This window comes from Equus caballus, chromosome 3, assembly GCF_041296265.1.
Source record: "Equus caballus isolate H_3958 breed thoroughbred chromosome 3, TB-T2T, whole genome shotgun sequence".
NCBI lineage: Eukaryota > Metazoa > Chordata > Mammalia > Perissodactyla > Equidae > Equus > Equus caballus.
The window spans coordinates 56,322,894-56,467,072 of NC_091686.1; the positions used below are offsets into that span (position 1 = coordinate 56,322,894).

At 40.0% G+C, this 144,179-nt stretch overlaps 2 protein-coding genes, 2 long non-coding RNA genes and 1 pseudogene across 11 annotated transcripts in view; 1 reads left to right on the top strand and 4 right to left on the bottom strand.

Moving 5' to 3' along the window:
* Positions 1-6,906: 6,906 nt before the first annotated feature.
* LOC138923621 (uncharacterized) lies at positions 6,907-50,562 on the bottom strand. The gene is made up of 3 exons (XR_011437501.1): positions 50,431-50,562; positions 12,873-13,029; positions 6,907-10,673 (listed from the first exon to the last, which is right to left on the bottom strand). It is a non-coding gene; the product is annotated as an uncharacterized lncRNA (long non-coding RNA).
* Positions 33,662-35,576, bottom strand: LOC111772857 (uncharacterized). The gene is made up of 3 exons (XR_011437502.1): positions 35,448-35,576; positions 34,156-34,205; positions 33,662-33,788 (listed from the first exon to the last, which is right to left on the bottom strand). It is a non-coding gene; the product is annotated as an uncharacterized lncRNA (long non-coding RNA).
* KLHL8 (kelch like family member 8) lies at positions 50,268-98,335 on the top strand. Of its 2 annotated transcripts, XM_070263451.1 has the most exons (11): positions 50,268-50,808; positions 67,052-67,410; positions 75,267-75,815; positions 79,012-79,198; positions 83,058-83,201; positions 84,438-84,549; positions 91,552-91,720; positions 91,929-92,088; positions 94,779-94,980; positions 95,217-95,301; positions 95,927-98,335. In XM_070263451.1, exons 2-11 carry the CDS (start codon positions 67,198-67,200, stop codon positions 95,975-95,977), a joined length of 1,872 nt encoding a protein of 623 aa, XP_070119552.1. In that variant the 5' UTR covers positions 50,268-50,808; positions 67,052-67,197; the 3' UTR covers positions 95,978-98,335. The 2 variants fall into 2 exon arrangements, with proteins under 2 accessions (XP_070119552.1, XP_023493528.1); XM_023637760.2 differs by having other exon boundaries at positions 95,217-96,949.
* LOC100052715 (cAMP-regulated phosphoprotein 19 pseudogene) lies at positions 63,554-64,012 on the bottom strand (annotated as a pseudogene).
* A 14,138-nt stretch (positions 98,336-112,473) lies between the features above and the next one.
* Positions 112,474-144,179, bottom strand: part of AFF1 (ALF transcription elongation factor 1) — a 176,584-nt gene continuing 144,878 nt past the window's right edge. For 5 of the 7 annotated variants that reach the window (XM_023637755.2, XM_023637754.2, XM_070263450.1 and 2 more), the window contains 10 exons: positions 137,283-138,242; positions 127,803-127,906; positions 126,544-126,790; positions 125,755-125,846; positions 125,493-125,553; positions 122,278-122,414; positions 121,611-121,682; positions 121,022-121,159; positions 118,895-119,118; positions 112,474-117,879 (listed from right to left, as the gene is read on the bottom strand). In XM_023637755.2, the coding sequence (XP_023493523.1) occupies positions 117,758-117,879; positions 118,895-119,118; positions 121,022-121,159; positions 121,611-121,682; positions 122,278-122,414; positions 125,493-125,553; positions 125,755-125,846; positions 126,544-126,790; positions 127,803-127,906; positions 137,283-138,242 (2,157 nt within the window). In that variant the 3' untranslated portion in view covers positions 112,474-117,757. Of the gene's footprint in view, positions 117,880-118,894; positions 120,137-121,021; positions 121,160-121,610; positions 121,683-122,277; positions 122,415-125,080; positions 125,554-125,754; positions 125,847-126,543; positions 126,791-127,802; positions 127,907-137,282; positions 138,243-144,179 lie in introns of all 7 variants that reach the window. The other 2 variants (XR_011437499.1, XR_011437500.1) reach the window with 2 other exon arrangements.

Consider the following 144,179-nt stretch of genomic DNA (forward strand, 5'->3'; position numbering starts at 1 on the left):
CCTTAGAGATTAATCTAAAGGGGTCTATTCTTCCTCACCAAGTTCATTGAACTCCGCTTCCTAAATCTAAGTCATCTTTGTGTCCAACAACTTAACTCACCCTAAAGGAGGCAGACTTCTGGCTCTGACTGAGTTAGATGAGTTCCACACAACATTCTGGCCTTACACTGGGGGAGCCTCAAGGTCAAGGTAACCTTTGCTGAATGTCAGCAGCGAGGTACATTTTTGACATTCCTCGTGATTTGTAGGGAAGTGCCAAAAGGTAGCTCCCTCCCTGCCCTATCCCGAGCCCTCCACTTAGCACTCCTAAGCCCTGGGAGCTAATTCTCTGGTTCCTTTTCTTCAGGTGCTGGCAGTTGACCTTGAGGGCCATTAAAGCAGTGGATTTCAGAAAAATGGACAGGGTAGTCCATTTGAATTGTTTTGATTTGAGGATCTCTAGATTTTATTAGCTCTGGAAAAGAAGACTTCCCGTGGAGTCTTCACCTGTTGGCATTTCCACATTGGGGTTTGAAGCAAAGCTTTAGCTACTAATAAAAATTTTCCTCACCTGTTTTGCCTTCTTTGATATTGTGAATGATTAAATGATTAAAATAAACAAAATCTGGCATTAGATTTATTCTCTTGGTGAAGATGTCTATTATTCATTTCAAAGTTGAATTACAATTTTTCCTTAATGAAGATAAAAGTAGCTGCAAAGAGTTATTTAAATAGAATATAAAGCAGTGGTTCTCAACCCATTTAAGTCACAGCATCTTTTGAAACCCTGATGAAAGCTTTGGCTTCCCTCCCAAAAAAACCTATATATAAACACATAATTTTGCATATACAATGTGTAACTGCTAACTCATACATCTATTTTGAAAGACTTTCTTGATAAACAAGGAAGGAGTCATTTTCCACATGGTGTAAGTGTAGCTTCTTTTTATCTGACAGTAACAAATTGACATTTAAAAAATATTTTTCAGGGGCCAGTCTGGTGGTGTAGTGGTTGGGTTCAAGTGCTCCACTTCGGCAGCCCAGGCTTCGTGGGTTTGTCTCCTGGGCACAGACCTACATACTGCTCATCAGACCATGCTGTGGTGGCATCCCACATACAAAAATGGAGGAAGACTGGCACAGCTGTTGGCTCAGGGACAATCTTCCTCAGGCAGAGGGAGGAGAATTGGCAGCAAATGTTGGCCAACCTTCCTCACCATATATATATATATATATAAGTTTTTTCATTTAAAAATCCTGGAAGGATATACACCAAAAATTTTTAGTGGGTGGTAGGATTTGAGATAATTTTTAATTTTTTTCTACAGTCATCTTTGATGTCAGGTTTTTCCAGTTTTTTTTTTCTTTTTTAATTTATTTATCTGTTTGGGTTAATTTTTTTGTTTTATTTTGTCAGTTAACATTTAGAATATAAAATTTTCAGAAGAGAAAAGCTATTTTCACTTTGGATAAAGAATGCTGTGTGATTATAAATGATGTGAAGAAAATATTATCCAGGAGTCAGAAGCCTTTATATTTTGGGGGCATTTTATTATATAGATTTATAAAATATTATATATTTTATACGATTATTCTACTTTATACTATTATAAAAATAAAATAATGAATCTCATACCCGTCATGCAGCCACTCCAATTGCCAGCTCTTGGTCAACCGGTTTGATCTATTTCTACCCACTTCCACCTTTTCTATCATTTTTTTAAATTGTGATTTTAAAAAACCACACAACATTCAATTTTCCTTCTTAACCATTTTTAAGTGCACAGTTCAGTAGTGTTAGCATATTCACATTGTTGTGCACCAGGGCTCTAGAACCTTTTATCTTGCAAAACTGAAACTCTATACCCATTACACATGAACTCCCCCTCCTCTTCTGCCCCCCACCCTTGGCCACCACCTTTCTACTTTTTGTTTCTATGATTTTGACTACTTTAATATTTCACATGAATGGAATCACACCGTGTTTGTCCTTTCACAACTGGCTCATTTCACTGAGCATGATGTCCTCAAGGTTCATCTACGTGGTAGCATGTGACAGGATTTCCTTCTTTTTCAACGCCACACAATAATCCATTGTGTGTATATACCACATTTTCTTTATCTAGTCATCTGTCAATGGACATTTGGACTGCTTCCACCTCTTTCTTCCGTTATTTTTAAGCAAATCCTACATATCGTGTTATTGGAAATATTCCTTATTTCATATTAATCCAATCCAAGTTAGGCCACTTCATATTAAGTTAGTGCAGCCCCTAATACAATATTATATGCAGCCGGGTAATCATTATGTTACATGATATATAATGGGGCAGAAGGCATAATCAAAGAGGAGAAAGAGCTCATCAATAGATAAAATGTTCAATTTTTTTTAACCTAGGGATTCGTTATTGAAGCTCACCAATTCATCTTTCCAGGGTTAAGAGGAAAGAAACTCCCCCATTCAAGCACTAACACTGGATAATTTATAGAGATTGCCATAATGTGACAACTTCAGATTTTCACAAGCATCAGTGTTTGCTTGAAGACTACAGACAATTTAGATTGTAAAAATATTTTAGGGGTGCTGGCCTGGTGGTATAGTTCTTAGGTTCACACACTCCACTTTGGCAGCCCGGAGTTCACGGGTTCAGATCCTGGGTGTGGATCTATATGCCACTCATCAAACCATGCTGTGGCAGCATCCCACATACAAAACAAAGGAAGATTGGCACAGATGTTAGCTCAAGGCCAATATTCCTCACCAAAAAAAATATGTATTTCAGGGAAAAATTCTTAAATCAGAAAACTACATGTTATCAGCTACATCTTAGTACAAAATCAGTTCAAACATTTTAAAATCAGTGACATAACTGGCAAAATTTGAATAAGATCTATAGATTATAGAAACATAATAATGTTAATTTCCCAGCTTTAATAATTGTACTATGGTTTATGTAAGATATTGACATTTGGAGAAATAGGTTGAAGGTTATACTTGTACTATTTTTGCCACAGTTATGAAAATCTGAAATTATTTAAAAATGAAAGTTTTTTTTTTAATATTGTCACCTGAGTTAACATCTGTTGCCAATCTTCTTAATTTTTTTTTTCCTTCTTCGTCTTCCCAAAGCCTCCCAGTACATAGTTGTATATTCTAGTGGTAGGTCCTTCTGGCTCTGCTATGTGGGACGCTGCCTCAGCATGGCTTGATGAGTGGTGCCATGTCTGCGCCCAGGATCCAAACTGGTGAAACCCTGGGCCACCGAAGTGGAGCATGCAAACTTAACTATTCAGCCACAGGCTGGCCCCAAAATGAAAAACGTTTTGAGTGCTAGTTTCTATATATAAAATTGGCATCTTCTGAGTCAAACTTAGTTTTGCTTTGCCCTTTTAAAATCCCAAGTTTAATGGGTTAGAGATTGAGAAATGCACATACTGTGGGAAGGTCAAAATGAAAGGGTGATAATGTTGGTCATCCTGCATCTGGGCAAGCACCAGGGCATGCTGGGAGCTTCCTCCCCAGAGACCCAGCTACCTCTCTGATGTGTAAAAGAGGGCCTGGTGCCAACAACTAAGCAGAGATACCCACCAACTTCTTAATCTTTGACTTTTTTCATAAGAACAGAATTTTTATCTGCAAAAAGACAAACTAAATATGAAACTTGGAGCCACGTAAAATACAGGAGAAAGGGAGCTTGGGGGGGGTCACTTTTATTTATTTATTTATAATTATTTATTACTATTAGCATAAAGGAAAACATACAAGTTAAATGAACTAACTTAGCCTTCTAATAATTGGACATAATTCCATTTTCATGAATTTCTTCTCCATGCTTTCTTTCTGTGGCCTGCATGAGTTTATCACAAGCTCTCCCTGTGTTCAATAAATTTGAGCTAACATCTAACCCTTTATTGGGCGATTTATATCATCTTACAGCTTGATCCTGAAAACTCAGTATCTGTTAATTTCATAGTAATTATTATCGAGTAAACAAGCACAAGTTTTATCTTAAAGAAAAGCTCTAGGCAGTAGAACCAGGTATGAAAGAAAACTCCGAACTAAATCGATATAACACAAGGTAAATAGTTGGCCTGAGAAAAATACAAACAACCATTTTACTGAAATGATGCCAAAGATCCAGTTTCAGTAAACCAGATATTTTATATCATATAGACACTACACACAAAAAGTTTATTGTGCACACACCAAAAAATGGTTTGTAAACAGGGAGCACTCAAACCAAAACACGGAATGAGGCTCAGGGGTATATGGTTATAAAGCAGCTTATATAGTGAGAAGGCAGTGACTTTATTCTTCACAGTGATTGGTTATAATATTGCAATTTTCTTAAATGATAGACAGTTGGTCAGTGGTTACCTCATATTAACCTTGGGAAACAGTTCAAGTTTCGCTTATGGTTTTTAGAGGCATAAGCAAGAAATGACTCAGATCAAGTTAGTCTTCAAAATAAGCTAAATTAAGCTTTGCTTGTATGACTAAAGGGGGGGTTTTGTCTGCTCAGGGAATTTTCAAGGCTGGTCTCCATTTGTTTTTGAGTTTAACATCCCTATGCTCTGAAGGACCCCACAATTGGTTTAATGCTCTGCTGTCACCATTTTGAAATTCTTAATAATTTGGGAACAACGAATCCTGCATTTTCATTTTGTGCAGGGCCCTGCAGATCATGGATCTGATCCTGGCTGAAGGCATCCCTAGTACCATCAGCCCTCATCCAGGGTAAGACTTTGTAGACATCACGGCCTTAAGTGTCTAAACCCCAGCCTCAGCCTCTGTTCCCTTAAGCTGGAAGGTAAGACTCCAACCCCAAGGTCATCATTTATCTAAAAGGTACTCAGTGCATGTTAATTTCCATCGCTTTCCCTCTCTCCTCCCCATTTTCCCTTTCCCCTTTCCCTCTTCCTTACTTTATTCTCCTTTTCTCCTTCCACTTCTTTCCCTCCTAATCACCCACCACCTTACCAGTTCCTCCTCCCTCATTCTGCCTCCCCTCTCCCAAATGTTTCAAATTCCCATTCCTCTGCCCCCCTTCCCTTTCTATCCAACCTTCACCCACTCCCATTCCCCATTCAGAGTGAGACCTTTGAGAGCTGGTGCCCCAAGAGCCCGTGTGGCCAGAGACACCCAGGCTTAGTGTTTCAGCTAATGCCAGCTCTGCACTCCGAGTGACCACGCTCTGAGGTCCTTTAGATCCTGCAGAGATGGAGTCAACTACTGTCCTTTGACTTTTCCAAAACACATCCAAATTTTTATTCCCTGCTTTCTGATCATTCCAGATTGAATCCAAGGAAAATCTACCTTTCAATTAAAGGATGTCTTGGAGAGCAACTTCTCTCTTTGAGATGACCCAGAAATAGATCTGAGCGAAAGAAAATAGACCAGAGACCTGCAGGCCCCTGGAATCTTGGAAATCTGGGCAGGCCAGCCTGACTCTGGAGTCATTCTCGGCAGAATGGAGACTGTTAATTTGCTCTATTCACACTTATGTAACTTCGCACCTGATGATGACTGCGCTGTATCAGAGTCTGTATGCTCTTCACAAAGGTGCTGCCCTCTTCGTCAGAATCTTACGAAACAGGAGAAAGGTGAGCATTATAAATCTTGGCTGGCAAAGCTTAAACAAACACGAACAAACGAAATGCATCTGGGGGTGGTGTCAACACAAATGGCAGTAGCTGCTCCTGATTCGTCAGGGCACCTGCCAAGTGGAGGCCTGAGGACTTAGGATGAAGAACTTTGCTCAGTTTCAGTGAAAGAAAATTCACTATTTGAACTGAAACATGACCCGAGTTCACACAGAGAGGTATCTCTTCTTAGCTCAGTCAAGGTGAAAGACGGGCTAATCTAGAGTAGGTTCTGGAAAATAAGTCATAATTCTTACTTTTAATGCGGGGTAGGGAGGGCAAAAAGCCCTTCAATATTGTTTGCTTGCTTGATTTTTAAGGGACTGCGGTTTTCTTCAAGCAGAGAAATCATGGTAGTGGAGAGAAAGAAAAAAATTATTTTCATAAGCCAGTGAGCAAAAAGTATTCTGTCCAGTAAACAAAGGAGTGTGAGTGGCCTGGTAACACTTGTTATGGTAACACAAGATACTGGAGCTAACTAATACAATAGAACTGAGTTTCTTACTCATGTAAAGGACCCAGGCGGTGTGCCTGGTCAGAAGGCAGCTTTTATGGTCATTCCAGGGTGTGAAGTCCTTCCTTCTTGTAGTTCTTCTGTTTTCTAGGATCTCAGAGTTCTCTAAAACAGAGGGTGTAAGAGAGAATGGAAAAGCCTCATCCACTTCTAAAAAACCTGCAGCCCCATCCAAACATCCATCAATGAATGAATGGATAAATAAATGTAGCATATCCATACTGTGGAATATTATTCAGCCTTTAAAAAGGAAGGAAATTCAGGGGGCCGGCCCCATGGCCAAGTGGTTAAAGTTCCACGCACTCTGCTTCAGCAGACCCAATCTGTGTGTTCAGATCCAGGGTGCAGGCCTACTCCACTCATCAGCCATGCTGTGCAGGCATCTCACAAATGTTAGCTCAGGGTTAATCTTCCTCACAAAAGAAAAAAAAGGAAGGAAATTCTAACACATGCTACAACATGGGTGAACTTGGAAGACGTCATGTTAAGTGAAATAAGCCAGACACAAAAGGAGAAGTAATCTTTAATTCCAGTTATCTGAGGTACCTAGAATATTCAAATACATACAGACAGAAAGTAGGACAGTGGTTACCAGGGGCTGAGAGGAGGAGAGAATGGGGAATTATTGTTTACAAAGTAGATAGTTTTAGTCTGGGAAGATGAAGAAGTTCCAGAGATGGATAGTGGTGATGATTGTACAACAATGTGAACGTACAAAACACCACTGAACTGTACACTTAAAAATGGTTAAAATGGAAAATTTTCTGTTACGTATATTTCACCACCATTAAAAAAAAAAAAACAACAACCTAGAACGAGTCAAGAGGGTCTGGGAACAAATAATCTTTGGCTAAGCAGCTGCTTTCCAGAGACCCCTCCACACTGTGAGAGGGAGCACAAAGTTTGGGAGGACATCTAGCCTTTTCTGCCACCCCTGAAAAGGGAGAGGGACAAAGCACTGAAGGATTCTTTTTAAAAATGACCCCTGCCTGATCCTCACTCGCCCCTATTCAAATAAAATGTGTTGTGGGTGATTATTTGCTTTCAGTGTTAATAGTTTATTCTCACCTTTTTGAATGTTATCTATATAGCTAATATGTTTTGAGCACTTACCACACCCCAGCCCATGCTGTAAATGCCCTGCACGTATTATTTAACCATCGTAAAACCTTTGAGGTAGATACTCTTGTTACCCTTATTTTAAGGTAAAGGATGAGATACAGAGAAATTATTTAACTAGGCCAGAACACACAGGTACTGAATGGCATAGCCAGGATTGAACCCATTATCCCACAGAGCCCATGTTCTTAACCACTATACCACACTGCCTTCCAGGAAGCTGTGGTGTATTGTGACTAATTTGTGGTATAGTTGGCTAAGATAGTGGTTCAGCTGCTGTTAATACTAGCTTACACTAAAGAGAAGGTTTATTTCTCTCTCATTTTAAAAATCTAACCTGTTGGGTGGTCCAGAAGGAGAGGCCAACTATGCTCGACAGTATAATTTAGGGACCCAGACTCCTTCTACCTTGTTGCTCCATCTTCTCCTATGTGTCTTCCTTGTACTCCAGCACATCCTCGTGTGAGCCCAAAAGAAACGGGAAAGAGGAAGTGGAGGGGAAGCAGCTTCCTTCTATGTATGTGATCTGGAAGTCACACACACCATTTCCATTCTTGTGGCTCAGCCATAACTTAGTCAGACAGTCACACCCAGCTGTAAGGGGAGCGGAGCATGTAGTGCCCAGCTAGGCAGCCGTGTACGCACTGGAAACTCAGGGAAGACTTGATTATTAGCAATCTCTGCCATGCATGGTCATCACATAAAGGTCACATGATTAATCATCAGACCATACGTATTAACCAGGTACCAGAGATGGAGAGGTATTAAAAAGAATTTGTAGAGAAAGCAACTTGGAGAAATTCTAGGTCATAGAGAATACGGCCACAAATAGCCTGTAGAAATAAGCAAGCACAACTTGCTGGTGGGATGAACCCCGGTTTTGGATTCCAAAAGACTCAGGTTCTAATTTGGCTCTGCTATTTACCAGTATGTGAGTGTGGGCAATTTACTTAACTTCTCTCAACTTTGGTTTCCCCTTCTGTAAAACAAAATTGACAATACCTACCTTCACAATTATTTTGCCAATTAAGAAGAGAATGCACATAATGTGTAAAAAACACGTCAAGTTCAACATTTCCAAAACCAAAGTGTGACTATTCTTTCCCAAACCTGTTCTTCTCGTAGTCTTCCCTATCACAGTAGATAGCAACTCCATCCTTCTGATTCTCAGAATAAAATCCTTGGAATTATCATTGACTGCCATTTTTCGTCTTTATACCTAAACGGTCAGCAAATCCTGTCCACGCTTCACTCAAACCATATCCACAGGTCAACCACCGCCCCAACGTGACCTGCTACCACCACGTCGTCCCCACATCTTCTTGGGCGTCCTGCCGTATTCCCCAGCAGCCAAAGTCGTCTTCCTAAACATAAGACCGATTGTGTTCAGGGCCTTCCTTTGTTGTCTCCTTAGAGTAAAACCCTTCACAATCCAGCTACCTGTTAACCCTCTGACCTCATCTCTTATTACTCTTACCCTTTTTAATTCAAGTGGAACCTGGAGATCACAGGTCTTAGAGGAGCAGCCTGTGAAGTATGGCTGGGCTCCACCTATTAATGCTCTTCCCTAGCCAGTGCAAGACCAAATCCATGCCAGGAAGAGAAGGAAGCAGAAATATGAAGCATTTCACAGTGTTTGGAAGGATTATGTTGAAAGGGCATTAGAGAGATTTTTGTTTTAAAAAATGCTTCTTGTCAAAAGAAGCATTTGGAAAGATAGCTGAGACATCACTCAGGCCTCAGCTCAAATGTCACATCCTCAGGGCCTCCCATGACAACCCCATCTAAATTAGCCTCTTCGTCCTGCCACTCTTCACTCTACTGTATTTCCTTCATAGCACCTCCCACTATCTGATATTTGTTTACTATTTATTGGCTTATGTGTTTTGTGGTTCTCTCCCTTCCAAGAGAACGTAAGCTCCAAGAGAGCAAGCACCTGACTAGTCTTATTTACCACTGTATCCCAATTACTTGATATGGTACCTACTATTTATTAGGTGTTAAATATTTCTTGAATAAATGAATGTGCAAAATAGTTGTGTGAAGAGGTATATTCATTAAGGTAACATTCACCACTGTAACAGATAAATCCCCAAATCGCAGGGGCTAGTAGAATGGAACTTTGTCATGCACATGAAGTCCACTCAGGGTACCAAGCTACTTTCCTGTGGTCTGCTCTCCCAGGGGACTTTGATGTCCTCTGCATTTGGTCAGCAGAAGGCAAAAACAGAATGGAGGTTCATGCGCGTAAGATTTTGTAAGCTAGGCTTACGAGTGACATGTATTACTTCCTCTCACCTTATTTTGGCTCCAACTCAGTCACGTGGCTACTTGCTTTCAAAATTTATTTTGAAACTGTATGTTATTGATTAATGGATGAATCAAGTCAGTCACAGAAGCACTAACATGTCTGCTCTTGTCCCGGTGCTCCCGATGACAGCAAAACGTTCAAAGATGAAAACTTACAGGTAAATTGTTTATGTAAAATACATTCATTTATAACAGAATTATAGTAAATTTAAAGGAAAATAAAATTATAAAATTAATTTTTAACAAATACTTATAGAAAATACAAGGGTTATATTTTATTTCCCATAAACCTGTAGTCAGGATATTCTTCTTGGGTGTCCTTAGTGACGTCATAGTGCCCTCCTCTTCTCCATGACCTTCTTCAGAACCATCTCTCTAAAATCAGTTTCTCTGTTTATTTATAACACACGCCTTCCTCCGCAGGCAAATAATATTATAATTTAACCTTAAATATTGCATATAAAAAGATGATACTCTTTTGAGAGAAACCAAATAATTAATCCCAGAAATTAAGAAAAGGATACCAGGGGCCAGCCCCGTGGCCAAGAGGTTAAGTTCGCGCGCTCTGCTGCAGGCGGCCCAGTGTTTCGTCAGTTCGAATCCTGGGCGCGGACGTGGTACTGCTCATCAAACCACGCTGAGGCGGCATCCCATATGCCACAACTAGAAGGATCCACAACTAAGAATATACAACTATGTACCAGGGGGCTTTGGGGAGAAAAAGGAAAAAATAAAATCTTTAAAAAGAAAAAGAAAAGGATACCAGAAGAAAAGGGATATGAAGCTAATTTGTGGAGAAAAGAGAAAAACAAAACAACAGAACATGACTTTGATCTAGTGAGCAGCACAGGAGATGGGACAGGAGGTGCATGCGTGTGTGGGTTGTGCATACTTGATTTGGAGATCCCACAGTGTGTTTAACCACCTCTTCTGGACAAAGTCACACATCCCCTGCCAAGGCTGCCCGAGCAATCTGTACAGCCTTCTTATAACACTTCTACACCAGATTACAACTGTCTGTTGCTCTCCTGCGTCTCCACTGGATCAAGTTCCTTGAAGGCAGAAACCTTATCCTTCCTTCTTCAGATTCCCGAATCTTCCACAATGCCTGTGGACAGTAAGGCCCCAATTAATGTTTAGATGAAATTTTCTAAGAAGACTGGTGAAAACAATGTAGAGAGAGGAACATTCCCACGCACTCCTCCAAAATGCCAGCAGTCAGACTTATACCCCCCAGGGAAGAGACCGGTAGCTATTTCTCTGAGAAACTGAAGCACTCAAGAGACAAAATCTATAGATTCTGACATTTGGGGGTCCAAAACGGAAAAATTTCAGTGGTCCTCCAAAAAAACTACAGTGAAGCCCATCTGACAACAAGACCTACTCATGCCTTCAGAACTTCCGATCGATTTTTTAGAGTCTGGGCACACAGGATTGTCAGATATTTGAAAAATATGCCTCCCGCACGGCAGATAGAGATCATAAACAATGTTTTTAGGAAAGAACTAAAAAATAAACAATGAAAGGAGGAAAACAAAACTTCAAAGAGACTATAATAGATATCCTCAGAGAGATACTGCATCCACGAAAGAAAAAGGATGCTATTAAGAGGGAACAACAGAGAACAAAATAGAGCTCTTGATAATTACAAATTAGATAGCAGGCATAAAAAATTCTTGAAAACTTTGGCAGTTAAAGTTGAGCAAATAGGGGCTGGCCCCGTGGCCGAGTGGTTAAGTTCGCGCGCTCTGCTGCAGGCGGCCCAGTGTTTCGTCAGTTCGAATCCTGGGCGCGGACATGGCACTGCTCATCAAACCACACTGAGGCAGCATCCCACATGCCACAACTAGAAGGACCCACAATGAAGAACATACAACTATGTACCAGGGGGCTTTGGGAAGAAAAAGGAAAAAATAAAATCTTAAAAAAAAAAATTAAAAAAAAAAAAAGTTGAGCAAATAGCTAGAAAGAGGAACAAAAAGAGAAAAAAATGGAAAGAGAAACTTTTTTTAAAAAATACTGTTGAGGATGACTAACATCTATCTAATAGGAGGGCCAGAAAAATAAATATATAAATAAAAGTTAGAAAGGGAGAAAATAGGAAATAAAACCACAAAAGAAGGATATCTAGAATTGATCAAAATGTTTCCAAATTCAAAGGGCTACTTATATCTATGTATGAGTGTTCAGACTGGAAGATCGCCACTAACAGTAAAGGAGAAAAGATTTATACCAAAGTGCATCATCATGAAATTGAAGAGCACCAGGGACAGAGATGATCTTAAAAGCTTACAGAAAGGAAAAAATGTCACGTTTAAAGTTTCGAGGGTAGAACAGCCTTAAACTTCTCAAGAGCAACTCTGGGAAGCTAAAAAAGACTAGGGAAACAATGCCTACAAAATTTGGGAGAGATATAATTTTAAAACTAGAGTTCTATGTCCAAGAAAATTATCAAAGAATTATAAGGGTAGAAAAAGACAGTTTCAGAGATGCAAGTTTGCCAGTGTCAGTGCAGGCAGAAATGGAAGCTTGCCAACCTTGTATACAGCCTTTCTCAGGAAGTAACCAGGATATCCTTCATCAAAATGAGGGGGTAAACCACGACAATACATGCCACAAGAATTAGAAGAAAAAAGGGAGATACAGGAGAGGTGAAGTTATGGCAGACCTAGAGAATGTCAAGTCCAGACTGGAGCAGGAGGAACAGGGCTCCCCGAGGACTATCTCAGTTGTGTGGCAGAGCCAACAGGACAGGCTCTCAGGGGCTGACTGTGGGCTTCTCTTCCCAGGCCTGCATTCAGTGACATCATGTTGGTAGCTTGAAATATGCCATAGTGGGAGTATTTACACAATGGAGAAGGGAAAATGCCAAAAATCAGAGTTCAGTCCCCTCCCCCAAGAAAGCTGGTTGTTAAACATTTACCAGGTCACCCCCCTGAACTTAGAAGATTTGCTGCTAAGTTTGACGATATGGAAATTTATATTAAGAAGTATCTTACAAAGCTGTTGGGAATTGTGGGAAACGTGAGCCAGAAGTTCAAAGCAAACTAAGCAAGTGGGGAGAAATGAGGCAATTGTTATCTCTAGGAAAAACAAAAAATATGCAATAATATACGATGATTATAATGCATTCTCTGGCTCAGCGATGGGCCAGATATTTTATAGAATCATTTTCACATCATTTTACATTTTACATAATCATTATAATGAAAGCACTGAATATGGATTTGACCAAAACTGGTGTATAATTATATTCGAGAGAAGGAAAAAGAGAAAGAGGTCTGTGTAAAGGAGCTAAAATCTTCACCTGTCACAAGGGAAGCGGCGGCAGCCACGAGAGTGGCCCCTCTCAGATCTCTAGTTGCGGGCAGCGTGTCTGCCCAATGGGCCCAGTTACTGCTCTTGGAAATCCACCACCACCTTCATGCATAGGCTGCACTTCCCATGGCTGTTCCAGGCAATAGCTGAGAGAGAAAAGGATATGAAGGTAAGCTTAGTCCTGGGGGTTAGGGAATTCCTCCAGTGGGTGCCCGTGACTCAAGGACTCTCCAGCGGCCTTGCTGAGCTTTCCTTAGAACTGCTCTGTGGTCCTAAGTGACTCTGCCCAGTCTTCCTCCTTCCCCGGCTCCTTAGTAAGTCCTGCAGGCAGCCTGACAGCATTCCCAGCCTTCCCCCAGGGCCCTCTCCATTTTTTTCTCACAGGCTTTTCCCCTAATAAATTTCTCACTTTGTGTCTGCCTCTTGGAGGATCTGGACTAACCCAGAAGCCAGTTAATAATATCTAAAATTGATGACACCAAAGATGGCTGTATATGCCTTTTTTTCCCTTGAAATACACATGTAAATATCAGAATAGCTCAGAGAAGTAAAAGTGGTGAAGCGGCACACATTTTTAACAGTCTTTCGTTCTACTTCACTTTTAGTATATGTGTATATATTAACTATTTTTAAGGAAATTGTTTAAAAAGTGAAAAACCATTGCCTTAGACATTGGGTGCTTTAGATTATAGAAGAAAACCAAAGTTTTATCTAAACTTTATCACCTGTCCTTCTAGCAATGACTCCTATTTTCTTTCTGGTTATCAGTGGTACCAGGCTGATGCCTTAAACTCTTTGCGGACAGCTCCTCCCAGAGGGAGCAACATGACCTGCCCTCTAAGTGTGCACTCTGGGAGGAAAGTACTATTGACGATGCCCTTGAGTTGTTGTTTCTGCATTTAGTATATATGAAAGAATAATTTTTAGAGGTGATATTTTTTCCCTTCTCTCCTCCCCATTTTAGGTGGACAAGCCCTCAGTGTTACCTCTCCTTGGGGATTTTTGCAAATGCCATCAAAAGTGATATAAATTCTCAAAAAACTCACTAGAACTTTTCAACAAAATCAAGGAGGGCAACTTTTCACACATAAATATTTTATATGCTAGGACAGTTTACTGAAACCTTGTATTTTATTATCTAAAAACAGTAACACCACTATTCACCATCTTCATGATAGTTAAAGAGTATTTTCCCATGCAGTGCTCAAGTCTTTATGAAAAAGCTACCACATCCTATATCCTTTAACTTCTTCACTTAAAATGTAGTGGGAGGGGCCGGCCCTGTGGCCGAGTGGGTAAGTTCACACGCTTCACTTCAGGGCCCAGGGTTCTGCCGGTTTGGATCCTGGGCGCGGACATGGTACCGCTCATCAGGCCACGCTGAGGTGGGGTCCCACATGCCACAACTAGAAGGACCCACAACTAGAATATGCAACTATGTACTGGGGGGCTTTGGGGAGAAGAAGAAAAAGAAAAGATTAGCAACAGATGTTAGCTCAGGGCCAATCTTTAAAAAAGAAAAAAAATGTAGTGGGAAATTCTAGTTAAATTGACAAATTGAAACTTATCACCATTACTTCTCATAACTCCTCCAAAATGGCAATGAAGGGATCTTTAAAAGGTATAAAGTCAGGGTCAACCCAGTGGTGCAGTGGTTAAGTTCACACGTTCCAATACAGCAGCCTGGGGTTCGCTGGTTTGGATCCTGGGTGTGGACTTACACACCACTTATCAAGCCATGCTGTGGCACATATAAAGTAGAGGAAGATGGGCATGCATGTTAGCTCAGGGCCAGTCTTCCTCAGCAAAAAGAGGAGGATTGATGGCAGATGTTAGCTCAGGGCTAATCTTCCTCAAAAAAAAGAAAAAGGTATAAAGTCACAAGATAAGAAAAGAAAAGACTACAACAGAGAAGAGAATACACAAAGCTGATGGATGAGTGGTAAGGAACCTGGAACAGAGGAAGCTGAAACCTACACCTCTATAGGGGTGAACCAAAAGAAGCAAACTGAGGGGCCAGCTGGTGGCCCAGCAGTTAAGTTTGCACATTCCACTTTGGTGGCCCAGGGTTCACCAGGTCAGATCCCGGGTGCAGACCTATGCACTGCTCATCAGGCCATATTGTGGCAGGGTCCCACATAAAATAGAGGCAGATGGGCACGCATGTTAGCTCAGTGCTAGTTTTCCTCAGCAAAAGGAGGAGGACTGGCAGCGGATGTTAGCTCAGGGCTAATCTTCCTCAGGAAAAAAAAAAGGAAACAAACTGACCTTCTTTGCACCTAACTTTTGAGTAAATTAAAGTAACAAAGCAAACAAATAAAATGATATCCACAAAGGTTTAAGATATTGTATAAGATATCCTTAGAACAATAAAAATGTGCTATTTTATAAAAGGAACATTTAGAAAACAAAAGGAAAAATCTTGGAAGTTAAACACAATATCACAGATATTAGAAATGCAGTAAAAGGTTTAGAAGATAAAGCCAAGGAAATTTCACAAAAATTAAAACAAAGAGACAAAGGGATTGAAAAGGAGAGAAAGATTTAAAAAAAAAAAAACAAACCAAGAGAATCAGAAGAGTTCTAGAGCGTAGAAAAAAGAGAGGGAGGAAATTAACAAAGAACTACTACAAAAAAAATACCCCATTCATTTAATCATGAATTCTTTTGTTCACTATTTAGTGAGTACCTACAATGTGCCAGAACCTGTGCTAGGTGATGAGAATTCAGCAGTAAACAGTAAAATTCCTGATCTCATAGAGCTTACTCCAAAACAAAGGTTATAACTTTTCAGAGAGAAAGAGCCCACTGAATATCATGTGCAATAAATGAGAAAGGTTGACAGTAAGGCACATCATCACGAATTTTCAGAACACCAGGGACGATGAAAAGCACCTAAAATCTTCCAGACAGAGAAAACAGTTTACATACAAAAGGTTGTGAATGAAAAAACAGGCTTCTCAACATTCGCACTGAAAGCTAGAAGACAGTGGAAGAACGTCTTCACAGTCCCAGGGGAAATTATTTTCTACCTAGAATTAAATTCTCAGCCAAACTATAAATCAATGCGAGGGTAGAATATAGTCATTTTCAGACATTTCCGGTTTTTAAAAACTTTACCAGGGGCTGGCCTCCTGGCTGAGCGGTTAAGTTCGTGCTCCGCTGCAGGCGGCCCAGTGTTTCGTTGGTTCGAATCCTGGGTGCGGACATGGCACTGCTCATTAAACCACGCTGAGGCAGCGTCCCACATGCCACAAGTAGAAGGACCCACAACGAAGAATATACAACTATGTACCAGGGGGCTTTGGGAAGAAAAAGGACAAAACATTTAAAAAAAAAAAAACTTTACCTATCATACACCTTTTCTTGAGAGGCTACTTGAAGAGGCTCTCCACACAATGGAAAGTAAACTAAAAAAGATGTAGGATCCAGGAAACAGGGAATTCAACACAAGGGAGGCAAAGGAAATTCCAGGAGAGGAGCCGGTATGGCAGACCTAGAGAGCAACCAACCCCAACCGGAACAGACGGTCAGGGAGCTCAGGGGGTGGCTGTGTGCAGAGAGAGCGAGAGCAAGAGAAAGGCGGGCCGGGTGGGGGCAGCAGATAGCTTACCTGAACATACGCATAACCACCGGAGCTTTACAGTGCTAGCAAGAGTTATGAATGAATGGACGAATGGATAAAAAAAGAATAAGCTAAAAACAACAACAAAAAAGGCAATTATTAACTCATGGGGGAAAAGTGTGAAGGAAAGGAAATATAAATCGTTGCAGAATATATGGCTTACTTGTGAATAATGCTTACATAGTCATAATAATATAAACTCTGAATATTTATTTAATTAAAAAGGATCACGGGGTTCCAGTCCAAGATGGTGATACAGGAAGATCTCGAACTCATCTCCTCCCACGACACACAGAATCTACAACTATCTATGGAACAATTTCCTCTAAAAGGGATCATATAACTATATTGGGAGGATGGGGGTAGAAGACTGCACGTATAGAGAGGAGCTGTTAGAAAGTTGTTGTAGAAAGTAATTAGGAATATGTAAAATTGGAGAAAAAATAGTAGTATAAACACGATGTTTAGAAACTTGGAAATAAATTTTTGAAGAGCTAGTTGAAACAAGTAAATGCTTTTTCTGGTGAGAAGAATGATGGTGGGGATGAGCGTGGCAGAGGATGCTGTTTTTCATGACAAGTCTTGTTAAAATCTGAGTACCATACATATTTCTCTGATAAAAAGTTAAATTATAGAAGTCAGATGGTTAAAAATGGATGCTATTTAGAGCAGCTGTCACACAGTATATAATAAAATATAAAAATAATTGTTCAATTAATCTATTTTATTTAACAAACAAAAAAGTGGACTGTTCTGGCTAGTTCAGGCAGTCTCTGAATCTGAAGGAGGAGAAAAGGAATAAGTCATCCATGAAAATAAGTGCTGGTTTACAACCCTGGAACAAAAAGAAATCAGGAAAGACCCAAAGCAATTTAGGCAGGGGGTCTACAGTAAATCATTAAATAAGCATAAGGTTCTGATCTGCCTTCTGTTCACCATTTCTGATCTTCATGGAAGCCGTGTTTGTAAGTGAACTCTGACTCATTTTGCAGCTGGATTTGTACTCATATTCTCCTTCCTTCCTAAAAGATGTGGTAGAAAATTAGCTGCATCAAAAGAAGTGAAAGGAAACAATGTTAAATATTTGTAAAGCATTAAAAACAGAGAATAAAACTGGAAAAAAAAAAACAGAAAGAGAGAAAGAGTAAGTGCATTAAACAGAACTTTATGACTTGGCAATATTTGTTATATTTTAGTATATAAATCTGGGGCAAATGACTCTTTGAAGTCCCATCTGGGATGGATTTAATACCAGACCATAACTGTAAATTCCCGAAGCATTTAAAGTAAAAAAGTATTCTTCAAATTCCTTCATTCAAATTTTGACAAAATAAGTAATACACAGAAATTCTCCAAGAAAGAAAAATAATGGAATAAACAGAAGGACGAAAACTGCTATCCTCCCCTCGATGATTAATGATACAATAAAGATGAAAATTATGCATTTCTTATAATCCATTCTTGGCCATATATCCCATTAATAGTTTGTCTTCCCTTTCACTTACTAAGATCATGCTTAATAATGCGTATCAAATGGAAATTTTCTTTCCGAGGATATGCAGTGTCCTCTCCTGGAACAGGAGGCCTCCAGGGCTGCAGACTGCCTTTGCAGCAGATAAGGGAGACAGCGCCAGCGACTAAGCAGCCCTTCCCCACCTCCTTCCTTTTCTCTTTCCTCCTCTTTTTCTTCTTCCTCCTCCTCCTTCTCCTTTCCTCCTCCTGCTTTGCAAACAATCTGCTCAAATAAGGGATAAGTAGATCATCAGGTATACGGAAAATGGTGAGGGAGGAGGGCAGAGGGTGTCTCAGCTTTGGTTCACACTGAAATAAAGAAAAATCACTTAATTCCATTAGCTGAAATTCTTCATCAAATTAAGAGTCTTAAGGAAAGGAGATGCCAGTAGAAAGCATTACCAGATCAACAATATTTGGGTCAAGGGTGAAGTATTTCTGTGTCTCCGGAGCCCTGTAAAAATTATTCTAGCTCGTGCTTTCGAAGATATTTGGGAAAATCAACTAAAAAGGAAACAGACTACCAAAGTAAAGATGAAATATTACCTCCTCCCAAAATATGGCACTAAATCACTCCTGCCACAGCAGGACCTTTCAAAATCTGTTTTTCTAGTGTAACGAAGTGGAAAAATTGAATTCACCAAAATTCCCTTCAGGGAGAGTGCTGTATTTGTACAGAAGAAATGCCTTGTCAAACCTGTGTCTGTTGGAAGCTAAGAAATTGAGAGGGTCTGAATGTGGGTAGAACGCCAGGTGTAGGACAAGGGGCTGGATTCTATGGCAGTTTCAGAAGAGGAAGAGAGAGAGAAAGGAAGAAAAGAAGGGAGTGGAGTGGTAGAAGGAGGATAACAAAAGCCTACAATTAGTCGTCTATTTGAGACCGTCACCACCATTCTTCATGCAGATCCACAGGGAAAAGTCATGAAAGCCTTAAAGTGAGCAAGTAGAAAATGGTGAACATGCAGATGTCTTCTACAGTATCTCGTGGGGCTAACCAGAGAGTCGGAAGGGAAGGAGAACGGTGACGGGAGAGAGAAGCGTTAGGGACCCCCACAGACCGTGATATTAGGGTTCTGAGCCAAGTTTAGCCAACTTTTTGAGCAACCAGGTACCCAAGTGACACAACAGGGAACAAGTTTTTGTTTCAAGATTTCGTTTTTAAATTTATCCAGGCAGTTTTGAACTGAGCTGGAAAACCCAGTTTGGTCTTAGAAGAAATCATCATTTTAGAACTAGGCACGACCCTCACTGTTACTAACAAACCATTAGACTCCTGGTAAAGGACGGGGAATAGAGTCTAACATGGCATGAGCTGTGTGAGGGCCTGTGGAATTCAACGTCGATGTCACAGGGAAATCGGGGAGACTACTGAGATCGTGATTACAGACTGGGGTGGGAGTGAGGGTTAAGGGAGGTGCAATTTAAGAGAGAATGTTTCAGGCAGAGACCCAGATACACCCAGTGCCATATGAGCTTCCTGGGACACAGAAGTCCAAGAAACTCCTAGTGACCTAGCAGGCTGGACATGGATATTTGCCCCAGCCCCTATCCTACTTTACCTACCTAAAAAGGATTTTCTAAACACTGATTGGCTTCTGTGGGGCTGGCGATCAGGCAGGTATGGGGAGTCCTAGTCTAGGCTACATATCACCAGTAACTAGAGACATTTTGGAAGAGAGTGCGGATGGGAGAAGAGGAATTGCAATTGGAAGTAGAACATACCACTGATGTACAGAAAGGATGGCAATTAATATAAAATGTGCAGGGTCCAGCATTGGAAAATGGCATGGACTCAAAGGCACCAATGCATTTACATTGGTGACAAAATGCTTGCCGGAGTGCAAAAGAAAACTGCTACAACTCATATGCCAATTTTGGGGCTATGCACAAATAGTAATTTGAAAAGACCTCCACATATGTGTAAATATTCAAAGGACTTTTGCCATGAGAGATGCAACAAGATGGTAGGGAACACAAACAGGACCAGTTGGAGGCCATTGCTCTAATAGCAATTTAAGCAAAAATTATTATAAGAAGTCAAGTTCAAGGACCTGCTCCCCTCTCCCCACCCACGGTGACAAGGGCTACTACCTGAGATTTGGAAGCAGATGCAGAGGTAACTCAGTCCCCCTTGTTCACCCTGGGTCCTAATGGCTGAGGACACATCCACGCATTATACCCTCTCTAACCAATAAGTGGTGTTTCGCTATACAAGTCATTTGCCGAAGAAATCCCACTTCTTCCCAAATTTGATTCTTGGCTCTTTTCACATATTCAGCAAATTTTGGTCCCTCCTTCTGGTCTCTACCCTGGCACTCTCCTGGTACCAGGACACTGCTTACTCTGCACAAGTCTCTGGCAGAAGCAGCTCCTATTGTCTTAGGTGAGGATGCCACACCCTTGCTCTGGGACCCAAGATGTAAAGAGAAAGGCATCCGGATGAAAATCAATATTTACGGCTTTAGAGGCCCAAATAGCAACATTAAATAAACGTAAGCAATATGCAAGGTATAAGGAGTCTTTCTCCAAGGTTCCAACATCTGAAAAGATAAAAATCCAAGTAATAAACCTAAAACAAAAACGCTGAATACAAAAGATTCTAGAATAGTCCCAACTTGTGCCTGGCAAGTGTAATTACTTGAATTCTAGCCTCTTCTGATTTTTTTCTGTCCTTGAAATAGTTTCAGGATAATTTCCAAGAAGTCTCTGCCATGGTAGGCCAGATGGAGGGGGGAAAAAAAAGGAAGCTGCCTTCACAATGCAGATTACAAGACTGGTATACTGCAATCAGCTGAAAAGCAGGGATCTGAAAATTTCCTGACTTGCCTGATGGTTTTATCATGTAGAGGAAGGGACTAGGGGAATTTCTTCTCTGGGGCAAACTCAGATCAACGGGGAAGAATTTGCTGGTGAAGTAGAAACAACAAGAATCTTAGGAGAAAGTTCCATCTCAGTTAAAAATGGAAGTATTTAGCATGAAGAAGCAAGGGCTCATGAGGCACTCAATCACCATCTTCCAGTATTTGAAGAGCATCCAAGTGGAAGAGAGATTTAGATTGTTTTATCTATCCCTAAGAAGTAAAACTAGGTCCAACGAATAGAAACTGCAGGGTAAAAGATTTCAGTTATTATAAAAGAAAAAAAAACTTTCAAAACTGCTCAGTGCTGGGCCAGCCCTGTGGCCGAGTGGTTAAGTTCGTGTGCTCCACTTCAGTGGCCCGGGATTCGCAGGTTCGGATCCTGGGCACAGACCTAGCATTGCTCATCAGGCCATGCTGAAGCGGTGTCCCACACAGAAGAACCAGAAGAACCTACAACTAGGATGTACACCTAGGTACTGGGTGGCTTTAGGGAGGAAAAAAAAAAGAAAGAAGAGGAAGATTGGCAACAGATGTTAGCTCAGGGCCAATCTTCCTCACCAAACAGAAGTGATATGATTTAAAAAATAAATACTCACTGCTATTCAAAGATTTGATAACCATAATGATCAGAGCTACCCTTTTTGGGTTTGGTTTTGTTTTGAATCTCACATTACACAAAAGTAGAGAAGGATACTATTAAAGGAGGAAGTTCTCTGTTGCTAGGGCTGTCCATGCCATGGCTGGAAGGCCTCTTGGTCAGAATTGGTCCTACAAGCACTGGGAAGTGTATCAGTTAGCTATTGTTACAAAACAAACCACTCCATAGTTTAATGGCTTAAAACAAAACTATTTACTTAGCTCATGATTCTGCAGAGGCACTTGAATCTCCTGATCTTGGTTGCGTTCATTCATGTGTGTATGGTAAACTGCTGGGCCAGCTGGGAACTGGCCTCTGCTAGGACATTCATCCTGAAGCAGGCTGGCTTCTCACAGCAGAGAGGAGGGTCCCAACAGAGTGAGGGGAAGTGTGCAAAGCACTGGGACACCATCACTGCATCCTATTGGCCAAAGCAAGTCACAAGGCCAACCAGGATTCAAGCATTCGGGAAACAGACTTCAGCTCTTGATGGGAGAAGTTAAAAAGTCACACTGAAAAGGGTCTAGGTACAGGGAGGGGTGAAGGATTGTGGTCATTTTCACAATCTTGTACAGAAAGTCACTCAAGAATCTTTAGCAGAAGAAGGATGCAATCGAATAAGTTTTCTGGAATGATCACCCTGGTACTATGTTGAAAGCCATTGCTTTAACATCCCTCAACTTATACTACAGAAAACACACAAGTTATATACAGTCAGTCTTCACTTCACATGGTTCTGATATGCGCGAAATTCAGTTACCATGGTTTAGTTAAATGGCACCATCCCCCAACAACACAGTTCCAGTCTCTGTTACCGTGGAATAATAACTGAACGATTATGTAAAATGTCAACTTTACTGCTTACTCTCTTAGTCCACAAGTCACTATATAAATAAAAAGTGCACATGATGATCAGTGACCAACCACGTCACTCCTCTCAAAGTCTGTCAGTGGCTTGTCACTGCGCATCTGTAATTCAGTTCACACACAGACAGCAAAGCATGTAGTTGTGGTGCTTTCTTGTCTCCCAGTGACAAACCCATGTGACATTTTACAAAAATGGATCACTGAAAGATGGAATTGGCCAAGAAAGATGAAAGTACAGCAAAGACACAAAAAGTGGTAATGCTAGATGTAAAATTCAAATGGAACATAAATGGCGTTATAAAGAAATAGCTTAGCATGGGACTGTCGAGGTTACAAATGCAGCCAGAGAAAGTTAGTGAGGGCAAATTTATCAACATAAATGAGGAAAGCAGTTGTAACAAGAAAGCATAAAGATGTCCCAGGGGAAATGACAATGGCAAAAAACTTTACGTTAAAGCAACTCAGAGATATTTTACAACATTGAAAGCACAAAGGATAAAATGCTGAAAGCTGACCTCAGCTCAGAAAACAGTATGAGAATTAGCCAGAGCATAGAAAAGATGCTCTCTCCATATCCCAAGCTAGACAATCAGAAGAAGCAAGCACTATTCAAACTACCCATTATAAGGCGTTTACAAATAAACATTTTAATTCTCAATGTGTCTGTTTTAAATTACAGTGTACTAAATAAATATTAGTTTTACTATGTTTTCATTTCCTTATACATTCATAACCAACAGTAAGACAGTTTTTAATGTTGTGACAAAAGGTCACAGCACAACTGTAATTCTTCCCATTGATTATCAAGACTGCGTGGTTTCGGCTGCACGGTCATTTTTATGGTCCCACAGTGCTGTGCAAAGTGAGGACTGTCTGCACAAGAAACTTCCGTCTCAGTCAAGGAGATTGGTTTTCATGGTTACTAGGTTTGGAATTGTTTGGGATGTAGTAACTCTGTAATTAATAAACAAAGAGAAAAACTGGATGCTGGGAAAACAAATTGGGTTTTAATAAGTAAAAGTATTTTTTAATTAGAACTAATCCCATGGTTTTAAAAAAAAAACTAAACTAAACTGCTTTAGGATCTAGTAAACTGCTCCCAGAAGGACAACTGGGGATAGGCTTTTCCCTAAACATGACTTCAGAGCCAATGAGAATGATGCATAATGAACAACAAGCAGATCTTTATCAAGAATAAAAGCTTTCTGCTTCAAAATAAAACTCAGTTACAGCCTCATCTAAAATGAAAAGCTTCCAATTTTAAAAGCATGCCAGTGTTTTTAAGGGTGGGGGCTTACTACCATTCTCAGAACCCGCATACCCTGTTTGTATTGATCCCTCGGGTCATCTGAGCTAGAGGAATAAATAAAAGACCTCAAAGACTAATTCTTCCATAACTTTCCTACGCCCTTATGGTCCAGTCCAAAATTGCTGGTGAAGGCTTTAGGACTGAGAAGTAAATTATGTGTCCAACAGACCAAGTTCACAACCAAAAAAACCTTTAAAAAGATAGATGACTAGGGGCCTGCCTGGTGGCATAGTGGTTAAGTTCACGCACTCTGCTTCAGCAGCCCAGTGTTCACAGGTTCAGATCCCGGACATGGACCTGCACACCACTCATCAAGCCATGCTGTAGCCATGTCCCACATACAAAATAGAGGAGGATTGGCACAGATGTTAGCTCAGGGACAATCTTCCTCAAGCAAAAAGAGAGAGTTCGGCAACAGATAGCAGCTCAGGGCCAATCTTCCTCACAAAAAAATGAAAAACAAAAAAAATAGAAAGATCAGAGCCAGCCCCATGGCCGAGTGGTTAAGTTCATGCACTCTGCTTCAGCGGCCCAGGGTTTCACAGGTTCAAATCCTGGGCACAGACATGGCACTGCTCATCAAGCCATGCTGAGGCAGCGTCCCACATGCCACAACTAGAAGGACCCACAACTAAAATACACAACTATATACCTGGGGGGGCTTTGGGAGAAAAAGGAAAATTAATTAACTAACTAATTAATTAATTAAAATAAAATAAAAAGATTACTAGCGGCTGGCACAGTGGTGTAGTGGTTAAGTTCACGTACTCCACTTCAGGGACCCAGGGTTCATGGGTTCAGATCTCGGGCATCACTCTGCCCTTTGGGCCACGACATGGCTGTGTCCAGCATACAAAATAGAGGAAGATTGACATAGATATTAGCTTGGCAACAATCCTCCTCAAGCAAAAAGAGGAAGCCTGGCAACAGATGTTAGCTCAGGGCCAAACCTCCTCACCAAAAAGTTTTTAAAAAGATACATGACTAAATCATAGCTCTCTTCTCCTGCAATTAAAATGGAGCAAAATAAATATCCCTTTTGAGAAAAAGAGGAGGAAAATAGGAGAAACAGCAACAACTCATAAGTGGGCCTTGTATATGTTACAGGTATTTCTTCTGAGACTCTCTTCATGCTAAGTTACCCTAACAATCTAAATACGGACTTGTTTTAAGATAATAAGAAAACCCTCATGTTTATTTATTGAACAAATATCTACATAGTTTTTACTCTGCAGCGGATACTGTGCTAAGCGCTTTATGACTATTCACTCAGGGAACCATCTCAACAACTCTTTCTGTGTATTTGTATTTACCTCATTTTAGAAGAAACTGAGGCACAGAGGGCTTACGTCACTCGCCCAGTATCACATCACTAGGAAGTGGTACAGCTGGAATTGGAAGAGTGGCGACAGAATCGGTGCTCCTTTTCACTATGCTGTGCCATGCTGTCAATTTTTTCCACCCAGCAGCGTAGTTTGGTGTTTGTTTTTCTTCTCAGATCCCTCCCACTGATCTCTATTTGTTCTGCTGAAACTTGGAAAGCACGATCCTCTTTATAGGAACTTGGATCTGACTCCTCATCCACGATTTTCATTCAGTCGAATGGTCGTGAACGTTCAGTGAGATCACGCTGTACACGGGGCGGAGACGTGTCTTTGTTTCTTGAAGAGACAGAGGCCTGTTTTTATGAAGTGCTGGTCTTTGAAGAAATCATTCGAGTTGCCACTTCTGGTGCTGCTGTGTGTGTGCTGAGCACTTTCCTGCGCAATTCTCCTACGCTCCACACAACAACCCTAAGATGCAAGTACCATTGTAATTCCCATTTTATAGAGTAGAGATCTAAGGTTAAAAGAGGTTAAGTAACTTGTTCAAAGTGGCACAGCCAGTAGGTTTTGGAGCCCGAACTCAAAGCCAAGTTGATGTGGCTCTGAGGATCATTGCTTTGTGCATAATTCTATGCCGTTCTACTTCACTTTCCAAGATGCGTTATTTCCTTACAAGGATATTCAAAGGAAGAGCTTGGGGAACAGCAGGAGCCATGTGCTGCTTTACAGAGAAGATTCTTCTTCTGTAAGAGGATGAGCCACAGGAATACCCAGTGACCAGCCTTTTATAATCAACAAGTCACTGATGAATGTCCAACCAGAATAAATACTACATAGTAAAATTTAAAGGGAAGTTTTAAAATCAAACTATAATATAGCAAACGTCCCTTCTAAGGTATAAATTGTCATTAATATTTCCTACCTACCCCAGACCATGTCTCAGCAAAAACACATTCAGACTTTACAAATGGCTTACACGAGTCTTCCTCAGACCACTCAACACTGCTGGCTTTTCCAGAATAACTGCACTTTGCAGATCCTACACGGCCCTCAAAGTGTTCAACAGTCCCTGTCACAGTTTTCAATACCACACATTTCTCATTATCTGTTTCCCCCTATTTCTCATTATCAGTGAAGGAAGAGAACATTTCAGAAAATATGCCATGTACCCTTTCAAGCGTCATTTCCCTTGAAAAAGAAATAAAAAGAGAAAGCAAAAAGAAACAGGGTATATTAAATTAATTTTAAACACAATGTCTGATGTTTTTTCAAGACCAATTAATTTACAACTTAGGGCCATTCTACATGCTTATTTATAACTTGGCTATTTTACAGTAAGTGATTTAAATAATGACTCTCCATATTCATAGCTTTCTTTTTCTAAAGAATTTTTTTTTTTTTTTTTTTTATCCCAGAGGTTCCCAAGCAACTACCTGGGTCTCATGGTGGGGGGAGGAGGACTGAGTTGCCATTTCATTTTATTCCCTCCTCAGCAGTTACAAATGAATCCAAAACAAAAAAAGAGTAGTAACTTTTCAAAAATAAAAGCTCCATTCATTTTCAAAGAACTTTGTTTGGTTATGACCATTTTACACGAACTTTACCTGTTCCATTGGGACTTTATCAAAATATATTTAAGGAAACATAAAAGAAACCTGTTTTAAAATGGGATGTTTTACCCACTACTGGGTATTTATCCAAAGAGCTTGAAGTCAGCAATCCCAAAAGTCCTATGCACCCCAATGTTCATTGCAGCATTATTTACAATAGCCAAGACATGGAAGCAACCTAATACATCAACAGATGAATGGATAAAGAAGATGTGGTATATATATACAATGGAATATTGTACTCAGCTGTAAAACAGAACAAAATCATTCCATTTGCAATAACATGGATGGACCTTGAGGGAATTATGTTAAGTGAAATAAGCCAGCGAGAGAAGGATAATCTGTGTATGACTCCACTCATATGAGGAATTTAAAATTATGGACTAAGAACAGTTTAGTGGATACCAGGGGAAAGGTGGGGTGGGGGGTGGGCACAAAGGGTGAAGTGGTGCACCTACAACACGACTGACAAACATTAATGTACAACTGAAATTTCACAAGATTGTAACCTATCATTAACTCAATAAAAAAAAATAATATACAGAAAAAAAAAAAAAGACAGACCACACCGGGTGTGGTACCTGGCTGGTGGGAATGCAAAATGGTATACCCAACTTTGGAAAAAAAATTAAATAAATAAATAAAATAAAATGGGATGTTTTATTATGCTGCCAAATTAACCATAAGGCATCTACCCACTAATTCATCACTTCTCAATTCTCAAATTTTCCCTGGCAAGAATTCCTTTGCATTTCCGCCCCACACCAGGGCCCTATTTTCTAAAAATTTTGAATATTCAAGACAAAATATTTTCAGAATAATAAACAATTTCCTCCATTTTATAGGTGCTGGACAGAGGGGTACAAGAGCTGACCATGTAGTTTTCCCCTCAAAGCCACGGGTCAAGCCTGCACTGGGGGTGGAGAAAGAAGTAAGAGTTATACAGAATTTGAGAATGAAGCATTAAACTGGACAGGACTGAGTTTATTCCCTAAAATGGGTATGAGGAGGATTAGATGAGGTAACACAGGGAGGATCTTTGCCCTCAAACAGTGGTGAGAAGAGAAGTAGTTAATTCAAGGGCAACAGAAACCTCGCCCTCAACACTCAGTTACACAAATCCACAAATACAGCCCTTCCTGAGGCATTTCCTCTAGCCTTCTCTTCGTCAGCTCAGGATGTCTAAATCAGGTGGTTTTTACTTGCATAATCTAAAGCTTGAATAAAATGTTGAAGAATTTTTCTACACATCAGGAAAAAGCATGTACAACGTGGCGTGACCTCTCTAGAGCTCTTTCCTACAGTTGAAGGCCTCTGCGCATAAAGAAGGGTAGCTACCCTCTTTCAACCCAGTACCTAAGGGAAAGCGCACCTTACACTCCTCACCACAGCCACCATCGGTCTTCATACATCACTTCCCAGAGCTCTAGCATTACAGGGAGTTACAGCTAATGCTAAATTAAAGTGTTTAATGAGTGGAAGAATTAAACAAAAACAAAAACAAAAGAGCCATCACAAACTGCAAATTAAGGGATCAGCAAAACCCCTGCTGGGTTAAAAATCCCATTCGACCTTGCCAATACACTAATTAATATAATAAAAAACACAAAGATCTCGCTTAAAATTGAGCGAGCGGGCTGCCCACGGCCCGCTGCCCACTCTCAGAGCAAGCATCTGCTCAGAATGGAAGCGATTGTCTCCGTGGGAGGCTGACGGGAGGAGGGAAAGCTGCTTTGGCAGAGAGTCTCCCAGTTAGCTATGCCCCTTTTGAAAGGAGAATTCTCATCCTGTTTTTAATGCCAAGCACATACAACGTCAAGTAAATTGGTCTTAATACAAAACATGACAGAACTGCAGCGAACGGATGAAAGTACTACTATTGACGTTAACAAAAGTAAGAGAAAAATATGGATACAATTAATCTCCTAGTGTTAACCAGCATTCGAAATTTTTCTTCTTTCCAACTTTCTCTCCTATCTTGCCCCTAGAACAGAGCTTGACACGTATTCGACACTCAATAAATATGTGTCTGAGAACTCTAGCTAAAAAAACATATACCTATGGATGTTCAACAGACATTGTTAATGTTAGTGATTCAATATTCTTTTCTTTTATTATTAAAGATTGGCAGCTGAGCTAACAACTGTTGCCAATCTTGGGTTTTTTTTCCTTCTTCTTCTCCCGAAACCCCCCAGCACATAGTTGTATATTTTTAGTTGTAGGTCCTTCTGGTTGTGGTATGTGGGATGCTCCCTCAACATGGCCTGATGAGTGGTGCCATGTCCGCGCCCAGGACCCAAACTGGTGAAACCCTGGGCCACCAAAGCAGAGGGCAAGAACTTAACCACTCAGCCACGGGGCCAACCCCAGTGATTCAATATTCTTGATGCCCAAACTCAGAGGCCAAACATCTTGTTTTGCTTTATTCAATCAACAATCATTTATTATGCCAATCACTGTTCTGGGCACAATAAACCAAAAAAAAATTAAGCTTCCCTGAGCAGCTTATGCCCTGGCCCTCAAGGAAAAAATGCACAGATAGGAAAAGTCAAATAACAACACAGAGAAATAAGAACAGAGTGACTCACGACAGGAGTAAACTGCTGGACTTCTATTACTGTTTCTTGCTATATACTAAAAGCTGCCATTGATTAAGCAGTTTCTGTATGCTAGATACTGAAGTAGGCGGTTTATATACATGATTTCACTTAGTTCGTACAACTTTGCTTCAGTTAGGTTTTACATTCCCTAGGTTTACAGAAGAGAAAACGGCTACTCAGAGAGGTTACTTAAGGTGATGTCATTAGCGAAAGACAGAGTTTAAGATTCCAAATGTCTTACTTCAAAGATCACCCCCTTTCCAAGATGTCATGCTGTCTCCCATTCTTAAAATTTATCAAGTATGTTTCTGCCCCTTCTCAGAGCTTCGGAGCTATTTAGGAGATGTAGCTTACATACTGAAATTCAGGAAGGGCATTTTGAGAATCTTTTGAGAGGAAAAATGGTCCAAGAATTTGAACTCAGGATTATTCAGGAAAATTTGTGCTCTCTGTTCACTGTAGGTGTGTAAAGACTAAAAGATTACTTCAGAACAGGCAGGAAAATTTCATGAAAGGGGTGAGATTTGAGCCATGCCTAGAGGAATCTAAAATTAAGTAAGATTCAATCCTTGCACTCAAGATGCTAGTGGTCAAACAAGGAAGAAAGATGTAAGTCAATGGACCTTCATACAGGATAAAGACATTTAGAATTTAACTAATTTTTCTTTTACACAACTAAAACATGGGTTCTGTAATCGGTCATGTTTGGCCTCAGGCAAGGTTCTTAATGATGCCTGTGACCAGACTGAACACAACCTTCATTTTCCTAGGAAGTGAAAACTAGAGTTCTAATAACTCAAAGGATCAGTGACACTATACTTTCATAAATATCTTTTCAAAACTAAATGCAGAATTTGTAATTCTGCTATATAACATTTTAAGTAACAAAGGTAGAAACATAATTATAAAAAATTCTAGCAATAAAAAATTTATAAAGTAGAAGCCTCCTCCCCTTAATCCTCCTCCCCTGGAATCCTTCCGTTCATTCATTATTCAACAAATATTTACTGAGTGCCTGCTATTTGCCAGGCATATGTGCCAATGCGCCAGTGTCCTATCTAGACTCTTGGACAATTCATGAACAAAGCAGACAAATATCTTGATTCTCAGATTTTACATTCTAGAGGGAGAAAGGCAACAAATAATAAATATTTAAATGTCTGGTATACCAGAAGGTGCTAAGCGCTATGGAAAAAACAAGGAAAGCAGGGCAGAGGGGCTAGGAATGAAAGCTGGGTGGGTGCGGCCTTAAACAGGGAGTCCAGGTACATCTCTCTGAGAAGTGCCACTGTCTATGCACATCCAAATATATACTCATCCATGTTTACAACACACCCAGACACGGCTTTTTTCAGTTCAAAAATAGATTGTGGGCATAATTCCATGTCATTACATATGGATCTGCTTCATTCTTTTTTTTTTAAGTGTGGCATTATTTTTAATATTATTTTAAAAAAAAACCCTCAAAACAACTCAATTGTCCAATCATGAGGTAAAATTTGAGAAAACTTTAATATATCTTTTCAACACAACATTATGCAATCACGTAAATTGACGTCTATGAAAAAATATAATAAATGAAAAATATAAAATTACATCTATAACAAGAATACAACTGTTTCAAAAAACATGATGCATGAGGGGAAAATAGGTGGAGAGGACCGCCAATGATTTTTATTTCTTCTTTCTACTTCTGAATTTTCTAATTTTCTTTAAAAGTCATGCTTTACTTTCAAATATTTTATTTATTTATTTTTTTAAAGATTGGCACCTGAGCTAACAACTTTTGCCAATCTTCTTTTTTTTTTCTGCTTTTTCTTCCCAAATCCCCCCAGTACATAGTTGTATATTTAGTTGCAGGTCCTTCTAGTTGTGGCATGTGCGATGCTGCCTCACCGTGGCCTGATGAGCAGTGCCATGTCCGAGCCCAGGATCCGAACCAACGAAACCCTGGGCTACCGAAGTGGAGCGCACGAACTTAACCACTCAACCATGGGGCTGGCCCCTTAAAATGTTTTCTAATGTATTGTTTTAAGGGGAAGAAATAAATGCAACCCTTTGGGTCATGGCTGTGTGTCCACAAGGAGCTCTTACCAAGAGTAAAATGCCACTGGATCCAGGCTCAGGGGCTCAGAGGTGCCAAAAATAGACCCACGCCTGAGCTGGGCTCCCATCATCCCCCATGATAGACTGGGACTGGCACAGGTATGCTTTGATAAAAGGACAAGAAGAGGACCTTAGGTGACACTTGGAGAGAGCTGAGGGTGGCGAGCCAGAGTGAGGAAGGAGCCCAGTAGAGGTGAGGCAAGCAGGATGGATCAACAAGGGGCTCAGGTCCCAACCTCCTGCTTCCGAGCCCTGTCCTCCCACAGATGAGCCCAGAAAGGGGGGCGAGGCGTATCCTGCATGGAGGAACAAGCTGTATGGCAAGGGGGTCCCTGTCCTCCGAAGAGAGGCGGTAGATCCCCCCCTGCACTAGTCTGAGGGGCATTTTCCTCTACCAGCGTCTGCCAAATCTCAGAGACGCAGATTAACGTAGAATCCAACCTGAAATGCCCCCCATCACATTCGCTAGCAGAGCTATTTTCTTTTTTTCATTTTTTTTGGAGAAAGAGTAGCCCTGAGCTAACATCTGTTGCCAATCCTGCTCTTTTTGCTGAGGAAGGCTGGCCCTGAGCTAACATCTGTGCCCATCTTCCTCTACTTTATACGTGGGACGCCTGCCACAGCACGGCTTGCCAAGCAGTGCCATGTCCGCACCAGGGATCTGAACCGGCGAACCCCGGGCCCAGAAGCAGAATGTGCGAACTTAACCACTGCGCCACCAGGCCAGCCCAATACATTAGTTTTATCACTGTGGTCAGATACAATGACCTATGTGACATGGTTACCGTGTCCAAGTATTTTATTTTGAACTTGTCAAAGATCTTTCAATTTGAGGGGCTAGCTGAGCTGTTGACACAGCAACCGCAAAAACCTCACCTCGAAACACGTCCTTGTGGGAATGGAGGAGCATCAAATAGCTCTTCCTGGGGCAGCCTGTGTCAGAGTGGTTAAGTCCCGTCCAGTCCTATTCCGTAGTGTTCCTGCTTACTAGTCATTTCTTTTCTTTTCTTTTTAAGATTGGCCCTGAGCTAACATCTGTTCCCAATCTTTTCTTTTTCTTCTTCCACTCCCCACAGCCCCCCCAGTACACAGTTGTACACTTTAGTTGTAGGTCCTTCTGGCTCTGCTAAGTGGGACGCTACCTCAGCATGGCCTGATGAGCGGTGCCACGTCCTCACCCAGGATCCGAACTGGCAAAACCCTGGGCCACCAAAGCGGAGCGCGCGAACTTAACCACTCGGGAACCGGGGTGGCCCCAGTATGATTGGTTTTTATACAGAAAGCCTCTTGCAAAAATATTTGCAGTTCTCTGATTATTTTATCATATGTTTATTGTTCATTGATTCATAATTACAAGTATAAGATGCTGTCAAAATATATTTCACTTATAATCTACTTGTATATTTATCAAACATTCATTTGTACAATTTTTTCCTATAGAATGCTCTCAATAGTGATATTAACTGAAATATTATTACTAAATTAAATCCTCAGAGCAGTAGTCCTTAAAACGTTCTGACTTTTCACTACTCCTGGAAGCTTCTTTTTCTCTGGTCCTATAAACTTCAGCACGCTGTCTTAACCTAAGGCTTTCAGTTCCTTCTCAGAGCCCCTGTAACAGTCTATCAAAGACCTTGCTAGCTTTTCAACAAATTGGGAGTATGGCCCAGAAAATAAAACAAATGGAACTTCTTAGAAATACTAGGTACAATCGGGAGCTTGAATCTAACAGTGTAAGGAGTGGAACTTTATCACAACCGCCAACAGGCCAGGGAAATTCTTCAGAATTATAATATTTGGGACTGTTCATAAGATTTAGAGAAGGAAATAATTTGATTCAAATGAGATTCTGCTAACTTAAATACTAATGGGAAGAGATACAATGTTTGCTTTCTATTTTACCTCTTCTTGCCTCTCCTGGGTTTTCTTTCACCCCTGACTTGTGTGTTACATATGGTTAAGCATTCTTTACTCCTCTATGTTATATGACCCAGGTTTATCTTTAGAACTGGAAAATCACCATGTGAAGTCATAACTGAGGGACACAAGATTAAGGGCAGTGCTTAAATACTGGAGGCAGCAAGAACTCAGCCATTCTCACCTCTTGCCCCACTGCAATCCATTATCTACAGGGCACTGAGAATGAGAATGAGGCCAGAAAAAAAAATCAGCTCATAATATCTTGCTTTCCTGCTTTCCATTGTACTTAGAACACAAAGTCCTTACAAAGGCCTATGAAGCCTGACAGGATCTGGCCCCTGGCTATACACCTGACCCCCTCTCCTACTTCTCTCCCACTCCGTCACTACATTCCAGCCAAAATTGCCTTTTTTCTGTTTCTCAACATGCCCAGTTTCTTCACACCGCCAGACCTTGAAATGTGCATGTCCCTCCAGCTCTGACACTTTCCCTGGGTGGTCATGTGATAAGATCTTTCATTTGCACATGGTAGGCTGTTGAAAAATATTTGTTAAATGAATAAAGGAAGAAGGTGGTAAACATTAGAGTTGGTCATATATTAATTAATTCAGCTAATACTTTTTGATCATCTATTATGTGCTGAGCATTGATCACACAAAGATGAACATAAGACAAGTTACAGCCTTAATTTCTTCTCCTTTCAGTACAAAAAGGACTGTTTTAGATGCTTACAGAGATCTTAAAACACCAACTCGAAAATGCCAACTTTGACACAGGATTGCTAAATCGAGAATTAAATCAATAAGGACAGCAATTAACAATAAAGCTTAAATTGAAAGATTCTTTCCCGTTGTGCAAACTGATTTTGTTCTCTCATTGAGTTTTTCCAGATGCAATTACCAAAATGTTTTCCTCTTTCGAGAGAGTCCTGTGACTATCCTCCATGCCTGCTGTAAAAACAGAAGATTTTATGATGTTTGATACATGTTTGCATATATAAGTATATAAAAAGATTTTTTAAATGGTATACACTTCTTTTTCTTGAATTTGGATTTTGATCCTAACTGAATTATTTTTGAAATGGACAAGTAGTACATATAGTAGAAGATCAATAAAATAAAAAAGATCCAAAGTAAAATTTACCCAAGAATTAAACATGGTAAATTTCAAGAGCACATGGTGAAAAAAAGGATTTTAGAAGGCAAAGAGGAAGCAAGAGATTTCATGCTGGATGACTCAAGCCTTCAAAGGTAAAGTAGAAGACCACATCTTCTGCTGGAGTAGGGGAGTCACAGGTCCTGAGGGCCTGAGAATTTGGGTGAGTTTTGGAGAACCACAGTGGAGAATATACGAATAATTTAAGAGGACATGAAAGTGATCAAGTCGAAATTTGCAGTAATCCCAATCAACAGAGTTTTATACCGTTTCAGAATTAATAAAGAGAACAATGATAGTGTCCTGGCTTTGGAGATAACTAATAGAAATGGCACGTGGGCAGAAAAGTCAAGGACCCCCAGAAAGTAGAGAGAAAGTATAATAAACTCCCACATGCTCATCATCCATCTTCAATAACTATCTCCTCATTGTTTTATTTATGCCTCGACACTCTGCCACTATTTATTAGATTATTTTGAAGCAAATCCCAGTTATCATAATATTTCACCTGGATTTTAGTATGTATCTCTGAAGGATAAAGCTTCTTTAAAAAAAAAACATAATCACAATACCATTATTATACCTGAAAAAATTAACAATAATTCTTAACACAAGTATCCAATCCATATTCAAGTTACTCCAATTGTCTCATAATTTTTTTACAGTTGTTTTGTTCAATTCAGAATCCAACCAGAATTCACACATTGCATGTGGTTTATAGGTCTCTTAAATTTCTTCAAAGTCATAGTTCTCCCTCCAACTCTTTTTTTCTTCGCAATTTGTTGAAGAAACTAGAAGTAGGAGACTGGCTCAGATATGGACGCAGGGGCTAGATTTTGTAGGGCTTTATAGATCTTTGTAAGAACTTTGGATTTTAAGTACAATGGAAAGTCATCAGGACCATAAAATATTGTGATCTGAATTTTTTTCTAGCCTCATTCTCATTCTGGCTACTGTGTGGACAGTGGATTATAAGGGGCAAGAGTGGAAACAGGCAGAGTCATTGCCATCCCCAGCACTTAGTCACTGCCCCTCACCTTGTGTCTCAGTTATGAGTCCACATGAAGATGCTCCCGTTTTCAAGATAATCCAAGACTACACTGGAGGTAGACGTTTTCTGCCAAACAGCTCTCTTTGGGACAAGAGACAATCTTCTTTTCAAGATCCTTGATAATGAACACGAATGAATTTACAGCAGATTAATCTCAGCATGTGAGAAAATAAGCCCTCACTTGCCCTGAAGTGCTCTCTTCTGTGCAGGGACAAAGTGGACCTTGGCCAGACTCGCCAGTATGAACTGAATCCCACTGTTAAGAGCAGCTTGCAGCACAAGCCACACTGAATCGGCTTGAGTTGGCAGCAGTAAAAGAAACTTGGCTCTTGTTAACTGTCAGAGCCAAATGCCCCATCCTGTTTTTTCCAGCTTCCACTTCAAAATAAAGTGAATATTTCTAATTCTATTGAGTGCTGCAAATAGAACTCAAAGATTCAATAAAACGCAGTTTTCAAAGAGAATTAATATGGAAGCTTTTGGTTTTGCATGCTGCCAATAACATGTGAAATGTAAGCGCCAGGAAAACGCCTTTCCTAACCCAGGATCATTAATAATAAAATATTGTTTTGTTCTTCTGTTTAAAAAGGTTAAATTTTCCAATATCCTCTAGAAGGCACAATAACTTTTGTCGCTATGAATTATTTTTCACAAAGTTATTCCCTGTTTACCAGTTCCTTTGGAACTTTGTTGCACAGCCACAATGACAAGTCAAATAATGTACTTGAAAGGACTTTCACGTCAGCTCTGTCCCTTTCTTAATTGTGCAATCTTAGGCAAGTTCCTTAACCTCTCTGAGTTCAGGTTTCCTCCTCTGAAAAGCAGAGCTAGTAATCGCAGCATTATTTACAATAGGCAAGACGTGGAAGCAACCTAAGTGCCCATCAACTGATGATTGGATAAAGAAGATATGGTATATATATGTATATACATATATATATACAATGGAATACTACTCAGCCACAAAAAAGGGTAAAATTGTCCCATTCACAACAACACGGATGGACCTTGAGGGTATTATGTTAAGTGAAATAAGCCAGATGGAGAAAGGCAAACTCTATGACTCCACTCACAGGTGCAAGTTAAACATATAGACAAAGAGAACTGACTGGTGGTTACCAGGGGAAAGGGGGTGGGGGTGGGCAGAGGGCACAAAGGGTGAAGTGGTGCACCTACGACATAACTGGCAATAACGTACAACTGAAATTTCACAAGGTTGTAAACTATCATAATCTTAATAAAAAGTTAAAAAAAAGGAAAAGCAGAGCTAGTAATAGGACTATGTCATAGGCCTGTCATGAGGACTAAATGAATTAATATCTATAATGGATTTTGAACACTAACAACAGTTAGTGCTATAAAGTATTAGGTATTATTAGCTACCTCCGTAGTTCTAAAACGTTGCTGAGGCTATGATTCTTTTTTTTCCTTTAGTTTAATTTGTTAAGTGCACAATTCAGTGGTTTTAGTATATTCACAAAGTTGTGCAACCATCACCACTAATTCCAGAGCATTTTCCTCACCTCAAGAAGAAATGCACACATGTTAACAGTCACTCTCCACTCCCTGGCAATCACTAATCTACTTTTGGTCTCTATGGATTTGCCTGTTCTGGACATTGCATATAAATGGAATCATAGAAAATGTAGCCTTCTGCGTCTCACTTCTTTTACTTAGCATAACATTTTCATCTATCTTGTACCCTGTATTGGTACTTCACTTCTTTTCATGCCTGAATACTATTCTTTGTAAGGACATACTACATTTTGTTTATCCATTCATCCGTTGATAGACATTTGGGTTCTTTCCACTTCATGGCTATTACAAATAATGCTGCTATGAATATTCATATACAAGTTTTGTATGGATGTAAGTTTTCCGTTCTCTTGCTTAAATACCTAAGAGTGGAACTGCTGTATCACATGATAACTCTATTTTTAACATTTTGAGGAACTACCAAACTGCACTATTTTCTATTCCCACCAGCAATATATGAGGGTTCCAGTTTCTCCACATTGTCAACACTTGTTACTGTTTGTCTTTTTGATTATAACCATCCTAGTGCACGCAAAGTGGTACTTCATGAGGTTTTGATTTGCAATTTTGCTAATGACTAATGACATTAAGCATCTTTTCACCTGCTTATTGATCACTTGTATACTTTCTTTGGAAAAATGCTTATTCAATTCCTTTGTCCATTTGTCTTGTTATTTTGGGGATGTAAATATTCCTTATACATCTGGATACTAGTCCCTAATCAAATATATGATTTGCAAATATTTTCTCCCATTCTGTGAGTTGTCTTTTCACTTTCTCGATGGTGTTCTTTGAAGCACAAAAGTTTTTATTGTTGAGGAAGCCCGATTTTTTTTTTATTTTGTCTTTTATTACTTGTGCTTTTGGTGTCATATCTAAAAACCACTGTCTAATCCAAAGCCACAAAAAGTTATGCCTAGCTTTTCTTCTAAGAGTTTTATAATTTTAGCTTTTACTCTTAGGTCTTTGATCTGTTTTGAGTTAATTTTCGTATATGGTACGAGATAGGAGTTCACGTTGGAGGTAGAGCACTTCCTCCTCGAGGCTCCTTTACCAATACATCCAGCAGAGGGAGCTCCAGTGTTTAACAACTGTTACTATGGCGCCTTCGCTTCCTCCCACTCCATCTATTTAAAAGACGTAAATTTTGGCCTAATTCTGGTGCCAAGTCATTCAATGGGTCTGGCTTTCCCCTGGGGGTACATTAGGAACTGTAGCATTTGAAAAACCTGAAGAGAGAGACTCTGTCCTTTATCATACATCTCCATATTTAATTAAGAAGGTCATATTTAAATATACAATATAAAGTATACCATATAATTTTTGTTTGATTTGCTATAATTAGATATCATGATAGATGATGATTAAATAATAACCACCACACCTTTTCTCCCCCAAAGATGGTGCTTATCCAATGCATCTCGAAGGATGACACAAGGATATTTTTGTTTTCTTCATTTAGCAGGTCAAATACTTTATATCTCTATCTACAATATGGACCCAGAACTCGTTGCACTCTAAATTTAGTGACCCATCCAAGAATTGAATGCTGATTATGGCAAATTTTTGGCTTGCCTGTGTTTTTGTTAATTTATGCAATGTCTAAACAGTGACAAAATGCATTGTGGAATGTTCCTAAAAGATACATTTAGCTTGAAATAAGCATTTTAAAAAGTATTTATTTAAAATAATAAATCAGGGGCCAGCCCTGTGGCCAAGTGGTTAAGTACGTGCACTCTGCTTTGGCGGCCTGGGGTTTCGCTGGTTCGGATCCTGGATGCAGACATGGCACTGCTCATCAGGCCATGCTGAGGCGGCATCCCACATGGCACGACCAGAGGTGCTCATAACTAGAATATACAAGCATGTACTGGGGGACTTTGGGGAGAAGAAGAAAAAAAAAGATTGGCAAGAGTTGTTAGCTCAGGCGCCAATCTTTAAAAAAAATTAATAAATAAAAGAATAAATCAAAGAATGAAAAAAGAAGTGGAAAAATATTGAGTATCTTCTACAGGCTGGCTATGGTGTAGGCAGAAATGGTAACATGATAAAAATTTCATTTATAGAAATCAGTGTAGGTAGACTAAGGATTTACCTGTAAAATCTAAAACTAAAAAATTTTAGAAGAAAATATCTTTATGTCTCAGGAATAGGAAAGTGTTTGTTAAAGAAGATATAAAAAGTTCAAAGCATTAGGTAAAGATTAACAAATTCTATTACATTCTAATTAAGACCTTCTGATTATTTCAGAGCAGAAATAAATACTATTGAAACGAAAAAGGCAGTAGAAAGGATCAATGAAACAAAGAGCTGGTTTTTTGAGAAGATAAATAAAATTGACAAACCACTAGCCAGACTTACAAAGAAAAAAAGGGAGAAAGCTCAAATAAACAAAATCAGAGATGAAAGAGGAGAAATAACAACAGACTCTGCAGACATACAACGGATTATAAGAGAATACTACAAAAAACTATATGCCAACAGAATGGATAACCTAGAGGAAATGGATAAATTCTTGGACTCCTACAATCTCCCAAAGCTCACTCAAGAAGAGGCACACAATTTGAACAGACCAATCACAAGGAAAGAGATTGAAACAGCGATCAAAAACATCCCAAAGAATAAAACCCCAGGACCAGATGGCTTTCCTGGGGAATTCTACCAAACTTCCAGAGAGGATTTAATACCTATCCTTTTCAAGCTATTCCAAAAAATTAGGGAAGATGGAACACTTCCTAACACATTCTATGAGGCCAACATCACACTGATACCAAAACCTGACAAGGACACCACGAAAAAAGAGAACTACAGGCCAGTATCACTGATGAACATAGATGCAAAAATTCTAAACAAAATTTTGGCAACCAGAATTCAGCAATTCATCAAAAGGATCATACATCATGATCAGGTGGGATTCATACCAGGGACACAGTGATGGTTCAACATTCGCAAATCAATCAACGTGATACACCACATCAACAAACTGAGCAATAAAAACCACATGATCATCTCAATAGATGCAGAGAAGGCATTTGACAAGATCCAACAGCCATTTATGATAAAAACTCTGAACAAAATGGGCAAAGAAGGAAACTACCTCAACATAATAAAAGCCATATATGACAAACCCATAGCCAACATCATATTCAATGGGCAAAAACTGAACGCCATCCCTCTGAAAACAGGAACGAGACAAGGATGCCCTCTATCACCACTCTTGTTTAACATAGTACTGGAGGTCCTGGCCAGAGCAATCAGGCAAGAAAAAGGAATAAAAGGAATCCAAATAGGGAGGGAAGAAGTGAAACTCTCGCTGTTTGCAGACAACATGATCTTATATATAGAAAACCCCAAAGAACCCATTGGAAAACTCTTAGAAGTAATCAGCAACTACAGCAAAGTTGCAGGGTACAAAATCAATTTGCATAAATCAGTAGCATTTCTATACTCCAATAACGAACTAACAGAAAAAGAACTGAAGAACACAATACCATTCACAATCGCAACAAAAAGAATAAAATACCTTGGGGTAAATTTAACTAAGGAAGTGAAGGACCTATATAATGAAAATTACAAGGTCTTTCTGAGAGAATTGGATAATGACATAAGGAGATGGAAAGACATTCCATGTACATGGATTGGAAGAATAAACATAGTTAAAATGTCCGTTCTACCTAAAGCAATCTACAGATTCAACGCCATCCCAATCAGAATCCCAATGACATTCTTTACAGAATTAGAACAAAGAATGCTAAAATTCATATGGGGCAACAAAAGACCCCGAATTTCTAAAGCAATCGTGAGAAAAAAGAACAAAACGGGAGGCATCACAATCCCCGACTTCAAAACATACTACAAAGCTACAGTAATCAAAACAGCATGGTACTGGTACAAAAACAGGTGCACAGATCAATGGAACAGAATTGAAAGCCCAGAAATAAAACCACACATCTATGGACAGCTTATCTTTGACAAAGGAGCTGAGGGCATACAATGGAGAAAAGAAAGTCTTTTCAACAAATGGTGCTGGGAAAACTGGAAAGCCACATGTAAAAGAATGAAAATTGACCATTCTTTTTCACCATTCACCAAAATAAACTCAAAATAGGTCAAAGACCTAAAGGTGAGACCTGAAACCATAAGGCTTCTGGAAGAAAACGTAGGCAGTACACTCTTTGACATCAGTATTAAAAGGATCTTTTCGGACACCATGCCTTCTCAGAAAGAATAAACAAATGGGACTTCATCAGACTAAAGAGCTTCTTCAAGGCAAATGAAAACAGGATTGAAACAAAAAAACAACCCACTAACTGGGAAAAAATATTTGCAAGTCATATATCGGACAAAGGCTTAATATCCATAATATATAAAGAACTCTCACAACTCAACAACAAAACATCAAACAACCCAATCAAAAAATGGGCTGGAGACATGAACAGACATTTCTCCAAAGAAGATATACGGATGGCCAATAGGCACATGAAAAGATGTTCATCATCGCTGATGATCAGGGAAATGCAAATCAAAACTACACTAAGATATCACCTTACACCCATTAGAATGACAAAAATATCTAAAACTAATAGTAACAAATGTTGGAGAGGTTGTGGAGAAAAAGGAACCCTCATACACTGCTGGTGGGAATGCAAACTGGTGCAGCCACTATGGAAAACAGTATGGAGATTCCTCAAAAAATTAAAAATAGAACTACCATACGATCCAGCCATCCCACTACTAGGTATTTATCCAAAGAGCTTGAAGTCAGCAATCCCAAAAGTCCTACGCACCCCAATGTTCATTGCAGCATTATTTACAATAGCCAAGACATGGAAGCAACCTAAGTGCCCATCAACAGACAAATGGATAAAGAAGATGTGGTACATGTCTACAATGGAATACTACTCAGCTGCAAAACAGAACAAAATCATTCCATTTGCAATAACATGGATGGACCTTGAGGGAATTATGTTAAGTGAAATAAGCCAACTAGAGAAGGATAATCTGTGTATGACTCCACTCATATGAGGAATTTAAAAATATGGACTAAGAACAGTTTAGTGGATACCAGGGGAAAGGTGGGGTGCGGGGTGAGCACAAAGGGTGAAGTGGTGCACCTACAACACAAATGACAAACATTAATGTACAACTGTAATTTCACAAGGATGTTAACTTTTATAACCTTAATTAAAAAAGTTAAAAAACAATTAAAAAAGAATATACAGCTATGTACCGGGGGGCTTTGGGGAGAAAAAGGAAAAAAATAAAAATCTTAAAAAAACAAACAAACAAACAAAAAAAAGAAAAATTATAGATAATTGAGAAGGTAATAATGATACCTAAAATAGTATGTATTTGTATGTTCATTACATAAATATACTGTTTGGAATTTTAAAAAAAAGTTCACTCTTATTATTAATCAAATAAAATTAATAATTGGCAAAGACTTCGAAAATAGAGTTGCAGGGCATGCCCAGTGGTGTAGTGGTTAAGTTCACATGGTCTGCTTCAGTGGCCCAGGGTTCACTAGTTCAGATCCTGGGTGGAGACCTACGCACAGTTTGTCAAGCCATGCTGCGGCAGCATCCTACATACAAAACAGAGGAAGATTGGCACAGATGTTAGCTCAGCGACAATCTTTCTCAAGCAAAAAGAGGAAGACTGGCACAGATGTTAGCTCAGGGCCAATCTTCCTCATCAAAAAAAAGAAGAAGAAAATAGAGTTGATAGAATTGTCAGTAAATAAACAATTTCATACATTGCTGGTTAGGAGTATAAACCTTCCAAGGGGCCACTTAAGTAAGATATCAATGCAAGGTATTTTCACATATTGAGGTTCATGGGGTAGCTATTCTGGTTTAAAACTAATTCAGCTTGAACTAAAGAAGCCTGACTTATGGCCTATTAAACATACATTGTACATCTGCTTTAAGCATTAAAGTAAAGAACGCATTAAACATTATCTCAAAGCAGAAGAATGCAGTCTTTGAAGATAAGACGCATACTTCCCTTCCCACAGTGCGGGCATCAGTACTCTGAAGATAAGTTCTCTTTCCCAGGCATCAGGGTCATGTTGACCTGCTCATTTACAACTGGGTAGCTCTTTGAAACTTTGATAAATATCTATCCTGGGTAACTTTAATGTATCTTCTTTGTTCTAAAAAGATATAAAACTGTAGGCAAAACCACGCTTCTCCAGAACGCTTTCTTCCTTTGTGGAACCTGCCTTCCCAGGTTATAATCCTCAGTTTGGCTCAAGTAAAACTCAAATTCTCTCTCCTATATATAAAATGGTTAGTAGTAAATTGCATCGACATCAGACATCTTTTGAATTTATGCGCCTTCTGATGTAGGAGTTCCACTTTTTGGGAAACATCTCAGTGATCTAGCTACAAGTTATACAACCTAGAAATTTTTTTTTGAAACTGAAAAACTCAAAACAACTACAAATTAAAGCTTGATTAAAGGAACAGTAGAAGTAAATCCATACTAGGAAACACTCTGCAGTCATTTTTAAAACTTGTTAAATATAAATATTTTTGACCTGGCCAGTTATTCAGCATGAATTTGTAAGTTGGGGGAGGGGGTAAAGCAATTTTTAAAAAAGCATTAAGTCTGGGGCTGGCCCCGTGGTGTAGCAGTTGGGTTTGGTGCACTCCATTTCAGCAGCCTAGGTTTGTGGGTTCAGATCCCGGGCTTGGACCTGCTCCACTCATCAGCCATGCTGTGGCAGCATCCCACATACACAGTAGAGGAAGACTGGCACAGATGTTAGCTAAGGGCTAATCTTCCTCAGCACAAAAAAACAAAAAAATTAAGTCAGGTAAAGAAACATTCCAGGGGCCGGCCTAGTGGCACAGTAGTTAAGTTTGCATGTTCCGCTTCAGCAGCTCGGGGTTCACTGGTTGGGATCCTGGTTGCCGATGTGGCACCACTTGGTAAGCCATGCTGTGGCAAGCGGCCCACATATAAAGTAGAGGAAGATGGGCAGGGATGTTAGCTCAGGGCCAATCTTCCTCAAAAGAAAAAAATTGTTTTTTAATGTAACAGCAGGCATGCTGAATATCTTCCAGTTGTCAGTCTAGGTCCCTCTTCACCCTTCTCTATCCTGCTTTGTGCCAGAAAAGCTGACCTTTATGGACAAAATTAACAGACTTCCTTGTCCTCTGGCTTCTGGCAGCTGCCCTTGGCAGGGGCTGTCCCTTGAGATCAAAGAGCAGGAGAGGGAGATGAGGGTCTCCCTCTCCCAGCTCCCTGCTTGCAGGGTCACTACACCTTAGCTGCTTTCCTTTCTCAAGGCTGTCCTATAGCCAGCAGCCTCCACTCACAGCCTTCTCTCCTCTCCAGATTCTGGTAACTGCTCTCTTACTAGCTCAGGAGTACTGCACTGTTCCTTGTAGCTTTTCCTAGAACCTAACCACACCTTTATGAAATTCTCCTCAGCTCATTCCTTACATGTACCCTGTTTTCTGCTAGCAGGCTCACTGAGAGGGAGGGAATGGGCTCCATGAGAGAGCAGAAGAGAGAAACACTTGGCAGAGCTTGAGGAAAGAGTTCATGGTCAGAAGTAGAGGCAGATAAGATGGACATTTCTTTTTTAATTTTTTTTCTTTTCTTTTTTGTGGTGAGGAAGATTGGCCCTGAGCTAACTTCTATTGCCAATCTTCCTCTTTTTGCTTGAGACAGATTGTTGGTGAGCTGACATCTATTCCAATCTTCCTCTATTTTGTATATGGGATGCTTCCACAGTGTGGCTTGATGAGCAATGTGCAGATCTGTGCCTGGAATCCGAACCCACGAACCCCAGGCCGCCAAAGCAGAGCACGCAAACTTAGCCACTACACCACTGGGCCAGCCCCTTTAATCTTTTCCTATAAAAAGCCGGTAGTCCAGATTTGAAGACAATATTCTGAGCGAAGCTTAAAAATTCTTGACTGACATGTGAATGGCTGCTGGCCAATGGGCATGCAGCAAAGGTGATCACCTATCTTCTATCCTGAGCCCTCTTGAGCCTCATCTGTTTTCTACTCAATAGTTGTGAGCATAAAGGAAGAGTCTTTTTGTGGTACCTCCACCGGGTGGGCACATATTACCCTCTGGGCTTCTGTGATTCAAATCTCAACTGATGATAAAAGTAGCAACTAAAACCTTCCAAATAGCTAAACAACAGGCCATTCTACACTAATAATCCACTTTTGCCTCTGAGGAACTTGGCTGAAAGTATTTCTTCTGATTCTGCTTCCTTGAAAAAGAAATGCAATTATAACAATTTCTCTTTTTCAATGTTGGCTTATAAACTCCCAAAGAGAATCACTTACAAAGAGGATCTGAAACTTACAAAGAGGATCTGAAAATTCGAGCTTCTTTCTGCACCATCTGTGCAAGGATTAGGGGTGCATGAGTTCTAGGTTGTGGCTACGTAACAGCCAGCAACCATTCCGGGAAAAGACTTACATCATCTGCAAAAAGTTGCAATATGATAATCTCAAAGTGTTGTCTTAAAGTGTCTGTGCATAATGGTCAAGGCCTCGCGAAGTAAATTCACAGACCCTGTCCGATTACTCAACCCTCATTTCTCTCTTTCAATCCGTGGTTTTCATCTGCTGATCTCTTCATGACTCCTGACCATTGGACCTTCTTTGTCCACTGGCCCAGTGGAAGAGCAGTCCTAACTTGCTAATTAATAAGGAAAGAAAGCCTACGAGCCTGGGCAAGCCACTGAGCCAGTTCCAGAATTTGGAAGCAGCCACATTTTGTTTATCAGACACAAATCCTTTTTGCAGCTGGAACTTGCAACTCCTCAAGGCCTGCAGTGAGGCTCTTTTGGTGGCTGAATGGTCATTAGGGCCTCAGGCTCCTTTTCGCATCCTTCCACCATCCTATATGCAACTTCCACCCTCAGATCACCTCATAGTCCAAGATGACTGATCAAACTCAAGCCATGACTTCCAGGAAGAAAGAAGGATAAGGGGCTGGCCCGGCGGCACATTGGTTAAGTGCACACGTTTCACTTCAGCGACCTGGGGTTCACCGGTTTGGATCCCGGGTGCAGACATGGCACTGTTTGGCAAGCCATGCTGTGGTAGGCATCCCACATATAAAGTAGAGGAAGATGGGCATGGATGTTAGCTCAGGGCCAGTCTTCCTCAGCAAAAAGAGGAGCATTGACAGCAGTTAGCTCAGGGTGAATCTTCCTCAAAAAAAAAAAAAAAAGGATAAGAGAGCTACCTCCCAGCTAAATCAATCCCCTTAAGCGGCCATCCCCAACCTCCCATGCAAAACGTGGACAAAGCTCATGGATAGAACGGAGTCTGTCAGGGAGGCTGAAAAAACAGTCTGTTGGCTAGGTACATAATCGTCCCTGCAAAAAAAACTGAGATTCTTACATTAATGAAGAAGGCAAGAAGATTCTGTTTAAGCAGCTGGCAGTATCTGCTGTGCTGCCTTTCTTTTAATTAAAAAAAATAATTCAAAAAATAAGCTTTTGAGAGAGAGATTCCATTATGAGACTGTGAAGGTATCAAAAAGCTGATGTAACATAGATCTATATCTTAATGAAAGAAGTACTTTTCATAGAGAGCGTACCTTTGGAACACATGTTGGAATTGAAACACAACTACATTTGTTTCACTGTGCCAGTTTCTACCATACATATGGATACAATTTTGCTCAGAAGTGTATTGTACATATTTTAAACATAGATATTGGAAAACCAAGTTTTGCTAAATGTGTTTTTCTGATAACTAAAGTCACAACACTTCTGAAGTGTGGTAGGGATGGAGGCAATTTGCTCTCATCCTGTCACTTTGCATTGTGCCCTAGAGAGAACCCACAGCTCCCCACATAGGCAGCCTGGAAGCTCAAGCACGTCCAAGCAGGTTCACGGGAAATGGAAAGTGGACTTGGGCAGGAAGGAATAACAAAAGCGGAATGTTAAAAATGGGGGAAAAAAGGAAAAACCCTGGATTAAATTATACATTTTAAAAGCTCACCAACACAAGTAATTTTCAAAAGAAATAATTTAGTGCATCAACTGAACTAGCAGTGGCCATCCTGAGGACGCCTTCTGTTTTAGCTCCATCCACCAACCTACCCCGAACTACCCCAAATAAATAATCACTCTAAACAGGAATAATGTACCTGCTACGTAAATATATCCTCAAGTAACATCCTTTGGCCCAGAGCTGCACCCCCTACTCCTTCCACTCAAATTCTTAACTCAAATTCTATCTTGTATAGATATTCTGGAGCCACCAGTGAGAACTAGCCATCGTGCTTTAGGAAGCAGAGTTGAATAGTTGCAACAGAGACTTTATGGTCCACAAGCCTTAAATATTTACTATCTGGCCTTTTATGGAAATATTTGCTGAGTCCTTCCTGACTGCACAAACTTGATATGCATTCCTTTATTGCCCCAGTATTTATTAGATAGCTACTATATATCAATTACTGTGCTCCTCCTTTCTACTTAAGAAGCTTTCAGACAAATGAAAGAGGTAGGTAATGAAAATGCCCACTGATAAGGGCTACGTTAGGGACAAAAGCAGGTTGCAACATGAACGTATACGGGAGGCGCTAACCCAGAATAGAGAGGAGGGAGGATTGTAGCCAGGAAAGACTTCCTGACGAAAACAGTATCTAAGTTGATATTGGATGGTAGGTAGGAGTCAGCCAGGCAAAGAGGGAGAAGGCGCAGTAATTACAATGGCCCAGAGAGAAACTAGGGAAATTCAAACATTTCAGAGATGAGAGTGAAAAAAGGGCAGCAAAGGTTTAGAGATACCTATGTCAGATTGACAGCAAGGGTAACGGATGGAAGAAGTGTCATAAACTAAATAGCATAAGATGGGCCACTGAGTCAATACCAGAAAGCACAGCCACCCAGGGTGCCCTGCAGCAGAAGACAGGAAGTGATCCTGTTAGGAGAGGCTGAAGCCCCGCAGCACAGGTTGGTTGTGGAGGAGGCTGATGAGAGAGGAGTCCAGGGCTGGGAAGAAAGGTAACGGTGAGCCAGTGGTTCTGACCTGGACAGGGAGGGGTGGTCTTGCTGGTGGCGCTCAGGCTCCTGAGGAGGAAGTGTTCTTAGACAGGCAGCTCTTCAGGGAACGCCCTCTGGCTGCAAGCTCTGCCTCCATGGCAAAGGAAGATATAATTGTCCTCTCCATTATTTTTCCAAATCCCTCTGCAGGCTGTATCTGAAATTCTTTTGGTGGTTATAAAGCCTTTTATTCTAGGACTAGAGATAAAGACTTAAAATGCAAATGTTGATTGAGGTTAAAACATTGCAATTTATTCGGACCAAAGTATAATCAGAAAATGAGCCAACAGATATCAAATCATTTCCAGTTTTAATTTACGGGACTTTACGGAAGGGAAGGAGTCGCTAACAAAAGATCTTTACTTACAAGGGCCAGTCCTGTTTATTCTCCAAGGGAGCTGGGGAGGAATGAATAAAAGCTAAGATACTCCGTCAGATTTAGGAAACGTGTGTTCTTTTCTTTTAGTTGAGGGTGTAGGGACGGAAAAAGTTCTCCTTGAGCCTCCTAGGGTCTCTGGCTAGGTCTGAAAATTAAACCGACAAAGACAGATTAACAGGATCAAAGCATACAAATTTTATTGGATTTTCCCATGTACGTGAGAGCCTTCCCAAGAGAACGAAGACCCAAAGAAGAAACCAGAGCAGGAAGCTTTTATACCTTTTAGAGGAAGAAACAATAAATTTGTGAAGAATTGACATGACACAGCAGTCTGGGCTAGGGGTAGTAAATGGTGAGGAAACTAGGAAGATAAGGATTAGTTAAAATTTGTTTATATAGACTTCTCAGCCCTAAATTCCATCTCTGGTGATAAGAATGTCTTCTTTTCTCCTGGCATAGACAGGGGACCTGTCACAGCGGAGTTTCATGACGTGTTTCAGAGAAGAAGGGGGGCAGGCAGGAAAAGGTGGGAGGGGTCCGAGTGACCCTCGTGCAGCTGCATTTTCTCGAATTCCTTCAGTTTAAGATATTCAGCATGCCACATGCCACAACTAGAAGGACCCACAACTAAAAATACACAACTATGTACCAGAGGGCTTTGGGAGAAAAAGGAAAAATAAAATCTTTAAAAAAAAAGACATTCAACATGCCAAGGTGCTTATATTTTGGGATAGTGTGCCCTGAACCACATCAAGGTATATCTTGTTTTGTAAGATGTATATTTTTGAAAATAATTATTTGAGAGTATTGTTGTGGATATACCACTTTTTTTAGGGAAGGATTCCCCGCCCCCCCCCCCCCCCCCCCCCCCCCCCCCCGCCTTTGCCATCCTATGCAGACCTTTTCATTCCCATTTTCTGTTTGGTTCCTCTATCTCCTGCATTAGATCTTGTGTCTACAAGTGCAGGGGCTATTTGATTTTGTTCATTGTGTACTTCCCAGTTCCTAGCTCAGAGTCTGGCATACAGTAGGTGCTCAATAAATATTCTCGACTAAATAAATAACAGTATTGAAATGTTGTGTATATTTCTTTGATCCAGTTAGTAACTACAAGTTGCCTACTGTTTTGTACATGTCAATTAGCAGAAAAAAAAGAGTTCTGCTCTATAAGCATGTTTTTTAGGAGCGATCCAATTAAGAAGAAAATTTCAGACTATAAAAAAATTTCTATTAGGACATGGTCTTATTAAATATATATTGCATTACATCATGCTTCCGGACAAACTTTGCAATTTCTTTTTTCTTAATGCACACTTTAAAACTGGTCTGCCTCTATTTCTCCAAGGGCATTTGCATTAAATTGGCAAAATATAATGCTCTGAAAAGAAATATTTTAAAATATTAAAAATTATTTATTTCTATTTCTGCTATGTAAAAAAAGTGATTTTCTAGAAATGAAATAATTCAAATAGGCACTTTGGGGTTTTTACCTAAGATGCTAATTATTTTTTAAAAAGCTCTTTCTGGCAAAATCAATGCAAACCTATGTGTTAATACTCATAAATGTACCTAGGGTTGAATTTATTCTGAAATAGATTCCTCGGTTGTGAAAGCTTGAGATTGCTCTAACAAAAGACACATTTAAGAAAATATCCATTAAAAATTTTTCCTTTGCTCTCTCTTATTCTCCCTCCTCGTACATTCCATCGATTTTATTGAAAAATTGGTTTATTCTAACATCATTTTCTTTGCAATGGTTTTAGCACCAATGCTTAGGTCAATAAACTGCCTCCTTAGGTTTATGGGTATGTATTTATAAATACAAGCTGTTTTGTATATTCTTCATAGAGCATGTAGAGAAAGTAACAAAGGTATAAAAGCAGAAGGCTTTTTTTTTCTTTTAAGACATATAGGCCCCAAGACCACTCACAACGCGCAGGAGGGGGCTTGGATACAAAAGGAAACTAAATTTTGTACCGCCACGAAAGTGAAGAAATGGATAACTTCAGAGGCACTTACGCTGTATTCCACCTAAAAACGTGCTTTGAGGACGTCAGGCAGGAGAACGCTATCCAGCCCCGAGCAGACTCCCGCCGCCCACCAGGGAGCTGCGGAGTGGCGGCGGACACCCGGAGGAGGCGACCAAAAACCACACTTCCCAGAGTGCTGTGCGCAGGCCGGGCGCGCGCTGCTCGCCCAGCGCCCGGAGGCCGTCGCTCCCGGGAGGCCGAGGCGAGACGACGCCGGGGCTCGGCGGGGCCGCGCAGGGGCGCGCGCGTCCGTCGAGTGCTCGCGCGGGCTTGTGCGGCGCCGCTCGGGACTGCGGCCGCGGGGAGCGCGGCTGCAGCCTTCGCGAGTCCGGGAGGCGGCGAGCGGAGGGACGAGGCGAGCATCGAGGTAGCCGGCCGCGCGGCCCCCCATCCCCGCTCCCTTTGTGCGGCGCCTTTGGCTCGCGCCGAGCCCTCCCTCACCCCGGCCCCAAATGGTCCCGCCGCCCCGGCTCGCGGTCTGGCGCGGGGATCCTCCGGCCCGGCGCGCAGTAAGCACAACTCCACAGCTCGGAGGGCTGGGCCCGTCCTCCCGCTGCACGGCTTCTGTCGCCCCCGTCGGCGGGAGGAGGGGTCGTCGGGGCCCGCTCCTCGCCGTCTTTGGCGGCGCGGCCCCGGCAGGTGCTCCGCGGGTCGGGGACTGGGCAGGCGCGGCTGCTGGCGCGGTGCGTGGTCCGGAGGGCGCCCCCGGCCCTGCAGCGCGGGGACCGCGGCCCGCCCGGGGCTCAGGCGCGCGCGGCGCTGCCCGCTCGGGGGCTCGGTGCCTGCTCGGGACCTGCCCGTCGCGGGGGTTACTCGCCCCCGGGACTGGCCCGCCGGCACGAGTCCGTCCGCGGAGCGCGCTGCCCGCGCCAGGCGTACCCTCGGGGCGGGGGAGACGCCCGCCTGCAGCCCCTTCCAGAGCGCGCCGCCGTCGGTGGAGGGGACTGCCTGCCGCAGGTGCCCCTCTTTCCTCCTGCCGCTCAGTCCTGGGCTGAGGTCGCCTGCTGGGGTCTTCAGCGGGGGCCGTTGGTCTACACAGGGGACTTTTTCTAGCTCGTCCTTTACGGGATTTGCACAGTCCTAGCGTTTGCGTTTGAAAAGCTTTTTATGTTTTCCCGCTTGGCATTGTTTAATCAGATGACTTTTCGTGGAAAACTGCACTTTTATTAGTATTCCTTTTACTCTGTTTTCATAGCATAGCTGTGTTGGGCCCTTTGCCCTATGCTAATGTTACCACCTTGCGAGGATTCTTGGGCAAAAGGTTCTCGAAAGAACCTGCGTTGATACAAGTATTTTGTCTGCTGGTTGCACTTTTTCTTCCTTTGCGTTGTTTTTCTCCTGTGTGAGTCGATCGCGGTTCGACTCTGGGTGTTCTTCCCCCTCCCTCTAGGAGGAAACCCGGGCGTCTTGACCCTGCCGGGGGGTAGACTTGGTGAGCAGGGACCTCTGTTTGGCGGAGGCTTTTTTCATTGGCTGCTGCTTTTCCTCCTCCTTCCCACCGGCACCCCCTTTAGTCTGTCAGTCAACCCGTGACCTTCTTCAAACTTTTTAGTCAGTCTCTATCTTGCCTTTAAGATACCAAATAGTGTGAACATGAGTATAAAAGTAAATCGCAGGGTATGGTACTCAACGATTGCATTTAGCTTCATCATGTTAGCATTTAAGGCTGCCAGTTCTTTTTAGCGTTCGATAAGATTACTATTATTGTTTTTAATATAACATATTCTGTAATAATTGTACGTTCTGTATCCTGGCAGGAAATTTAGTTCACAATCAGTGAGGGTAATTTTTTTTTAACTTTTTGTTGAGATTGTGATAGTTTACAACCTTGTGAAATTTCAGTTGTACATTGTTTGTCGGTCGTGTTGTAGGTGGGCCACTTCACCCTTTGTGCCCATCCCCACGCCCCACCCTCCCTTTCCCCTGGTAACCATTGATCTGTTCTCTTTGTCTACCTGTTTAACTTCCACATATGAGTGGAGTCGTACAGAGAGTGTCTTTCTCTATCTGGCTTATTTCACTTAACATAATACTGAGGGTAATTTTTTAAAAACAATGTTTCCTCATTTGTTAGGAAGAAAGTGTGGTAGATAAATTTTGACCCGCCCCCCCATTTTTCAAAATTGAGTTTATATTTAGATCAGTTTTAGGTTCATGGCAATATGGAGTGGAAGGTACAGCGATTTCTCACATACGCTGCTTGCTCTGCCCCGCATGTGCTGTCTCCCGCAGGATCAAAATCCCCACGCAGGAATGGTACATTTGTTACAGTCGACATTGATCCATCCTTGCCACCCACAGTCCAGAGTTTATGGATCACTCTCGGTGTTGTATATTCTATGGGTTTAGACAAATAACCCCTGTTTAAAAAATCAAGAACTTTAAAGAGTTGTAGAGAACTGAAATGGGTATTACCATTTTAAAAAGATTAAAGGGAATATTTTGAACATCCTAAAAGATAATTTTTTCCCCATAGGGCAAGAGTTCTTTATTCACATGAAGAGTATTAATTTTCCATTACCTTCTGTCACAGTCGTCTTCTCAGTAGGGTCTCAGTATTTCTCCTAAAAATTAATTTTAAATAGCTTTTGTGTTTTGAGAAAAATTGGATTTTTAAACTTCGGTTTCTTATATTTGAATATTCCAATAATCATTTGTTTTTTTATGTTAAGAATTAAAGAAGGGCCGGCCTGTGGCCAAGTGGTTAAGATCACGTGCTTGGCTTCCCCAGTCCAGGGTTTGCCGGTTTGGATCCTGAGTGGGGACCTAGCACCGCCCATCAAGCCATGCTATGGCCGCGACCCACATAGAAGAGCTAGAACGACTTACAACCAGGATATACAACTATGCACTGGGGCTTTGGGGAGAAAAGACAAAAAAAAAAGAAAGAGATGAGAGAGAAGAAATGCTTCATAGAATAACAAAACATATTTCTCAGTCCTAAAACTCATTAGCTTGACCATTTCTTCACTTTTCTGAAAAACGTGTTTTATGTTAACCAGTGAAGCAAGAGGAAATCGAGCATTTTTAAATGTCTTAATTTTTCTTTACTGATGTCAAGATGTATCTACAATAAAAGTGACCCATCAGGCTTTTTTTTTTTTTTGTAATCTTTTTTTTCTGTCTGCTGGGCTTTTGTGGAAGCATCAGGATATTATAATTTACTGAGCTCAGCTCCAGAACTAGACAACCCTGGATTAGAATCCCAGCTCTCGACATGTTGGCTCTGTGACAGTGGCAAGTTATTTTCTGAACTCTATTTCCTTAGCTGTAAAAAGAGGATACAAATTTTAATTGTTATAATATATGAAATCGTTTTGTAAACTATAATGCACTATAATATTCATTGATATCACTAGTCACGTGCTGTATTTTAAAATGCTGCCAGTGTAATTTATTTTCTGGTGAATACTGCTTATGTAAATACTATCAATTGCTTGTTTTAAAGAGTTTCCTGTACAAGAGGGTTCATTGTCTGATTATGAATAATTTAGTCGGTTCTTGTGAGTCAGAGGTAAAATTACAGAAGAGGGTCAAAGGGACTTTTGGAAAATTTCTACTTCATCTCCCTGGTTCTTAACTTGGATCTGTGGCGGTGCCCACAAATGGCCTGCCAGGAGTCTGTGAACTCTTGTGTCTATCTGTACTTTTCTGGGGAGAAGACCCACAGCTTTCAACAGATGTTCAAAAGTGGTACATGACCACCTTTCCCCCGAAGGTTCTAAGAACCATTAGCTTCAGTTGTCTAGGCAGGTTTCTTTACTAGATATTTTGCAGATTATTTTTAAAATTAGTTTTTTTTACAAAAGACTGTGAGTACCTGGTTTTCTTTCAGCCAGAACTAGAGGTTGATATTTATGGTATAAAATGTTCATACGAATAACAGTCCTGCTTCTCATATCTGGAGATGACACTGCTGATTGGTCCATTATCCTTAGGCAGATACTGTCCCCCCCCCACCCCCCCCCACCTTGGTGGGCAATAGGATGCATGGCAAAGAATGGCCCCTAATGCAATCCAGCATGCTAGAATATTATTTTGAAATGCTGAAATGTAGTTTGATTTGTTTATTCTAAAATTCGGATGTATTTTTTGTTTTCTCAACAAAACACCAAATGCTAAAGAAAATTAAGTATTTTATCTCCCAAACTAGATGATGATGTTTACATAGTATATTTGTTGTTGTGTAATATTTCTTCTTGTATAGCGCAGAGTGTAAAGTTATGTTAAATCTTAATTGATGATCATTTTGACTTTCAGTGTTGCTGGTTTGGAAGGAACATGGAATTTACAATCAATTTATGTAGATTCGATTATAATTTGTAATTTTAATTTATAACATTGAAAATTAATCTTATTTGCATTTTGGGAATTTCAGGATTAAGTTAGAGTTCTAGGTTTGAGTTCATTCTTGTAACAGAGTTTGGAAGCAAGCTGTATTTTCCTTGTTAGTGCTAGGTTGCTGGGCTATAAGGCTTTACAGTGTGAAGCCAGCTTCTGTTTCTGGGTCAGTTACCAGCAGCAGCCACAAGGTCTGAAAGGTGTGAGGTGGATCAGTGATGCTGTACCACCTTCTGAATGAATCTGTCCAGCAGAGTAATGTCTTTTTGTCTTATTCTTTGAGAATTTTTTTTCTTTTTCCCTTTGATTTTGGTATTTTCGTTTGAAGTCTGAATGCTTTTCAAAGTTCAAGGTTCTAAATCAATACTTGAGGATTTGTGGAATAAAGTAACGGAACTGTGTTTGGCTCCCTAGATTTTCTGTTTATAAAAATAGATTTCAAAGATCAATAAAGATGAATGCCAGCATTTGCATAGTACTTTGCGTGTGAAAGATAAGTCACTGTGCTGCATCTTTAGTTATTTTAATGCAGAGGATTCCTTTTTTAGTTTAATAATGAAAGTTTGAGTTAATTGGATATGGAAAACAGGAATCATTTCAGCAAAAATTTTTCCTGTGGGAACACTATCATTTTAAGAAGATTAGTGATTTAATGTGTATTCTCTTACTCTTGAGCTTTAAAAAAAGTCAAAAACATTTTCTGTATGGGGAGGATATTAATACCCGTATTTTAGTTCTCATAGAGTAATTTATACATACCGTACAAAGATATAGTTACACTCCCATATGAAGATATAGTTAATGCCATCTTTGGCCAAGTGTTAGGAGTTTTGGCTTTGTAGTCAGGCAAGCCTATGTTGGGTCCTGGCTGTTGCCACTTAATAGCGGTGTGACTTTGCTTAGGTTTCTCAACTTCGCTGAGCCTCATTATCCACATCTGTAAATATAAGAATGCTACCTTTTTAGGTTGTCCTGAGGATTTAAATGAATAAATGTGAAGTATCTAACTCAAATAATAATAGCAGTTACTTAACATAGCTTATATGCCAGACAATTTTATTAATTTATTTAATCCTTATAACAATCCTGTGAAGTTGGTACAGTTATTTTCCTCATTTTTACAGATGAAGAAACTGAGGCTAATGAAAGGTTATATAACTTATGCAAGCTCGTACAGCTAATAAGTACATAACACTCGACAAATGCTGACTGTTGTCATAAAAAAAAAAAAAAGGAAGACATAGGGTAATATAGCCAGTCCTCATCTTCTGCTATAGTGAAAAATGCATCCAAATGTGGATCATTATAAAGCATATTTTATTTCTTTACTGGAAAAGCATTGATTGGAAGATTGTGTTCCTGACCAAGGACTCAGGATCACGTAATTTATGAAAGTAGTAATGTCCATTAATTGCGTGCTTGCTGTGTACTAGTTACAGAGCTAAGTAATTTACATATATTACTTCTTTTAACCTCACAACAAGCTTACAGGAAATCTGAGGCTCAGAGTGATTTTAAGTGACTTGCCCAAGGCTACACAGCTAATAGGGAATCCTAAAATTGTCTGGCTCTAAAGTCTGCTGTTAACCACTGGTTTATGTGCCTAGTGTTAGATATGGCTAACAGATTTCTCTAAAAAGCGAGGCAGCAGCTTAAGTAATTTTACGTAGAAAAGTACTTTCCTGGTTTAGAACTAGAAGTACACAAGTGATTACCTGCAACTAGGATCTTGCGTAGGCCAAACTCAGCTTGCTGCCAGCTTTGTGAATAAAGTGTTATTGGAACACAACCACACTCGTTCTTTTATGTATTGTCTTTGGCTGCTTTTGTACTACAGTGGCATGGTTGAGTCGTCGTGACAGTCTGGATGGCCCACAAACATAAACTGTCTGCTCTGTGGCCCTTTACAGAAAAAGATTGCTGACCTCTGACTAGGCCAACCCTTTTATAAATGAAGAAACTGAGACTTGGAGATTTAGGTAGTGTGGGGACCTGGAATTGGCCACCCCAAGATATGTCTCTTTGGCATCAGGATTATTTGAGGCTGATTGCTTTTGATAAACTGGGACAGGGAAGAAGGCTCTGAGGAATGGAATTTGCCCTTCCTTAGGACACATTTACATTTGTAAGATAAATCTCTATCTGTAAAAGGTGCCTCCCTCTCTGTACCAGGAAGAAGAAAGAAGAAGACCTTCTCTCTAGAAACTCTTAATCAATACCAAAGGCAAGGACTTAAAACTGCATTTTATTGTGCTTGTCTGGTAACCTCCTGTAGCTGACTTCCCTCCTCCTCTCAACGTTGGCATTCCTTAAGGATTAAGCATCTTTCCTTAGGCTAGGAACTGATTGCTGCGCTCACCTGTGACCGCCCAGCTCCAGACAATTCACTTGCCTCCTGCTACGCCCACTGAGACAGCAGACCACTACCTGCTGTGTCCATCAAGCACTGTGCCGACAGGGCAATCTTGTGACTATTGTGGGAGGGACATGTCAATCGCATGTGAAACACCCTGTTTGGGGGTATATAACCACTATGTGCACCCCACTTCTTCGGTGCCCTTTCTTCCTTTGGGAAGAAAGGCCCCGGGCCATGGTTCCTCATAAAGCTTTGTTTAATTTTCTCTTGCTATTCTGTCTTATGTGAATTTAATTCGTTCTCCGGCCAGACGAACCCCCATTTGGGGAGAGGAAATGTCCTCCTCCCCTACAGTAACTTTCCAGTAATGCAGTGAGTTAAAATCCGATTTTCTTGATACCAGGCTCACTGTTATTCTGCCTCACCATGCTCTCTATTTTTAAGTCCTGTAAAATCAGTGTGTACCATATAATCATTATATGAGGGACTTTAAAGTATTATAAAATGTTTACAGCATATAAGAATATTTAACCTAGTTAAAACAGCCATGCTAGCTATCATGACAGTAAATGTTTAGTCATTTCTCTTTCCTTCTTAGAATTTGAAGCACTTTGGGAATATGCTTTATATAACCCATGTCTTAAAGTTCTGTGGCCCACTTTCAACTTATGTTTCCTTATTTTCCTCTACAAATTTCTCTGTAATAAATAGAGGCTTTTGGAATCATTTCATTAATTGACTGCAAAACAGCAGTTGCAGTTGGCACCGATCTTGCAGTTGGAAACCTGCCACATGCACCTTTTTACAAAATAGAGACCATACTGTTTGCGTCTGATTTTTTCTACTTACTGGTAGATTATCCATGGAAGTTTTTAAGCATTGAGGTGATAATAATAGCTGTGAGATGATGGGGCCTGTGACTAAAGTGGTGTGTGTGGCAGGAGAAGCAAGGCCAACAGCATGAGAGAAATTTAGGAAGTAACATGTGAAATTTGGTTATAGTTGAATAGAGTGGAACGGGAACTTGGAGTACCTGCGAGCTACCACATTCAGTGGGGAGCCTTCTTGATCCCCCAGGCTAGTTTAGGTTCTCCCGTAATATCTAGCATCTCTCTCCTGTTGCCTTTACCACATTCTTATTATCTGTTTATGTCTCATCTAGATGATTCAGGCTCCTTGATGGTAGGAATTATGTCATGTCTTATTCATCTTTTTGGGGGGACTTATTCTAGATAAGTGGAAAAAATTAGATTACCCTTGTGCACACATTCTTTTTAAAAGGAAAATGCAAGAGAGAGATTGGTTAAGGTGTTCCTAAATTTCTTCACGTTGAGGGTGAAGCAGCTTTTATCTTCGTCATTCGTTTTTCCGTGCAGTGTGATTTCCCGGTTCATCTGTAGGATCGCTGATGCAGCGTTTCTTAAGTGTGCTGTATCATCTTCTGCGGGATTTTTTCTTAAGCCACCAACACCACGTTCAAATATTGATGCAGGTGTTTACTTGCTTGGTGTGTGATACACATTCCTTTTGCTTGTATCTTAGTAGCAAAACATAACATGGCCTCTTCTGTTGTGGATGTCTGCCTTTCTTGAGTCCCCAAGTGGTGCTTCTCAGACTGTCTGTGCTCACAGACTAATCTGTGAACCAGTATTTTCGTAAAAGACAATAAAAATGATTTACTAGGAAAATGAAATGAAAAAAAAGGACACACAAAATACAACCCTCTATTTTTTGTTAGATTCAACAAACATAAAATTACTCTGTCAAATATAACTTTGCTATAAGAGTTTCTAAACACTCCATTTTTGTACTTACCTCATTGCAGAGCTGTGAAAAAATTTTGTGGACCAGACCCAGTTTGAATAGCACTTCTATAAAGCACTTGGTTGTTGCTTTTCATATTTGACTTTCAGTTTCCAGAATCTGCAATATAACATGTGATGACTGACTGACCGGTTGATTAAATTAAGATAAGGCAACTGGTGTTTCACCTTAACACTGATGATATTTCTAATTTTTATTGAAATTTCTTGAAATGTGGTTATAAAACCATATGCTTAGTATATATCCTTAGTATATGCATGAATGTTGGCTTATGTACTTACCTTATAAACATAAAAGGAAGTTCCCAAACTCCTTGAAGACTAATTCTTGTTTAGCCATGGTTCACCAGAACCAGTTTTAAACCTGCTTACTCAATAAATGACAGTTCTTTAGAATTGGTTTTAAGGCATTCTAATTAATCAGCAACTTGCCTTGAATAGGCAATAGGATTTTGCAAGCCCACTAGTCAATGGCAGCCCTTCCACTAACCGTGCTCCCAAGACACTGAAAGTCCACCAAACCTTGAACTCCAGACTTCCTCCCGAATCCGATAAAAGATCAGTGTGCTCTGCTCAGAGGGACTGTGACTGACCCGCTCCCTGAAGTAAGAAAGAATTATTATTCAGTTTTTTGTTTTGTTTCACATATGAAGTAGGAAATATCTCAGTTTTCACACTTGGAAACAAATTACTGGTAAATTTATTTTTTGGTAGGCTTTATATTCAAATAATTATCCTTTGTTATCTTAAGTACAACCCTGTGACTTCTGTGACATTGTCAAATAAACATAATTAGTAACAGAGGCCCCTCCTAAGAGATTTCATGCATATCGTTCACATATGTAGGTGAAATTCAAGTCCTTATTTTTTAATACTTTGTACTAGCCTTTCAGATGATGATGAGCGTAATAGATTAAGTGCTCCGGTTCAGACAAGGAAATGATTATGGTCGTGAAGCGATAAAATGCCTTCTTAATAAAACAGACCCCCAAGTGGACACATCTTAGAGAGTATTCCCCGTGCAGTGAAAATGTTGTTTATAGACCCTGGAAATGACATTAATATTTAACAAGCAGACTTTGTTAACAATTGTATCTAATACTTGCTAATGCTAAGAAAAACCTTTTTGTTTAAGTCACAGTAGTAAATCATTGGAAGTCGTGTGTACCTTGACTGAGTAGGAACTATTGAAGCTGTAATCCAGTTTGTCAAAGCATCAGATTCTTCTTTAACTATTGTCCCAATATATTTTCTTTTGGACTATTTGAAATTTTAAAATTTAAAATCTCTATTATTTGTTTTTGTAAATAATAAGGAAATGATGAGTACAGCTTCATTTTTTTCTGACTTAAAAGTAAAAAAAGAGACTTCAAGAAACATACACCTTTGAAATAAAATTATTCAAAAATTGAAATTATGTTAAAATATTTACATGTGATTGTGATTAAAATAACATATCCAGAATGCAGTGTTATTTTAATTAAAATAATTTAAGTATATGTTGCTTTGTATAATAGTAGAAAAATAATCTCTAGTGTTCATAAAATATCTGTTCATTTGTTCTCAAAACATTTTTAGTTCGTCTATTTACTCTGTGTTGTGCTCAACCTGGGAGTGATAGGAGTGAGGAGCAGGTGCCTAAATATTGGGGGCTTGTGTGGTAAATATGCAGTTATTCCAGGTGTTGTAAATTTGACTAAATTTTAAGTTGAGGATGGTGTAATCCACCTTATGATAAGTGCAGTGGAAAAGATGTGATCAAATTGTATGGAAGCACAGAGGATGTGCACTCAGTCCAGGCTGTGAATAAGGGAGATTTTCAGGGACGACCCTTTGGAGCAAATGAACCTGAGCTGAGTCTTAAAAGATGAGTAAGGGGCTGGCCCCGTGGCCGAGTGGTTATGTTCACGCGCTCCGCTGCAGGCGGCCCAGTGCTTCGTTGGTTCGAATCCTGGGCGCGGACGTGGCGCCGCTCATCAAGCCACGCTGAGGCAGCGTCCCACATGCCACAACTAGAAGGACCCACAACGAAGAATATACAACTATGTACCAGGGGGCTTTGGGGAGAAAAAGGAAAAATAAAATCTTTAAAAAAAAAATGTAGTATTTTGTATCATCGAAAATCTTCATCTAACTAAATCGTAAAGAGTATAAACTAAAGTGATTGTAAAGAAGAATGAGTCTGATAGCACTGTTGCTGCCTGTAGTGGGGACTGCAGCAGTAACTGTAGAGCAGTGGTGTTTTTAGAGGTGCTTTCAGTCACAGTGCCATTGGGAGTTCCTCTCTCGACTTACTACTCTTCTCATTAATCTGTAGCATTAAAGCCACTCTGCTGGCAAAGGCCTTAGTTATGAGAATAATCCAGTATAACATGAGTTCATACAGTATTCTGTATACTAGTATTGCATATTGATAGTGTATGCTGAAATGTGATATAGATTATAAGCACAAAGAAGTTTGAAAAAAGAATAAAGTAAACTGACAACATAGTAGTAAAAGTATATGCTGTTGCTCTAAGTCCTGTTTTCTGTAATTCTTTGTAAGTTGTGTTTACATGTAAAAATACGTTAGTTTTGTTATATCTTCTCTGCCCTGAACCAGAAAAACCTATTTGCTTCTGTGTGATATACTTTTTTCTTCAGAACTTCCCATTTTGTTGATTGACATGATTTTACTGGCTCTTAGAGGAGCAAAAGAATGGTCTCAATTTCCTGTTTGCTTCAGTGTCATAACATACCAGAGTGTGATAGAAACAGACTTCCATAGACCATTTTTCTTTTTTTTTCTAGTGTTTTTAATCTCTTAATATATTTGGGGAAGGAGTATCATATTTTTTTCTCCCTAAGAGTCAGAAGCTTAGATACGTTTTTTAAAAATTCTGGGTTAGAGTTTAGGCTGAGTTATGCTTTCACTTGGTATTAGTATATAGTCTGTATAAGTCCCAAAGGGTGCCAACTTCCTTAGAGTGAAATGTCTTAGGGTAAATATTCTTTTCCTGCTTCTGTTTTCTGTTCTATTATATATAGTAGATTTGGGGTGGCGGGGAGATTAGCCCTGAGCTAACATCAGCTGTCAATCATCCTCTTTTTTTTTTTTTTTTTTTTGCTGAGGAAGACTGGCCCTGAGCAACATCTGTGCCCATCTTCCATATGTGGGATGCCTGCTGCAGCATGGCTTGACAGGTGGTACATAGGTCCATACCCAGGATCTGAACTGGCAAACCCCGGGCCACCAAAGCAGAATGTGTGAACTTAACTGCTGTGTCGCCGGGCCGGCCCCTAGATTTTTTTTAAAAAGTTGAGGACACTGCATTCTTTAAATAGACTGTTTTAAGAGAATTTGGTATAGAAAGTTTTTGAGCTGTTGTGTCTTGCCCAAATCTGGTGACAAGTATAAAAATGAATATTTATTAATATCCTTTTCATAGAGCAATCCTCTGACAAAAGAAATAGTTTGTCACAACAATAATAAATAGTCTTTTACCAGACAGAAGCTAGAGTAGATTGATATAAGGGAAAAAGGTATGTGATAGTTTTTTATTTTATGTATTTAAACCTAGTAAAGTTTAAAAATAAGGTGTTTTAAAACTTATTAAAAGATATTTATTTAAACTTATTTAAAGATATTTAAAAATAAGTTATCACTAGATGCCTGCCGTTATAACCGTTATAATACTCAGCCAGCCCGGTGGCATAGTGGTTAAGTTCGTGCACTCTGCTTTGGCAGCCTGGGGTTCACGGGTTCAGATCCCAGGCATAGACCTACACACCGCTCATCAAACCATGCTGTGGTGGCACACCACATACAAAATAGAGGAAGATTGGCACAAGTGTTAGCTCAGGGCCAATCTTCCTCACAAACAAAAAATATGTGACCTTTCTTCCAACTTGTGGTCTTAAACTTCTGTTTTAGAAAATCCAAAAGTAAAATACAGAAGAAATCAATACAATAGAGGTTATATTAAGAGTAACATACAAAGCTATAATTAAGATGAATTAAAGAGAGCCAAAACATTAAAATTGTAAAACTTGCTTGTTACTTGTTCGAACCAGTCCTACACTAGGAATTAGATAATATATATTTATTATCAAGTAGATTATGTTGCTCTAACATGTTCTTTTCATCGGTGCACTGTTAAACTAATCAAAAATTCTACACATGTATGTTCCCTTACAATAACGGCACACACTACCAGTACCTGCAAAGCTGTCACTCTCAAATGACTTTAGTGAATAAAAGGAAATAAAAAGCAGAGAAGTAACATATTAAGGAGAAATAATGGGAATTAGAAAATTCATGAAGTTCAGATCTTTTTTTTTTTTTTTTGAAAGATTGGCACCTGAGCTAACATCTGTTGCCAATCTGCTTTTGTTTTTTTCTTCTTCTCCGCAGAGCCACCCAGTACATAGTTGTGTATTCTAGGTGTAAGTCCTTCCGGTTATGCTATGTGGGACGCCACCTCAGCACAGCCTGATGAGCAGTACCATGTCTGCCCCAGGATCCGAACTGGTAAAACCCTGGGCTGCCGAAGCGGAGCATGTGAACTCAACCACTCAGCCACGCGGCCGTTCCCGTGGCTCAGTTCTTTTAATCAGCCAGCCAGCTTGCTAGCAACATGGGATGATTTCTGTTGAGGAAGGCCCTGTAGAGTGGGAATGTGGTCACCAGTGACCTCTGTCTTATCCAGGCTGCAGTAGGAACTTGCTTGTTCTTCATTTTTGCTTTAGCCGTGTTGTGATCCCCAGAGTTGAATTATATTTGCCCTTTCTGCAGTCGTTTCCCTAAGAAATCTGAACCTCCAGGCTTTTGTCCCAGATGAGAATACCTTGCTTTTGATTTTGCTTCTTCAGCTTTCTCTGGACTAGTAACTTTATCTTCCATTTCCTTTTGCTCCTCTGCAGAGGCTCCCTGAGGGCCTTCCGTGGACATACTGCTCCTTCTGCAGACGAGCTGCCAGGAAAAGATTTATTGACCTTTTATTAATATATAATATCCTTCTTTGTCTCGTGACATTTTTTAATTTACAGTCTAATTTTGTCAGATATTCATATAGCCATTTCTACTCTCTATTGGTTACTGTTTGCATGCTATATTTTTTTCCATTCTTTCCATTTCAACCTGTTTGTCTTTTGGATCTCAGTTGAGTCTCTTGTAGACAGCATATAGTTGGATCATGTATTTTTATTCATTCTGCCATCTCTCTCTTTTTTTTTTAAGATTTTATTTTTCCTTTTTCTCCCAAAGCCCCCCAGTACATAGTTGTGTATTTTTAGTTGTGGGTCCTTCTAACTGTGGCATGTGGGACGCCACCTCAGCGTGGCTTAATGAGTGGTGCCATGTCCGTGCCCAGGATTCGAACTGGCAAAACCCTGGGCCACCGAAGCAAAGTGCAAACTTAACCACTTGGACACGGGGCCGGCCCCCATCTCTGACTTTTGATTGGAGAGTTTAATCCATTTACATTTAAAGTAATTACTGATAAGGAAGGACTTACTTATGTCATTGTGCTATTTGTTTTCTGTATGCCTTTTAGCTTTATTGACCCTTATTTCCTGCAGTGTTGTCATCTTTTGTGATTAGTTGGTTTTTTTGTAGTGAAATGCTTAAATTCCTTTCTTATTTCCCTTTGTGTATATTTTCTTTGTGGCTATCATGGGGATTACATTTAATGTCCTACAGTTATAACATTCTAATCTTAACATCAATAACAGACAAAAACTCTGGTCCTTTATGGCGCCATCTCACTCCTTTCAGTGGTTCGTGTCACAGAATTACATCTTTATATATTATGTGCCCAAAAACATAAACTAAAAATTCCTTTAAATTATTATTTTAAATTTTTATTTTAAATTTTTATTTTTTACTTATTATTTTAAATTATTCCTTTAAATTATGTAGAAAACAAGATTTGGTGTTACAAACCAAAGTTACAGAAATACTATCTTTTACATTAATAACTATTCTTTAAATGTATTAGTCTTTTAAATCATGTAGAAAACAAAGTGCAGTTACAAACCATTGTTACAATCATACCAGCTTTTGTACAATAATGCTAGCTTTTGATCCTGCGTATTTACTATTACTGAGATCTTTATTTCTCCATGTGGCTTTGAGTAACTGTCTAGTGTTCTTTCATTTCACTTAGTAGGACTTCATTGAGTATTTCCTGCAGGCCAGGTCTAGTGGTCACGAACTCCCTCAGCTTTTGTTTATGATTCTCTCTTTATCTTTGGCTTTTGAAAGTTTGATTATAATGTGTCTCAATGTGGGTCTCTTTGAGTTTATCTTTCTTGGTGCTTCTTGCATGTTTATGTTCATGTCTTTTCATCATATTTGGGAAGTTTTCAGCCATTATTTCTTCAAAGGCTCTCTCTGCCTTATCCTTTTAGGATACCCCACAATGCATGTGTTGGTCTATTCAGTGGTGTCTCACAGGTTCCTTAGGCTCTGTTTGTGATTCTTTTGTCTTTTCTTTCTGTTCCTCAGCCTCAATAATTTCCATTGTCCTGTCTTCAAGTTTACCAACTCTTTCTTCTGCCTGCTTAAATCTGCCTTTGAATGCCTCTAGTGAATCTTTTTTTTTTGAGGAAGATTAGCCCTGAGCTAACTACTGCCAATCCTCGTCTTTTTGCTGAGGAAGCCTGGCCCTGAGCTAACATCGTGCCCATCTTCCTCTACTTTCTATGTGGGATGCCTACCACAGCATGGCATGCCCAGTGGTGCCATGTCTACACCCAGGATCCGAACCAGCGAACCCTGGGCCCCCGAGAAACAGAGCCTGTGCGCTTAACCACTGCGCCACCGGGCAACCCGTCTAGTGAATCTTCCATTTCAGTTATTGTCCTTTTCAGTTCAAGGATCTGTTTTTGGTTCCTTTTTAGGTTTGCTGTTTCTTTATTGATAGTTCCATTTTGTTCACACAGATGACTTTCTCCACATCTTCCTTTAGTTCTTTGAGCACCTTTAAGACAGATGTTTTAAAGTCTTTATCTAGTATAAATTGCATTAGTTCTTTTCAGGGACAGTTTCTCTTATTTTTTCCCTTGAATGGGCCATACTTTTCTGTTTCTTTGTATGCCTTGTGATCTCTTTGTTGAACATTGGACATTTGAATCTAGTAATATGGTAACTCTGGAAATCAGATTCTCCCTCTTCTTAAGGTATCCTGTTGTTTGTTATTGTTTTTGTTTTAATTTGATTGTTGTAGGCTGTTTCTATGCTGAAGATCAGCCTGAGGTGTAAACTTAAGGTCTTCTTGGATCTTTCCTGAGCCTTTCCCCGGGCTTGCACAGTCACTTTAATTTTCCTTGTATGTGCAGTTGTTTTTTAATGTCTTGGTCTTTAATGACTCGCTCTCCAAAGGGGAAAAAGCAAAACATGAAGGAGGTAAAGGGCACCAGCCTTTTAAATCCTCTGGAAGTCACTTCAGCTGAGAGTGAAGTGAGGGAGGGACTTGCAACAGTGGGGAGACATGCAACAACAGTGGCGTCCCACTTCTTTGCACCTGTGTGATCAGAAACGGTAGTCGGCAGTCAGAGCAGAGATCTCTGATATTTGGAGGACAGGGTCCTTTTGCTCACGGTGGCTCCTGCAAACTGTGTGCAAGCTGCGCCAGGAGCATGTGCCCAGCTGCTTGTCACATAGCTGGCGGTGTGGGATGGGCAGCTGCTACTGTCCTAACAGCTGAAATTGACCAAAATTAACCTTAATTTACCATCCAAGTCTTCTCCCGGAAGTTTCAAGCCTGCAGCAGATTCCAGAGTTCCAAAATGGTTACATCAGACAGATTCTGCTGGTGCAAGTGTTGTCCAGGCAGGGAGACAGATTCCTGGTGCTTCCTGCTCTGCCATCTTCCCAGAGTTTTCAGATTACATTTTAAAGGAGTTCCTTCACCAATATAAAATAATTGGCTGAGGTAACTTATGTGACATTTAGCATAAAAACTGCAAAGTTCCTTGTTCTTTGTGCAAGAATGATTTATATGGTCATTTTACATATATAATATTGGTAAACTATAATTACTCATGATAGCTTTTTTTTCTTTTGGTTTGTTTCTGTGTGTGTTTTGTTGTTGATTTTTTAATTTCAGCAAACTGGACAAAGGCACTTGCGTGGGTTTTGAAAAATGTCTGAAGTTTAGTGGGCTCCATCCACCTTCTGCCTTCTCCCCACCCTTTACAAAAGAATAAATGGGATGTTCGAGAAGAGAGCTGTATTAAAAGAAGAGCGTTGCAAATGGCTTCAGAATCTATGAATGCAAAACAAGCCAGGAATCACTTCACAAAGGGGAAAAAGCAACAGCAGCAACAAGTGAAGAACAAATCTTCAGTTAGTGATGGTGCTGGAGAAGACTCCTTTATCTTTGAAGCAAATGAAGCTTGGAAAGACTTTCACAGTTCGCTTCTGCGGTTTTATGAAAATGGAGAACTCTGTGATGTCACACTAAAGGTGAGACTGTCTTTTTTTACTTTTATCAACCTCGTCAGTGTGTTGTGAAAATGAGGGTTTCTGTAACCACATAAGGCAATTTTTGGTGCTGTAGTTATTTGTTATAGTCAGAATGATTTTCGTCTCAGTCCTCTTTTATTGAAAGGGAAGGGGCACAAGGGAGGATAAATAAAGGGAGATTAGTATAAGATTAAACTGTTCTGCTAATTAAATATTGATACTCATTGTTTCTTAGTTAATTTAACTTCTGAGAATTTGGAACCCTAAAACAAGTAGTTATTATTAGCGAAATTAATAAATTGCTGTTGACAGATAAGCTTTTAACTTGTGGATTTAAAAGCCGTGATGGATTCTCTTACTCTTGCGTTGGTGAGAAGTCAGGAATTCCTGGTTGCTTCCCTGGCTGCACTGGTGTTTCACTGTCTGCTCCTGTTCTGGTAATTTAATCTCCACTTCAAGAGTGCCACCTGTTAAGTGAAATTGTTGATCTATACCTGATAGTGAAGTAGAGTCTGTTTAGACTTGGGTGAAAAGTCTTTCGTAAGTCTGTGGTCTGTAAGACCATGCTGTTCTGCTACAAAAGACAATTTTAATAAAATTGGAAAAGTGATAAAGTAGTATGGAAGAGCCTGTGTTCTAGTTGTTTTTCATTACTTGTTTAGAGTACTTTCTTCTTATTCTTATCTCTCAGTGTAATGTTAAAATTTTTGGTGATTCATATGCATCCATGCAGCATTTTCCACATGAGATTTGCCACTTCTGGATCTCTTAGATTTTGCTTTATGCTCCTAATCAGACAGGTTCTTAGAGCTCACAGTCATGGAGAATGAGGGCATACGTGGAGATTCAGATCAGGGACACTCAATAAAAGTCCAGAAACTGAAAGCATAAACTTTGAGTTTCAGGCCTGGAATGTCCAGGAGTATAGTGTTGCACTGTAAACAAATGACCTGTATTCTCTTTGCTTATACTCTTGGTGTCCTTACATATTTCTAGGTATTAAGAAGAAAACCATTAGATAATTCTACCAGCTCTGTGTGAAATTTAGCCGTGTATATATTTTAATGAAGGAACACTTAAACTCTTTGATCTGTATGGTATGCTATATTTACTCTCATGCCATTATTCTAATTTTCAGCCCTAGTGTGAAATTCAGTGACCCACACTGGCTGTGGCAAAGCTAAAAAATGCAAAATAGATTGTTTGAACTTAATCAATTACCAATTCAGCCTATCAGTGTCTGCATGGAAAAGGAATAGAATATTATTGATTTTTATAAATTTTATAATTTGATTTTAGAATAATTTTTACAAGCTGCTGCATGTAAACTTTCTTAAGTGAAAAATAAGGATACAGCCGTCTCAGGGCAAGTGATAACTAAACTTGTAAGTTTCCTTTGTTTATTGAGTAGCTTCAGCAATAGGTTGAAATGAAAGCTTTAGAGGAATCTGGTGGAAGACTAAAAATACTGTGTTTGAAACAGGGATACAGGTCATTTAGGAATGAGAAATCACACTAGTTTGAAGGGACTTGCAGTTTTATTTCCTCAACTATAAAAGTACAAGGGTAAATTATGTTTTTGTGAGCAATAAGTGAATTGATGCATGTAAAGTCCTTATGACAGTCTTGGTACATAATAAATAATCAATAAATATCACTTATTAGGATCATTATGTATACTATTCTTGTCGTTCCAATGGTATCAGATAATTCTGCTATGGTATATTGTGTTCCTATTCGTTAGGAAGAATTACATCTTAATCTTTCAGCATGTCTGCTATTGGATTTGTTTCTTAATTTTAATTCAGCGTTTCTTCAACTTTCAGAATTTAGCTGTCACAGCACAACTAAACCAAATAGGATTATGGATAATTTATAACATTCTAATCAATATAAACTTCACTTTTTATATTCATATAACCTTGAGGATGATTCTTTGATATAAATTCATCTTTTCTTGGTGTGTTTCCTTTGATCATTATTGCTTTTAGCACAAAGATTTTAGAAAGGTAATTATCAAAATTTGTTTTATTTTTCATATATAAGACCACGACCCCATTTTTAAATTCCAAAGTGAGCACCTATATTAGAAACAGCAAATTAATTCATTTAGCAAATATTTACTAAGGTTTACCTCTAGTACATGGAGAGTATAAATAAATTTGCATAATATACTGTACTTGCCTTGAGGGAATTTAAAGTTTAGCCAGAGATAAGCACATACACAGCTAACTATAATATAATTTAATGATTGCCTTTTTTGTGAGTGTTTATGGAAGCAAAGGAGAGGATCTGTTAATTATGTCTGAGAGGTTATTGGAAAGGCAATTGGTTTCACATGGCAGATTATGTACAGCCATGTGCTGCACAACAGCATTTCAGTCAACGACAGACCACATATATGGTGGTGGTCCCATATATCCTAGGTGTGTAGTAGGCTGTACCATCTAAGTTTGTGTAAGTACACTATGATAGTCACACAACAAAATTGCCTAACGACACATTTTTCAGAACGTATCCCTGTTGTTAAGTGCCGCATGACTGTATTATGTTGAGATCATTTCAGGGAGTGGTAAAACTTGTCTGTGTACTATAATGTTTATTCATTAGTGAAAATATTTTTAGACAGTATATCCAGTAGCAGCTCTAAAATTATATGTGCGAGAAGCTGCTTAAGGGCAACAATTTGGTTGGGGAAAGGGGAGGGGGAAATTGTCTTGAAGGGGTGTTGCATACCACTAATAATGCTTAGATTGTACGTTATAGAGCAGCAAGAGTAGCATTTACAAAGATGCTGTTATTCATGCTTTATGCAGTTTCAGCAGATGTCACTGTCTTTATTAAAGATCATAGTTAATTTTACTTGAAGAAGTTAATAGAGGTTATTAGAGGTGGACACCCCTTACATCACCTGTCAATGCTGCCACTGAATAAGTTTATTCATATTATTTAGCTCTTTTTTTTTTTTGGAAGTGCATGTTCCTGTGATTTTTTTTTAAAAGCAAATATTTATAGGAATCTAATAAATATTTTCGAGACTCTAAGTCTTATAATTTTTTGCTGTCAAAACTTCCAGCTGACCAGGTAAAAGTAAGTGCTCTGAAAGATTGCAGGGGAACGAAACATGTGAACTACATTATAATATTATACTTCCCAGAGGTAGAAATGATAAAATTATTACCCTTATAAAATGTAACAGTTAACGCCTCACTGGAAAGCAGACATAATCTAATAAAAGAGAAATGATAAAGGACAAAGTGGTCCTGTATTTAACACTTAAGCATTCTATGTTAAGAAATCTAAGAAAATGATCACCTTTATTTTCTTCCATTCAACTAGTAAGTCAATATTTTGATTTTTTTAATGTTGCTCAAAAGAGGGGGTATTTAAATATTTTATCCCTAGATCCTTGTTTATTTGCCCCCCAAAATGCTCTCTAAGTTATTGTTTCCATTGTGCAGGGTTTTTAAAACAAATGTATGATTAGTTAAGATTGTATAACAGTGAATCTGGCTAGACATTGTGATGTGGTAATTCACTACAAGCCAAGACATTATCTTGAGTCTTATACATTTAACCCCTTCTTGACCTTGGCAGTAAAACACTTTTTGTCCTCACAAACTGATTAAAATTGGTAGATTATTGAAAAGAGTAGCTTACTGAGTTTAAAGGGCAAAATTACAAGGGATTAAACTGAGAAATTAGAATACAGTTTATAAATGTACATAAACGGAAACTTGTGTATATAGCGTTTTTTCCCCTCCAGTCTTTATTTCTGTTCCATTGTGTGTCTTCTGCACTTTTATTTCAGTATAGTTCTCAAACACTTAGCTTGAGTTACTAAGTGGCATAATTATAAACATTTCAATCTAATATACTTTAGTCTTTAATGATTTAAAAATTTTTTCAGCTGTGTTTGTAAATGATTTTTAAACAATTTCTGTTATTGGATTATACAATTAATACTTAGAAATGAAGTGAACCTATGTAAGAACAACTAGTTCATAAGAGTTCACAGAGTAGCCAATTTTTTTAGCCAGATTTTTAAACAGTATTAAAAATAGCTAAGAAGTAAAAAATGAATTAAAAAATTGTTCACTTATTAACATATTGAATATTTAAAACGTATTTATTGCTTTTGGAATTTTGATGAAGAGCGTTCTCAAATACTACTGGTGGATAGAAATGAGCTCACTGTTTTTCAGGGACAGTTTGACAGTGTGTGTCCAGAGCTATAAAATGCTTTTTTTGATTTCACTAATTCCGCTTTTCATATTTTATCTCAAGGAAATATTCTGGAATGCTGAAAAACTTTCTGCTCTAAGATACTGTTTGTATTTAAAATATGGAAAAGTTATCTAAAGCTGATATCACAATGGTTGAATAAACTGCGTTCCATCCGCTGTGCAGAAGAGCATACAGCCAATAAGCATGAAAGTTACGAAAGCATTCAGAAACTTAGGAAGAGATGGTGAGGTTTAGGACAATCTCAGTTAGGTTTCAAAATGCATAGAAAAAAAGTTAGAAGGAAATATACCAATAGATTGACAGCATTTGCTGAATTGTGAGTAAGGTTTTTTCCCTTTTATTTTTCTGTGCTTTCTTGATTCTACACACTGACTATGTATTTCAGTCAGGAGGAAAAAAGAAAACTCGGAAAGTAAGTGGCCTTTAATGGAAGAAATAGATGGGTTCATTTTGTAAGTCAGAACTGATGGTTGATGGAATTTTTAATGTTCTTTGTTTAGTTAATTTTTTTATGTCATTTTTAGTTCATTTTACCTCATAATTCAGCAGAAGATCATTTATTGTTTTCAGAGTTCTACTTAGTTCATCATATAGTTTTTCTGGCTGGACCTAAATGTGGCATCAGCAATAAAAGTTGAAGATGCGTGACTTCCCTCTGTGCCCCTCCTGTTCCTACATCCCGTGTTGAGTGAAGTGCTTTACCAGTCTAAAGCCTTTGTTTCATGTTATTTTGATCCCTATTGGCTAATCTATGGAAAATTACTCAAGGTTTTGAGGAGTGGTTTGTATTTCAATCTTTGTATTTTGATAAGGGATCATTTTATTGATGTTGATATTCTGCATTTTTTACTACTTCAGTTTAAGCTTGGCATGTTTTTTTCTGAGTATTTTTATTTATTCATATATTCACAGATCTAATAAAAAGGAATGTAAATTAGAAGATTCACTGTTATCAAAAACATAGTTAGTGTTTATGTAGTAGTCAGTTGTATAGTAATATCTAATATTTTGTAGTTTGTATATTTTTCACCCAATTTTAAAACACCTAGTCTTTAGACTTTGATTTCTTTTATTTCTAAATTTCTGATGAAATGTTTTTGGTAATAATTATTTTTACGTACCAGAGAATAAAAATGTAGAAATAAACTTTCATAAATATGAGACTATATAGTATCAAAGGAGAATTAATGCATAAAAAGCTAAATTTTTTGATGTTCCTATTTCATACATGTGTCTCAAAGTTAATTGGGTGTTTATTCTAAAAGGCTACATAGAGGTATGATTGTGTGTATATATTTATTAAATATCCACATTTTGGTTTATTTGAATCAAGAAATTAAAATAGCTTTATACAGAGACAGAGCCTTCTTACAAACCACATGAAAATAACTTGCAAACCATTGATTTCTATGGCTTAGATGAGAAGACAGTGTTAAAATAATGTTTATCTGGAAATTGTAGAGCCCTATTTTATATTACTATTATGTAATAGTATTGGCAAGTAATTGAGCAGGTTTATGTCTTCTTTCAAGATTTACAAATATTTGCATAGACATGTCCAAACATGCATGCACAGACAGTCCAAAAAAGGATATTTTTAGGCTGTTTTTAAAAAGTTCAATATCAGATTTCAGATCCCATTTTAAGGCTGAAGTATATTTGAAAACATGCCAAGCTTCCTGCTTTAGTCTTAGGTTACAACTTGAGTCTCAACAGAATCTAAGTCCTGCCTTGTGAATTCTTTGAAAAATTAAATATAGTATAACCAACAGAAATCACCATCTTGTACTTATTGAAATAAATGATATTGTTTATATTAGTGGAAAAAAGTTGGGTGAGGTGCATTTATAAGCAGAACCATTTATACATTGTAACACTCTTCAGGCATTTTCCTTTAGAAGTTCTTAAGTTAAAAATAGTTCCCAAATAGTGAGACACGACTATAAATGTATTATATAATCAAAATGCTACAGGAAAATTGTTAAAACACTACTATCCTTTAACTTGTACTCATTGATTATTTAATGTAAAGTGCTGGGAAAACTGGATAACTACTATGTTAAAAGAAGATATCTGTCTACTCAGTATCAAAAACTTCCAGATGGAAATAAAGATTTAAGTGTAAAACATAAAACCATGCAAGTACTAGAAAAAATACCTGAAGTAAATATTTATGGAATATTAAATAATTCCCATTTCAAGCATAACACTTAATGTAGAAATCATTAAAAAAGGATTGATTTGATTATATAAAAATCCATAAGGGGTGAATAAAATTTAAAAGCACAGTATAAAATAGGGAAAAGTTTGAAATATATATATGACAAATGGCTAATACTCTAAATATATGGAAGAGTTCTCACAAATAAATAAGAAAAAATCATAGAAAAAAGTTCATAGGAGAAATACAAATAGCCCATAATTTATGAATGGTTCAAATCATATTAGTAAAAGAAAGATAAACTAAAACAATGAGCTAATATCTTCATTCGTCAAATTGGCAAATTTCTTAACAAGTTAACACTCAGAATATGGCACAAATATTGTAGGTAGATCAGAAATGGACAGTTTAGCAGCCTGCATCCAAATTGTAACCATCCTTTGAAGCAACATGTCTATTTTTAAGAATTTATCTGTAGGAAATAATAGAGAATGTGAACAATGGTTCAGTTACAACGAAGTTTACTACTGTGTCATTTGTAATGGCAAACTAATTTTTCAATCTAATTTTTCAACCATTAAGGTTTTGAGATTTCAGTGTTTTTCATTACTTTCATATAGAATATATCATTTCAAAATAATTTAAATAGGAAATGGAAAAACCCTCAGTTAAGCTCATAGTAAATATTAGTAAATACTGATTTTATTTACTCTGCTTCAATTTTGTCACTGATAAATTGTGGATAATAATAGTACCTACTCATAGGGGCAGTGGGACCATTAAATGAATTAATTTGTGAAAAACACTTAGAATAGTTCCTGACATGGTCACTGTGGTTAACAATACTGTAGTTATATTTGGAAGTTGCTAAGAGAGTAGATCTTAAAAGTTCTCATCTCAAGGAAAGAAAAAAAATGTGTAATTATGTGAGGTGATGGATATTGACTAAACTTATTGTAGTAATTGTTTCACAATATATACATATATCAAATTATTATGTTATATACATTAAACTTATACAATGATATATGTCAATTATATCAATAAAACCGGAAGAAAATTTTTTAAAAAGAGGCAGAAGAAAGGACTCATGGACCCAAAAGAATAGTAAAAGACACATAGTAAGTGCTTAGATGATATTTGCTGCTATTCTCATTAATTCACAAAATGCTTCTGAAATATGAGATAATATAGAAAAAAAACATAGATTTACTATCTATACATTATAGAAAAATGTATCAAGGATAAGTGGCTAATTTGGAAGAAGCAAATTGCTTGACATTAAGAAATTGCCCTAAATTGAAAATAAGTGACCTAAGGATTACATTGTTGAAACAAATACACCAAATTTGTCTGGAGTTTTTGTCCCTGCTCCAATACATGCTCGATGCTGATCTAAAACTGATTTTGATATTAAGCTGAGTCTCTCTTTCTTTGTTCTGAACAGGTTGGCTCAAAGCTAATCTCCTGTCACAAACTGGTGTTGGCATGTGTTATTCCCTACTTCAGAGCTATGTTTCTCTCTGAAATGGCTGAAGCCAAGCAAACACTCATTGAAATCAGAGATTTTGATGGTGACGCAATAGAAGACTTGGTAAAGTTTGTCTATTCTTCACGGCTCACTTTGACTGTGGACAACGTCCAGCCTCTCTTGTATGCAGCCTGTATTCTACAGGTTGAACTGGTGGCCAGAGCTTGTTGTGAATATATGAAGTTACATTTTCATCCCTCCAATTGCCTGGCAGTAAGAGCCTTTGCAGAAAGTCACAATCGAATAGACTTAATGGACATGGCGGATCAGTATGCCTGTGAGCATTTTACTGAAGTAGTGGAGTGTGAAGACTTTGTAAGTGTGTCACCCCAGCATCTCCATAAGCTTCTGTCGTCTAGTGATCTAAATATTGAGAATGAAAAGCAGGTCTATAGTGCAGCCATCAAGTGGCTTCTTGCCAATCCTCAGCATCATTCCAAATGGTTGGATGAAACACTTGCACAGGTAGGGACTGAAATAAGATTGTGTGTAGAAATGAAATGATATGGAAGCAAATCAGCATGCTTCATTTATCATGAGAAGTGTAGATTATCCATTGATGTAATACCGTGTGAAAATGGCTTGATTCTTACTTCCCTGTTTACTCACTATACTATTTAAGGGTAAGTCTGAATTTGTTAACGTTTGAATTACAAATATCATTCTCTGCTTTTTAACCTGAATGTTTAAAATATCCCTTTGAGGTAGTAATAATGAGTGTTTTATTTACACAAATAGAAAATGGTTCTGAGGAAACAAGTCTAAATTAATTTTTAACTATTGTTTTATAATGACGTTTCTAAACTTTACTGAATTAGTTTGCTAATGAGAGTACATTTATTACGCATATAGATTTATTCTGGATAGAACTGTAAGACATCACTTTCCATTTTCTTCCCTCACCACAGTTTTACCTTTATAACCTCAGAAATATGTCTCTTTTTTTTTTCTGGATTTTTTTTTTTGCTTGAGATTATGATAGTTTACAACCTTGTGAAATTTCAGTTGTACATTATTGTTTGTCAGTCATGTTGTAGGTGCACCACTTCAGCCTTTGTGCCCACCCCCAACCCCCACCTCCTTTCCCCTGGTAACCACTAATCTGTTCTCTCTGTCTACATGTTTAACTTCCACATATGAGTGGAGTCGTACAGAGATTGTCTTTCTCTATTTGGCTTATTTCACTTAACATAATATTCTCAAGGTCCATCCATGTTGTTGTGAATGGGACAATTTTATCCTTGTTTATGGCTGATTAGTATTCCATTGTATATATCTACCATGTCTTCTTTATCCAATCATCAGTTGATGGGCACTTAGGTTGCTTCCACATCTTGGCTGTTGTAAATAATGCTGCAATGAACATAGGGGTGCGTGGGACTTCTGGAATTGCTGATTTCATGTTCTTTGGATAGATACCCAGTAGTGGGATGGCTGGGTCATGTGGTATTTCTATTTTTAATTTTTTGAGAACTCTCCATACTGTTTTCCATAGTGGCTGCACCAGTTGGCATTCCCACCAGCAGTGGATGAGGGTTCCTTTTTCTCCGCAACCTCTCCAACATTTGTTACTTTTTTGTTTTGGTTATTTTTGCCATTCTAACAGGTGTAAGGTGATATCTTAGTGTAGTTTTGATTTGCATTTCCCTGATGATCAGTGATGATGAGCATCTTTTCACATGTCTATTGGCTATCCGTATATCTTCTTTGGAAAAATGTCTGTTCATGTCCCCTGCCCATTTTTTGAATGGGTTGTTCGATTTTCTGTTGTTCAGTTGTGTGAGTTGTTTATATAGTATGGAGATTAACCCTTTGTCAGATATATGACTTGCAAATATTTTTTCCCAGTTAGTGGGTTGTTTTTTTGTTTCAATCCTGTTGTCTCTTGCCTTGAAGAAGCTCTTTAGTCTGATGAAGTCCCATTTGTTTATTCTTTCTATTGTTTCCCTTGTCTGAGAAGACATGGTGTCCGAAAAGGTCCTTTTGATACTGATGTCAAAGAGTGTGCTGCCTATATTTTCTTCTAGAAGTCTTACGGTTTCAGGTCTTACCTTTAGGTCTTTGACCTATTTTGAGTTTATTTTCGTGAGTGGTGAAAAAGAATGGTCAATTTTCATTCTTTTACATGTGGCTTTCCAGTTTTCCCAGCACCATTTGTTGAAGAGACTTTCTTTTCTCCATTGTATGCCCTCAGCTCCTTTGTCGAAGATTAGCTGTCCATAGATGTGTGATTTTATTTCTGGGCTTTCAGTTCTACTCCATTGATCTGTGTGTCTGTTTTTGTATCAGTACCATGCTGTTTTGATTACTGTAGCTTTGTAGTATATTTTGAAGTCAGGGATTGTGATACCTCCAGCTTCATTCTTTTTTCTCAGGATTGCTTTAGTGATCCAGGGTCTTTTGTTGCCCTGTATGAATTTTAGGATTCTTTGTTCTATTTCTGTAAAGAATGTCATTGGGATTCTGATTGGGATGGTGTTGAATCTATAGATTGCTTTAGGTAGTATGGACATTTTAACTATGTTTATTCTTCCAATCCATGTGCATGGAATGTTCTTCCGTCCTTTATATTGTCATCAATTTCTTTCAGGAAAGTCTTGTAGTTTTCGTTGTATAGGTCTGTCACTTCCTTGCTTAAATTTACCCCAAGGTATTTTATCCTTTTTGTTGCAATTGTGAATGGTATTGTGTTCTTGAGTTCTTTTTCTGTTAGTTCATTATTAGAGTATAGAAATGCTACTGATTTATGTCAGTTGATTTTATACCCTGAAACTTTGCTGTAGCTGTTATTTCTAATAGTTTTTCAGTGGATTCTTTGGGATTTCTTTTATATATAAGATCTTGTCATCTGCAAATAGCGAGAGTTTCACTTCTTCAGTGCCTGTTTGGATTTTGGAATATGTCTCTTTTTAAGTTATTTGTTTACTTTTACTGTCAATAGGGGTTACTTGGTTATGGAGATAATAAGTGAGCCTCAGAATTACTTTGAAAATAAGTTTGTGAACAAAAATGAATAAAAAGTTTCATTATCTTGCAGCTATATCTTACTTGTGTATGTGTGTGTGTTTAGCTCAAAATCATATTACCTGGTTTGATTGTCCCTTTAATCCACTAGAAAATCAACACATCTTTAAGAGAAGAAAGAGGGGCTACATCTCTGAGTTAGTATATGACCTTCCAAGATAATTGATTTGAAGAAAACAGCAGCTGTTTGCTTCAGATATGAATGTTTGCGTGTTTAAGTAAGAAATAAATCACATTTCCATATGTTCAGTCTTAGCTTTAAAAGGGAAAAGAGCAAAACACAGCAATTTTGCTTTCATTGTGCCTTTTCTTTAGCAGTAAGGGGCCTGTGATTATGACAGTACCACTTTTGGAAGTGAATAAGTAACTTGAATAAAGACAATTAAATTATTTTATCCAGTCTACTTAAATCTATATTTAAAAGAGGAGGATATATTTAACATATAATCTGATTTTATTAGTGCAGACCAGTACTGGAAATCGCTTTAGAACTTGGCACAGTAAGCTTCATTCACATGTTAGAAAGGCTTTATGAAATAAATGAGTTTTAAACAGGGAACATACTGCAGTAGAAGTAGAGAATGAGCTATCCTATTCCAATTTAAATTTCCTTTCTGCCAACTATTCATGATCGTAGGTTCGTTTGCCCCTCTTGCCAGTTGATTTTCTTATGGGTGTTGTGGCAAAAGAACAGATTGTCAAGCAAAATCTAAAATGTAGAGACTTATTGGATGAAGCAAGAAATTACCACCTTCACTTGAGCAGCAGAGCAGTACCTGACTTTGAATACTCCATTCGGACTACTCCAAGGAAGCATACTGCTGGTAATTAAATTACTCATTTTATCAACTCTGCCAGAAGGATCTTTGTTATATTTGAGAGTTGGTTATGCATGCTCAAACTTAATTGTAAAATGATTCGTATCTGATTGTCTTAAAGTAATAATTGGCAAATAAGGTCATATATGAAATCTTACTGTACGTGATTCAGATAGTTTTACCAATAAGCCAGCTTCTTTTTTTTTGCTGAGGAAGATTAGCCCTGAGCTAACATCTCTGCCAGTCTTCCTCTTTTTGCTTGAGGAAGACTAGCCCTGAGCTAACATCTCTGCCACTCTCCCTCCACTTTATATGTGGGTTGCCATCACAGCATGGCTGACGAGTGGTGTAGGTATGCGCCCAGGATATGAACCCATGAACCCCGGGCTGCTGAAGTGGAGCACGCCAAATTTAATCACTGTGCCACAGGGCTGGCCCCAAGCCAAGTCTTTAAAAAGCCATAACAAATCCTCTATACTTTGAAGAGCCTGCTGAAATATCTCTTCTTCTGAAGTCTTCCTGATTCTCCTAGGCAGAATTAGTTTCTCTGTCATTTGTGCCTTTAGAGCACTTTGTTTGTACTGGTTTTATTTTACTATGTTGCACTGAAATTTGTTTATTTGACATGTTTCCGGGCCTTTCAAAGACAAGTTAAGTATCTTATTTCAGTTTGTATCTCTAGTGCAAAGCATGGAGCTTGACACACACTACCTGTTTAAATATTTGTTTTTGCATTTTATCAAATAAAAAGAAAGGCACTAAATATATCTAACATTTGTATAACAGATCATATTGGACTTTTAGAATCTAAAGCTCTTATATGTGAGGAGGCATGCAGTTTTGCCAGTATTTGCCAGAATTTTCAGACTTTATATTTTCCCAAGAAAATACTTCATGTTACTTATGTTACTCTTTATAAATATAAAGAATGTATTTGAGGAATGAGGGAAAAGAAGTGAGGTCCAGGAATTCAGGAATCAGTTCTCTGGACAGAGACTTCCTTTGCGTTTGCTGCTACCTAATAAAGTTGTCAAAGAAAGGGATCTGCCGAACAGCCTCCCAACAGCAGCAAAGACGATGCTTGATTACAGTAGTGGGGTTTTAATCTAGGGTCATATAAAGAAAGTTTGAATGTTGAGAAGGAGTTCTCATAAATAATTAGCGTAACAAGGGAAGGACTGCTGATTTATTTTCCTTTTTTCATAGGTTGATTTCAAGAACTAACTTTTTTTGAAGTGTCGGTTTTTTACATTTCTGAATTCTGTTTCAGGAAGTCAAAGTATTTAATGAAATTCTTCTTCAGATTCAGATTTGGAACCAGACAGCATCTTGACTGTCTAGACCCTCATGCACATGGTCTCTTAAACGATTGCAAGAACTTGATGAAGTAGATTTCAGTGAAGGATTCGATTCTCGTTATGAGATAAACAGTGTGATTCCATTTGATGGATGAAGAGACTAAGAACTGGAGAGGGTGAAACTGTGCCCGAGGCCACAGGGAGAAATAGCAGAGAAAGGATTTGCAGCCTGATCTTTTTACTTCATTTTTAGTTTTTGTCTCTTCCATGTCATGTTTCTATGTGACCTATATAGCTGAATTACTAGTTTCCATCTAAAGAAAATCTAATCAGTGATTGGGATTACATTCTGGGATTAAAATCCCAGCTGTGCCATTAAACATTTGTAGTTTGGGGGCAATTTCTTAATCCTCGAAGGCCTCAGTTTATTTATAAACAATTTTGACTGCATGGTCTTTTAAGTTTCTTGCACCTGTAGATTTCTCTGACTTAAAATATTGGATTAGTTGGAAAAGATAGCACAAGCGGTTCTGGTCATTCATTTGTGTAATCATTCAGCAAACCTTTATTAATTGCCTACCATGTGCCAGGTTCTGGGTTAGGAATTAGAAGTGCAAATGAGAATATAGCCAGACCTATTTTGAGAGAACTTGCAGTCTGATCTGGGAAAATAGACATGTGGATGAATAAATGCAATAATGTATTATAGGTACTTTGATATAATCACAAGGTATAGTGGGAAGCACAACGAAAAGAGTGGTTATTTTGACCTTGAAAGGGTCAGAAAAGGTTTTATAGAGAAAGTAAACCTCAGTCTTAGTTTTGAGTGAAAAATGAATATTTAGGGGCCGGCCTGTGGCCAAGTGGTTAAGTTCGCACGCTCTGCTTTGGCCGCCTGGGGTTTCGCCACTTCAGATCCTGGGCACGGACATGGCACTGCTCATCAGGCCATGCTGAGGCGGCGTCCCACATAGCACAACTAGAAGGACCCACAACTAAAAATATACAACTGTGTACTAGGGGGCTTTGAGGAGGAGGAGGAGAAAAAGAAGAAAAAAAAAGAAGATTGGCGACAGATGTTAGCTCAGGTGTCAATCTTTAAAACAAAAAAGAATGGTCTTCTAGGTGCCTGTTAGGGAAGGGGGTATTCAGTTCATTGTACATTTATTGAGTGCCTAGTACATGCCAGGCACCGTGCTAGTCCTTATTAGCACATAAATGCTTAACACACGGTCTTAACCTAGTTTAGGCTCCAAAGACAGATATCAGCATAATCATTTCAGTATTATGTATTAAGTGAATGATAGTTACCAAAAGTTGCTATTGGAACATTGAGGATAAGCACCATATGCATGTTGTAGGTGCATGAAATTTAAGAGAAAGAGAGGGAGAAGATGAGGTGAGACACTGCAAAGCGTTCATGCTGTGCTGAGCCTTTATCTTGCAGGGCAGTGGTTCTCGTAGTGTGAAGGAAGGGTGGCCCCTGGACCAGCAGCAGCAGCACTCACTTGGGAACTTGTTAGAAATACAAATTCTTGGACCTACCCTAAATCTACTGAATCGGAAACTCGGGATCAGGCCCAGCAATCTGTGTTTATGCCCTCCGGGTGATTCTGAACTGCAGTAATGTTTTGATTTTTTTAAAAATTGTGGTAAAATATTTATAACATAAAAATTGCCATTTTAACCATTTTTAAGTATACAATTTAGTGGTATTCACTGAAGTTTTTAAGAACTACTAATGTAGGTAATGAAAAGCTGTTCAAAAAGCCTATAAATTAGATTACTCTGTTGACCATGTGAAAGCAAAAGGACTGCTAAGTGATAAGAGAGGGTGGGATTTTGCAGTAGTTGGGTAGTAGCTGATGAGGGCCTGAACTAAGGCAGTTGCAGTGGGAATCTCCAGGGGGAGGAAGGACCCCTTAGGGAAGGAGGAGCTTGTTTAGGTAGGCGAGGAATGGGGGGGTCCTTTTGAACACGTTGAGTTTGAGGTGCCCGTGGACATGTGGCTTAGAAATGTGGATTGGAAGGCGTTATGATACAGATGGAATTTAAAATAAAGGAATGGTCTTTCCTGTGTAATCATCAAGTATGTGAGAAGTAGGCTAAGGATGAAATGTGGAAGAGATAGGAAAGAGAGAAATGATCAGAGACAAAAGGAGACTTTGATATTATGCAAATCAAGAGAGTTAAGGAGTTTCCCAAAAAGTAGGGTGATCAACATGTCAAATGTTGTAGTTGTGTTCAGTAAGAAATTAATTTAAGAGTTTATCGGATTTTGTTAAGACCTTAGCAAGAGCAATGTTACAGAGTAGGTGAGGATCTAAATCATGTTATAAGGGGATGTTAGCAAGCACAGATAGCTGATACGTGCTATTCTTTGAGAAATTCAAATGAGGGGAAAAGAGAAAATTAGATTTCTAGTAACATAATGCCATTGAATGCTATGCAAATAACTCTTCTTTTTTTTCTGTTAGTATTTTGATTTCCAAAATAGTTTTTCTGTACTAATTTTAAAAACTTAGGGAACTGTGGTTTTCACCTCCAATTTGTGGCTTTACCTTTAGGTGTGCTGTTTTGTGTCGGTGGTCGAGGTGGATCTGGTGACCCGTTTCGCAGTATTGAATGCTATTCCATCAACAAAAACAGTTGGTTCTTTGGACCGGAAATGAATAGTCGCAGGCGACACGTGGGTGTAATCTCTGTGGAAGGTGGGTCCACTATTGTCTTAAATCACATTATGTGATCATAATGCTCTTTTTCAATTTTTGAACTTTGAGAATTTCTTTCTGTAAGAAAATTGCTAGATTATAAAATATGTTTCAGTATGTCAATAAAATATTTGGGTGGTGATTATTTACTTGCTTTGTGCCCATAGATGCTCAGTGTACAATCTCTTGCATGTACGTGCTTGACAGGAGGTGAGTATCAGGGAAAAGGGAATTAAAATAAAGAGTTAAAGTAAGCTATTTTGGGTTATATTTGCAAAAGAATCAACTAAAGAAAAATGTTTTTTCAGCCCAAATAATAAATATATATCACCTTTTTTTATACCCCTCTAATTATTATGATTATTGAAACAAGATTTTTTTTTACTGGTTACTGAAAATGAATTAATTGCAGAACCATGGATAAATTGTTAGAAGACTTTTAAAAAAATCACTTTTCTGATTATAAAAGTATAAATGCTTTTTTTTTGGAAAAATATGAAAACATATTTTAATAAAAAATAAAAATCTTCAAATACCCAGAAATAATCACAGTTAACATTTTGGTATGTCATGTTTCTAATTTTTCTGTGTATTATTATTATTTTTTTTTTTTTAAGATTTTATTTTTTCCTTTTTCTCCCCAAAGCCCCCCCAGTACATAGTTGTATATTCTTCGTTGTGGGTCCTTCTAGTTGTGGTATGTGGGACGCTGCCTCAGCGTGGTTTGATGAGCAGTGTCATGTCCGCGCCCAGGATTCGAACCAACGAAACACTGGGCCGCCTGCAGCGGAGCGCGCGAACTTAACCACTCGGCCACGGGGCCAGCCCCTCTGTGTATTATTTTTATTTATTTCATTTAGAAAAAGTTTGATCATACTGTATTAAGAGTTTTACATTTTCCTTATATGAGCATTTTTAAATTTTATTTAACATCTTTTGAAAACATGATTAGTGATTTCATCTAAGAGAGAAAAAGTTGAGAAGCCTAAGGGAGGGATGGTGGTGTCTGAGCATTTAAATACCTTCATGTAGCACAGCATGCTTCTGGCATTTGGTCAAGTAGAAGATTACGTTTATTTTCATTTGATTACTGAAGTGGCATTGATCATAGTGTTGGACAGAAGAAGACGTTGAAAATTAATTTATCATGCTTTTCTCATTATATATTGATTATATTTAGAAATAAGGTCAGTTTGTTTATTTGGACTCAAAGGTAACTCCTTCTGCATTCGACAGGCAAAGTGTATGCAGTGGGTGGACATGATGGGAGTGAACATCTGGGCAGCATGGAGATGTTTGATCCTCTCACCAATAAGTGGATGATGAAGGCATCAATGAACACAAAGAGGTAGGTCAGTGTTGAAATTGATTTTGATTTGTTGGTGGAAAAAAGGAAAGCTTCCTATAATTGAAAAGGCTAATGCTTTTACTTTTTACATTTTTAGAAAATTTGAATACCTTCTTAAACACACTTTGTTAAAGTGACCAGTGTGATTCTTTGTTATATATATTTGAGAATTAAAAATGGAATCATGTTGGAGCTGGCCCTGTGGCACAGTGGTTAAGTTCATGCCCTCTGCTTCAGTGGCCCAGGGTTCACAGGTTTGGATCCCAGGCGCAGATCTGCACACTGCTCATCAGGCCATGCTGTGGTGATGTCCCACTTATGAAAAAATAGAGTAAGATTAGCGTAGATGTTAGCTCAGGGCCAGTCTTCCTCACCAAAAAAAGAAAGAAATCGTGTCTTAGAGGATGATGATTGTCATAGTTTTCACTTACACCTGAGCATTGATTTTTTTTTAACTTTTTATTTTGAAATAATTTTAGTTATTCAGAAAGTTTGCAAAAGTAGAGTTCCAGTGGTTGTCAACTGAACATGAGTTTGCTCCCTCTGTGCAACACTTGGCAATGACTGGAGACATTTTTGGTGGTTATAACTTGAGGGCAAGGAGGTTGTGGGAGTTGCTGCTGGTGTCTACTTGGGAGAGGCTAAGGATGCTCCTGAAGATCCTATAATGCACAGGAAAGTCCCCCACAACAAAGAATTATCCAGCCCTAAATGTCAGTAGTGCTGCGATAGAGAAATCCTGCTGTCTACTCTTCACCCAACTCCCATAAAATTGACATCTTACACCATCATAGTACAATTATTGAAACCAGGAAATTTACATTGATACAGTGCTATTAATTAATCTGTAGACCTTATTCAACTTTTGCCAGTTTTTCCAGACATTCTTATGCTTCTGATTTGTTTTTCTTGTCTAATTGTATTGGCTAATAATCTAATACAGTGTGAATAGTAGTGGAGATGGTAGGTCTTTTTGTCTTGTTCCTGTTCTTAATGGAAATGTCTCCAGTGTTTCTCAATTAAATAAGGTACTGGCTTTAGGACTAAGGCATGTGTATTTTAATATGTTAAGAAAATATCCCTCAATTTCTATTCATTCTTTTTTATCATTATGAGCATTAATGTTTAAAATTTTCATCTATAATAAATTGAGATGTATGTTGATAAATAGATAAATCTAAAGAGGAAGAAGATTTTTAGTAACATAACTTAGTAAATGTTGACTAGCCTGTTCAGAATTTTTTTAAGGACTTGAATACTAAATTTTCAGATATCCTAAGGTGGTAGGATAGCTAACATCATGTGACCAAATCAGGATTTAAAAACCAAGTAGACTCTATAGACAAAACCTAAAAACATTAAAATTAGAGTTATAGGCTAAAACCTGCTTTAGGTATTTAAAAAAATCAGTTATACCAGTACAACACTGTGGGAAGTCAGGTTTGTGATTATGTGGGGAAAAGTACCTGAACCAGTATGAAACACAGCTCTTAAAAAGAAAGAGAGGCCGGTCCGGTGGTGCATTGGTTAAGTTCGCATGTTCCGCATTGGTGGCCAAGGGTCCGCCAGTTCGGATCCCGGGTGTGGACATGGCACCGCTTGTCAAGCCATGCTGTGGTAGGCGTCGCACATATAAAGTAGAGGAAGATGGGCATGGATGTTAGCTCAGGGCTAGTCTTCCTCAGCAAAAAGAGGAAGATTGGCAGCAGTTAGCTCAGGGCTAATCTTCCTCAAAAGACAAAAAACAAAAAAAAGAAAGAAAAGGAAAAAAGCAAATATAATGTAGTTGCATACATTAAGAGAAGTGAAGCTTTTAGATCAAGGGGGATTGTAGTCGTGATACTGTTCTTTATGCTGATCTGTCCTTATCTGTAGCTGTGGTCTCAAAGGGGAAAATGCAGCATCGATTGGGGTATGGGAATAAAAATTAGACTCTATTTATTTCATCCTTTTAAATTTGTTTTGAGTGGGTGTTTTATAATGAACATAATCTGTTAGTACAGTAAAGTATGTTTATAAGTTGAAAATAATCATGGTATGTGGGAGGGTGCACAAAAATTGTTAAAAATATGAGAGTGATAACCTGGGATGCATCTCAGTAAGGACTAGCAGGTTAGAAAGAATCTGAAAACCATGCCATATAAAAAATTGTTGAAGGGTTTTGGTTTGGAGATGAGGGGACTTAAGAGAGTGTCTGGATATTTTAAGGGATGTACAGTGCTTTAGAAGGAAGGAATAAGTGTTTGTTCATAGTTCAGTATAATAGCAGTGGAGCATATTGTAATGTCTCCCAATGACTGAAATTATACATGTGTATGTCAGAAACATAACATATATTTTTGCACCAAACGGGAGATTAAATTAGATTACCTATTCTTTTTCTTTTTCAAATTGAAAATTCAGCAAATAGGGTGAGGATTTCAAGGACTGAGCTTAATTTACCTAAACCTAGATACTAGAGTAATTCTGCCTCTTTGTTTCAGAGTGAAAATGTAACAGGAGAGAGAAAGAGGGCTCTCTCAGTAAATAGCGAAAACACTGCTTCAGAGTAGCTTTGTCTAGAGAACACATATCACAACATCTCTATTGGGATTTTATTTAAAACAAATAAACCTAATACAACCTAACTTCACACATTGTGGCTTGCATGGTTTGCAAATTGTAGCAACATTCTGTAAGACTTAAAAATTCTTGTTACCAGAATGAACAATTTTAAATTGAACTGCACATGGGGGGGATACATTGCCATCTAATTTTCTCTGTGTTTTGTTTGTTTGTTTTTGACTGAGGAAGATTCGCCTGAGCCAATATCCATTGCCGATCTTCCTCTTTTTGTGTGTGAGTGGCCGCCACAGCACGACCATTGACAGATGAGTGGTGTAGGTCTGCGCCCGGTAACCGAACCTGGGCTGCCCAAGCGGAGTGTGCCAGACTTAACCACTGAGCCACCGGGGCTGGCCCATAATTTTCTGTTCTTGATTAATTTGACACAAAATGTTTTTACCTGGGTTTTGTTCATGTGTTCTAAAGTATGAAAGATTAGATGGAAACGTGAAGAAAGTTCTGCTGAAAAGAGATCTTTAGCCTTTTTTTTCCCTTATGAGGAAAAAGAATCTTAGGGAAAAGAAAGCTGGTCTTAAAATATGCTATTACCTTCCTCTTATCTACAGATGACATTTTAATACTTCAACAGAGCTTGATTTATGCTGCATGGTAACTACAAATAAATAGTTTATATTCTAATGCATGCATGAAAACAGGGAAGGAAATCCTAAAGTACGTTTTTAATCTTTGTGCCCTTGCCTAACTCTATCATGCTAAGCTGGTTTTTAGCCAAGAATTAAGTGAAACTTCCCTAGCAGAATAGCAGTTGATTTCTTTTAGTCTTTCAGAATATTCTTTGAGCACTTAAAATAGCTATCCAACTGTTTAAAAAATAGCAGAACTGCAATTATTTTGTTATATTATTTGCTTATAGTTTGTATTCTCCCAAATCATTTTTTCAGTGCACATTCCAGGATCATTTTCACAAGTAAAATGTCTGGTTTTAAAATTTTTTTCCCCTTCTTTTTCATCTTTGCACTGAAACAGATGCTGGTATTTATTCAAGCGGTGGTTTTATTGAAACCTGTCATCCTAACAGAGCTTCTCTAGGGGTTGATTGATTTATTCCACAAATACTGGTTAAGTGCCCATTGCAAGACATACAAAGTGCTGAAGATGCAGCAATGAGTGAGACAGTCGAAGTCCCTACCTCGGCAGAGCTCACATTCTAGAAGGGAAGATGCAAATAAAGACATAATTACAAGGGCAGTAATGTTAGCACAGGGTAAGGAGAGGGTGCTTGAGAGTGGAGAAGATCTTAATGAAGTTGCATTTCACCTAAGATCTGAAAGGATGGAAGAATTTAGTGTGGCGAAGTGTAGTGGTGGGTGGAAGAGTGGTGGGTGGAAAGAGATGATGAGTCTTTGAAAATCTGGAGGTGAATGAGAGCAGAGAGGATGAAAGAAGTCCAGTATGGCCGAGAGATCAGAGGGAATAGTGTCCAGAAATAAGGCTGAAACAGTAGGCAAAGAAAGGGCCTTTCAGGTTTGCCAAGATTTTTAAATTTTATCTAGTAGACTTTGAAATATGTATGTGCGTGCGTGTGTATATATATATATATACACACACACGCACATACATATATTTAATAGCAGGGGAATGATAGAATCAGATTCTCTTTTCAAAGATCCTCTGCATATGAAATGGAGAAGGGGTTTTCAGAGGACCAGAGTGAAAACAGTCTGGGAGATCAACAGGGTTATTGTACTATTTCAGTCAAGAAATAATGGTGGATTAGACTGCAGTGGTAGACATTGGGATAGAGAAAAGAGGACATATTTGAGAGACAGTTCGGAAGTGTACAATCAACAAGGTTTTATAATAATTAGACGTGGGGTTAGAAAGAACAATGAGGTAGAGGCAAGGATAATCCTTCAGTTTCTGGCTTAAGCAACTGAATATGGATAGTGGTTCAATTCTCTGCATTAGGGAAGACAAGACAGTGAACAGGCTGAAATTTTTGTTTGTCTTGTGATGGATGTATTAGTTTTCCCTTGCTGTGTAACCAGTTACCATAAACTTAACCTCTTAAAACAAAATCCACTTGTTAGCTCACAGTTCCATAGGTCAGAAGTCCAGCAGGTTTACTGGGTTTTCCAGTTAGGGTCTCAAAAAGCCAAGATCAAGGTCTAGTCTGGGCTAGGCTCTTACCTGCAGCCCCTGAGGTAGAAACGGCTTCCACCGTCATCTGGGTTATTGGTAGAATTCAGCTCCTTGTGCCTGTAGCACTGAGTTTCTCACTTGTACTGGCTGTTGATCAGAGGGCACTCTCAGCTCCTAGCGGCTGCTCTCAGGTCCTTTCCAAGTGTTCCCTCGGTCATCGAGTGAGCAGTGCTCTGCAGAGCGCACCTCATTCTCTGAGTTTCTGACTTGTCTTCTGCTGCCAGCTGGAGAAACCTCTGTTTTTTATAGGGCTTGTGTGATGTGATTAGGCCCACTCAGGTAATCTCTCTTTTGCCATATAATGTAGAATAAGCATAGGAGTAAAACTACAGAGTGAATAACTTGTTGGGGGGAGCGGATCTTAAAATTGTGCCTACCATAGGGAGGTAGACAGTGAGTTTCGTCATTTCAGATTACAGTTAAGGTTGAGGAGCCAGCGGGACAGATTTGAGGTAGAAGTTGGATATATGTGGGAAATATATATTAGAATTATCGGAAGTCCACGGAAAGAATGAGATTGCCTACAGAGAGACAGTAGAGGGTGATAGAGGCCTTAGAAAACTTCCTAATTTAATGATGGAGTAGAGAAGGCACTGATGAAGAAAGCTGAAAAGCACCAGGCAGAGATGTGGAGTGGAATTCAAATGTGATGTCATGAAAATCAAGAGAAGAGAGTTTCGAGGATTAGGAAATAGCCAATAATATCAGAAGCTCTTGTGGTTTGGGGTGTGGAGGACAAGGGAGAATTATTAGCCACACATTTCTGCCGTGATACAACACCCTTATGTTCTAGAGTGCACACATGTGTTCACAGGTGCCTGAAAACTTTTATAACCACAGTATTTTGTAAGTTGTTGCTTTATGTTCAAGAGAAAAGAGGGTAAGGAGACTGGAAGTGAGTAGCATTATCCTTAAGAATTCTTTCCTAGCGTACTCTTTTGGTAAACTTAAATTAAATCTCACTAGAGCAGCTGCTCCCTCCTGTAATAATAGGTAATACACAGCACTGTGGGCCAGTCCCTGTTCTTGGTGCCTCACCTGTATTAACTCATTAGTATCAGCTGTGTCTCCTCCTTTCTCAACTGGACTGCAGATGAAGAAGCAACAGTAGAGGTTTATAAAATACCCTACTTTCGGGGCCACCCCGGTTGCATAGTGCTTAAGCTTGCATGCTCCACTTCAGTGGCCCGGGGTTCATGGATTCAGATCCCAGGCATGGACCTACACACCACTCATCAAGCCATGCTATGGCAGCATCCCACATACAAAATAGAGGAAGATTGGCACAGATGTTAGCTCAGGGCCAATCTTCCTCACCACAAGGAAAAAAAAAAACCCCACTACTTTATCGAAAGTACATACCAAGTCAGTGACAGATAATAGGTTTAGAGTAGTTCAACTTTTGATTGCTGCAATGTGTTTTTTAAGAAATTGATATAATTTTTTCCAATCACCATTACGGTGAATTAGCTTTTAACATGGGCTAAGTCTCTTCCTTTCCCAGAAGAGAAATACATGCCCTTCAGAAGTAAAGCAAGGTGATAATAAAGCTTGTGATATAAAAGTTAATGTTCTTTTGTGTGGCATAGTGAAACTGCAATAAAACATGCTCTGCAGTTATGTGAATTTAGAAATGAGACTGACTTCTGACTTCCATAGCAAACTGTGTCTGTCAGTTCATCAACTTCTCAATTATGCAACTGTGTGTTTTCCTGATTGAATGTTTTGGGCTCTATTTATAGTATTTTCTTGGGTTTTACTTTATTATTTCATTTGAGTTTAAAGCAACCTGTGTAGGCTCTGCAATATAAAACTCCAGAGGGTACTTTTCACATAGGATTGCACAGTTTGGCACACCTGTAGCCATTTATTCAGAAGCTTTGATAAATCTAAAAATAATGGGAGGGGGCCAACCCTGTGACTGAGTAGTTAAGACTTGGGCAGCTCAGAGTTTGCTGGTTCAGATCCTGGGCGCAGACCTACACATCACTCATCAAGCCATGCCGTGGTGGCGTCCCACATAGAAGAACTAGAAGGCCTTACTACTAGGGTATACAACTATGCTCTGGGGCTTTGGGGAGGGGGGAAAAAAGAGGAAGTGCTTTAAAAAAAAATAATGAGAAAAAAACACCTTGAAGTTTAACATGATAAATGACTTGCGTTAGCACAGTTTTTTTGCTGCCTTTTTTCTGGAAACAAACCCAGATGCTAAAGTGTTTTTTATTGTCTTTGCAGGCGAGGAATTGCTTTGGCCTCCTTAGGAGGTCCAATTTATGCAATTGGAGGGTTAGATGACAATACTTGCTTCAACGATGTGGAGAGATATGACATAGAATCTGATCAGTGGAGTACCGTGGCACCAATGAATACTCCCCGTGGAGGAGTTGGCTCTGTGGCTCTAGTAGTAAGTTAGATGGCATCGTGCTCATTGGATTGCCTTGCATCACATCCTTAAAGATCTGGTATATTCATATGTCCAGGATGCAGATATTGATTATACACCATATTATTTCATAAATACTGCTTTCTTGCACATTCTGGTCTACCATTAGGACAACATATAAATCAATTCAAAATCTCATGTCATGTGTTTTTCTCTTTTCTTTATTTAGAACCATGTTTACGCAGTAGGTGGCAATGATGGAGTAGCTTCTTTATCTAGTGTGGAGAGGTATGATCCACATCTGGATAAGTGGATAGAAGTTAAGGAAATGGGTCAGCGAAGAGCAGGCAATGGAGTTAGTGAGCTGCATGGTTGCTTGTACGTTGTTGGTGAGTGGATATTTCTCTAGTTTAACTTATTACAGTATATACGACGACAGTGTCATAAAACAACACAATAACAAATTGTATTGCATTTAGGCTCAAGTGGAATCGGTTCTGAAATTTTCTTTTGAATTCTTAAGGTTTAGATTCATGCATTTTTTGTTTATCTTTGTCTTTCATGTGTCAAACTTTTACCTCCATATTTTTACTAGGAGTAGTAGGGGATTACATTTAAATAAGATTTTTTTTAATGTAAGGACACAAATTGAATGTACTTTGCTAAAGTAAATCTTTAAAGATCTAAGACGTTTTTCTCATCTTCATTTCAAGGGAATTGTACTAACTACTTTAAGCAAACCAATAGATATTTCATATGCGTAATGGCTCTTAGCATCTTTATATTGCTTTTTGCGTTACTGAATTGCAGAGTTGGAAGGGACAATAGGGCAGTGCTTTCTCACACTCTTATATGCATATGGATAGTATGGAGATATTGTTAGACTGCCAGGGAGGGGATCTACATTTTGTATTTACAGCAGCTTCCAATTGATCATGGATACTGTCCTGGTCCACTCAGCGCACCTGAGTACTATGAAATGGGAATAATCCCTGTCTTTCAGAATTGTTTTAAGAATTAGAGTTAATACATGTTGAGCATCTCAAACTGTGTCTGGTACTTTGTAGTTACCCAGTAAATGGGCAGCTGTGTTGTGATTAGTAATCTCGTCCTGTACAGAGGAGGAAATGAGGTCGGAGAGGTTGTCACTAGCATATGTCACACTTTTGTTGATGTAAATTGTTTGTTGTTACATAACGTACAGTTCTTGAGAAGAGAGTGAGATATTGTTAGCATTTAATTATCTGCAAGTAATAGAGGTAATGCTGCGTCTTCCAGTGCTCCTGTGTGTTAAAGAAGAGAAATAACATAATTTACCTTTAGATCTTGCCTGATCATCACAGCGGCTCTCTGAGGTAGTCAGAGACCCAGAGAGTGAATAGTTTACTCATAATCACATGCCTACACAAGTGACAGAACTGGAATTTGACAGTACACCACTGCCGCCTCTCACAGCGCCTTGCCTAGCATAGGCATTGATTTACGTGTGTTGTGTGTCAATAGGAGTGGCATTGTTGCTGTTACTTGTTAAATCTTCTGGACTCTTATAGTTAGAACAGACATAGTAAAAAGAAGACTGACGCAGGTTAAATATTAAAAAAAAACCCTCTTGGTCGTTCAAGTCCTATTTAAAACAGACACAATTGATTTGAATAAGAAAACTTTGAAGGTAACTGTATGCACAAGTCTCGCAAGCTAATTGCATCTTGCCTTTTCTGTTCCTCTGCTTGGAATTCTTTATTATAAGTTTATATGCATTATCTAGGGAAATGATAGGGAGCCAGTGAAAAAGAAGGCTATGAAAAATGTAACTACTAAAAACTTAATCTTCTCCATTAACATGAAGAATAATTAAAACTAAACCCTTCATTATACTGAAAAAATGTTTTATATCCTGGTTGTGGTGATGACACTACTGTAGACATTTGTTAAAATTCATCAAATTATGCACATACAATTGGTGAATTTTACCTCAATTAAGTTGATTTAACAAAATTAAACCCATTAGAGAAGTTGACCCTTGATATTTTTTTTACCGACCTTGTTTCTAAATAGGCTGATCGTAATATCAACACTTGCTGTCCTCAGGAAAATAGACTTCGTCACCAGAGAGAGCTATTACTCACGTAGACTGAGATGGAACCTAAAAAGAGACATTTATTTTTAAAGCAAAGAGCACTGTTAAAATAACAGTCTCTATTTTTAACCTTCAGGAATATAATAAGTAACATTATTCAAATGATCTGTAGAGAAGAGTGTCATCATCTGTAATATGTAACACAAAGATGTAGTTTTGGCAAAAATTGATTAAGAATTCAATCATAGTCCACCAACCATCTCTGTAATTATGATGGCATTTATAGTATTAAGGGAAACAGTTGGAAAACTAACGTATCTAAATAAGCCAAAAGATTTAGTGTAACTTACTCTCTTCTCAGGCCCACTTACTGTTTAACAATATAAAACACACACGTCCACACGGAGAGAAGGAGTCTCAGTGCGGTCTTGCTTGCCCCTGAGAGGCTGAGGGAAAATTGTATGAATGTCTGGGGTTTTTTTTTTTCTTCTAAATTATCTGCTTAGACGCAGTGAGTCCAGTTTTTCCCATTTTGAGATTTTTAATTCTAGTATGGAGGTAAAATACAACTTAAATTATCTTGAATTATAGAAAATGCCTAGTAGGAGTTGGTAGTGGTGATAGATGTTGGGGTGAATTTTCCTGATTTTCTCAATTTTCTGAAGTGTTTTTAAAAGATTGAGTTGTAGGGGCTGGCCCCGTGGCCGAGTGGTTAAGTTCGCGCACTCTGCTGCAGGCGACCCAGTGTTTTGTTGGTTCGAATCCTGGGCGCGGACGTGGCACCGCTCATCAAACCACGCTGAGGCAGCATCCCACATGCCACAGCTAGAAGGGCCCACAATGAAGAATATACAGCTGCGTACCGGGGGGCTTTGGGGAGAAAAAGGAAAAAAATAAAATCTTAAAAAAAAAAAAAGATTGAGTTGTAGAAGATATTGCATTGAGATTTACTAGTAAATTCTACGAAACGTCATGCCGTTTCTCAAATCTTTCTTTGTGTAGGTGGTTTTGATGATAATTCTCCTCTGAGTTCAGTTGAGCGATACGACCCTCGAAGCAACAAGTGGGATTATGTAGCAGCACTTACCACTCCCAGGGGTGGAGTGGGCATCGCGACAGTGATGGGCAAGATCTTTGCAGTTGGCGGTCATAATGGCAATGCCTACTTAAATACAGTAGAAGCGTTTGATCCAGTGCTGAATAGGTAATTTTTATGTTTTCTCTGTGCTTTAATGGGCTCTTCCAGTACCAGTTACACCAGAATGCTAAAATGCTGCTACGTGTAGTAAATAAAAAACATTTGGCGTATCTTTATCTCCCTCAGGAAGATTGCTGTCTTTCAAAACCAGTCTCATAATAGGGAGTTTTTGTCTTGGTTGGTATTGTAAGTAAGGTAAATCGTGCTTTGTGTTAAGATAACGTTATCTTCTGTCTTTTCAGGTGGGAGCTGGTTGGATCCGTGTCTCACTGCAGAGCTGGAGCAGGTGTAGCTGTGTGTGCCTGTTTAACTAGCCAAATTCGAGATGTAGGTCATGGATCCAATAATGTGGTTGACTGTATGTGATTTGAGTTCCAACAGTTTAGTCATATCTGATAGGCAAAAAAGACAATCAGGATTTTGTATGACCACCTTTGAACAGTTTTAGCTACTACTAGAGTCTTGTTTAAATGGAAACTGTTATATTGTGATTAACTGCAACTTTTGGAATGGTAGCTAAAGAATTATTAGTAATAAAGTTAAATTTGATGCTTCCCACTTTAGAAATAATGGAGTAGGGAGGAAGACCTTCTAAGCTGAAACCATACCTCCTCCAAAAAATGTTTAAAGTAGTGCCAGAATCTTGAAATCCCTTTTTAAAAAATGTGTGGATGAATCAAAATATAAAATGGAGTCATTTGCCGAGTTTTACCTTTTCTTTTGCCTAAAAGTGTTAACCTCAGGCAGTGAATCTTTCCTAGAGAGGAGATGAGAACCTGCTCGTCAATACAAGGATGTCAACACAAGGATGTAGGACAGAGAAGAGACCTGCTCCTTTCAGAGATCATTTCTACTTGGTGCTGATGAATTTATGCCTTGCATTTTTCTAGGTGTTGATTTTTCAATTTCTTGGATATTTACGAAGGTAGAAATAATGTTTCCTCTTTCCCAGTGCCACCGGGCTGCGTTGTCAGCTTGTAGAAGTGCTGTAAGAAGCCCTTAACACAGCTTGAATTGTTAGGACACCAAAAGACCTAGCGGAACTCATTCCATCCCAACAAATCTCAACTTATTTTTTCATCTCATGCGAAAAGAGTTTGTTTCATAATAAGCAAGAACTGAACCAGAGGAAGTATTCGAGGAGAAGGCTTTAGAGCTGATGTTGTTCCAGTGCCCGGTCGAGAGGCGTTGAGAGGGAATGGTGCCGATTACGTGACTCCTCAATGAGGGCAATCTGAAATTATGTTTAACACTCTTCTTTGATTTAGTCATTTGATTTCAAACCCAAGATGTATTACCTTTCTATTTTGCCGTTTGCGAACCATCCTGGTTTTTCTAACTGTACAGAGTCTGGATTTATTTATTATCAGAAAATGAATGCATTTTTACAAAAACCCTTCATAGACTGTTCTTTACTGATTACTTCAAGTTCATCGGTACCAGTAGAAGATATTGTTGGTCGAAACAGAATGATTGAAGCTGCTGCTGTCCTTTTATTCAGTCCTCTCTGGTTTATCTATTGAACTTTAGGTGAAAATATTTCTGTACGTTAATTTGAAGCCAGGATATTTACACACCTACTGATTTAATAACTCTTCTTGATTTTAACCAGCATTATAAACTGGTCTGTTCATTATGTGTATATATTTTTATAAATATTTATGAAGAATGGTAAAATATTCTATTTTGCATTTGTAATGTAGTTGGGTACCTCTCTTCCAGGCTTTCCTAAATTTCCCTTTAGTCTTGGTTAGAATGTAGTGCAGTTCACTGCTGGGCAGTCATCTGGTTCACAAGCACGCTGGGGTGGTGAAGAACACTACCCCATCCAGCCCTCCCTGAAGTTCATTGCCTAGTAGCTCTGATGGTTCTCATTCACTGGCAGCCTGGGCTTGTCAGTACGCTAGGACAGAAAGCCACATTACAAAAGCCAGGGCCTATTGGGTATATTAGACCCAGAAAAAGAAAAAGAAAATATTCTCAGAAGGCCCAGGCCAGCAAGTAAAAAAGGTCTTTCATGGAGCAGATTTAAAAGTTCCCGAATTAGGCCATTGTTTGCTGTCAGCCTATGGGCACGTTCAGAGGTCATTGCTGCATCTGAACCAGTGTTCTCTTGTAAAATTAGACCCATATTTCAGTCCATCCCAAATGCACTTAACTCTGTAGAACTCACTGGCTGGGTGTAGAGAGTAAGTCTCAAAACCTGGCTTCAACTGTCAGTTTCTCATGTCTAGTGGAGTTCTTGTGTTATAAGCTTGTCTAGTTGTGGTTACTGGATGTTTGTTATATTTATTTTGGTAAGGGAAATGTCTTCATCTTATTGTTTCCAAGATTATATAAAATCTTTTTTTCTTTAACATATTTCTGCCTTTGTTGTATGTATAGATTTTAGGGGCATAAAGGTATTACATTGCTGTTTCCGGTTTTTACTACACGGTAGTCATCTAACATACTAAGTTAGTACCCTAGCTACCCATAAAATATGAACTCCTTATAAGTAAAGTAAAGTAAAGGGATCCTGTGCTGTCTGTACATTATGTGTGAGCAGTCGGAAGCATTGCCTTCACGGACTTGACAATGGTGTGAAAAGACAAATAGTGGAATCAATATGCAGTCTCTTTATTGAAAACACTTTCTTTGAGATATGAATGAGAATCAGGCTGAAGAAGTCATGCACTTGAGAGGTGATTATGTTCATAGGAATGAAGAAATGAAATGTTCAAAGAAGTAGCTTCTTAATTGTGAGGGCTGTCACTTCAACCTCAGATGTTAATAGCGCCTACCAAACAGTGACATAAGATAAAGCTAAAATTTTGAAATTGTAAATGGAAAAAAGAAAAGGTGAAAATTTTGTGTATTGTTTCTTCAAGAAATATTTCTAGGTGCTTATGTTTGATTGTCCCATATGATCATGAAAGCTACTGCTTACTGTATTGCACTGCCCCTTTAAGAACAAATTTCTTCTTATTGTTTTTGGCTAATTTTACTGTGTTCTGTGTAACTCATCATTTTTTAAATGTTAGTGTAAACTTAGTACTCCCTCTAAGGAGTATTATTTATTCTCTTAATTCCCAAATGAATTTCGAACTTAAAATGCTATTGAATGCCTAGATAAGAGATTGTTGAAATTGCATAAACTACTCTTGCAAATGATAAACTTGAGAATTTTCTTTGTTCCTTTTTTCTCCATCTCTTATAAGAGAATGCATTTAAAATCTAATTCATGGCTTATCAATTAAGAATGTTTTCTGTGGTTTCTCATATCAGACTTTTAAAGAAATTGGTATTGGGATGTCGTTGGCTCTGTCTCTTTTTCCCCTTTATGTGAAGTTACAAGTGGCAATAAAATTTCTCTGTAATATTTTTTTTTTAAAGATTTTATTTTTTCCTTTTTCTCCCCAAAGCCCCCCGGTACATAGTTGTATCTTCTTAGTTGTGGGTCCTTCTAGTTGTGGCATGTGAGACGCTGCCTCAGCGTGGTTTGAAGAGCAGTGCCATGTCCGCGCCCAGGACTCAAACCAACGAAACACTGGGCCGGCTGCAGCGGAGCACACGAACTTAACCACTCGGCCACGGGGCCAGCCCCCTCTGTAATATTTTCTTAAAACCGTACGTAAATTTGTGTAGTAATACTCCAGCAAATCAGAAGAATAAATTATCATATGTACTACTAAGTACTGAGATCAGAGAGTTGGGTTCACATCAGTGCTATTTATTGATTCAGAGTATACTGCATGTGTCTGTCATGAATAGGAACTTTCTACAAGGTCTGTGTAACTTTGCTTCTCATTGTTTGATTGCTTTTATTGAAGCCTTTCAAAGCTGTGTAATTGTTTATTCTCCATCCTCAGATACAAAATCTGTTTTAATAGGTTGGCTGTAATATTTTTCTGTTTATAAAAGGGATCTTTATGTTTAACTGAAAATAGATTTTTGTCACTCTTAAACAAATTAAAGGTTAAAGGCAACTGACGTAAGTAGTTTCACTAATCTTAACGACTCTCTCTTCAGCAATTGCAGCTTTGTGCTGCACAGGAATGAGATTCTTTATGCGTTAAGATGAATGTTGTCCTTCCAAGTAGTTACCTCGTGAAGCTGTAATTTTGGGTTTTTTAGCTATGTTGCCATTGCTAAAAACTTTTCTGAAACTTGTGTTTGAAAATAGCCTGAAGAGGCCATTTGTAAGTCATCCAAGAGAATATCTCATCACAGTCAGACGTTCATTTTGACCAGAATCTTGGTTATGGCCCTGTGGATTTCATCATCAGACTTGATTCAAAGTATTTCTATCACAGGTGAAGTGTACCCTCAAAGAATTAAGGTTTTCCTTCACTGGAAAAAATATTTTCAAAATATTTTCAGCAGCCCCAATGGAAGATTTGTAAAATTAACTCTGAGCAATAGTAACTTCCTTAAAAGAAATATATAGCTTCTTTGAGGGGAAACCTTATTTGAATGCAAAAATCCTGGGGGTTTTTGTTGTTTTTTTAACAAGTCAGTCTTCCATTATCTTACTGGTTGATGCTAAATTCAGTCTACCTGAACCAACTCTTTACAATATAAGAGGTTTCTTAAATCTGGGTAATAGTCATGGGGAATATTAATAACTAATTTGTTAAATCTGTAATCTATACTAGTCATTTTATAATGTTTTAATCTTTACAATAATTTTGCATTTTACGGTTAAACATTAGATTCAAAGACATTAACTAATTTGTCCAAGATCCACAACTAATCAGTGGGTAACCAGTGTTCTTTATGACTGAAAAATTCACTCTTCCACCCACTATCCGCTGGACCTCTCCGCTCACAAGGGAGTATATGTACACTTAAGGAAAGATGATTTTCATAACCTCTTAGCATTATCAAAGTATTTCTGATCATTATATTTCTTTTTCTTTTTGGGGGGCCACGTCTTTTATTTTATTGAAATATTAACATATAGCATAATATTGGTTTCATCGTGTATACGTGACTCAGTGCATGTATACTTTGTGAAGTGATCACCACAGTACGTCTAGTTAACCCGTCACCACACAGTTAAAGGTTTTTTTTCTTGTGATGAGAAGTTTTAACATTTACTCTCAGATTTATTTTCAAATATACAATACAGTATTATTAACTACAGTCCCCATGCTGTACATTACACCCCCAGGACTTTATTTATTTATTTATGTATTTGTTGTGAGGAATAGTGTCGCTGAGCTAACATCTGTGCCAGTCTTCCTCCGTTTTATGTGGGACGCCACCACAGCATGGCTGGATGAGCGGTGCTAGGTCTGTGCCTGGGAGCTGAACCTGTGAACCATGGGCCGCTGAAGTGGAGCACACTGAACTCAACCACTAGGCCACAGGGCTGGCCCCCAAGTATTTTTTGTTTTTAATTTCATTTGGTCCATGATCATGATCTGTATGATTACACTTCATGGAAATGTACTGAGACTTGTTTTATGGCCTGTTATGTAATTAAATTTTGTTACTATTTATGTATTCTTAAAGAGCCTGACTGATGTGGTGCAGTTTTCCATGTTTGTACATTATATAAGCCTAGCTAATTGTGTTGTTCAGTCTTCTGTATATTGCCATGTTTTTCTTTTGGCTGTTTGACCTATCAACAGAGGGAAGTGTATTGACATTGCATATTATGATTAGTTTCCATTGTGTGTGTTGAGGTTTTCTGATTTATATGTATGCTAATTTAAAAGAGGTGAACATTTTATTTTTCAGTGGTGTGTTTTCAGATGTGTATTTGATTCTGTTCCCAGGGACTTTATCCTGGAAGGGAGCTGTCACTGGTTGGTTTTGTAGAGTTCATGGGGCCTAAAATACTTCAGCCCTTTCAGACCCTGTCTCAGACCTTTTGCTGTCACTTGCTATCGGGTAAGGCAGAACCCCATCCAGTTTCAGTGCTGTCCTGGAGCTGGTCTTCCAGATTTCTCAGTGAGTACCTTTGGCTCTTTTGTGGTTCACATACCTGTTGCTGTCAGCTCGGTTGCTAATATTGCACAGATCTTACACCTGCTCAAATTTGGGGGTTCCTGAAAAACCTAATTGGATTAGGATGTTGTGCATAGGGTTTTAATTTTGTTATCCTAGTTGCCCTGGCTGGTTTATTTGGGGTGGTGGAGCTAGGATTAAGTGGTCAGAAATTTTACTGGCACCCCCACTATTCAAGAACCTTTGTCCCACACCCCCACCCTGAGGGAGATTAGCCCTGAGCCAGCATCTGTTGCCAGTCTTCCTCTTTTTCACTTGAGGAAGATTGGTCCTGAGCTAACATCTGTGCCAATTTTTCCTCTGTTTTCTATGTGGGTTGTCACCACAGCATGGCCACCAACCAGTGGTGTTAGGTCCATGCCCAGGAACCAAATCCGGGCCGCCAAAGTGGAGCAGGCCAAACTTAACCAGCAGGCCACGCAGCTGGCCCCTCTTTGTCTTTTTTTAGTGTTTTTTTGTTTCTGTTTCCCCTCCACCCCTCTCTATTCTTTTAGTGGTTAACCTTAAAAATTTCAACACATATTTAATTTAACAGTCCAAAGTTCGTCAGTATATTAAATGCCCTCCTGAACACTGAGGCCCTTAGAATACTAAAACACATTACCCCTCTTCCAACCTTTGTTGTCCAGCATTTTGGTTGTTTCCCACCCCACATTTAAACATTATTAAATGTTTATTTCGATTTGCTTTGATCATTTTTCTTTCGTGTATCTGAGACATTCATTCTGAGGTAATTTTCTTCCTAAAGGATGTATTTCTAGAAGTTACTTTAGGGATGTTCTGTTCAAGAAATCTCTTTCAGTTTTCTTCATCTGAAAATGTCCCTATTTTACTGTCATTCTTTTTTAAATAAATTTTTAATTTGTTCTGCTTTACTGAAGTATAACTGACAAAATTGTCTATATTTACAGTGTACAGTGTGATGATTTGGCATGAGTGTACTTTGTGAAATGATTATCACAGTTGGGTTAATTAACACACGCATCACCTCAATTTCCTTTCTTTGTGTGCATGGTGAGAATGCTTCAGGTGTACCCTCAGCACATTTCAGGTACACAGCACCTACTGTTCTCGATAGTTTTGCTGGATAGAATTCTTGTTAGTGTTCTCTCAGTCTTTGGAAGTTATTGTTCCACTGTCATCTGGTTTCCTTTGTACTTCGTCAGCTGCTGTCTCGTTAGCCTTCCTTCCTGTGAGTCCTTTTTCTCTCTGCTGCTGCTAAGATGTCATCTGCTCTGAGCCGTGGTTTCACTGTGCTGCATCTGGACGTGTCTGTCTTTGTCTTTGTCCAGTTGGGACGTGTTGTGATTCTTAGATTTGTGATGTCTGTATTTCTGCTCTGGAAATTTCTGCCATGGACTCTGAGGATTACTTCTGTTCTCTTTTTCTGGGACTTTATCTTCCTGTTAACTTAACTTTTCACTTCAGCTCTATGTAATCAGTTAAACCATTGAATTTTTTGTTTCGATCACTGTGTTTTTCATTTCCCGAAGTCCCGTTTTGTTCTTTTAGATCTGCTTTGTCACGTTGATGGATTGTTACTCTTAATTCTTAATTCTTTTGTTTGTATCTTTTTTTCTCTGGGCGTTTCATACATAGTTAACTTTATACTCTGTGGCTGAGAAACCAGTGTCTGAAGTCTTTACGGGTCTGAATCTGTTCTCTCTGACTTCTTCCTTTCGGGGCTGTTCCTCCCTGTGCGTCTGGGGCCTTTATTCTGTAGACATGCGCTTAGTTGAACCTGTGAGAACCCGGGCTTCTGAGCTGAGTGTGTTCTCTCAGGTTTTGCGTATGCTCCTCTAGACCAGGAACTGCCCCCAGGACGTCTTAGCTCTCTTCTTGGCCCCTGGCCTCATTCGAGTGTGCAGGTTCGGCGTCCTTCCTTACTGTGGGTCCCGGGCTTAGTCTCCCAGTCCCAACATGGATAATGGCATTTGCCCCCCAGGCAACTGTGGCTTTTCTGTTTCCTTACCTCTCCTGTTCAGGTTCCAGCTTATATATTGGCCTTGGAGATTTCCCTGCTTTCCTGGGAATCCGATAAAGCATTTAAAAGGATTTTGTTTGTGGGGCTAGCTCAGTGGTGTAGTGGTTAAGTTTTCATGACCTGCTTTTGTGGCCTGTGGTTTGTGGGTTCACATCCCCGGTGGGGACCTACAAACTGCTCATCCAGCCATACTGTGGCAGCATCCCACATACAAAATAGAGAAGGATGGGCACAGATGTTATCTCAGCAACAATCTTCCTCAAGCAAAAAGAGGAAGATTGGCAATGGATGTTAGCTCAGGGCCAATCTTCCTCCCCAAAAAAATAAAAGTATGTTGTTTCTAATTTGTCCAAGAATAGTAGTGGGAATGCCCTTCAGATTGTCTAGTCTTTCATAACCCCCACAAGCAGACTGTTGCCACTACTGTTCCACAGCCAGAAAAAGGGCACAGTTTTGCCTTAATTGATATTCACTTATCTTTCTCTCATGTACTACTCGTTGTTAGTCTCTGGGGTCTGTTCTGACTCCTGTGGCCCCTGTGTACAGCAGACTAAACCTCTGTAAAATTTGCTTATTGAATATCTTAGTTAGTAGACCTTAACAGAATGAGTTTTTTGGTCCCATATATTTATTGTTATACCTAAAGTTTCTTGAGTAAATTTAAAGGAGAAGTTAAAAGGATAATTCATGAAATGTAAGATTACTTTGCATAGATATGTGTCTGTCACTGTGTGTCTCGCTTTGCCCTGAGTGTCTCGAAATCAGCTCTTTTATATACGCCAGTCCCTTAGCAAGTTGATGTGTTATAAATCCCTTCGTAAATGTGACTCCAGAGTACTGATGTAGAACCAGAAAATGAGTGCATTCTGCCTGAAAGTTTGCCACCTTTCTTTTTAAAAAAATGTTTCTGTTTTGGCCTTTGGCCAAAAGTAATAAAATTCTTACCTGACCATAAATTCCCTGATTTCCCCCTCTTCGTCTGCAAACAATGATCTTTTTTCCTGTCTGGAAACCAGAGCTCAGGACTGAATGACATGGTGGCTGTTTGTCCCTCAGTTCAACATGCAGTGCTCCACTTTTTCTCCTCCTGCGTGTTTTACTTCATTTCTCAATACCTGTTCTAATGCGGTACTAAAACAGTGTGCTTTTTTGGGAGTCAGCTTTATTGAGGTATAACTTATATAAAATTCACGCACTGGGTTTACAATCAGTGATTTAGTAAATTTATAGAGTTGTGTCCGTGTCACCATAACCCAGATTTAGAACTTTTTCATCATCCCCACAAAGTTCTCAGGAGCCCCTCTTGCAGTCACTCTCCACGCCTCCCTCCCTGCCTCTTGCCCCAGGCAACTAAGGTGCTTTCTGCCTATAAATTTGCCTTTGCTGGTATTTCATATAAATGAAATCATACTGAATATAATCTTTTTCATCTGGCTGCTTTCACTTAGCATAATGTTTTTGAGGTGCATTTCATCCATGCTGTAGCATCTTTATTGCTGAATAGTATTCCATCGTATTAATACACCGCATCCTCTTTATCCGTTCACCACTTGGTCATTTGGATTGTTTCCAGTTTGGGCTATTATGCGTAATACTGCCATGAATGTTCATGGACATGTCTTCATGTGAACGTGTTTTCCTTATCTTGGGTAGGTTCCTACAAGTGGAATTGCTGGGTGTATGGGAATGAACTTTTTATGAAACTGTCAAACTGCTCTCTGTGATGTTCCTGTTAGCACAGTGTGAGGTTTCTGGTTTCCCTTCATGCTCTCCCACACTTTGTCTTGTCTTTTTCTTTGAGTATAGCCATTTTGGATGTGAGGTGGTATCTCATTGTGGTTAAATCAATAGATTTTCTATAGCAGTTTTTTCCTAAAGGAAATGGTTGCTCTCTAGTGGTGCATTCTGCACATTACACTTGGAAAAAGAGCACTAAGAAGAAGCCTAAAGCTAAAACTTGTTAAAATTCATTTTATATTTATGCCTGCATTTATTTAGCACACTGAGTGTGATTTGAGGTCCAAGTTCAAAATGTTTTCCTCATTACCGCTGTTAATAATCCTCAGGAGCTGGCTGGTTGGTTGTGGCTTTGCCTTAATCCCTGGAGGTGCGTTGCAGTCGGAGCTAAGCTTTGGTGCTTCCGATCTCATGCGCTTTCTGCACTCTGATCTTCTGGTCTGAGGGTTTACACCTGTGGAGTGGCTAATGCCTGTGAAGAAGGGGAGGAAAAGACTAGAGTTCTGTTGACTCAGACCTACCACATCCTTTCAAACAGAGCCAGAGGAGTAAATAATTCTTACCAGTGGAATGAATGTAAACTCTTTTAATGAATTGCACACAAATGGAATGTCGAGGCTCCTTGGTATTTTCAGGTAACACTTTGTAAATATGCCTGTAGAGGGCTGTAAAATTTTAGGAGAAGGGGTCTCAGCTGCCCCCAGGCTGCCGGGGCTCTGCTGAAAGGAGAGAGCCCTGTGCACTTTAAAAATAGGGAAGAAATTGAGCTAAGGAAGGAACCTGGCCAGGAGTTTACTTACTCGAGGAATGTATATGTGGTAAGTAAAGAAAGATGTGGCTTCAGGAAATTAGGGTAGTAGAACCAAATGCTTAATGGTTTAAAGTAAGAACCTAAAGCGAAACAAGTTTTGCTTTAATGCAACAGGGTATCTTGCTAGTTTTATGGAAAGTGGAGAGAATGTAGATATGTGAAATTTCCCTAACCTTGTGCCTTAGCAAATTGCATTTTACTGTCCTTACGTGTCTGTGAAATGATCATGTATATATGTATGTGTGTATATACAAGCAAATACATATGCTCACATACAAACGCCTGAATGTGAAATGGAGCATGAGGGATGGACCTGCCCATGGTTGATTTACTGCTCCAGTCAAAAGGAGGCATGAGGAAGAAGAGAGGACCAACCATCCATCTGTGTGTAATGTTTTGGTACACGGTAATTCTACTCCAGCATAAATATGGTCCAATCCACTTATGTTATCAATAGGAGAAAGTTTATTCAACTTCAGGATAAGCATTGGCCATGAGAAGGGAAAAATGAAATATTCAGGGACTAAAATAATTTTTAAACGTGTATCAGAACTTTAAAAATGTTACCATGATGAATATTGCTTTTTGACGAATTAATATGTGGAGGGGCCGGCCCTGTGGCCGAGTGGTTACGTTCGCACACCCCGCTTCGGTGGCCTAGGGTTTCGCTGGTTCAGATCCTGGGCGCGGACATGGCGCCGCTCGTCAGGCCACGCTGAGGCGGCGTCCCACATGCCACAGCTAGAAGGACCCACAACTAAAATATACAACTATGTACTGGGGGGATTTGGGGAGAAAAAGTAGGGGGGAAAAAAGAATTAATATGTGGAGGCTCCTGCCATCATTGCCAAAATAAAACAACTTAGGGAGATACTGGAATTATTTAATAGGGACAAATTTTTACCCTTATCCTTTTGAAGATAGTGTTTTGGAGCCCAGTCTGGTGAGTTATTTATATGGGCAGTATTGTTTAACTCTTCTCAGAAAAACTACCATAAAGTAGGTAGGGGGTGTGTGTGCTCGCCCGACTGTTCTGAAAACAGTTTCAAAGACAGTGTTATAAATGTTTTGAACAACGGTAACAGGTGTGTAGAACCCTCCTCCCCGATAGGATTTTGAGGGACAGTGGTCTTTTTAGTAAGTTCTCTGTATCTCTTTTAACACATCGTTTTAATAGAGAAAAATGTGATTGATATTTTCACGACATAGACTTTAGGGTATCATGTTTCAACTCCTTTTTTGTTTCGGGTGAGGAAAGATAATACCACACATCAGTCACTTGCGCTGAGTAGAGGAGGATGGTGCTTTTGGCTTCTGCTTGGTGGTTTTGCCTGGACACTTTACAGTGACAGTGAGCATGGGGGCCAAGGCCTGCAGCCTTCGGAGTCCCCAGGACGTGGGCTAGTTTTATTCAGTCCCTTCCTCTCCGGTTGGAGGACCCTGTGGGAATTCATGCTGTTGCCTGTTTTAGTTATTTTGTACTTGCTGAGAATTTAACCTTTAAAGCTTACTCTACATTGTTCATGACTTTGTTTTATGCTAGTTTCTTTAAACGTTCATTACACTAAATTTTTTCATATTTTGTTAAACTTTATTAAATATTACATGTCCTCCTAAAGAGAATATGAAAAAGAAAAGACCCTGTCCATCTCAGCCATCGCTAGAGGTGCACTCGTGCCTTGACTGGTGCGAGTAAGTGGAGCAAGTCTCCAGGGTAACGTTCAGCTGTGTCAGACAGGTAACACCCCCCACACATACATTGTGCTGGGCGTGAAGTTTCTAGTGACTGCAGCTTCTCAGGACTTCCATTTTATAAAACCTCTAATTCCTACTCACAATCCAGTTTTACTAATTGTCTCTAGTATAATCCCAAAATGGTGAAATGTTAACAGTGTTAGGATACTGGTTAGGGATGACTTTAGAACAACTTCTAAAAGCCACATTTCCTCCAGTTCATTCTCATGAGCAAAATCTCCTCCATAACTTGAAGTCAGACAAATCTGTATCATAATCTGAGTTTCAGCTTTTACTAGCCACTTGACAAACACTTTAGCTTAAATTTCATCATTTGTAACGTATGATAATGACTCATTTAAAACATGGTTGTAAAAACACAGACTATGGAAAGCACGCAGCACACATGGCTTCGCACACACTTGCCCCTCCTCCGGACTTTCTCTTTCTGGGCCTATTGTGCCACAGGAATGAAAATATCATGGATGTAGTAAAGGAAAGGAAAAAGGCTGAGTGGCTCTGTCTGGCTGTCAAGAATTCAGGACAAATACATAGGCACAAGAGGAATGCTGTCCTCTGCCTAACAGATAAGCTGGCCTATGCCATGCTGTCAAGCTGGAAATAACTCCATGTGGACAGTGTAGCCACAGGGCATTAGCATTAGAATAGCATCTGTGCTGGAGAGGACCCGCTGAAGGCAGGGACAATGGCTATTTGAGTGGAAAAATACCAGATCTGAATTATCTGTCACCTGGATGGAAAAGAGACCAGCCGTCCAGAAGCTGGGCGACCGACCTACACTTGATGCCAGCACACATTCTGAAGCATATCACTTTGCAGACTCACTCAGACTGTTGGCTGGATGGGAGTAAATCTCGCCAGGATGAGAAAGCAGGCTTCGCTTGTTTTTAACCTTCATTTAAGCAAATGTCAGGTTAATAGGACTATAGTCAACTGAGGCTCAGCACTGATGTGAAAATCAAATTTCAGATTTGCCTTCTCTGGGCCATAGGGAGACCCATGCTGAAATTCACTGTGTGCAGCCAGTGGGTTTCAAAACTGGTAATATTTTACAACCTCCAGTTCATCCAGGACCAGTGGCATTTGCTTGGACAAAGAATAAGTTTTAAAGACTAATGGAGCTTCAAATCCTGAAGACCCGTGTCAGTGGCGGCATGTGTGGAGTTCCACTCACGTGGGGTTGATCACTACCTCCTGCAGGGTTGGGGGAAAAAGAAAGAGGTGGGAAATGGAAGCGGCTCATGGAGGGTGTCTTCTGAGGTGCAGGCGATGGGGCAAACTTGGGAGGAGTCACACAGTGGCTTAGAAGCAATCAACAGCCTAGTCCAAGTTTCTTAATGTACAAATTAGAAGGAAAAGTAATTTCATAGAAAATGAGCTAAGTACACGAATAGGCATTCCACAGGAACAGAAACACAAATGGCCAATAAATTTCTGACAAAATGGGTAACTTGAGTTGTCAGAGAAATGCAAGTTGAAGTAGTGTAAGGTGGTTTTTCATTTGCATCCAAAGCTGGCAAGAATGTGAGCCCATCCACAGTTGGTATAAGAGCGTTTTTGGAGAAGTGATTTAGTAACATCAAAAAGGTTAAATTTGGCTTATTTTGATCCAGACATCCCCCTTTGGGAAGTATATCCTGTAGAGATACTTGTAAGAATGCGTGATTGATGCATGTGCCAAGATTCCTCTGTACAGTATTGTCTGCAGCCCCGAATAATTCGGGGCCAGAGGAGGCTTGCGTGTGAAAAGGGAGAATGTTTAAATGGTGGTATGTCCCTATTACACAGTATTTTACAGCTGAAATATTAAGAAAGAATGATACAAAGTGGAAAAAGTCAAAATATAGCACATCCAAATTTATGTTTAAAAACAATGTGTAAGTGCACAAGAAAAGTTCTGGAAGGAGATGCACCAAATTTAATGGCCGTTAACTATGGGGAGGAAGGGATATTTGTCTTTGCTCAATATGCTTTTGTGTCACTTGATTTAACTAGTCTATTTCTAAATCAGTTTGAAAACAAGATTCAAAAAAAAACCCAGATGGTTCTCATGTGTCTAGACTTGGGAACCTCTGCACACCCACTCCACCAGATCACTCCCTTATTCCCTTGAGATGCTTGTACAGTCCTCGTTGCAATCCTGGGTACCAAGTCCTGCCTGCAGGAAGAGTTTCTTCACAAACTCCAGGAGGAAAATGGAAAAGCTGGCAGCTGATTAGTTAACTAAAGACACTGTTCTAAAGCCCATGCAGTTGCGAACACTGGTTTTCCACGTCCAATCGCGTGCACACATATAGAAATACATGTGGGTGCGCCTGTTTGTGTGTGTGGTTGCTTTGATAATTTACAGGAATATTCAGCAGTGGAGATACACAAACCCGTAATTGTTTCTGCCTCCTACATATGAAATAAGCAAATGAGACGTTACGACTGGGCCCCAGTCAGAGAGAAGGGTGATTGAAAGCACTTATCCAGGTCAGGCGCGTGGTCTTTCAAAGCTAAAACAGAATTGTCTGTTTAGAAAGTACTCGAGGCCCGCCCTGCAATCTCTTCGAGGGAACAGGTCAATTATCAGAGCCATGGCGTCTCACTTCAGTCTTGCTTTCGGCTGAGTGTGGCCTATCGGGAAACCACAAAAACTGGAAGTGTCCTCTCCCAAGACCAAATAGAGCGGACGGGTCTAGTTATCTAATCACAACCAAAGTAACAGCAGATAAACCTCCGCTTATATTCTGCTATGCTAAAGACGCGTCAGGCTGCAGTTGTTTGCAAGGGATTGGCGCATTCTAACCGCCACCCAGGTGTCCTAATTAAAAGTAGCCTGGATTGTGGCAATTTACATCCCCAACAACCCTGGCAAATAGTGAACAAATACCTATTTCAATAATTCAGGCTCCAAAACGCCTCAATCGCTCATAAAAAGACTGAGAAGGACGCAGAGGCAGCTAGTTGCTCGGGCGTTGTTGTTGCAGGCATTCAGTGGGGGGAAAACTGCCGCGCACAAATGTCTGGGAAACAGCCCTTATGTACCCCGAGACACCGAAGGCAGAAACTGCAAAGATGCTGGTAGAAGTTGGCCTACTTAAAATTTGAAAACTTTGTCAAAAAGTGCCATAATAAACACTGAAAAGCAGAAGAATTTGAAGAGAAATATCTACAACGTAGCAAGAGGTTACTATCCTGAAGGTATAAATCAGAAGGAAAAGGATGAATCGCCTGGAGGGATCGTCTGTTGGATTTTTGCTGCTCAGCATCCTCTCCCTTCATTAACAGAACCCTTCTTGGTGGTGAACTCAGTCCATGTGATTTAGGTGAAAACCTCCCCCACAGCTGAGTGGGGCACTTGAACTGAGTCTCGAGTGTTGGTCACGTAAGTCGTGCACTGCAAATGGCAGCTTGATATGTGACCGAAAAGACCCTCAGCACTACAGAAATAAGAAGGAACATGAAAACATCAGAAGGTACTATTTCCACCTATCAAATTGGGTGATTTTTCCCCTTCACATTTTCCAAATATAATACCCAGGATATGAAGGAGTAGATTATCAACACAGGCAAACATCATTCAATGAAAGGCTGCTGGACAGGGAGAAGCACATTTATTAAGAGAGTTCTGGTGATCAGTGTTAACCACTCAAAGTTAGCATCACTTACAGAATGATTTTAGGTGCCTCCTGAAGGGGTGCAATATGACGTGCACAACATCCCTGTGAAGGATTCTTGCCAAATATAATCAAGCCTCTAGACCTATCCCAGTTTACAGGAAATATAGGAGAGGGAGGAATGAATGAAAGGACACTGAGAGAACACACAATTCCAAGATGTGTGTTTTTTTTTGTTCTGGATGGCCAAATGTAATGCATGAAATTTGACTGAATCCTGGCTTAAAAAATAAACTATTAGACTTTTGGGGGACAACTGCAGAAATTTGAATATGGACTGAATATTAGATGTTGAGAAATATGCTTAGATCATATAACGGTATTGTGGTTACGATGGAAAATGGCCTGGGAAAGGCATGCTGAAGTTTTTAGGGGTGAAATATAATTCAGCATAAATATACACATACACACATTTACATAAAGAAAATATGGTAAAATATTGTTCAATCTGCCCAAATAGTTTTCTTCAGGGCTGGTCATGGAAGCATTCTTTATAATATCCCCAAATTAGAAATAATCTCAGCGCCTAACAAGGGGGTTGGTTAAATAACCTGGTACTACCATACAATGGACAATCACTACTGAAAATTAGTAATAAAGATAGGACGTGGAAACATGAAGGCCCAGATGAGATTTTATGAGCCGTCTTTCAAGGCCTAGTTCCAACGAGATCTCTTTTCCTGTAACTTCTCTTCATCACGACAAAAACCCCTTTTCCCACACTTGCCATTGCTTGCTTACCAGTTATTGCCGACTTGTCAGCTTTACCCTAAGCTTGCCCAGGGTGGAGCCCGTTTGTGCTTTAGGCTAAGGAGAGGCCAGCCTAATGTAAGGAAGAAGACGTGAGAGGAGGTGGGGAGTGTGCACTCCATCCACGTTCAGGCAGAGGCTGGAGGGCCAGCTGTTGGGATATCGTGCAGTGAGGGGAGGGAATAAATTAAAATAGCCACGTTTGTAAGGGTGGATGCCAGGCACTACGCGAAGCACTCTCCATACACCCTGTAATGTGACCCTTGCCATCTTATTTGGCAGATACCAAATCCACAAAGTTTATAAATGAGAAAACAAACAGGTCGCGGAGCAAACTGGAGAGCCAGGATTCAACTTCAGGAACTCAGCTCTCAGCGCCGAGGTCCATCCTTGACCTGATTTCACAAAACCACTGAGGTGGAGGATTCTTTCTTTCCGAGTGGCAAAGGGAGGAGAGGCTAGATGCCCTTTAGGTTCCTCTCAATAGTGATATTCTACCAATCTGTCTCCCCAGCAAACAAAGCCAAAATAGGCAAACTTGATCGCTGATGTGCCTGGCAGTGGATGTTAGAAGGATAAGAAACCGCCTTGGAGATATTAGGCTAATTTGTGTGAGATTAAGATCTTGAAAATAAAGTCAGCAGAAGGATGAGCTACCCTCTGCCCCTACTGTTCCCATTTCAACAATACATCCAGGCTGTGAATGAGGGTGCGCTATTCCATGTGGACCTCGGTGGCTCTAAATGGTAATTACATACAGCGATTTTAGGAATTACTTCATTCAGGCAGAGTGAAAGCAGCGATTCAACCTCAGTGATTTCTCTACATTTTTATTAATTTTTTTTTTTTTTTACAGCTCAATCCTCTTGTGAAAAGGAAAGAATTTGAAGATGAACAAGTCAATTACATGTGTTTTAACAGCAATTAATCCTCATTACAGAGAAGAACAAACAAAAGATCTGTGGCACATTATCTTTGGAAAGATCTTTTGCAAATTTTTCTTCTAAAAAGAGAAAACAAACTATAATTCTCACAGATCACATATGTCTTTCAAAGGACTATACAAGGCAGCTAAATTTTATTCACAAAGCCCCAAGTTGCAGTTCCATCGCTGAAGTAGATAAACCCATGGAGTCCCCCTGACTTGTGTTGCTCATCATCCCATCGAGAGCATCACTTCTTTCCTAGCCTACAGACAAAGTCATCGTGTGGACTAGACAGCTGGCACGTTATTCCACAAGAAAGAAAACTCATTGTTTTAGAGATAGACCAGTGATCTTCATTTATCAACTGGACGATTTATTCTTTTAAACAATTTTAATAATACCAAGATTTGACTTTCTTCTAAAGTTATAAGAAAGCAAAAAATATATAATATAATATAATATATAATGGTAATAAATAAAAAAAAGGCAACCCTGCTCAGGTATCATCCAAAACACGATCACATTCAGAAAAAGAAAAAATTAAAACAAGATTTGGGACACACGCGTATAAACACACACACACACAAACACACACACACACCATGAACAGTGTATACTTGCTATCTGAGTGGGGTGTGCAGTAATTTTAACAATACACGTTGATGGCCTGAACAAAAGGCGAAGTTAATACTGCCCGTGTTAAGCATCGCTTAAACATCTACTTGTAAGCAAAGCAAGTTTATCTTCCTTCGGTCAGCCGCTGCCTGGTCTGACCAGTGCAGCTTGGCCAGCCTCGCTGTCAGTGGTCTTATTCCCTTGTCCTTCCAGGCTGATCGAGTAATATCTAGGCTCGCAGGGAGGTGTCATATTTCCTTCCTGTCCTCTTGGGTAGAGAAATACAGGCACTTCTCTACCCATCACAGTACCTGCCGACATCTGACACACAGTGAAACATAGTGTGACTTCCCCCAGGACAATAGGAAATTTACAGCCACCTTAAGAAAGGTGGAAGATGGTGCTTGTCAACTCATCATACGTACAATTGCAGCCAGTAGTCACAATTCATTCTCAGTCACCAAGAAACCAACACAACTGGATTGCATATTTGAGGTTCATATGGTGGAAATACCACTTGCAACGTTTGAAGGAAAATCCCTAACATCATCACTCCACCTCCCGCAAACAAAATGACAACAGATGAAAAAGGCACAGGAGAAACCTTACAGCCATAAATTCTAAATAGGATGAAAAGCAAAAGAGGGAACCCGCTAGAGAAAGAGAAAAAAGGAGCAAGTACCGCCATAACCCTGACACCCTCCACAGCCACAGCCCATAACTCACCTCCCAGTGAGCACATCTCCACATCTGTGTTTCTAAAATAAGCCCAAATCTTCTTGCAAGATTTAAAGACTGTTCATCAGTGGTAAAGCGTGTGATGGATAAAGTGGCAGAGTTTTTGAAAGATTTTGTGTAGTGTCTGGGAAAATAAATCCTTAAGAAAAAAGTAAAGTCTGTGGTGGAAGGTAAGGAATCAAGCCTCGTTTGATTCATTTACCTTCAGATACACCTCAACCCTCAGGGAGCAGAAGAGCAAAAGGTGCAAGACCCACACAACGTCTCTTAAAGCCAGAGCGTTATGCAGAATTAAGTTTGGTCAACACAGGCACAACAAATACATCCAATTCAACCAGCCTCTTATTCTCTGTGTGAGCGCGTGTACATACGCACATACATCAGAGGTAAGAGTTTTGTTCATTTTGGAGGGCACAACGGTTTCTTTTTGCTCCTAAAAATTATTTAACAGGAATCATAATAAAATAGTTAAGCTCCTGATCCTACTAACATTAATATTTAAGGGACCAATTAAGGCAAGTTTTCAGCCAGAAATATTTGTTAGCTTCTGAACATCCTGAGATCTGGAATTAAAGGATATAGAACAACGGAGATAAGTGTGATCCAATTTGTCTAGGGGAAACAGCTGAACGTTTTGGTCAGAACAGATCTCTAAGATAAAGGTCCTCTTGTTCAAAAAAGTCAGGGGCTTTTCCCGTTCAAGTCAGGGGCTTTTCCCGTTCACGATTGTGATTAAATCATAATATCAGATGAGTCACTCTCCTGCTGTAGCTCTTGTCCTGATACTACGCTGGCTGCTCCCTCCTGCTCTCCCCACGGGGAGCGTGCGGCCACGTTTTTACTTCTTAACCCAGTGGAATTTGGTAAATTTCAGTAAAGTGTTTTTCATTGTTTAGGAGGGCCCTCAGTCTGGCTAAAATCTCAAGTTCAGTGATTCACATTTTAATTATATCCAGAAAGGGCCGAAACATTCAACATTTTTAAAAGTAAAACAGTGTTCTTCCATTTCCTAGTGAAGAGTGGACAGACAGACACACGCACACACGAAACTGTAGTGCCAAAGGCAAGATTTTACACTCAATTTTCACTCAAGATATTTTGTATTTGTCTGTGAACTGTGTACTGGTACTGTTGTTATAAGAACTTCATATATTCAGAGGCTTAATTTTATAATCTAGTCCTTTCAATTATCTCCCTCAGTACAAATTTTGCCTCTGGGAATTTAAGCATGCAGTGAAAAGTGCACGCGCTTTACAAATCCTGTAGATTTCTACATACAACTGTAACAGCAAAAAGACCTTATGAACAGTAAGGATTCATCAGCCACTCCCTCTTACAGACCCTATTTAAAAAGTAACCACTAGCAATTCTTTTTTAGCGACAATGCATGTTGCAGTAAGAATCACAAGTATTCCATGATCAAAACAGTACAAACTGATCTCTGCAAATTCATTAGTTTTTCAAGGGACAAATACATTTTTAATATAAAGGTCGGGAAAACACACACACACAAAGAATAAGGCCACTGAAAAAGCAATCACTTCTTTTGAAATTGGCTGAGAAACTGACTTGGAAATGTCTTCAGTCAAGGGAGCACTGCGGCTCGCTGATAGGACACACGCATGCATGTGCGCACACACACTCTGGCACAATCTGCACAGATCAGAACCTGTCCTAAAGAACACATCCCTCCAAATTGGCAGGTGGCTTGTACTGGGGGGGAGCGGGGGAGGGCAGGCATAGCCAAGGGAAGGAGGGGCGGGGCGGTGGGGGGAGATGTTAAACCATCACATAATCCTGGTGTCTGGTGTCTTGTCTCCCACATATAAGAGATAGGCAACACAATGCCACAAGCACACAACCTACCGGGCAATTACTGTTCATTTAACAATAGGCTGCTTTTTAAACAACTAGTTTAAAAAGGTCCATGGCTTTGCTTTAGAATATCAAATGAAATCAGTCCATCAAGATCACACATCAAGTTCTTATGCTCAGAAACTACTACTGTTCTAATTCTCTAGCTTTAACCTAAACGTGAAGTAAGAGACCTCTGCCCCAGCTAGCGTTGATCAAAGACCAGGCTGGAAAAGACAGCGAAGGAACAGCTTCACACAAACAATTTAGACTATGAGCATCCATTCCATCCTCTACACATCCCTTTATATATTCACCAATTACCAGGAAAGTTCTTACATTCATCATATGGACTTTTGACCTCTTCATTATCAAAAAGATGGCACTCCCTTCTTCACTAATAAATAAATACGAAAATGTCAAACATGCTCGCTAGGACACAAGATGTAGAGGGGCAGGATGGGGTGAAGGGAGAAAAATAAGCCAGTTGTAGAGAGAACACTCACTCCTCAATTTTAATACATGTGCAAATTCTACTTCTAAAAGGGATAAAAAGAGTTGGCTTTTAAAAACACTGCACTCAAAATAATGCTTCCAATAATAACCTTCAAAGTTTCAATGAAAAAGGAAGTCTGTGCTTACGGACTTGTGGGAATTCTGATTGTGTTCTTTCATTTTAGGTCATTCAAAATGAACTTGGTTTAATGTACATAATATGGCAATAACAGCTTGTGGGAAGGCCACAGTTCCTCCTCAATCTAATCAAATCTGATTGAGAACGCTCTGGAGTGAAGGCATGTGGTGACGTTTTTTTTTTTTTTTTCAGTCTAATTAACCCCCATACTCTCCACACCCTCTCAGGGAGTCCATTTCCCCTAGACAATCATGGGTTCTGAAAGTCTACTTTTGCTATAAATATAAAATAATTTGTAGCAGAAAAATATAGCCTCTCTAAGAAGTAGATTTCATTTTCTTTGTTCACTGACAAAACTCTGAGTTGGTTAGACAACATGAGTTACCACATAGCTGTAGACCACAGATCAGCACCTCAAATTCCAGCTCTACTTAAACAAAAATTAAAAAGCACTTTAGCCATCTGGTCATGTATAAATGTTGGTTCCCTCTTCCCCAAGGTAGAAAATTCCGAATATAGAGTCAATGGTGACTGCCTTTCACTGATGCAGGGTTGGAAATGGCAGCGCCACGTCCTCCGTAGTACATGGAGATTTCGAGATGGCGTCCCCGTGTGCTGGAGCTCCTCTCTCCACTGCTCTGACTTGAGCTGACTTTCCACAGTAACAGGGAAATCAGAGCTGGGGTGAACGTGCGTACTCCAGGCAATGGGGGGTTGCCTTCAATTTTATAAATTATGACAATACTTGGTATTATCAAAGCCACTGTTCATTGGCAGAAAGTGGGGTACAGTGGAGTCCTTTACAACTTATGTTTTACAGATAACCTTTAAATTTATTAAACAAATATTTTCCCCAAACTTAAAAGAAAAAAAATCATCCACAAAACCCTACACCAAAATTCATTGTTAAAAAAAATTTCCTTCTGGGAATGGACTAGTGTGGCTACGAGATGATGTGAATTTGTTTTCAGAGTTGAAATTGCTTCTCCTCATTTCATTCGCAACTTGCATCCTGCATACTGCTGGTTAAAAAAATACAGAAATGTTTCTAGACCATTCATACACCCATTTAGGCTACATTGCACTTCTGTCCTTTAGTTAGGAAAGGCAAGATCATCTCTGAGGCCAGCCTGCTCATTTCTGCTTCTGCATAACCATCTTGTCCAACCAATGATCACATAGTTCTTGAGAGTTCAGTGGACAAATATCCTGGCCATCTCATGATACTTCTCTTGGTGTCCCGATGGGACAAATGACTGGACTGTTTCTGAGGTTTCGTGCAAAAAAGTTCCCACGGCATCCAGTCAACGTGGGCCTCCGTTAAGGTGTTTTGGTTACTTGTTTTAGCCGCTGAAAACCCTGTCTTGTGTAGCGCACCAGGTCCTCCAAGCTGCTGTTGAGGGCCAAGGCACGCTCACTCGTGCTGAGCTGAGCAAAAAATTCTGCAAACAAAGCAGAAGCGAAACCAAGTAAACACACTTCCACATACAAAAATAAAAAGGAAACATAAAAAGTTAAGGTTCCAGAAACTATATCCCCAATATTCTGTACTTCATATATCACAGCAAAAACTCACACCCTACTGTCATGGCTGGCTAATTCTGCACATCTCTCCACTAGACTAGAAGGGTAGGAACTGGTTTTAGAGTTGAATCCAAAATGCCTAGTACAGTGGTTGGCACTAGAATATACCCAATTTATACTTTTGGATCAATGGATGCATGAATGGGGAGAAAAAACCCCCAACATGTTAAAAAAGCATCATTAGTTTGCTAAGGAAGAAAATAAAGTTCTAAGGGGCTGGGAGGAAATTAGGTGGCTACAGCCAGCTGGCCTGCCTTCTTCCCTACAGCCAGGAAAAAATGTTAATGACAGTAATATGGCATCTACATATAAGCATTTACTTAGCGGTCACTGGCACTGACTCAAGCAGTTGCTCTAACAGCACGCTCTCCCATCTCCTAAACCTCGGATTTCTCCAAGGGCCTTCTTCTCGAGTCTCAAGAACGTTTACTATGCCATATTACTCGTACTGTCGCTAACCATCTTTCTTAACATACACTGGAAACAAACAATAAACTCAGTATTTAGCTTATGCTACTCCATATCTTAAGTGTGTTGTGCCCAGGCACAGCCAGTGACTTCCCTTCTTCATTCGCCTTGCCCTTTTGCTTGCATTTCAGTTCCAGCTGAAATAATGATGCTAGAGCTTCTGAAGGGGAAGGTGCTGAAGCCACTTCTAGTTTAATTTTGCTAACATCTAGCCACAGAAATCCGGCTCCATGCCACCGAGCTTAAGAAAGAAATGCAACTAGGTTATGAGGCACAATGGAGAAAATGTGAGATGAGTAAACAGCCACACACTTCCTTTTCTTCAAAACCCTGCACGCAAAATACAAACAAGGTTATTTGCTCCCAATCCCCATGCCCAGGAATCACCACTCCAGGGCCATTTACCTTTATTATTCCTTGTCAGGAACTCAGCCTGTTCCCAAAGATCAAAGGCGGTAAGGATATGGGAAGTAATGGTGACGTAGGAAGATGTCATGTTTTGGATGGTGACTGGGGTACTGATGGTGGCAGGCATCCCGCTGCTCCCCACACTGCCGGCGCTTGCCTGGGATCCTATGGAGCTGGCAGGAGAAGGCATTGGAGAGAGAGGGGATGGTGTGCCTGTGCTTCTGGAGGCGGGAGAAGAGAGAGAGAACTGGCTCATTAGTCACCTAAACTCCCAGATTACAGATTTCCTGTCTCTGGAATGGCAGTCCAAGTCACAAAGTTTCAGTGTGTACTAGCCAAAACGATAGTCACTTCTAAAATCACTTCTACAAGGTCAAAGAGACACCCTTCACCTTCAGTGTTCTGGGAATTTATTTCATAAAACACAGTGGGATGGGGCCCACCAAATGGAAAAATAACTGGATGGAGGCAAGGTGTCCTTCACTGGACATGAATCAGGCCAGCAAATCCCTAGTCCAAATACGCTTCCCCGTGCCATTTCCATACGCTGCTCCCTCGGCCGGGAATCTATTCCTCTCCCCACCCCCAATCCCAGCTTCTAGTAAGACAATACTTCCCCTTGAAGACAGTCCTTATCTCCCACAGAGTCATCCTTTCACCCACTCAGTCAACATCAACTGAGCACCTACTCTGCACCTGGCACTCTTCCAGACACTGGGGCTACCCCATGGCTTCCGTTCTCCCCTCACTTGAACTTGTCTCTTCACATTCACCTATTAACTTATCTACTGCATTTATCACATTTCATTGTACTTTTCTATTTCTTTTCCCGGGTCACAAGCACCTTGAAGGCAGGGACCATTTCTTATTAATCTTTGCATTTCTAGCACATAGCCCAGTAGGTGCTAAGAGAAGGCTCTTCAGAAATATCTGCTGAATGACTGAATGAATACAGGACAGCTGACGAGGGGACCCGGCAAGGAAGTATTATGCAGCAGGGGATTCACTGTCTTCTCTTTGTGGATCAAATGAGAAACACCAGTAAAATCACTTAGACATAGAAAGCAATGGATATGAAATGGAAAAATGGGTGAGCAGCAGTGGCCTCGTGATGTGGTTACATGTGCCCTTTGGGCTGCATGGATCTGAAGTGCCCCCAGCGGAATATATGTTTTGAAGGACTCGAGTGGAAATCCCACCAGGGCAGTGGTTCTTGTCTGCTGTTTGCTGCTGGATCCCCTGCAAGCAAAACAAGGTTTGGTACAAACAAGGTGCTCCGTCTATCTTGGCTGGACAATGGGGAAGGGGTTATCTAAAATAATGCGACTGACAACCGATCAACTTAGAATAATATCTCAGAGATGAGAGTCATGAAAATTTTCAGAGGTGAGAAATTACTTCTCAATCAGGACTTTCTTTTTTGAGAGAGGCCATATGGGAATCTCTTCTTTTGAATGTGCTGAAAATGGGGCAATCTTCTAGGCGATATTCTTAAAATAGCAAAACCTATCAGAACCAGGAACTTTTTAAGGAGTATGACCAAATTAAAAAAATACTAGGCAAGTACTACAGGGAAGAAAATTCTCTCTTCATCTTAAAAATACCTGCACAAGGATTCTGTTTTTCAACATCTTAGGGCATAGATGAACAATTCCAGCTTATAAAGCGGGTGAAAGAATTTAGCTAGAGATAATTGTTTTCATTCTTTATATCACTGTTATGGATCCTGGGGAAGGTGGAAGGCATATGACTCGAGAAAGTTCTTATTTACTGAAACGCCAAGACTGCAAGTCGTATACAGGGAGAAGGGACTCCTGCTCTGGTTCTGTCGGCTCTGCCTCTGTCTGGTGTTGTTGGGCACAGATAAGATCCTCGAAGCTCTAAAATTCTGACCTTATATTCTCTGTAATTATCTTTTTATGTTACCCAATCAGCAAACATCTTGGTTTATCACTATTCCTCTCAAAAAGGTAGAAATATGCTAGTGATTTAAGTTTAAGGAGCAAGTCAGCACATAGATGTATACAATTTTTGAAAAGCCAAAGTCACAGCAATAGGTAAATAAAGAAGTAAAGAGGTAAATAACTCAATTTTGGAAATTATTTAAATTAGACTTATCATTACCTTGCAACGCATGGAGAAGGTGCCTGGGCAACTTTGGAAGAAATCTTGAAGTGTTCATTAAGAGTACGAGAATACTTTATTGCTGTATCTTTTTTACAACGAAACATCGCCATGTTCAAAATGGACTGGCAACGCATGCTATGAACACAAACAGAAGTATTACCTTGTAGATGTGAGTATCACTACCACGAAAGATAGCCATCTAAGCTCTGACAGCCTCCTACAGATCACACTAGGTTTTCCTCAGCCTCATCTACAGGAGGAAGAAGATCTTAAGAATCTTACTACGCTGTTCACAGTATCATCAGAAGTAAATATTGGTGGAAAAACACAAATATATAAGGACATACTTTAAGTCCCAAGACCAAAGCATCTACTGAGTCATGAGTAAAACGACAGCAGATGCCATTTCATAATAATTAACTCTCAGTGGGATTAACCCCTTACAACACGTCCTACTGTTATCTGGTATTAATTCACCTTTCATTATAATTTTCATGTTAAGAAAACAGATTTCAAAATCTTTTTGTAACATCAAAAGATGCAAAAGTAAATATAATACTGTTTAGACAAAGAAAAAAGTACACACCATAAAACAGCAAATATTTTCCCTGGTAATGGTGTTGTGACATCCGAGAAGGATTTTAGTGACAGTACGAAACTGTAGGAAAATATAAAAACGCATCAAGTTAAAGGCAGCTAGAAAATCCCAGACACAAAGACATCTTATTATGTTTGTCTTGGTTTTATATTGATCGTTCCTGAAGCTGTGAAGACGAGAGAGCAATGCAGGGGGAAAATGAGGCTTTAGAGCAACAATTCAGGCCCTTCAGTAAACTCGGCGAGGACAGGCCTCTGCGTTGGCCTGTCTACCTGCTTGAAACCAGGTAGACTTGCGGCCTTACTGAGCGCCCTGCTGAAATGCAGACAATAAGGAAGGGAGCTTAAACTGAGACAAGAGGGCATCTGATAAGAAAGCCAAACTGGAAAAACAACCTCTCCTTGAAAGGTGTGGTATTTCCCAGTGCGCTTGGCAAAATGACGGCAAAATGACGTAGCTGGACCCAGTTACTCTGTTCTGGCACTTAACCGAGAATACGATTTTAGTTTAGGACAAAAAAAAAGTTCCTGGATCAGTAACTTTTTAAGGCTGTCCTTTATTAAGCTGTCTTCATACTAAGGTTCAAATGGATTAAAGCAATAGAGGTGAGGAAAGAGAAGTACTTAAGAGGACGGCAAAACGACTTGGCACTTACTTAATGAGGTCGACGGTTTCCGAGTACACCGAGTAAGCTGACTTCGCCGCTGGGCCTTCTGACTCCATGGCGATCCCACACTCAATAAGGGACAAGGCCGCTTCCGCGTACTTAAAAGCTTTCCCAACCTTGTCCGTCTGTTGGAGAAAAACATGGTCATTGTTCGGCCTAAGACACTTTAGTTTCTCAGCCAACAGTCTTTACCGTAACTTCCCTCCACTGTCTTAGTTTAATGATTGTGAGGGAGATGTGTGAGAAAAATGAACTCAAAATCATAACCAGAGCCACTGGCTCCGACCTCCTGAAAATTTTCTTTTAGCAAAAATTCAGGAGGAAAACAAAAATCTCATATTAAGACCACTCTCTCAAAACCTTAGTAAAGTACATATTCAAACGGAGGCAATAATTACACAGTCCTCTTGTTATTAGTGTGTACTCATTATATAATTTTCCTAAGAAATAGATTATTCTACACTTCTAGAACAACACAGGCACAAGTTTCTTCATATGTGTTGAAGTTCATCTCACATAAGGAGAAAATATTATGGTTTATGAGCATCTTCGATATTTTGTCAAACAACAATGCGTTTACGCATTTTAGAGCCCATCAGATCATCTAAGCTCCATCAGAAGTCTGGGGTGAGGGTCCAAGACTACCCCCAGGCCAAGAGGGACGAACATTTCGCCGTCCCTTAAAGGGAATGAAGGAATCAGATGTTGGCGGTCACCTAAAAGCAAATACACATTTTGTCACGTAACCCTCCTCTCACTTAGTGGAATACAGCCAACTCAACTAATGAGACTGTGATGAGAAACTCGACTTTTTCTCTACACATCACATGTACCACACAGTATAAGAACAACTGATTAACACGACATTTGCAAGTCTGTAGTTTCTGCTAATGCTTTCAATTTGCTATGTTCAAAAAGAAAGAATGAAAACAGTAAAGATCCAAGCAGAGTAAAAGGAAATGGTGACATATCAGCAAAGAAAGCTGGTTTAGGGGTACTAATTTTAATTTTTTTTAAATAACTTGATTTTAAAATATTTTTTCTAGAGAACCTAAGTTCAGAAAACTAGTGACAGAAAGAATAAAAATCAAATTAGCATGCCCCAATTAATCAGCAGTCCACAGCCTTACTGGTTTGCTTCACTGGTGGGAATTTAACTCTTCAAATGTACTTACTCAATACCATCTCTTTCATGGAATTTCTAAAACGTATATTGGCCTTAGGGTAGAAACAAAAGAAACTATAGTAAAGCAATGTGTCAGTATCCACTTCCTTGAACTAAGTATTTTGGTTATAAGGTTAATAATGAAAATACTCTTGAGATAACTCTGTACATCTCCTGAGACGGTGTTAAAGTAGGAGAGTTCTAATTTCCTTGCTCAACAAGTGTAAGCAGAGCCCGAATACACTCCTCTATATTCAGCTGTGCACTTAACTATTTGGAATGCAAAATGGACAACTTTGAGACATTGTGCAATTAAAGGAGAATGTTAGAAAGAGGCTGGCCGTTCAGGGTTTTGTTCAAACTGGCATATTTTGAGACTGAAATGAGCTATTATTATTTATTAAAATGGAGTACCACAGGCATAGGTAGAGAGAAGGAAGATGTGCATATGTGTAGATCAAAAACAAAACAAGGGGCTAGCCCGCTGGTGTCGTGGTTAAGTTTGCGCTCTCCACTTGGGTGGCCTGGGGGTTCAGATCCCAGGCACAGACCTACACACCACTCATCAAGCCATGCTGAGTGAGGCAGCATCCCACAGACAAAACAGAGGAAGAATGGCACAGATGCTAGCTCAGCGACAATCTTCCTCAAGCAAACAGAGGAAGATTGGCAACAGATGTTAGCATAGGGCCAATCTTTTTCATCAAAAAGGGGGGGGGCGGTGAGGGGTCCCTCAAGTATTAATCTTACGTGTTTGAATAACGAGGGAATCTACTGCTGAAAGTGTCCAGTGTCAAGATAAGTTTTAGATAACTGGCTGACAAAGTATTGAATATTTACTCTTTTTCAAAATTCAAAAGATCCATACAGTTCTACCAACAACCTTGGAAAGCTGGAAGGAAGAGCTTAGAAAGACACCATTGTCTGGTGCTGTCTTAGACGTCTTAATCTGACACAGGTCATCCTGGTGGAGGGTCACTTTAGAGGTAGGTCGACAGAGGCTTGTCTTTGACCCCCTTATAGCATCCAGCATGGTGAGGTCTCAATGAACATTCTGCCCCAAGGAATGGGGAGTTGATAAAAGGTTCTCAGTCCAGCCCCCTGCCTGTCTGAGAACAGATGTCAGTCTGCAGACTGGGGCTGAAGAGCACCAGGCCAGCATCTTGATGGCCACCACGGGCTGGTCTGATTCGATCCCTGTGGCCTCTAGAGTGTGTGGCTGTTTGCACGTGGTGGAATCAAGGCAAGCCACACTCTTCTTCCGGGGTACAAAGTTCAACGTGTGGTATTTGCAGGGGTTTAGGTTTTAGGAATACACTAAGTAAACAAAAGCCCCAGGTTCTTAGATGTTTAAATACAACAAAGGGCAAACGTTACCTATTTATGTTGCAGCAGAAAAGTAAAAGCATATTTAATTATGTATGCAATTAACAACAAAACCACCACCTTCAGAAAGTCCAACAACTACCAGGTAAAGAGAGTTCATTTCTTTAAAGCACGTTCAACAACAGTGCAATCATTACCCTCATCTTAAAAGACTTCATCTGATGGCACTGGTCTACCCTTCCCTCAGGGGAGTCTCAAAGGGCTTTAGGATAATTTTGGAATGCCATCAGGCTACCTCACCTTTCAAAATGTTTCAGGATGAACACTTATTGATGCACTTCCAATAGCAGAAGTCGTTTTTCACATCCAAAGAATTGATTCAGTGGAACAAGAAAGCACTCATGTATTAAATAAAACCAGGTAGATCAACTTTTATTCATTTAGACATAAAACCTGTGACTAGGTACTTTGTATATTTGCCTGTGATCAGACTGAATCAGTGAAGCCAAAGAAAATAATTTCACCAAGAATCCCTTACCCCTCACACTCATTATGATCCTACTGATCCGGCTTACGCTGTTCCAACGTCAGGCCCCATGCACTCCTCTCTCCTGCCCGCCCCCATGTTTAGTGATATGGAATACAGTAGAATGAGACTACAAATATTTTATCAGAACACATTCTACCAAAGGGATAAACAGTCAAGACTGACCGTTGTCTCTGCTTTGATCTTCAACTTTTTGGCCTCCTTCATATAAAAATCTGCTTGTTGTCTGAAAGAAGAAAAGATCAAGGGTGGGTCATATGAATCTAAAATTACTAAACTGGGGCAAGATGATTTAAGAAGACAGAGAGGGAAAATGGACGGGAGGGGAGGGAGGGCAAAGACGAGGGAGTAAGCAAAGAAGGCAGAGGAAGTGAAGAGGAGACGGGGAGAAGGAGAAAGCAGCAGCAGCAAGCATCCGAAGTCTTACTTGTCAAACTTCATTTGAGGCTTCCCTGGTTTAGAGTTACCATTTGGCAAAGAAGGCACTGGAAAAGGATTTGCAATATCTCCAGAAGATCCCTTTAAAAAATCATTATACAGATCACACTCTAACATTTAAGATCATGACCCTAAATGTACTATCCCTCTAAATTAGCCCAAAATAGCAGTTCAAAAAAGAGGAAATCCAACATTGCACAATTTAGCTTGGTCAAGCCCTTTCCCAGCTAGATTCAGCTGAAACTGTAGGTTCTGGTTGTATTGGAGGCTCAAAAAGATGTAAGACAAGAATGTTCAAGAGAACAGATAATCAACAAAGCCCAATTTAACATTTTCTCTTAGCCAATACACGCACCCACCCGCCTAGCCCAGGTTAACAGGAAGAGAAGAACTTGTATTTGAGAAAGTGGATAATTTTTTCCCATTATAACCAATAATGAAAGTATTTGAGATCAAACATCCAAACCAAGAACTAAACAGGGTAACCATTTTTTTACAGCAAAATATCTGACAGAAAATCAACACAAAAATCTATTCTGATTTTTCACCTCTGAGCCACTTTAAGAAGAATAAACCGACACCTAAATTTTCATGTAATATTAACGATCTTTTACATTCCCTCTAGAAAGTAGAACTTTACACACAAATAACTCATTGCTACCTTATTAAAGGGCTGAACAGCTCTGAAATCATTACTAGGAGCTGATCTTATTTGGGAATTTTAAGTAAAGATACACAAGTATATTCCATTTTCTACAACCACGCTGCCCCTACTCACTTTGTGTTCTGTGGAGCTTTCAGAGCCCTTGCCCTCTACTTTTCTGTGCTTGGGAACAGAAGAGTCTTTATGGCTGCCCTTGGCACTGCTGGCACTTTTGGGAGGGTCCTGGCCACTGGGCTCTGCTTCCCGCCTTGGCCTCTTTTGTGCAGGCTTGGCTGGTTTCTGGGAGGACGAGGACGAGGACGACACAAGTTGAGGGGGAAGCATTTCCTTCTTTGAGGGCTCAGACGAGGGCCTGGGTGTTCTGGAAAGCAACATCATGCAAAACTAAGTTAAGGCAGAACATGAACTATGTAACTTAGTTGTTTAGTTATAAGGACAAAGCGGCTGCTGACAAAAGATTATCACAGAGCATGAAATTCATTGTTGTAGAAGGGACAAATTTCAGGTACTTTTTGATGCCTTTGAAAAACTAGTCCTATTGATGAGTAATAAATGAAGTTCTCTCATTTGTCAGTAAGCTTGCAGGGTCTGCCAATGGTCCTAACTGTCCCCCACCAAGTCAGTCCGCATTGCTGCTCCCCAGCCTGTACCTTTCTCTGACAAGCAGGTGAGCTCAGCTGCCACCTTCTCTCTGACCCCGTCTCATCTGACCCCTTTCTCTCTCTCTCTCTCAAATCTCCATTGGCTCCTACATGGTGGTACTATGCACTTGTTTTTGCCAGGTCATTTTGTGAAGTCATTTTTTTGAATAAACCAGAGACTGAATAAGTTACTTTTTACGTTCACGCCTTCCTGGAACGACCCTCTCTCCGCCACCCTTCTCCCGGGCGACGCACACCGTGAGAGACCCTGTGGATTCTTATTCATCCCTTAAACGAAAGAGCACTGAACCCAGGCTCCCAGAATTCAAACAGTGGCTCCATCTTGCCAAGAATTTTGTGACTTTGGACAAGTTATTGTCTCTCTCTGTGCCTCTGTTTTCAATTCTGCAAAGTAAGGATAATAACTGCACCTTTCTTATTTTTATGCAAAAATTCCTTTAGAAAGAAATTAGTTCCAGGTGTTTAGGAAACTTCCCCATTGTTAAAATGCTTTTGATAAATCCAAGTTTGCTGCCAAATGAATTGTTAATTCCCAAAAGGTCCTCCTGGATGAAAGCAACACAACACAAACTTAACACGTCATCAAAATGAGCATGAATGAGTCTATTCATCCATCCACTCATTCTACTGCAGAGGAAAACCGTCTTTGCCACGTCAAGACCCAGGATGACTCAATCGCCTTTCTAGGCTGTTCCTAATCTCTTTACTCACTTTGTTTTAGAAGATTCTTTGTGGGAGGATGAAGATGATGACTGTGATTTGATTTCTTTCTCCAGTCTGACTTTCTTGCTATCATGGTCTCTTTCTGCTTCACCCTATTATTGTAGTATAACAAAGTACATTGTTACAAGTATAATTGTACAGACAAAATAGAAAAAATACACAGCAAAGGTAATGAGAGTCATTAGGCTTCTGGAGACATCTGTACACACAGCAACCTTATAAGTACCGATACTGTGTGTGTGTTTGGGGGCATAGGGGAAGCAGACAATCTAGATTCGATGTGATTTTATTGAGACAGATTTTTGCATGAAGAAGGACTATTCTTCACATCCAAAAAAAGGAGGATGTCTAAGTAGTAGCTGACAACAAGAATAGATAATAGCCCTCAAAACATCATTAGTGTTTTTTGAAATATAAAAGAATCAATAAAACATGCATATTCATATCATGTAACAACAGATGATTTTATGAGTAAGCTTCCTCCCTTTCTTTCAAAAGAACAATCCACTTACACCCACTAATTTATTGTTTGTATAAAATTAGGAGAGGAGTACTTAAAGCTTACTTTTCTTTTAATGAAAAATAAACATATTGTTGAATAAGAAATAGGCTACAATAAAAAAGGACAAAATCGTCCCATTCACATCAACATGGATGGACCTTGAGGGTATTATGTTAAGCGAAATAAGCCAGACAGAGAAAGACGAACTCTATATGACTCCACTCATAGGTGGAAGTTAACACATAGACAAGGAGAACTGATTGGTGGTTACCAGGGAAAAGGGGGGGTGGGGTGGGGGGAGGGCACAAAGGGTGAAGTGGTGTACCCACAACATGACTAACAATAATGTACAACTGAAATCTCACAAGGTTGTAATCTATCATAACATTAACCAAAAAAATAAATAAATATATAAATTTCAAAAAAAAAAAGAAATAGGCTACAAAATCCTCTTTCCATATATCTTACAGACAGGACTAGAAAGACAACAAAATAAGAACAGTTGCTTTGAGAGTCTGGCTAATTTTTTTTCCCTCTTCCATTGATACAATTTTCTTTCTTTCTTAAAAAAAAAAATAGTCTTTATACTTCTCTCTACATAAATGGAGACATATGTTTTTATTTTTCAAAAAATTTGACAGAAAACGAAGGATTGTAAACATGATTTTAGTCCAAGAAGGGTGATGAGAAGAAAGGATGTTCAATTCTACAGGAGTTACATACCTCAAAAGCACCTGTTTATACCAACTGAAGTGTGAGATAAACATATGTAATCATTAAGAGAACATGTTCACGTTCTTGTGCTCACTTATCAACGTGTGAGATGAGAGAAAACAGATACATTGGTCTCTGCCTCTGGTTCCTTGGCACAGAGCTCCTAAAACCTTTGTAGTTTCCTAAGTGATAAGAACACTAGGAGAATCTCTTGTTCTAATAGTTGGTCTTTGACCCCAGTTCCCAACTCAGACCTCCTAAATCCCCTGTAAATTCCTAACTGATAAGAGCACTAGAAGCATCTTTTGCTCTAATGAGGTGACCCTGGGTGGGCTCCCGGATGGGGGCTGGACAGCAGGAAAATCAAGCCATGAGTAGAAGCTTGGAAGTTTCAGCCCTACCCTCCATCCTCCAGAGAGGGGAGAGGGGCTGGAAATGGAGTTAATCATTGGTCATGCCTATGTGAGGAAGCCTCCATAAAAATCCCAATACCAGAGCATTGGCAGAGCTTCGGTGGATGAACACATCCACACCAGGAGGATGACGCATCCCAACTCCACCAGGACAGAAGCTCCTTCACTTGGGACCCTCCCGGAACTCGCCCTACATATCTCTTATCTGGCTGTTCATCTGTATTGTTTATCATATACTTTTACAATAAACTGGTAAACAGCAAATAAACTGTTTTCCTGAGTTCTGTGAGCCACTCTAGCAAATTAATGGAACTCAGGAGGGGGTCATTGGAACTCTGATCTACAGCTGGTTGCTCCGAAGCACAGGTGACAACCTGAGCTTGCAGCTGGCATCTGAAAGGGAGATGGGGGTGCGATCTGACCCTATCTCCGGATAGAAAGTGCCGGAATAGAATTGAATTCTTGGACACTCTGCTGGTGTCTGAGAATTGCTTGTTGGTGTGGGGGAAAACCTGGTCACATTCAGTGACCAGAAGTGAAGTGCTGTGTGTGAGTCAGAAAGGAGACCCACAGGAGGGAAGCAATAGGAAAGAACTGGGTTTTTCCCTACGTCGGAAGGAAAGATTTGAGTTTTTCCTTTACGACATATAGACATGTATACCAGGTTTACAAAAAGCCTAACATGTAGACTCAACGACTTCAAGGTGGCCACCTTCCCACTGGTCTGGGCTCACTCAACGACACCATGGGAAGGAGGAGCCACTAACTCTCCAGCAAGTGACAGTGAAGTGATGGGTGGGAGCCTTACATTAATTCCGATGTGCTTTTAGAACGGAACTCCCCCAACTGTCAGTTCACGAGACAGAAATCCAGGACACCACCAGTCAATCTAGGACAATCCTTCAAAAACCTGAAATCCTCTCTCAAAGCCTTAAAAGAAAAAAACATTCTTCAAACGAACTGCCCTGGTTTTCACCACAGTCTCTCCCTCATTCCCTGAATTTCGCCAAGAAAAATGAATAAATTAAGATGTGGAGGCTCAAGCTCTGCCCAGATGCTAATAAGGAGCCTGGCCTTGCTCCAGAGAAGGGGAAACAGACAAACACGCCCTCACTACTCCTAGCATCCTGCAAACAAGCGTGCCTGCGTGTGCCAGCCACTCAGGCCTTCAAACTCCTTCGGAAAAACATTCTATTTCTTGTTTCAAGATGGATCATTCAAGGTGGCTTATAAAGATCCTTGTTTTTAATCTCTTGGTGTGCCCACAAGTGTGAATATTAAGAAGGGAAAATGTGGGTGGAGAAGAGAAATTACATCCAAGGGAAGCTGTATAGCTGCTGGTGGCCAGGTCTGCAGTCTGCACACTCCCACCCAGAGCCGCGCATCCAGGGGCACGGGGCACAGCAGCCCAAAGACACGGGACTTCAAAGACCCAGTGCAAAAAGGGAAATATAAGAATTCCTATATTGATTAAATGTTGATGTGGTAACACTTTACATCTACTAAATACAATTGTTAGTTATATTGGGTTTTTTTCCTTTTTACATTTTTTAATGTGGCTACAAAACTTAAACTTACGTATGTGGCCCACATTGTATTTCTACTCAACATCGTTGTTCTACACACTTTCTTAGAGGTGATCTGCCAATTGGACACTGAACTTCAATTAGCCAACGCAAAGAAGGAATTGTAAAATCTACAAGTTAGATAAGATAGAAACAGATCAGCTGCTCAGAAACAGAACCATTCATTACAAAAAGTATCTTGAGGACCTAAGGAGGAGACAACCCGTGACATCAACAAGCACATCCTAAAGGCTCGACTGAAACGCAGCAGGGAATTTCTCACAGCTGCTTCCCATCTTCCACACAGCACGGACGAGCAGCAGAGTCCTGGGGCACAATTCAAGGGAGATGACAGGCACTAGCACACGTCAGGAGAGGCCTGCTGGGGCTCTGCACAGCACACAGCCCTCCATTCAACAACTCGTCATGGAAACACCTGGGAGAGACTCAGTATTGGCAGAGGAAAAAGAATCAACTGGAGATGACTGGGTTAAAACAGAACCCTACTAAGGTGGGCGTCCTCATCACTAAACCTACTGTGCCCAAGAGGCTCTGCCACTATCGGCCCAGTGAATCCTCTGGAGCTTTAAAGGCCGCACAACTGGCCCAGCAAGCACTGCAGGAAGATGCAAAATTTATCTTTGGGAAAAGTCACAGAATTTCCTAAAATATCCAGACAGATATTACCTTGTATATGAAGTAGTTAGTAATACATTCTTTTAAAATGGAAGGTATTTCCAGGCAGTTAATGACACATAGGATAAGTCCCCAAAACAAGGTTACTTCCTAAAGAAAACACCAAACCCCACAGGTGGAATGAGAGTTAATTTTTGTTTGTATATCGTCACGCTGCTTAGGATGTGCTAGTTATGACTACATACCAAAGAGGCAGACCTTATAAACCACATAAGATTCATAGTGAGTCAATCCTCACGAACTGGTTATAACTCCAGCCTGTGCCAATTGGTGACTCAAGACAACAGCCAAAAAACAAGAAATCACCCAACACCAACTCCAACACCGGCGTTTAACAACTGCGTTGGCACTTACTGGAATCATATGCTTTTAAATAGACAGATAACAACTTAGGAGCTGGTAATATTCTGTAAGCTAGAAAGTAAGCCATTAAACCAAATAAAGCAAAAATCCCCTTCTGTGGATCGTGCTTGCTGGACCGAGTTCAAGCCTGTGGGCTGAGGCTAGCGTGTGTGTACGCTATGCCCTTGGAACCCTGTCATCTTCTGTCTGGAACAGTCGCAGAGGCTTCCCCAGAGCGGGCACTCAGTAAGCATGTGTCAACTGGCACGGAAACGAAGGTTAGCAGCTGAGGTCCCCGGAAGCAGGACAGCACTACAACTCTAACTGGACGGTTTCAGGAAAGGGCTCGGGAAAGTCCTGGGCGGCAGGAAACACAGACTTGAATTCCAAGACTGGAAAACAGGGGGCAAGCAGTTCTTGAGATTTTTCTGGGTCACGAAGCCATTTGAAAATGAGATGAGAGTGATGAACTCTCTCTTCAGGAGGAAAGAGGGCCTCCTCTACCCTGTGGCTTATCCACAGAGAACCCCCATTTCCGGGAATCCTGTCTAAGGTCCGAGATTCACAAGTTCCCTTTTCCCAGAAGGAGAAGTGTCTCAGTAGCGCCTGCGGCCACAACAGGAGAAAGCTGCTAGCGGACACCTGGTCCTAACCGACTTGTTTGCTTTTCTTAACCTGTTAGGTCAGGCAGCCTCGGATTATCTGCCAAATGCTGCTCCACCTACAGACTGGAGCAAAAGGGCGAGAATGCAGACCATAAAAGGAAGAAACGGACCGTGCTAGGCCAAGTCCTTTCTGGAAGAGACCGCCTCCAGGGCAGCCTGGTGCCCGCCCAGCACCTGGCTCACCAACATAGCGCCTACAGGCAGCAGGTGGAAATGAAGGCGGGTTTTTCAGAACTGACACTCATGTGGGGCCATAGAGTTTCTAACAGGTGTAGAGAGAGCATCTACCAGGAGCTGGGCTGTGATGGGGAGAACAAGCGGCATCGGAAAGGGAACCTCAAGTGGGGGGTGGTCAGTGGAGGGACTGAGCCAGGGCTGACAGTCTAACTGCCAGAGTCATTATGACCTTGTGCCTCTCTCCAAGAACTCCCCCAACAGATGCTTTTGTGTAAAAAAAAAAAAAAAAAAAAAAAGTGTGAAAAAGAAAGATCATTGGCCTGGGGGCAGTCAGCCTACCTGAACACCACACCCACTTTTGCTAAGCAGCCAAGGGATGTCAGCGCCTTTCGGGATCTCAGCTATAAAAGGAACAGCTGAACAAGCGAGCCGAAGGTCTCAGCACTCACATTCTATAGCTCTATCATCTTCTCCCACAGGGAGGCACATGAGCTCAGCAGCACAGGGGGCTAAGGAAAAGAGGAGAAGCAGCCTTTCAGGAAATTCAGGTACTTTCCTGGGATTTGTCTCTGCAGGAGGTTCAATGAGACAAGGACACAGCAGACACCAAGTCCAAGCCAGCACCAAGAACAAGGGCAGGGCTTACTGAGAAGACAGATTTTCCCCCCAGAGGAAGATTGGCCATAAGATAACATCTGTTGCCAATCTTCTTCCTTGTTTTCTTTCTCTCCCCACCCCCAAGCTCCAGTACACAGCTGTGTACAGTTTTAAGTTTTTCTGGTTCTTCTATGTGAGCCGCCACCACACCACAACTACCAACAGACCAGTGGTGTGGTTCCGTGCCTGGGCCGCCAAAGCAGAGCATGCCTGACTTAACCACTACACCATCAGGGCTGGCTCGAGAAAACAGATTATACTCACTGGGTAAGTACAACAGAATAGGAAAATTAATTGACTTCCCTTCTTCTTTTTGGTGAGGGAATACACAGGCATTAGAATGGCCTTAAAACAACCTTAGCTACCACATGCATATGCTTGCAGTACTCTTCTTAGGGTAACTGACAGGCATGAAGAAATTAGATGTAAAGTGGCTTTAGAAAATTATAACCGATAACTTTTCAAACCCTTGATTTTGAAGGATAATAACTGGGAACGTTGAACTGGAGAAACACCTCAAGAAAAGACAGTCAGACCTCGGATGGAAGGGAAGGGCTGAACCAAGCATCCTCGAGCAAGAACAAGGCACGCGTCCCACCCCATCTCATAACTTCCCTTCCCTATTCCTCAAGACACACGGAAATGATGGCACTGAAATTTGTTTGCAAAAGTGTCTAAGCTTCTTGGTCAGTAAAGCAATTATTCAGAGAAAGGAAAAGACTTGAATGAATGTGACCTCCCATTCTTGTCTAAATGACTGTTAAGACAGTCTAGCATTTTATTTAAAAGGTGATCTTTAAGGTGATTGAACTAAATGAGATATCTGTAAAGTGCCTACAACAATGCTTAGCTCACACATGGAACTCTATGATGTTTGCTGTGTTTTTAGAATATTCTCAATTGCACTGGCCTGATTGTATATTATATTGTGCTTCTCAACTTCAATTTTTCTTCTAAATCTGGACAATATAAGCTCGGTTTAAAAATCATACAAAAAATATAAATTGTATTTTAAATTCTAAACTGTAATCAGGTTCAAGAAATTGTGTAGTTTATGTAAGGAGCACAATGTGAGTTCATGCCTATCTACCCTCACAATTTTCTCTATTTCTCCTCAAAAACTGCCCCCTACCCACTCCTCTAAGGTAGTAAGAAACTATAGATCTATGGGTACATTGCTACAGGTGCCACATTTGACGGCTTCATCACAGCTCTTACCCACCATTAACTCTTTATGATAATCTCACACATTTAAGTCTAAAATGGCTTCAAGGGTCTGTGAACCTTCTGATAATCTTTAGTAATTTTGTGCCAGGAGAGAGACGGACCTCTAAATAAAAACACTAAATTCCACTAATGTGAAGGATCAGGCACATTCTTCAGCTGCTCTTCCTACAACCTCAGAGAGCTTTTTCTAGTGTACACACTTAAAATGAAGAAAGTGAACGAGTTTTCACTATCCAAATTTGGGGAAAAGCACCCAAGCCTAAAAAGATGACAGCCCTGCCTCTGCCGTGGGGCCCAGGCCCATGTGCTGGGCTGCCCACGGAGCAGCTGTGCTCATCAGAAGGGAACAACCATGATTCCCTGAGCAAATGAGTCAGGGTCCTGACAGGAGAGGGGAGAGAAGCCCGCTCTGAGCAGACAGGGATCTGAGAAGAATATGTTCAATATTGACAATACCTGGAATGCAGCAGGAAGTAAAACCAAATGACACATGATTCTCTGATCATGAAATAAGTATACCGGCAGCTGATTTTTATATTTATCCGGAAGCTTCTAAGTCATGTTTCTAACTAGTGACATACTTCAGGCAAGGAATTCCTGGTTGCCTAGACCCATGATGTCTAAACACATTACACTGGAGAAATTTCTCGATCCAAAGCACTAGCTTTTATCCCATCCTGGCCTGGTAGGAAGACTCTGCTCCAGTGGTTCCCAGCCCCCTACATATCAGGATTACCTGAGGATTTAGAGAACGCCAATGAGGGGATGGGGAGTGGGGGGTGGTACACATCCTGCCACCAGTACTAAGGGCTCCCCAGGTGACCGTAATGTGCAGCCAGGGTTTGGAACCACTGGTTCAGGCTCCAATCCTGTCAGTACCACAGCAGAGAAGCTGACTGTTGCCAAGGCAAGATCTCTCAGCTGCTTGCCAGAGCTTTAGAGCAAGCACACACTTGACTGAGATGAGGGGGTCATTATTTCTCCATCCTCTAAACAGAGAGATAAATGAGCTGCCCTAGTGGAGCGCAGCCAAGGCTGGGAATGGCTTTTAGAGGGCACAGTTCATGTACTCAACAGGGAGAGCTGACTTTCCCTTTTTGGAACTGCAAGCAATGCTTCGCACTGCAGAATGGATTGGGCTGAGAACCGTCTGGAGAAGCCTCCGATTTCTAACATTTCCACCTGGTTAGTGAGCATTCTAGAAGCTAGTACTTCTCCCCACTCCAGTTAATGCAGGAGGTTAGCAGTGGAGACTAGACAAGACGATGGTGGCTGGGGGATAGGGGATAAAAGATTTCCCAGGAAGAGGCAACTGCGTGGATTTTTGAAGTTTTCGGGGCACCTTTTCCCTAGCCAGGTCCATCACAATTTCTTCCATAAAGTTCTACATCTCTCTCTCTCTCTCACACTCACACACACACACACACCCCGTTTTAAAAGTTATTTGGTGTGAGAATATGCCCTCTTCTAGCAGAAACAGCACCACCAATTAGCTCTTGATCCCACCATAATTATGGTGGCAACACACACCGTTATGTCTCATTTGACAAGGTTCTGGAGAAAACAGTCGCCCTTCATATTCGGTAAAGTCATGTTATATTTTTAACCTAGTGGAGTAATCAGTCGAATCACAGACACGACAGCAGGCTTTGCGATCTTTTTGTCCTTGGTACTCTTAGCTCAACTTCCACCTGCGTAAAAGTTTTGCTGTGTAGTGAACAAGGGTGTTAAAGTTTTTATTCCTTCTCAGCAGGGCGGAGCTGGCCCTTCTTGTGCTTTTCACTCTGAATCCTGGGCAGGTTGGCTCGGGAATGCCACCGGGAAAAACTCACTCATCTTTCATCATCAATAAACAACAAAAAAATACATCAAGAGCTCAGTGATTCAGACGAAAGGAAGGAAGGAGACTCCAAGACAGTGTTATATCCAAGTAACCGAGTGCCTGAAATAATGTGAGGATTTTTTCATTCTTAACTACGTGCACTCCTTAAGTGAAACTTCCAAACACTGTGATAAAGAAAATGACAAATTTTCAATACTACATAATGTACCATACCCGCCTATATTACTCAAAAAGATGTCCTAACCATACTGTTAACAGCTCTGAAACTTCTTTTATAATTTTCTGCTTATTAGGAAAAGTCATTAATGGAGGTCACGAATTCTAAATCTGGTGGTTTCAAATTAACGCAGTGTTAGATGGTCACGTGTTGAAATGTGGATGTAGTATCAGCATTAAGATTATCCCCACAAAGGCTACATTATTCTAAAACAAGATACCCTCTTCAAGGCCAGCCTCATGTTTCTTCAAACTAGCAGGCCTGCTGAAGGCTCGGGCATCTGCTCCCGCCTGGCCACAGAGGCCCCAGGAGAGTAAGCCCGGTAGGGGGGGAACCCTCACCTCCCAACCTCACTGAGACAGCTCCGGGGGAGAATCAAGGGCCACAGGGCAGCCCCAGGCCGCGGCAGGGATATCCCAGACTGCAGAGGGCGGTGGGCCCTCAGCTCACCTTTCTCTTTTTGGCCAGCTTGCTCGAGTTGTCCGAGCTTCTCCTCTCGGCATCGAGCTTCTTCTCTGGCGGCGCCTGTCTGTCTTCTGGCTTCTTCGGGCGGCTCCCCTTCCCCGGCGGCGGCGGCACCCGAGAGAGGAGCTCCAGGGTGATCTTCACCACCAGGCTCTGCGGGGCAGGAGTGTCCCTGAGTGGGGAGAGCAGCCTGGTGTCCCGCAGAGGCACCGGGAGCTTGTCCTTGTCCTTCCGGCGCTCCTCCTGGACCACCACGGCGCGGCGACAGCCACTAGTCCTGCCGCCGCCGCGGGGGGGGCCCTGGCTCTGCGCCAGGGGCACGAGGGCAAAGTGCTCGGGGCTCCTGGCCTCCACGCGGTCCTTCGGGGGCTCGGGGCCCGACGGCGCCTTCGGGGGGCCCGCGGGGCCGCTCCTGTGCTTCCTCCGCTCGCCGGCGGCGGGCACCGCGGGCCTGGGCTCGGCGGGCTCGGGGGGCTCCCCGGCGTCGGCGGCGCGGGGCCGCCCTTTCGTCTTCACCCTGGGCTTGTCCTTGGCGGGCTGTTCGGCGGGGCCGCGCGGAGGGGCGCCCGGCTCGCTCTCCACCTGCAGGCCGGCCCGCGGCTCCGCCGGGCCGGAGGCCTTGCCCGCCTTTTTGGGTTGTTTGGTTCCAACAGTTTGCCTCTGCGGGGGCTCCTGGTGGGCAGGGGACTTCTGAGAGCTCCTCTTGCCCGCGTGGGGGCCTTCGGAAGGCACCCGGGGGGCTCTGCTGGAGCTCTTAGGGGGCGGATCTTTGGAGTCCGAGTGCTCGCGACCGGCGAGGCCGCCGCCCTCGCCGCCCTGGCCCTTACCGTCGAGGTGGCGCGGCGGGGGCTCTGTGCCCCCCGGGGCCTCTGGGGGCGCCGCGGGCTGGCTGACCTTGGTCAGCCAGTTGTCCAGCTGCCATTTGTTTGTTGTAGGAGGCTCGGGCTAAAAACAAGGAGAAAGAGACAAGTGTTAGCTGACCGATGATGATAAACCCTGCTTTTGTGTTAGTGACCCCATCCTACAGGACAGTCAGGGAGAGGCAATCATTCCACACTGAATTATTCAGGTCCTTTTTATCCTCCTCTAATTACAGGTCAGATTCTATAACAACTCGAAACAATCTTCCTTTTTTTGTGTGTTACAGGAATTTTGCTGGAGCAGATAGCGACTTATAATAGACCATTAGATGCCAACCACTGTAGACCACTGACAACTGCAGAGAAATCTTCATCAATATTTTGTTCTAATGGTAGTTACAGTATAATTTAAACAGAAGTGACAATTTTTTTGGTTTTTGTTTTTTTAAAGATTGACATCTGAGCTAACATCTGTTGCCAATCTTCCTTTTCTTCTTCTTCTCCTCCTCCCCAAAGCCCCCCGGTACATAGTTGTATATTCTGGTTGTGAGTGCCTCTAGTTGTGGCATGTGGGACGCAGCCTCAGCATGGCCTGATGAACAGTGCCATGTCCACGCCAGGATCCGAACCAGCGAAACCGCAAGAACTTAACCAGTCAGCCACAGGGCCAGCCCACAGAATTGACACATTTTGGCTTGTAAACTATTCTATCAGAAAATAATAGGGAGAAATTAATAAAAAGAATCCTTTCATCAAGGATTTTCAGAAGGTCACTAATGAATAAACTGTCTTAGAGATTACTATGGGTTTCAGGCTTTAACCTTTTTTTGACATACTTTTCCGCTGAAAATGAATTTCTTCAAGATGATTTCATTTATTTACTTAAAAACATTATAAACATTTATACATGATGAGGTTCTCTGCATATCACAGATACATACCGATTTTCAAATTTTACACCTTGGTAAAAAGAGTCAAGTGAGGTCACATTAGCCAAGCATTAATCCCACTTGAATTCTTTAAAAATCAAACATTAAATCTCTTGTTACAGGCAACCTCGTCTGAAATAGCAGCTATGTTTTAAGAACCAGAGCACACAATTAAGAGCAGTGAGATTATACTGATTATCTGTGCGAATAACTTGTCAAATAAACAGAAGTTCCTGACTTCTGTTATCTTAACTGTTTAAAGCTGTGTTGCTAACTGACTGGCTGCACGCCACCATCTGTCTCCAAGTAGGCTACTATATCTGATCAACAGAATGACAGCGATGGTTCCCTCTCCAAGTGCCACTATTATGTCTTGCACACAGTGGTACATGAGATATTTATTTGCGCATTCCTATGGGTGTATTACTATACCTATAGATTTCATGCCATATAGAAAAATATTAGTGTCTCATAGAGTAAGCTATGATTCTACTTTCTTAAAAGGCAGTATATCACTAGCGTGCTACATGCTTTTAAGATCCATTCTGACAGGTGGTTTGCACGAATGACTAAATCTTATACACGATGCACCAGGAAGTTAATTGAAAGATATTCCACATGGGATTTAACTGATTAGATTATGGGTAAGGAAATCACTCCAGTAGATGGATGTTTTACAGGGAAGATTGCTAATAATTTCCCCAAGTGGAATATCCCAAATAATTCAACTCTATAAAAACATGCAAACTTAGTACATGCAAGACACATGGATAGAACGTACAGGCTTTTTGGCCAGGAAAAGCTTAGGTAATAAAACGATCAGGTAGGCAGTTTGGGCTTAGTGAGATTGTAACAGAACAGAACTAAGAGGAACTTTAAGGAAGCAGGTAGGATCATACTTCAGCCAGAAAGAGAGCTGCAGAATTCAGTTTGTTCTGCTTACCCCATATTACACTTAAGAGAACATATCTCCTTTACAGGTCGCTTCACTTAGATCAACCCCATACCCAAGCTCTCATTCGAATTTCAAAGCAGGGAGGGAGGGAAGAAGGAAACCAGTCTTAGTGCAAGGCATTTTGTGAGAGGTAATCTAAACCTGTATTCAATGTTCTCAAGAGACAGGATGATTGTCACGGGTAGAGAAAAGATTAGCACGCAATACCTACTTGTCAAACATTATTTCCTGCAAAGACTTGAGGGCATGGTAATACTAGTGGTTAACTGATCGGGGACAAGGCATGTATCACTTGCCAACCACCTCAGGAACCAAACCCTTCAAAAAACCCTTTCCTGAGAAAGGTATGGATACCACTCACCAGGGCCGTGTTTACAACTGACCTTCCATCACTGACATGCTCCATACAAGAGTATGTACGCAGGATCCAAAAAGGAAAGTCATTCCTGGTATAAAGAACATCTATATCCCCCACCCCCCGGCCCCAAACAGGGCAGTATAAGATACATTCAGTAGTCCCTAAAGGAATGCCCTGGTTACAGAAATAAAACACATTTTCTTCCACTGCGGTCCTAAAACTGTACAGAAGGGAGGTGCACGGCCCCATTGCAGGGTGTTGAGTTGTGTGCCCAGGCCAGGGGAGAGGGCAAGGGCAATCCTTCTTGTATACCCACCGTAAAGACATAAAATGGATAAAATTCTTTTAAGGTCAGATATTATTTGGGTGTTGGGATGGGGGCAACTTTTACATAAAAGGTTGCTTAAAAAGAGACTTTAGAATGAGTTGTAAGAGTGTAGGTGCTGCAGGGGATCAAGGTTTGGACTTTCATTTCTTCCTCTGCCTTCCCTCTGCCCCGCCCCCAGCCTCCCAGTGCTGGTGCAAACCAAACACTGCACATTGCAAGTGAAAAAATGATTAATTTTCATTACGTGTTTTAATAAAGGTTCGACCAAATGTCCCTTTAAGCCTTTCCTAACTTCTCAAATTGGTAAAAGTTCATGTATTTTAAAATCAATTATGATTTTGAATAAAAAGTTTTGAGTTATGCATCACATATGCCTACTTTTTTAGTAAAACATCATAGTTGTGAAAGATGAGTCCAAAAAGAAATTAAAAGAAAAAAAGAAGAAAGGAGAGAAGTAGCATGGTGTAGTAGGAAAAAAAGGCCTCTGAGTTAAATGGCTTTGGGTTTGAATATCAGGGCTGCTCTTTCCTTCCAGGCGAAAAGAAAGCTACTGCAAGGGTTCAGAACAGGCCTGCCCGAGATGTCCACTTTGGCACGTGGGGTATTTTGAGCTTAAGGCAATTTTGAGCTTAAGACCCTGCAGGCTCAAGATACAATTTTACCTGTCCCTTAAAGAATTTAAATTGGAGGCTTTGTCCATAATAAGAGTTTTTACCAGAAATACATTTTTATGGCCTGTGTGTGTGGCAGGGCAAACCTCTAATTACTGAACCTCTGCTCTTCTTAATGTCCTGTCAATTACCCTCCTCCCCTCTGAAGCCTCAGGCTCCTATGTCATTCTTTAGCTCAAGGTGGCATATATACCTCATTTTACCTTTTTATCTCTGACTCTCTCACGTGTATGGGGCTCCTGTACATAGCAATTAAATTTGTTTTTCTCCTGTTAATCTGTCTCATGTCAATTTAATTCTTTGAGCAGCCAGAAGAACCTAGAAGGGTAAAGGAAACTTTCCTCCTCCCCCACGGTTGGCATAGCCAGCAGGATAAACTTGCCTGGCTGGACTCTGCTCCCTCCGAGGCCGCTGCAGCTGAGAGATCCTGGGACATGTGACAAGCACTGGCAGAAGCTAAGAGTTCTTGCCCCCCCAGGCTCCCAGATCTCTGCCTGCTGCCGCGTCTACTGGGAGGGAGGGTGGTAAGCTATTTAATTCTTGGACCAGCCAGAGGGACCTAGAACAGTAGAGAAAAACTTCTTCCTCTCTCACGCTACCAACCGTCTAGGGTTGATGGAAGGTTAAATTAAATAATTTATGAAAAAGCACCAAAAGCCTAACAGGCAGTCAACCAAGGAAGTTTACTACCAAAGAATTGGCCAATGAATACATTAGAAAACTAAGCAAATTCCTGAATAACTGAGAATAGAATCATGTTTTTCTGAACTTCACTTAAGCAGTAAAAAGGTGATGTGTCTCCCATGTTTTGAAAAACTGAGATTCACATTTGGATCCACACTATAAAGCAGACACTGAAAGCGGCTTTTCCCCAAGTTTACCACCAGCCCATTGGCATGCATATAACTTTTCAGATCTCGTAAGATCACTGGACTACTTCATCAGATGAATTCAAAATGGAGCCATAAAGAGCAAATTTCTCAGCATTAAAAATCTAACAAAGAAAAGGGTGAGAAAATTAAAATGGCCTATTACAGAATTGATGTTACTCTCAACACACACAGGAAATTTATAATAACACAAGTATTTTATTTTATTTTATTTATTTTTAAATGTTTTCCATGTCTAATGTTTTTTTTTATTTTTATTTTTTTAAAGATTTTTTTTTTTATTTTTCCTTTTTCTCCCAAAGCCCCCTGGTACATAGTTGTGTATTTCTAGTTGTGGGTCACTCTAGTTGTGGCATGTGGGACGCCGCCTCAGCATGGCCTGATGAACGGTGCCATGTCTGCACCCAGGATTCGAACTGGCGAAACCCTGGGCTGCCCAAGCAGAGCACTCGAACTTAACCACTCGGCCACGGGGCCAGCCCCAGTATTTATTTTAAAAGTAAAGAAAAGTAGTTAAACACCTTGGGGAAAGTTAAAGGTTTAAAATATAGGAAAAGATAAAATATTTCTGGGGAAGTCAAGCCTCAGTACATGACATACAAACCACACCCAAGTCTAGATTTGCACATCAACACAAATGTACAAATATAAGCCTATTTAGTAAGCCGATTTAAAAAAATTAAGTAGGATGGGAACATTTTTCATCTAAGAGTCTCTAAATCTATTACAGTAACCTCTTGAGCAACAAGATATAACTGTTTCATTAATATAAACAGCAGATTAAATTTTTCTTTGAAGTTTCAATTATCCAGCCAAATCTGTGCTAAGTTTTATTTGAACTGAATTTTAATATTTAATTGAATTATCTTCCTTGTATCAGTAACCAAACAAGCATGCAGATTTTTCTTATTGAATAAGGCGAGACATAAAGCAAAGATCTTAGTAACACTAACAGTGAATAATCACACAACTTGTCTGCAGAGCATACTCAATATCCTTTTCCCTGAGGCACAGAAAAATTATTTCAACAGCAATTAGCATCAGACAAGGAAAGAGAGCCCCCAGAAACACACAGAGTAGTTTCTAAAATCTGAAAGGCACTACAAGTGCAGTTAATGCGACCCATGTTTATTCACTCCAAAAAATACTTATTGAGCACTTAGTCTGGGCAAGACATAAATTCAGATCTAATAGAAAAAATGGCAGGTATTTTCTCAGCCTCCCTTGCCCTCAGCCTTGGCTCTTAAGTCTCACTGCATGATCTCCAGATGGATTCAGTTAATGTTCTAGTACAACGGCCTTGCCTTCTAAACAGCAGGGACAAACACTGAAAAGTTTAATGCTTTCTTAATCAGAAAGCATCCTTTCTGGGGATTCCCATCTGAAATATGCAGAATAATTTTCTCTATACAAGCTGGTCCAGTTCAACAAAAGTGCCTTCCCTTTTCACTAAGAATCCTTCCCCAGCATAATTTTTACATTGCTACTCCAAGTTTTGAGGGCACCTGGCAACCTTGTTAGTTGTTACTAAATCTCGTGTTCAACACTCCAGTAAATAGCATAAATCCTCTAGGTAAATTTAGTGCTTGGGATTTTCAGTCTCATCTATTTATCTTTGCACTATCTCCCAAGGGTGGTGACAGGCAAACACAATTATCCCTGTTTTACATGGGGCAGAGGGAGCAAGAAACAGCTCCGGCAAAACCATTTCACCTTCAATTTAATGCATGGCTTTTAGTGATTCAAAAATAGCACCTCTGATGACTTATTTCTAGTTCACGTTCCTGCCCTTTGCTAAATCAGGCTCTCTCCTTCTGATTTCCTTAATTCATGCATTCCTGAAATTTCAAAAAAATTCTCATTAATATTAAAACAGCAGTCTACTAACAAC

Excerpts from the sequence above, each read along its gene's own strand:
- KLHL8 (XM_070263451.1), top strand. The coding sequence starts at position 67,198 with ATGGCTTCAGAATCTATGAATGCAAAACAAGCCAGGAATCACTTCACA. Across the intron at positions 75,816-79,011 it reads TGGATGAAACACTTGCACAG|GTTCGTTTGCCCCTCTTGCC; the intron begins GTAGGGACTGAA and ends TCATGATCGTAG. Across the intron at positions 83,202-84,437 it reads GGGTGTAATCTCTGTGGAAG|GCAAAGTGTATGCAGTGGGT; the intron begins GTGGGTCCACTA and ends TGCATTCGACAG.